Consider the following 119,583-nt stretch of genomic DNA (forward strand, 5'->3'; position numbering starts at 1 on the left):
ATAGCATCCCATATCATGATCTGTTTTGCCCACTTTAAACTCTCTTCTTTATGATGCTTTAACAGCCTTGGCTATCTTTTTAATTTTCGAAGAATAATTGAAATTTCGTCTCTAAGTGCACTAGATAATTGTATGGGAGTTTAGTCTACTTATTGCTGAGTTATTTTGCGAGTAAACGAGTTCTGTGTCATTGCAAGCAATTTATTTATTTTCTCAAGATGATAATTTATGTTTCCTACTAGATCTTTTATATTTTCCAATGAACCTCCTTTGGTTTAAACAGAATGAACGGCAGTTTTAGAACGTTTAATTAATTTACATATTTTATGTTCCGACTTTGCAGAGCCTTTAAAAAACCAAATTGTTCGAACTTCTTATTCAGATAATTATTTTCCGCGAAGCATTGTGAATTTTTAATAAATAAATTTAACTTTGTTTTTCAATAAATAAAATTAACTATCGTTTGCGTTTTCTGCGATACAAAGTTAAACTTAAAATACGATTTTCAAAGAAAAAGTATAAAAGATTTTGAAACTCAAACAGTTTTGAAAAAAGAAATAGGTGGTCTTATACTAATGTAACACCTAGATTTTAAAAAATCATTTGCTGTATGAAACTAACTTTTATTTATTTGATGAAATATAACTTATTTTAGTATCTTTACTGTTTTAAAATTATTGATTGTATGTATAAAAATTAGTGATATATGAAGTGATATATAATAATATAACAAATAATTTCGTAACACACTGCTAGCAAGAGTTAGTGAGTTACGCAAAATGTAAGACATATTTTAGGATATGCTTTGCAGGAAATATGAATACTAATTTTGCCTTACATTACAGAACAACTTGTAGTTAGAGAATAAGATTTATGAGAGCATTTTTACAAGTATCAAATTTTATGAAATATAGGTGATTTTTATTGGAGAATTCTCGATCACAAAATAGCTGATGGATATCCCCGAAAAATTAAGGACGACTGGAATGGTCTTGATGGAAATTTAGATGCTTCTTTAACGTGGTCGAATGGGATGACCTACTTCTTTAAGGTATGATTAAAACAAATTAAAAATGTATGCATACATGGTAGTCAAAGGTGTAATGGTAGGTCAACACAAACATAAATGTTATGAGATGTAGCAACTAATGCGTATTAAATATTTTCCCGTCTTTTTGGTAAGATTAAAGTAGTTTATGCCTGCCTAGTAATAATGCTTAATAGTGCACTATAAATATTCTGAATCAAATTACGGTATAAAATACCAGAGCTTTGGGTATATCATCCGTAAAATTAATTTTTACCTTAAAATATTACACTGTAATTTTTACAATAACATTTATTATTTATACAATTAAAGTGATTCAAAGATTTTACTGTGATTATTGCTAAAAAAATAAAGGTAAATCAATTTTTTTCTACCGTAATATGTTTCGGTTAAAATGGATTAAAAAGTATCGGAACCCAAGGTGCTGGTAGTTTGATTCGAAAGTTTTTACAGTGTGCAATTAGTACAAAAGATTAAGTCCTTTTTATTTGTGAATTAATCCCAGAAAGAGAAATCTACTATTTAGCTACTTACATAAAATTATACGTTAGTGCTTCTCAACCATTTCATACTTAAGATCCTAGGGTAACTTAACAAATTATTGATACACTACTTGTACTTAAATAGATAAAAAATCTGTACAGGCCGAGGTCAGATTAAATAAGACGAATATTTTATTTGCATATTAAAGTAAAAAAGAAAGTAGTAAACGTAAAATAAACAAATATGAAATATAATATTTACTGTCGAATTTCCTCTAACATATAATTTGGAGAAAATAGTCTTATCGCAATTTTTTCTTAAAAGGAACTCATTAAGAGGCATCAATTGATATGATATTCCTAACAGTGTACGATAACATTTCCAGGTCAAGAGTTGCTATTCAGTTCTCTTTTCTTTTGATATACCCTACGACGATTATGAAATGAAATAAAAATATTAATGCGAGAGCGTGGTAGCTCAGAGGATAGAGCACTTGTCTCCCAATGAGGTGACCCAGAATCGAATCTGAGCGGTGGCTGGTTAATACGAATTCTTGCTCCTGGCTCACACCGACTACAGTGCTGATCTAAAATATTCTCAGTTGTAGACGGATCATTTGTTAGAATTCCATTATCGTCAGGCTAACCATGGGAGGTTTCTGTGGTTTATCTCTTCGTGTAATGCAAATACTGGTTCGTACCCTCAAAAAGTCTTCTACAAAGGCTAGTTTTCTCCAATGCTTGATCCAGGAGTCTTCTGGATTGGGTTCAAAATTACAAGGCTACAAAAATGAAAATTGATAGCCGTCAACTCAGAATTGGGTCGGTTGTTCAATACCGGTTTTAAAATAAAATATTTATGGGACACCCAGTATATATTTATTGAATTTAGATCGTAAAGTAAAAGTTTCCAGAAATTGTATCAAATTCAATCATTTTTGAATGCACAAGAGGTTTCAAATTGAACAGCTTATGCTATGCTGTTTTATGTTTGATGCATAAGTGTTTACAGAATTCTACATTTCTTTATTCATTAATTACGCTTTAACATTTTTAACTTACAGGGAAGATGGTATTGGAAATTTAAAAACAAAGAAATGGAACCTGGTTATCCCAGAAGAATATCACAAGGATTTGAAGGAATACCAGATAAAATAGATGCTGCTTTTGTATGGGGTAATAATGGTAAAACATATTTTTTCAAAGGTTAGTGATTTTTTTCCTTATACATTTATAAAGCGATGAATGTTTGAACATAATTATAATGCTCATTTTGCAATTATGTGTGAATTATAAAATCGAAGCAAAGTGTATTATGTAATGTATTAAATTTACAAATATGTATATGGTGAACTAACCAGCGAAAGAACATTTAAGCTTCTTTTGCCTTTTAAAAAATCATATTCATTTCAAAGTTCGTAATTTTAGTTAAATGACAGCGTCAACATATTTGTTACTAATTGCAAATCATGTAAAAAAATTGTAGAGAGCTTACATAATATTGTTTTAAAGTTTTGGAGGTTCAAATAACAAGTAGTAAGAAGACCAAGTGAAGGAGCAGCTCTTACCAGTGAATGAACACCCAGTAAAGGAACACTTAATTTTGGTTATTTTTTAATGCTCTTTATGAATTTATAAGCTATACAAATATTTAAAAACAAGCCTATTCTTGAAATTATAACATATAAATAATTGGTAAATGTTAGCTTTTTTTTGTAATCATGAATTGAAAATTAAAGTGTCAACATATTAACACATACTGTTCATTCACTGGGAAATCTATGCCCAGAAAAGGAACATGCCTGTTCCCTCACTGGTTAGAAGTTGTTTTTCGTATTTTTAACATACTTTTGATGCGGAACATCACTAAAGGTACAAGAAAATTAAAGTTTATCTTTTATTTTCATTAACTTAGAAAAAAAACTAGTAAAGGAACACTTGTTCCTTCACTGGCTTTTCCTCGTTTGATGATCCAGTGAATAAACACCCCCTTATCTCAGTACTTTATTATGCTATGATGCTTAAACAAAATAAAACGTAACTTCAATAACTATATTTTGAATTCTCTTTTTCACAGTGAGAAAAATAAAATTATTACATGCAATTAATTCCACTTCAAACACATAAATACAAACACTCACCTTATAATTTTTTCAAAGAAACAAGGTGTTGCAGAGATAATAACAAATTCAAAAATTTTTCCAGAGAAGTCTATTTGATCAGGTAATCCAAAACATTGCTAGATGACTTCCTATTGTTTGGCAGTAAGCTATTGTCACCAATCAATCTATAGAAAAATCTTTTAAATTCTTATTTTTAATCAATATATATGAAATGTTCCTTCACTGGGTAGTTTTCCTTCACTGGTTGATTTACGCTACATGTATACTAAAATAATGCATATAAGAATGTCACTAGCAGAAGACAGTTAATCCATCATTTTATTTATTTATTTGGGCCCTTGCATGCCCAGCTACACTGTGAAAACTGTGGTGTAATATCTCTCCGAATTAAATGCGCAACAACCCCAAAAATTGTGTGAAGGAGCACTTTTTTTCAAGTTAACACTAAATCAAGCTTACGTAATGGTGTATGAACACCTACAATCCAAAAAGTTAACTTCAAGATCACGCACATTTGCACCATATGTTAAATATTTTCCCTTCCGTCGAATCTATTTTACCGTAAAATTTCATATCGTAGTTTTTACAGTAATATCTATTTAATTGCAATGATTCAGTGATTTTACCGATAGTATTACTGTAAAAATAACGGTATTCCGCCACCTCTTCATGGAATTTTTTTTCACAAAAGCATCGATATTTATCTAATAAAAAATCTAATATCTGTGCAAGTGTTTTAAAATGAAAGCTGTTATACTTCAAGCAAAATTCTTAGAAATTTGTTTTTTTTTCTTTAAGAGTACTAATTTTAAATTTTTATTAGGAGATAAATATTGGCGATTTGATAGTAACAGTGATCCTCCGGTAAGTGGTAAATATCCTCAACCAATAAGCAAATGGACTGGCCTGCCGAATAATCTTGAAGCTGCATTTCAGTTTGAAAATGGAAAATCCTACTTCTTTAAAGGGGACAGATATTATAGATTCGATGATAACACATTCAATGTGAGTTTGAAATTTATCTCATTAATTAAAGGTTCATTTCCTATTGAAATAATATAACAGACGCATAAAAATTAGCATGACTGTTAGTTTCTAACTGAGAATTTAAACACTGCTTTATTAAGGGATGATTGAAATTATTTTGTGTGGGCGAACTATGGAAGAAATTTTTTTTGTAATTTTAGAATTATAATTGAATGTAATTTTAGAATAATAATAGAATATGTACTTTGAGAATATCAATAAAATGCAATCTTACAATAATAATAGAATACTGTCACAGAATAATAATAGAATGTAATTTTAGAATAATAATAAAATGTAAATTTATAAAAATAACAAATTAATGATAGAAATCAAGAAAAGTATAATTAAAACATATTTGATACTTTTTAATCATTGTGAAAAAGCTGGAAAAAAATTATATTTGTGTTCTATGTAGCAGAGCCATATAGAAACTATCTGTATAATATTTAGACGTCTTTAGAATAGCTATTTTCAAATTTAGCTCTTTCAATTGAAATAATGTTTTTACTGAAAGTTAAATGTTATTTATATAATTAGTTTTTTCTGTGATGAAAATAATAAAAATGAAATTTATTCTAATTTCATCTCAAAGTTTATGTTCCTGATAACCTATTATAGAATAACAATAGAATATGCAATTTGAGAATATCAATAGAATGCAATCTTGAAATAATAATAAAATGCTATCTTAGAATAATAATAGAATGTAATTTTAGAATAATAATGGAATGTAAATTTATAAAAATAACAAATTAATAATAGAAATCAAGAAAAGGGTAATTAAAACATATTTGATACTTTTTTATCATTGTGAAAAAGCTGGAAAAAAATTATATTTCTGTTTTACATAGCAGAACCAAATAGAAACTATCTGTATAATACTCAGACGCCTTTAGAATAGTCATTTTCAAATTTAGCTCTTTGAATTGAAATAATGTTTTTACTGAAAGTTAATTATTATTTATATAAATATTTTTTTCTGTAATAAAAAATAAAAATAAAATGTATTCTAATTTCATCTCAAAGTTTATGTTCCTGATAACCTATTCTAGACAACTGATATTTGACTCACAATAATCATGGTTAGATAAACGTATTTTTCTAGGCAAATTTTTTGTTGAAATAGAAGGAAAGTTAATCTAATATATTTCATGTTTTTTCAGATTGATGCAGAAGATCCACCGTATCCACGATTAACATCAGTTTGGTGGTTTTTCTGTAAACCAATACCACAAGAAACATAATTAACATCACAAGTACAGATGCTGCGATACATTTTGAAGCCTTGGTATAAGAATGACATAAGACATAAATTTATGATTAGTCTATAGTTCATCAAGAAAAGAAATTACACAACTTTTGATGTGATTAACAAAATTTCAGCTAGTCAAATCATTATTTCATGTAACTTCAGGTGATTCATATGGACAAGATGAAGAAATCAAGAATCACTTTTTATTTATTTGCAGAAATAAGCACTGCATCTGAAACCGTTTAAAGGTTGTAGGAATAAATTTCTTGAATTTTTATTTCAATCTTTTGTCCGATCATTCAAAAAAGTTGACATAAGCGTGGTATATTTAAAGACTCATAGACTAAACTGTTAAAATAAATAAACTGAAAATTACAATAAAGTAACCGGCAGCAGATTGTGTATATCCATTTAACGGTAAAATTAGGAGCATTTCTTTACCTGAACTGTTTTTGAAACGTTTACAACTGGTATGGTTTAAAAAAAAAACATAAATACAAAATTATACGGTTCTGTATCCATTTACAACTAGCATGGTTTCAAAACTGTTGAATTGAAATTTAACTGGAGATTAGAGTAAAGTTATGTAATGGACATTGGAGTTAGGTTGTGGTTGAGTTGTGTTTTGTCAAAACCGAGGAATGTAACTTTATAAGTATATCTGGTGGTGCCATCTATCATGAGAGATGAGAAGTACTATACTTTTTTTGCTCTGCTGTTCTGTGTTGCTGACATGCGAGAGTAAGAATTTCGTAGTTTAATAGTCCATCACCAGTCGGAAAGTGTAGCATACTGGAAATTCTTCATGAGTTGTAAGAATAGAAGAAATATTTAAGCTAACTACGCTGAGATCTGAACCTCTGTTCAGCTGGTCATGAAATTTACAGATTAGCCCTCTCGGTTATAATATGTACCCAGCTGCAAGAAACTAAGTGATTCATAAGGTGGGCCTATGTTGGCGTGGGAAGCATTCTGACTTTTTAACCGTATTAAAACAGTCAATAAACGATTTTTCTCACAACTTACAGTTCGAATACCATATTTTTCTGGTCATTTAGCTGTTTCGATTAAATATGGTAAAGAAATAATTTGATATATTGTTATTTGACCATTTTTTCCGAGAAAGCTATGACAGTGTAAAGCTGAAAATGACATTGGTTCTTAAAATTGTTTTTCATAATTTTACTTGCTTTAAAAAAAATAATAACTTTACTTGGCATGGAACTTGCAGAAGTAAAGGAAGCAACAAACAGGTTTTATCCCACCTTTCTCAGTACTGATACTTCAAATTTCAGTAGTGATTCAGTTTTTAACTTAAATATTAATTTGCTACCACTGATGTGTATATTTTTTTAATCCAATGTTTGTTAAACATAACATTTTTGAACTATATTTTCAGTTGTGTTATAAAATGTGCTATAATAAGGTTTGTTAGCAAAACTTTGCTCTTCAAAATAAAAACAGAAAGGAATAGGGTGAATTTTTTTGCACTGATTTTCTATATAAAGGGTTCGAAAAGCATCGGGCATGTATTTTTTACCCTTACGTGTCCACCAGGGTATAATACTTAAATTGAAACGCTCTATAATACATATTATGCACCTCTCAAATTTTGAAGAAAATGGCGTATTAATGGCACCAAAAACTGGAGAAAAAAAGAGATTCCGTAGTATTTGAAAAGGCTTAAAAGTAATTGACTTTAATTTGATTAATAAGAATTTAGTGTACAAAATCAGTTCATTCTTTTTGATTTCTCTAGTGATGATTATTTTTATCAAAAAATGCTTACCCCACCGACTGTGCATAGGAATACCATTAAAATGAAAATTTATAGCATCGCTTTAAAGTAACTGAACAAAGCAATGATGTATGTTTAAAAAAAACACTAATTTCATATATTTCCAATAAATATTAAATGCATATATAATACTCTAATGAATAATGAGCAAAAAAAAAACAAAGCAAAAAAAGGATCACCTAAAATAATTTCTGTTTTAATGATCAGATTTTCGCCCACCAGAAACTAATTTTTAAAGGTTTGAAGGATTGACTTCAGATATGCTAAATAGTTAGAGATAAATATTCACTGAAATTCGAAAAAACGTACTTTCAAAACGTTTCTAAAATGTACCTTCTATAAATAAACATGTCTTTATTTTGAATGATTCGGATTGTTCACTATCGAAAAAAGGGGTATTCGCAATTTGAAAAGTTGTGGTTCCAATAGTGTTGCCAGAAGTGCGATAAAAAGTTTGGATCCGTTAATTTTAAATTAATTTTTTGTGTATTTTGCTACAAGTTAGAAATTTTTTAAGTGAATACTTTTTGTCCTCAATTATAAAACACGTTCATTTAAAGATTATTCCACGTAAAAATAATTTATAATACTTGCTAATTATCTTTTATTACTTAATTTAGTAATTGTTTAAAAAAAATTTGAATTGCAAACTCTGAAAATTTTCATTTTGTTTTTAAATCCCACAATTTTAATTCGCAAAAGGAAAATTTAAATGAAATTAGTCTTATATTCTTGGGAAATAAAAATTTAAAAATACGACTTTTTTTAAAAAAATTTTTTAATTCAAAAACCATTTAAACGATTTATTTCAAACTTTACAGTTTGTCTTTAGAAATTACGAAGTGTGAAAATGACAGGAAAATTTGTAAATCATGCAAATTGAAATTTTTCAAACATTATTGTATTAAATTAGAAAAATAATAATACAATAAAAAAGGCGTGCGTGTATGTTTTCGGAGAAAGTACGTGTTTGAGCCTGATTTCGTAAAGGAATTAATAATTAACACTATTGGATTAACATAATTGAAATCTGTGTTTCAAATTACTGAGAATAATATTTATAGTTCGTCAAAATTCGTATGTTTTATTGTGAATTGAAACCGATTTTAATTAGAAATTTTATAAAATACATAGATGCTAGTAAATTAAATTCATTAGAAAAAGTCTAAATTTGAAAACTTTTCTTGAAAAAATCCCTTCGCTAAAAAAAAACAAAAGCTCAAATTATTTTTTCTTATAAGGTGCTGCCATCTAAAAGAGGAAATGAGCATTTTAAACAAATCAGATATTAAAGAATTTATACATTTTTAATTAATGGAGATCATTATTTTAATTAATCAAAGCTTAATTAATGAAAATAATTTAATTAATTAAAATAAAATCTTTAATTAGTTTAATTAATTAAAGATTAGTATTTTTTAACCCATTCACAATTCAGTTTTTTCCTGAATTTTTCTGTCTCATGAGTTTTTGATAACATGAGTTTTTTTTACTAAAACATTTTCGTGGATTCTCTACAATCCTAATAACGGTAATAAAAAAATAAAAAATAAATATAAAAATGAATATAAAATAAAAAAATAATGAAAAATTTCAATACGAAAGATAAATGAGTAAATAAAGTGAAAAAAAAAATTTAAATAAAAAAAACATTTTTAATTTTTCCAATGCTTTCAAATTTTCCCAAATTAACGATTGCAAAGAAGATATAGGAGATGCAGAGGAAAAAACATACAAGGGTGAAGCAGCGTGAGAAGGGGCCTGGGGCTGGTAGGTAGCCTGGGGCCTTATTCATTTCAAATCAATCGAAATCGATAATACATATTCTGTCACAATGCAACATTTTCTAAAATATTTAAATTCCAATTAAGCGTGTGTTACAAAAATTCTTTAAAAAATAAACACCATAAAATTTAAATTTTTCTGGAAAAAAAACCTTATTTGCTTCTCATTTAAATAATTTGTTCCGTTTTTTTATTATTAATTGCAATAAATATTAAGATACGTATACAGCTGAACTTTTATAACGGCTAAAAAAACCTACATGAAAAAAGTACCACACATTTTTTTATCAGTAAAATGCTATTTTCCCCGTTATTACGAAGTTTATTTATTCTACAGTTATTACGAAGATCTGAAATACTCGCTTACAAAATGTATGCAAAGTTATTCTTTTTACTCTCAACAATAGGAAGAAGAAATATTAAAAAAAATTTCTTTGATCAGTTCGAAAAATAAAATAACAAATGAAAGTAAAATTTCTTAAATAGTTAATTCAAAATATATATTTATAATGATCCCGTAAAATTAAATAGATTTATAGATAAAAGCATATTTAAAACACTTCAGAGCAACTTTAGTATTAGCTGTCAAAATCAAAGAAATTTTTTTTTAATATATTTTTTAAATATATCTTTTTAAACCATAGTATTTTTTTAATTCATTCGCTTCATTCTATACTACAAAATCGCATAACAAAAAATTATTATCAGAAGCCATTTTTTCATCCATTTTTTAAGATTCTTTTACCATTACCGTCAGATGGGGTGACTTTGTGCAACGAGGGGTGATTTTGTGCGAACTGTCATTTTTTCAATTTTTGTGTCGTGCCATCCAAGTTTTTTTTTTTCTTTCTAAAAAAGCTCGGTATCAACTGATTTGAGTTGCCAACATAACGAACTAATGGCTTACCAAGAACTGGCATTGTAAACATCATCGTTCTTGGAAAATTGTGAGCTCAAGTTACAAACAGTTTAAAAATTTTTAACGTCGCAAACTCGGAGGCTTGAAAGTCTACTCGGTTGAAGAAGTTCTAGCTATCCTGGCCAGGAAGGTAGGTTATACTTTAAAAGTCCTATCAATTGAGATAACAAATCATGCATAATTTTTCGTTTTTAATTATTATAATGTTAGTTATTTAATAATTAACAGTTTGCACAAAGTCATCCCGCGTTGCACAAAGTCACCCCATCTGACGGTAACCATTAGACTAACCATTTTTTTTTTAAATCAAAAGTTATTTTTTTTAGAAAAATGCAAAACTCTTAAAATTTCATAGCGAAAATTAAACGAACTTAAGAGAAAAAAAGGGAAAACAATAAATGCACAAAGAGAAACAGTCTAATAATAAAATAATAATTCATATTTATTCCAAAACTTTCAAGCTTACTTATTCTAAGCTGATAAAAATGAGTTCGTTGTTCGTTTACTTCTCAGCTTCAAATTTCTTCTAAATTGTTTCAATTCACCGGATGCGAACGGCATCAAGTTAAAAAGAAATCAGTAACTGACCCATTGATTTCTTCTAAACTTGATGCCGATTGCTGGAATTTATTATATTGCTAAAAGCCGAAGATTGGATTATTATGTCATGCGAGGGAAACATTTTAAACAGTAAAACAATAATTCACAGTCATCATGAACGAAATAAGAGCCATCATGAACCGTATTTAATGAACGAAACAAGATTTTATGAAAAGTGCATAAAGTAAAAGACGGAGCATTTTAATAACTTTTGATCTAATGATCGGATTATCACGCACTAAGATGAGGTAGGGGCTAACTTTAAATATGCTAATAAATTTGTATAGATGATATTTAAATATACATTTTTTTGCCGGATTTAGATTCTGGGACCTCAAGATGAGGGGAAGATAAGTGAATACGATCCGGAAAATATGGTACCAATTTAGTGGTAGAAAATTTAGACATTTTAAAATTTTTCAGTCAAACAAATTTCGCATACAATTATGAAATTTGTAAATCCAAAGATAATTTCTTGCGATGCATAGTTTTATAAGATCATTTATTTCCACTTATCATTTTATTTAATAATTGTCGGAATTTTTTTCCTTGGATTGGGTGTATAAAAATATTCACGAAATTCTAAACAACGTCTTCTTAAATAACAAAATCTAAAATGTAATCGAAATCAGCTGAAAAAATTTTAAGGAATTAAATTTTTTAATAAAAAGTTGTATTTTTTGAATTTTTGAAACTCAGAAACATTTAAATTACAGAACATTAAAATAGCAAGCTGCATTTAAATTTTGGATTTTGTCATTTGAAATTAAATAGTTTAAGATGATGTGATGTGCATTTTATAAATGAAGAAATTTTCGACCATTATTAATTTAAGTACTAAATAATAATTTTTAATCATGATGAACAATTTCTTACGTGGGATTATCTTTGAACTAACGAGTTTTACAATTGTGTGCAAAATTCGTTGATTCGCATAAATAGTTTCGGAGACATAGAGAAAAAAGAAAAAAAAAGAGAGAAAGGTTCTAATTTTCGACCGCTCTCCTGACCACATGATCGTTGTTGACCTGTATATTTTGAGGGTCAAGAATTCTGTGTAAAAATATATTTTGTCTTGTAAAATACTGACTGCACACATTTGCTAGTAAAATTAAGGTTATCTCCTCGAGCCATTAGGATGTCATGCAGTGTGTGACAATCCGATTGTAAGATTAAAAGTTATTCAGAATCTCGGTTTTTTATGTTATGCCTTATTAATAGGATTACCGCACCAAGAGTAATTTGATTCTGCTTTTTATGCATCATGTTTTGAATATCAAACTTCAAAACAAGGGATGAACCATATTCTCAAAAGGTAGGAATGCATCAAAATCTGAACTATAAGCTTTGACGACAATTAAATTTAAATTTAATGTCCTGTAAAATTTTTAGAGTAAATTCATAATTCTGTCTAATGACAGGAATCAACGTAAATTATTGCAAAAAAATTTGTTTGAATACTTTCGGATTTCAATTCAGATATTCATACTGCAAATTGAGCCTGAGTTACCACAAAAATATTTTTTTAAGTACTTTCAAAATATTTTAAAACTAAAATGAGAAAATAAAGTTACGCTTTGAAAATTACTGCATAATATTTTCAACATATAACAACATTAGATCAATTTTCTTTTGTCATTTTAAGCATATTTAGAAAAATTGATCTAGTATAATGATGCATGCCTAAAAGTACGAATCGAAACAGCGTTATTATTTTGACAGAATATATAAAAAGTAAATTCTTTAAATTTATCTATCAATTTTATAAATCATTAAAATTTTTCTTAGATACTTCAAAACTATCCACTTATTTTTTTAAGATATATTTTTGGAACAAAATGCAATTTTTTTTTAATATGAAATAGCGATGTCCAAATAGCTTAACATGTGCATAGCCGATAATTTTACAAATAAATTTATTGTTTAAGATAATCTGTTGTCCTAAAATTTAAAATAAAAAAGATCATTATAATACTTTTAAAATCAAAAGGTGTTTTCAAAAGTAGTGCTTATATAGTGCGTACAACAAATAACAGCTGAAAGACTTTGAACTTAAAAAATAGTCGTAACAAAACAATAGCTCTAAATTTTTTGCTTTCGGTAAATCAATTACAGAATTCCTTTTTTATACAAGAACCACTAAAAAAGTTTAAAAAAACTGTAATTCTAATTGCAAACTTAATTCAAATTTTTTGTAAACCTGCATCTATTTTTTTAATCTTTTCATTTTATTTAAAAAAAAATTTTAGCAAAATTTATTATAGTGAAGCTAGTATATAGAGCCTTACATACAGCCATTGAACCATTTATTGCAATATATTTCAAATAAACAACAAAAAACTTTTACTTTTTTACAATAATTAATAGAAATATATATATATATATATATATATATATATATATATATATATAAAACTTTTTTTTTTCAATGGCGGGCACTTGGAACTATTGTCCATTGGCCACAGAAAGTGCCAGAACTGCTAACTCTCTTTTCGTTACCCAGTGGGCACCTGTGGCGAAGCCACGGCGGTGGAGCAGCGTCGCCCACGTCACACTACCACAACCCGTTTATAGGGCGGGTCACATTCACACACAAAGTAGAAAGGACGGAGAACACAGATAGAGAGAAAGAAACATCCATGCCTTGCCCGGGATTCGAACCCAGAACCTTTCTGATGCAAGGACAGTTCCCTGCCCCCTACACAGGCCGGTCGGCTATATATATATATATATATATATATATATATATATATATATATATATATATATATATATATATATATATATATATATATATATATATATATATATATATATATATATATATATATATATATATATATATATATATATATATATATATATATATATATGTATAACTATATATATATATATATATATATATATGTATAACTATATATATATATATATATATATATATATATATATATGTATAACTATATATATATATATATATATATATATATATATATATATATATATATATATATATATATATATATATATATATATATATATATATATATATATATATGTATATATATATATATATATATATATATATGTATGTATAACTATATATATATATATATATATATATATATATATATATATATATATATATATATATATATATATATATATATATATAAATAATATCTAAAACGTGTAACTTACAGATCTGCACATTTAAATAATTACTCAATAATGTTTAAAAACTCTTGATGTTTTATATCTTAGATATATTTCCTATGCAGTAAAAAATAATCAGTACCAAATCTGAAACTTTTTTAAATTAGTTGTAACTAACATAACTGTTCCTACCTTTTCTGAAATACCCATTGGTGAAGCATGGCAAGGATGGTGTGTTTAAATAAATCAGTTAAATATCAAGAAACTATATATTTTTAAATAATATTCCTAAATGTAAGAAATAATAATTAAAAATTTAATAATATTTATGTCAAAAAAATATTATTTGCTTTAAATAGGTTTGGATGTAAGTAAAAACATTTCTCTGGAAAATAATCTTTGATACTATATTTATATTATATAAATAATCCTAATAACCTTTATATAAAATAATCCTCACATAGATAAAAATACTCAAAATAAATCCACAACGATTGTTTGAATGACAATTCATAAAATGGAGGTATAGGCAGTTGCGAAATACACATATTCTTCCAAAATGAGCGTCGTGTTCTTAAATCGATATACTTTAGTAAAACATACGTCCAATAAGATCAGTAAAATTTGGAATCTTAATTAAGCTCGTATATACTCAAAAAATTCGAAATAAGACGTATTAGATAAAATTATTAAAACTTAAGTTTACAATTATTAACTATCTATAAGAAAATAAACATTTGTTTGTACACTTGTCTTTAGTTTGTTTGTAAACAAATCAAATTCCAAAAACAAGATGAGATAAAAAAATAAAAAAAAGGTCATGGCTGTGTTGAAGGGAATGAAATAACCTACAATGTTTGTCCAAAAACGTTGCGACTAGAAATCAGATATAAATTTTAAAATAGAAATAAAATTTAGTTATGTTACGATCATGCAATTATTCGCAATTTTAAATTAAGATTTTTTATAGACTTTAAGGGTACGAGTGAAAAATTACAAACAAAAAGGCGCTTTTCCACACAATAAGGCGTAAAGATTGTAAATCATCTGTTAGAGTGAATAAAGGCTTTCTCTATTAAATATGAAACTGCGTAAACTTGGTCCTGAATAATATACAATGCATAAAAATTCCCCCTCTCAGATATTTTTTAATTATTATTCAAATGTAAGTTAAGGAAGTTAAACTAATTAAGGGAAATAATTAAGAGAAAAATTATTTTAAATTTTGATTGAAAGAAAAAGCACAGTAAAAAATTGGAAAGTTGAGTATTTGAAGTGGTAATTTAATGCTAAACTGCGCATGTATGCAAAAAATTTAAAAAAAATTGCTTTATTTGATGGTATATTCATATTAGACGAATCATAGAAAAAAGACCAATTTGAATATTGTTAAAATTCTTAATACACAATTTTTATCTTTTATTTTTATTCGCAATATAAAATCATAACTTCAACGGCTTATAATTAAAAATTTTCAATGCATCTATTTTAACAAAATTTTTTTGTAAATTTTAAAATATTTCATATGTTTAGGTAATTTTCTTAAATAATATTTTACATTATAATTTAAAAACCTCGCAATTTTTTTTGAAAGAAATTAATTGTCTTCGTTAACATTAATGGCTTAAATTACAAATTGCATATAAAAAAGAAATGCTTGAAAAATGGATCAGGCTGTTTATATATATTTTATCGATATTCGAAGATTTATTTGAAATACGTTATTGCTAAATTTTTAAATTTTTGAAAACTTTTCTTTTTTTTTTCTTTTTTTCTACAATTCTCACAAATAAAAGCCTTTTGTAAAATTATATCACAAATTAATTTCCTGAACTTAATAATTGAAAAATAACATGAATTTTTAACTTGCAGGAAGCACTTGCCTATTCAGACTATTTTTAACAACATCGATAAAAACGGAAAAAAGACGTATACAGCAACATTTTAATTATTTATATGTTTTTCTTCCTTTCAACAATGCGACAAAAACAGAGTATCTAAAACGAGCAAATAAAGATTGAAACATTGAGAAGACAGTAAATGATTTAGAGCAGATGTTTTTTTTAATCACAACAGATCTTCGACTCACTTAGTGGTACTAAAATTTGAAAAACATTTTTCCTTGTAAAAAAAATTAATATTTTACAACGGATACCTCATAAAAGTAGTCTTAACTAATAATTTAAAATGATAAATAAGTGAATAGCCCAAAATAAAATCTTTCTATATCTTAGAAGACAAAGGAAACGCTGGAATAAAAAAATAGAGCATAATAGCAGAACGTAACTTATTTTTTCTGTTCTTAAAATTAAAATATTAAGCGACTGAAAACTGAAAAAAGAAGGTTAAGATAACAATGCAGTTGTAAACATATAGCTAATATATGCTATGTGGATTTAAAGTGACCGGGATGAATGTAGTGCAAAAATAAAAATATTATTGTCCATGTTTTTGCTTTGTCTACCTCACTATGGTTAAAGGGATATTGAAAGTTCTACAAATAAAATTATAAAAAATTTAAAAACACCGTATTATACATTGGTCCCAATAAACGGGGCCAATATGAAACACCATTTTTTAAAAATAATTTCATACACCAAAATATTGGAAAGCATGATTCAAAAATGCTGTGGTTCATCATTATAGCTAGGATTTTTTTTTTTCAGTTTTTATACTTGCCTAATTTTTGTACGGTTTTCATGAGATTAACAATGCAGTCACAAAAGTTCAGAATGTGAATCACATTTCCTAATCTATTAAATAACTATGTACGGTGAAAAAATAAAATAAAAAAATAATCATCACCCACTGAGAAAAAAGTATGGTCAAAACTACCAGAATGTGGTAAAATTTACCGTGTTTCTGGCTCTATGAAAACACCAAAAAGCTCGATAATTTTTACCGAAGTTCTTTGGTAAAGGTTTCGATAGAATTAACGATAAAATATGGTTTTATAATTTGTGATAAAATTTGGTGACTGTGGTAAAATTTGGTAATTTATCATGATAAACTTAGAACAAGGCCTAAAAAGCCAGTTATTTGGTTAAATTAACACTTAATTTTTGTATCTTTTACTAATTGTGTGGTAATAAAAATTTCCGATTAAACGGTGACCAGAGGAACGGAAAAATGACCAAATGAAATATTTAAATACCGTATATTTTGGTTTTAGTAACCAGAATTATGATATTTTTGTTACCTTGAATGTCATTACCATACAGTTCGATTAATTTACCAGATTTTTTCTCTGTGATCTGAAACAATTTTTTTCATTGGTTATAATTGTATAATTACCTACAATAGTATAATTACCTATAATAGTATACCGCTTACTGAAAAAAAATATACCAAATATTAGAAAAAAATAAAAACTGTTTGAAGTTATTTTCGCAATCGGAAAAACTCTTCTTTTTGAATATGATTTCAAGTAAACTTCCTAATTAAGCACCTTTGTTTTACCCCATTTTTAATAAATTTAAATTCATTGATTTGTTGTTAATATGAGACAAAAATCTAAAACTTCACTCAATGTGGAATGACAATTTGTTAAATGCTCTAAAAGTAAAAATTATGAGAAAATTAAAGCCACGTTTCATTTTAGCTTAACATCGGTTCAAGTAAAATTTAAATTCTATTTCATATTCCTCTAGTTAACAAAACAACCCTTTGACACTTCTGAACTTAAACAACGATTTTATATATACATTTTCAATGTCATTAAGATTTTTTTATTGCCCAAAAGAAAGTTTTTTTTCTTCGTGAATTTTCTCATGAAATTTTTTCATGAATAAAAATTGAACTACTGCTCTAAAAAATATGATTAAGCAAAAATAAGATCACATTTCATTTGAATGATTGATATTAAGTGAATGTTACAAACATGTTACAAAAAACACTTAGTTTCTGTTTAATTGATACTTCCAGATTCTTTAACTAACAACTCATTCTATTTCATTTCTTTCCTTCTTTCCAAAGGAAATGAGTCGAAACTGTTTCCCTGTAAATTTCCGTTCACATTGTTTTCAGTTTTAACACCAAATGCACGTGGGAGAACAAAGACCACATATAATTCAATAACAAAAACCTCAGAGGCACTTTTTATGAAATTGAGCAATAGACAACGACTGGTGACGTAATCTTGGTCTTTCAGAAGTCTAAAAGCAAAGAAAAAAAATTTAAATTTTTATTCTTTGAGGTAGTTATAGATTAGTTGCTCTGGTTTAAAACTAAAATCGCATACAGCAGTGTTTCCTAAAGTGTGGTACGCGTACCCCCAGCGGTATAGGAGCAGTTTAGCGGGGGTACGCTTTCGTATGCGAAATATCTTGCAACAAACGAATATTTCAAAAATTTTTATTCAAAAGCAAAGCTAGCCATGAAAATTTACGACTACGTATTTTTCTATTGGCTATTTTTTGCAGAGTTAGCAGTTAATAATTAGTGGTGTCAACAGCCAGTTGTTATTTTTAACTTTTGTGAATTTTTTTATAGTAAAAAGTACATTCATTTTTTATTAGTGGTACACAGCGTTACGAAAAATTTAGAAAGGGTACACAAAAGTCATAAGTTTGGGAAACACTGGCAAACAGTAATGTTTATTTTACAGTCAAACACCATAATTTTCTAAGCGTACTAATAGTATTTAATGAGTGCATTTATGTATAGAATTATTATTATTATTATTATTATTATTTGCAATAAAAAAATATTTGCACTCAGAAAAAAATACTTTGGTTTCTTGGGATCACATGATCCATAATGATAATTATAATAGCTATTATTATTAAATTCATACAAAGAAATTATTAATTTCAACTCATAAAATTCAAACGTACAATGCATACAACATACTAGTGGAAAACAGGGTGTCGTTTAATACACTGTGAAAGAAATTTCGTTTGTTTGAACACCGAAAATGTCAGCAACTATTTTACACTACAATGGTGTTTTACTAAGTTTTCCATTACACTAAAACTGAGGATAGTTCTTGGTGTAGTGAAACACCCAGAATGTTTTTTTACACAACTTGATGCAAAGTAGCAGTTAGAATGTTTGTTAATCTGTAGCACTGAAATTCATAATTACAGTAAGATATGATTTACGGTTATTATATATTTATAGTTATATATTTTGTGAATAATAGTTATTACATATTTATAGTTATTATATATTTTGTAAAGCATATAGAGATAAAAAATAAAGTTAGAAGAAGTTCGCAATATCGTTAATTGTAAAAAAAATTCCTTTCATTTCAGTTTAAATTAGTTTTTACGGTGTGTTTTTCAAATCGGTGGGAATACAATTGAAGAATTAAGGAGCTAAATAAATTACGTAATTTATTTTTGTGAAAGCAATTAAGCAACTTTCGTTTAAAAAACATCAAATCTTTTAATATTTTTGTAATAATCAGCTCCCCAAATCTTTGGACGATAATTTACTTGTGAATGAATCCGCAAGGCATCTTTGGTTATTCAGTATCTTTGGTTGTGAATGAATCCACAAGGCATCTTAGAAGGAGGCTTAACACAAGCCTAAATAGCAGAAGATATTGGAGTTTCACAAAGTGAGATTTCCAGGATCTGGAACCGCTTCTTTTGGAGACTGGAAATGCAGACCAAAGATCAGCAAGGCAAGGATATAGACTTGGGTTGTGATTTTCAAGCTCAGTAAATTTGACAATTAATTAGTGTATATTTAAACTATTTAACTAAATTCTTAGGTGAAATGGTTGTAGGAACTGTTTTGAAAGTATAAAATATGCTTTTGGACTATTATTAGGAATTTAAAGTCGAACAATTTTTAAGGTACTGAAGGTACTGACATTATGGTGGCCAAGATGACGGCTTGTTTACATGCCGTGTACTGATTAAATATGAATTCTTCTTGTCGGATGAAATTGACAAACTGGTCCTTGTATATTGAATACTAGTCAAGCTCCAATCTTCTTTACTGATTGATGAAAAATATTGATCAACCATCCACCAACAACTATTCTTGGTTTTGGTGTTATGGAACACTTAGTGAAACATCATTTTGATGATGACCATTTCCATTTTTGGTGCTCAGACACACGAAACTTTTTTACAGTGAATACCAAATTCGAAAAAGTATTACATTATTGTTTTTACAGTGGAACGAAATGTTCAGTGACAGAATTTTAAACTGCATGACTAACGAAGGTAATAAATATCCTGGAATGGATATTTACCACTGTCAAGGAATGGGTGACTAGCTTTCACAAGATTTGTAGTCTTAGAATGATGAAGTAAAGAAGAATTTGCGAGGCAGCTTTTCTATCGTAGTTGAAAAGTAGTTTAAAAATCGAAGTTGAATTTTTGAAAAATTCTATTAATTCAAAAAGATTATAATTAAAATTAGTTACCTACTAAATATGTAAGAGAGCATCGGAAAATTTTCAAGATTTGTAATAACTAATATGCAATTAGTATACTTATGTAAATCTTCGCATAACTCATGCATTATTAATGCGCTTATGATATCTTTGATTTATAATTAGGTTACGATTTTAAAATTTCTTACCAATTCTCAGCTTTCAACGAAACGAAGCTTGTGTACACATTTCAATATAAAAATATGATAATGCAAAAACTTGGTTCAGTTGACACTAATTTAATAACTCTTTTTTTTTTGGTCTTAACACTAAAAATCGACATAACAGTGAAACTATAAAAATCATCATTTTTTCAGAAAAATAATTTTGCTTAAAATTTAAAGAAGAATATCATTTTTTGCCATTTTGTGTAGACATTTTAATCAATTAAAAAATTTTATTAGATATTTGAACAATTACTTTGACAATTTAAGTTTAATTTGCGCGAAAGTTTAAATTTTCTTTCAATGCAAAATTTTTTATTTTATTTTCTTCTTTTAGTTTGCACCTCGAGTCTTAGTGTTTCATTAATTTTTTAGGAAGTTTAAATCAATTTTAATGCAACGATTTGAAAGATTTATTAAGGATTTGTAATGTAAAATAACCATAACAAAACTTTTTGTTGTGATTTGACGGTATCACAATTTTTCAGAAAAATAGCGACTGAAGTGATTTTTTCTCTTATACTGCTAAAATTCAGCTTATTTCAGCTTTCACTATTAAAATCCAATCTCTTCCTTGCAAACAACATCTCATTTTCATCATTGAATATCACTGAGAAAAAAGGTAAGGTCAAAACTACCAGAGTATATTAAAATTTACTATATTTCTGTCTCCATGGGAACATCAAAAAGCTCGATAATTTTTTACGGAAGCGCTTTGGTTATGGTTTTTATAAAACTGACAATAAAATTTGGTTTTATAATACGTGATGTGATAAAATTTGGTAAATGTGGTAAAATTCAGTAATGATCATAATACCTTATTGCGTGGCATTAAAATTATTTATTCGATTAAATTAACTTCTCAGTTTCTTAATTTTTACTAAATGTGTAATAATAAGAACTATAATTTTGAAAACCAGAATTTTCAGTTAATCTTTACCATATAGTCAGAAAAATTACTAAATTAATGGTTTAATACCGTACATTTTGTTTTTTTCTTCCAGAATTATGTTTTCTTCTTTTCCCAAAAATGCCATTACCATACTGAACGGTATTTACTAGATTTTTTTTTTGTGAAGAAAAAAAAACTAAAGAAATTAAATTGCCATATAATCAGAAAAATTACTAAATTAATGGTTTAAATACCATATATTTTGGTTTTTTCTTCCAGGATTATGTTTTCTTCTTTTCCCAAAAATGCCATTACCATACTGAACGGCATTTACTAGATTTTTTTTTCTCTGTGAGGAAAAAAATAACTAAGGAAATTAAATGGCCATATAGTCAGAAAAATTACTAAATTAATGGTTTAATATCGTATATTTTGGTTTTTTCTTCCAGAATTATGTTTTCTTCTTTTCCCAAAAATGCCATTACCATACTGAACGGTATTTAATAGATTTTTTTTTCTGTTAAGAAAAAAAACTAAAGAAATTAAATTGCCATATAGTCAGAAAAATTACTAAATTAATGGTTTAATATCGTATATTTTGGTTTATTCTTCCAGAATTATGTTTTCTTCTTTTCCCAAAAATGCCATTACCATACTGAACGGTATTTAATAGATTTTTTTTTCTGTTAAGAAAAAAAACTAAAGAAATTAAATTGCCATATAGTCAGAAAAATTACTAAATTAATGGTTTAAATACCGCATATTTTGGTTTTTTCTTCCAGAATTATGTTTTCTTCTTTTCCCAAAAATGCCATTACCATACTGAACGGTATTTAATAGATTTTTTTTTCTGTTAAGAAAAAAAACTAAAGAAATTAAATTGCCATATAGTCAGAAAAATTACTAAATTAATGGTTTAAATACCGCATATTTTGGTTTTTTCTTCCAGAATTATGTTTTCTTCTTTTCCCAAAAATGCCATTACCATACTGAACGGTATTTATTAGATTTTTTTTTCTCTGTGAAGAAAAAAAATTAAATTGAACAAAAGTGTAATTTTTTTATATGTTTCATAATTAAAAAAAAAGCGAAATATCTATTGTTAAAAAACGAGACGAATATATTCCAATCAAACAAAATAGTAAAGAAGCGTTTTTTATACCCTTCAGCAAAAATAAAATGTAAAACTGCGTGGGAAATAATGTCTTTGCCCGAATGAGAAGCTTGTTATATTGGCTGAAGATTCTTTTAACCTTAAAAAGTGGATGTCCTTGACCGGGACCTTTGAGTTCTTTGATTAAATTTCAAGATCCACAATATTTATAGTTTAATACCCTGATTTTCAGCATTTATACTATTATATTATATACTGGATCCTTAAATGTTTGGTCACAGTTTCACAACTAAACTATATTCAGCATACCCCAAAATTACTGTCAATTATCTCGACCATTATCAATTTTATCAAATTAGAAAAGCTAGTTTATACTCTGAACTTCCAAATTTTTGGTCACAGTTGCAAAACAAAACTATATTCATCATATCCCAAATTGTTGTCATTTATCTCCGCTATTATTAGTTTTATCAAATTAAAAATGCTAGTTTATTTTAAAAATAAATTTTTAATATCGATAAAAGTTTACATTGTAAAGTGCAAAAAAAAAAAAAAAAACAATGAAATGTTCTTTTTTTTGGATATTTATAATAAGATGAATTAGCTGATTTAAACTTTTATAGTAAATAAAAATATTGATATTTATTTAAAAGTGAAAACAATAACTGAATTTAAAAAAGAAACGGAATTCAAATTTGTAAACAACTGCGGAAACATTCATTCGTTTCAAATTGATTTATGTAAACAAACTAATAATGAGTTTTTTAAAAAAATAAGCTTTTTTTTAATACAAATGAAAAATGTGACCTTGTTAAAACGCAAATAATTTCATTAAACAAAGACCATCTATTACATAGAGTAGAAAAAATTTCTACATGAGAAACAAAATCAAGAAGTACTGAAAGAATATAGACATAGATAAAAAAAAAAAAAAAAAAAAAGGAAAAAAAAAAGAAAAAGAGAGAAATTTGAGGGAGAAAAATTTTGTATCGCAATCTGGTTACACATTTTTGAAAGAAAAAAAAGTATTTGTAAGGCTGCGAGCTTCGCAAGCAATTGCAAGCATTTGTAAGTTACTTATCGTAAATCTCACAATAAGGCAAATCTCCCTGCAATAAAAAGTCACCACAATAACGAGTTACCGATTTGCAGCATGTAACAGCATCGAGACTCATAAATTACATGCATATTTTTTAATGAATATTAAACAGCTGAATACCCTTCTAGCAAGTAAATGTGAGAAAATAATTAAAATCATAATTACAGACACTCTATTTCAAGCGAAGACTTTTTTTTATTATATAATTGAATTTGATTAATTTTATCTAAACGACGAAGTATACTGCAATAACAAAAACACGATTATCTGATCTTAGATTCAATTATATAAACCTAGCGAATTTTTATATAAATTTAAATGATGAATGAAAAAAGTTGGACATTTTAATTCGTAGACCATGTTTAATGAATGAGTTTGACTATGGCCCATTCTTTATCCCCTCCACCCATTAAACTTCAGTTGTAGAAGGAAATGAATGAATCACGTGTGTAAAAGTGATGTTGCCACCGGAGATCGTTTATAAGAAGCGCCAGTTGCAAAGGAAGATTTCAGATTGATATTAGATGGCGAAGTGAGAAGTGCATCAAATAAAAGAACAGGTTCCAAATGGTTAACTTTGAACTCTTTTTATTTCATTTAATTGTAGATAATTAGCATTGAATTAACAATGCAAATTTGTATAATTTATTCAATAGTTTGTGTATTTTGTTTAGTTGTAATTTCGCAATCGTTTCCAGTTGCGGATGAAGAAGAAGCCGCGGTAAGTAATTTATCATATCTAATAGTAATTATGATCATGATAATTAAAAAATTAATAATAGTAATTAAATTGTACTCTAGCTGTCATTAAAATGACTAAATGGATTTTTTCTATTTTTAACTACATTTTGGTTTGAATATTTTTTTTTGATTCGATGATAACAATCATAATATAGGGATTCTTATACTAAGTTGTAAAAATAATTGCCATTTAAATTTCTAAAATTCACTTAAAAAGAGTCGATACAATTTTTTAAATAATGTAAGATTTTGTAGTGCATAATTTTAGATACTATATAGTTTAATTACTATGTAAAAGATATATCGATTTTAACATTTATTTGATACCGTATGTGAACTTCCTCTGCATGCCACAATAATTTTCTTGAATTTTTCTGTACTACAAAAAAAATTTGCGGGATTCAAAATATTTTTGGGACCCTTCTAAACCTATTAAAGCCTTGATTCTACTACATTTTCTAACTTCGATTGTACTGGAAACTACAATCGAAACAACAGTACATCAAAAACAATCAAAACAGTACATCAATTTAGTAGATTAAATACCATTTTGTAAAAAGCTTTAAGAAGGGCGAGTATTTATTTATTAAAAAAATCTATCTTAATCTGTAGATGTAAATAAAGCATTTAAAATTTTGTTTAAAAATACTTAAGGATTTTTCTAAGCAAAGAGTTTGTACGAGTAAATATTTTTAATGGTACAAATATGACGATCCTTTTCTATAATCTAAGTTTAAAGTAAATATTTTCTTTCAAAAAGGTTAATTTTTGTGTTTAGTTTTTAAAGCAAATTTTATTGATAAATGCTGGAACCATATTTATGGTTTCGGCATTTATTCAGCAATAACTGCTTGTGGAAAATTATTAATCTATAATTATTATGAAAAGAAGTGTTATTAATTTATGCTTATAATGAAGAAACCTGTAGTTATAAGACTTACACTACCACAAAATATTTTAAGCGCAATACAATAAATTAAATTAGATTTTGGAACAATACGTATTCAGTTTCAAGTAATTCAGTTTCAAGTAATTTACATTTCATAGTTTTTTAACAAATATTACTAATCTATATTTTTAATGGCGAAAAACTTTTGCTATAAGATTTATAATACAATTAAATTAAATTAAATATGAAATTAAATTAAATGAAATATAAAATTAAATTAAATTAAATATGAAATTAAATTAAATGAAATATAAAATTAAATTAAATTAAATATGAAATTAAATTAAATTAAATTAAATTAAATTAAATATAAAATTAAATTAAATTAAATATAAAATTAAATTAAATTAAATATAAAATTAAATTAAATTAAATACTTTTACTTTTTTAAAGTTTTTTAAAAGTTACTTTTTTTTTTTTTCTTTGAAAATGAAATTTTTTTTATCTTGTCTTTCAACCGAATTTTGTTTAAAATTTTGAAACCATACTTAACTGTTATTTACGAGCTATTTCGAAACCATTCAAGAAATGTTAATAATGTATATTTATAATGTATAAAACTTATATCATATAATATATGAGCTACAAATATATAACTTAAATCACAATGCATAAAATTCAGTTGCGTCTTTTATAACTACTTACATATTATTACAGATTCAGATCTAGGTAGTAGGGATTATAAAGTAATTTCGTTGAAGCGTCTCTTTTTCCGTAAGAAACGCACTTTAAGTATTTGTTTACCTATGGCACATAATATTGTAATTCAGTTATGCGATGAAATCACAATTTAATAGTACGTACAAGTTTGTTTACAAATATTCGAACTTAATAACCTACTAAATTTATCAAACAAGAAGATGAAACAAAACTATATACATGTTAAAATGAAAAATTAACTCAAAATTCTCCCTACAGTTATTGCGCACATTATTTATTGCGTCACAGACTTTAAAAAAAAATTAAGTTTTCATATTATTGCCGACAGACGTACTTACAATCGATGCTCCTAAATCAAAAACAAAATAAACGTTGTCAAAGGGTTATCGTTTCTGTATAAGTAAGCACTTATCCAACAGATAAAATTTTTCTTATTGATGTAACTCCAGTCAAAGGGATTCAAAACTAATCGTAGTTATAATTTTGGAATAATAGCTTTAGTTATGTTTTTCTACAGAAATTGTTTTTATCCTAATTATTAAAAATATCGAAACAACATCATTTTGTAAACTAACTATTCAAATTAACAGTGGTAACAGCTTGGTTCACTATTTTCAAAGACTTTATTGCAATAAAATGCATAACAATACAATAAGTTAATATAGTTTGAAGAATTGTGTAATAATAGATAACAAATGAAAAGTAATTAAAAAATGTGGAAAAATATCAGTTTTTCATTCCATATTGTCTTTTATTTTTCTTTAACTCTCTGATTATAATATTAATTAATAAAATAATTTTGGTCTTAATTATTAGAATTATTAAATCAATACGGTTTTGGAAATTAACTATTCGAACTGACAAAAGTTAAAACTTTGTTCACCATTTTTTAAGAATTTATTCCATATCTGAATACTTAGTATCCAAACATTTTTCAAATAATTATTGTCAAAACAGTTTTACGCTGACTAATTTAAATTTTCCAGTTCTATTTTCAAATGCAAAATATTCCCTCTAATTTGTATAAAATATGCTTTACAAATAGAACTTAAGAACGTAGAATAGCACTCATATTTAGATAATTTAATAATCAAGGCAAACTATTTTGAGTCTTAGTTTGAAACACAGATTAAAGTGGGCAAGAAGTTTGCAAGCTGCAACATGTGGATAAAACAAATAACAACGCTTTCTCCACCAAAACGTCCTATTTTACCATCTTCTGCCATGATTTTTTATTCATAGTTGTAAATACTAACCAAATTAACATTTCCATTTTACAATTTACATTTACATTTTTTCCAGAAATACCATTGTCATTAAGTATGGTAATTTTACCAGATATTTTTCGCCGTGTCTTAATATGAAATTTCAATTTTTTTTCTCTTTAGTTTGTGGATGAGTATGAAAATTACATATTTTTGATATCGCCTGTTTTACGCTCTCATAAAATCTATTAAGCGTTGAATCATAACAGACAGCATGTAAATTAGCTGCAGCTTTGATAAAATGTTAACTTAAAACTTGTTTTCGTTTAGGTTAAACCATAGCATCGTATAAAATTTAAGAAACATTAATTTGTAGGATAGCAAAACATATTAAAATGTTCCCATCGTATTGAAGTTTACCGCAAATTTAAACGATATTATGATTTAAAACATTCTAACAATTCTAACAGTGCATTTACTTTAATTTTGCAAACTAATTTTGGATAGCTAAACATAAAAAAATAGCTTCGTTTTTCGCTGTTTTAAAAAAAAATTATTTTACTGTTTTTATTTTGATTGGAAAAATTAGATAAGAAATTTAAATTATATTAAATTGATGTAAGTTATTAAATTTTGGAATTATACATTTGCTATAAATTTAAATCAAGAAATAGCTTCTTTTATTAAAATTAATTTTTGGGAAAGTTATTATAGAAAACATTTCTCTCGCTCCCTATTCATACTTCCATGCAGGATAAATATTTCAATTCACAATATGTTTTCAAACATTGTAACAAAAATATTTTTCCGTGTTAAAAGTTATTTTTATACCTTTTGTACAATGCATAAATTTTTTCTGCTGTCCTACTGAAAAAAATAGCTTAACTCTATTCGAATTTTAGTTTCCTTCTTTTGCATAAATATACACGCATCGGCTCATTCAATTCCTCGTTTTCAAAATATTTTTAAGTTTTATTTTCACACGAATACCTTATTTGGTGATAAAAAAATATTTATAGTTTAAAAATATAACTTCTAATACGTTTGTTAATATCATTTGTAAATTTATTATGGGATTGAATTTCACTTCTACGACTCATGAGAATACTATTGTATTCTTCTAATTTCAATTAGTTCTCTAAACTAATATTTTAATGGCTAAAATCAGCTTATATTTTCTAAGAAAATATTGTTTCAAGAAAATAATTTAATAATTAGGAAAATATTTTTTCAAGTTAATAAAATTCTTTAAGAAAATATAAATTCGCTTTATTTTCTTTTTATTTAATACATCTATATAAAGTTTTGGTCAAGAAATCAATTCTACGAAAAATAGGGCTTTATTTAGTAAAAGTACGTTGAGTCTACTTTTGTATCTTAAAATATCGACTGTTTCGTTTTGATCTGTTTCATTAAATGTTGTTTATTAGCATATTTAAAGTTAAGTTTGCATCTTAGCAAGTTAAAATCTGATTGCTATATCAAACGTTATTAAGGTGTTCTAATTTACATTTTTGTGAACCTTACATGCGATATTTCTCACTGTGGTTTTTACAGGGTGTTCCATAAAGACCACCTTTAATACGCATTTTTGAAATACTTATCAAGGATGGAAATAAAAAGTATGCTCATTAGGATCTTTAACTGAGGTAAAAACAAACAAAAAATATTTAAATCCAACCAATAGCAATAGACGCAGGCAGATAGCAATAGACAGGCAGTGTCAAAATAGGCTTAATTGGAGGATGAAAATTTAAGATGTTTCGAATAATTGACTATTAATTCCTTTTTGTTTCCAGCAACCAATTCTTTCTAATTTTTATTATCCATATCCTCATATACGTTGATTTATCAGATTTCATAAGAGCTTTTGTCCTTCCTGTAATTAAATATTAGTTTGCGTTCCCCTGTGTGTATATGTTTTGTTTTTAAGCTTGATAATGATTCAAAAAACGCATATTAAGGGCGGTATTTAAGAAACACCTTGTATTTTTTATTTTATGTCAGAGTTTCTCAAAGCACTATCCAGCTTAGAAGACAAGAAAAATTGTCATTACATCTGTTTATCAAATCCGATTAAAAAAAGCGTTCTTAGATTTTACTTTTTATATATTTATGCTTCTAGTTTCAGAAATATAGTAATCTCTTGTTCTCAGTTACTATGCACATTTATTTCGTACACGCCAATTTTTAGAAAAATTGATTTGTTTGCCTGTAACAAAAAGCAAATTTAAATAACCGGACAAAAAATTATTTCCTTACTGAGAAAAATTTTTCCTATTTTACTATTCTTTGTATACTTTGTATTCAACATATTACATAATCTATTGTATTACATAATCTTATTATATTGAATTCATAACAATATTGCATTCATATGCTACAAAAAAGCCATTCATAATTGTTTAAAAGTTCTCGAACCATTTCTTTCATTTCTCTGCGGATTTTTTTCCTTCATTTAAAATATGTGATACTTCGGAATTTAATTTTTATTATTATTTTTATTACTAATATTTATTATGCGTTATTAACTTTTATTTAATAGCTATTTATTTTATTATTATTATTATTTTCTGAGAAAGTTTAATTTTAGGTATTAAATTTCATTTTGGGGAGAAAAAGAAATGCACATATTTTTAAAGATGGAAAAACGAAAATTTGCAAAATTTTATTCTAACAATTGATTACTCCTTTTTACACCAACTGTTTTTGAAACAAATGATTTTCATGAAAAAAAAAAGGTTTTTAGTTCAATTCATGAGTAGCTTTTCTTTCAATTTCAAGAGAAAAACTGTTAATTTAGTATCTTATTTGTTAGTTTACAAATATAATTGTAAGAATAGGGTTTCACTTGTAATCTCACATAATTTTAGGCTTTAAAAATTTTTTGACTCTCGAAATTTCATGCAATTTTCAGCATTTTCAAATAAAACAAAAAGCTTTCAGGCAGAATTATTTCAAAACCTTTCAGTTGTTTTCACATTTGCTACTAAAACGCATTGTTGGATAATATCTTGCTCATCAATGAGTTAAATCGAAATTGCTTTATTTAGGTTATATTTTTTAATTCCTCTCTTCGGATTCAATTGGCGGATGAAGTCTGTTTTTTTCCAAATTAAATCAGTTTTCTTTAATCCGCACGTTTTTTTCTCGCTTTCACAAAGAAAAAAAAATATATGAGGATTCTGTCATCCCTAGTTTAATCTGACGGTGTTAAACTTTTCTTATAGGTGTTGATTGTACATTTAATACTTCATAGCATTTGATATTTGAGCGTGTAGCTAATCAATAAACTTAACAATATTCCAATTGTGATCTATTGTGCTCTCAAAACATGATTTAAAGCAAAGTTTTTTCCCATATACTTATGTTCTAGCTAACCCATTAATTGATATTATACTAAAAAAACTATAACACTCCTACTTTTAAAATTAGAAAAACTCACTAATAGTATAATTTATTACAGAGAAAAAATTTATGATTAGAACTACTAGAAAATGGTAAAACTTACTATTTTTCTGGTTCTATGGAAAGATCAAATAGCTGGGGAATTTTTACCGAAGCACTTTGGTAATAATTTTGGTGAAATTAACAAGCAAAATATGGTTTGATAATATGTGATAAAATTTGGTAGTTTTATCATGATACCTTAGAGCATGGTATAAAAACCATTTATTCGGTTAAATGTAATTTTTAGATTTTTATTTTTTACTAAATGTGTAGTAACAAAAACTATAATTTAGAGACCAAGAATTCCCAGTAAAGTGTTGCTATATATACAGAAAATTAACTAAATGAATGGTTTTAATACCGTATATTTTGGTTTTGTTATCCAGAGATATAGTTGTTTTTCTACCAAAAATGTCATTACCATGCAGGACAGTAATTTTACCAGAAATTATTTTCTATATATATTGCGTCATATTGCATACATATTGCGTACATATTGCGTACATATTGCAACATATTGCGTCTAATAAAAAATAAAGTTCTTCGACAAATCTGCTTATGTATTTTTTAATATTCGTTTAAGACATAATTTGAGATAGAAGGCAAAATTTTATAAAATGCTACAAATAAAACCTAGTTTTTTTTAATTTAAATTTTTCTTTTTTCATATTTCTACAAAAAGTTCTTCCAGAAGTTACATAAAATTTAGTACAATAAATGAAATTAATTTTAAAAAGTGACCCGTAAGTTTTTATTTAACAAGACTTTCCTCTTACAAAAGAAGAAAAACGTGCATTTACGCGTTTTAAAATGTAGTGGTTTGGATAAAGCTTTAACATTACTGATTTTTGAGAGAATAAATCAAACATAAAACATCACTTCTCTCTCCAAATGACACCACGAGATTATAATCTTATAAAACAAGCACGCATTGTACAAGATTAAGCAAATGCCCACTTTTTGAAAAGAGCAACCAGCTTATAATTAAAAACTTCAATTTAAAATTTATGAATCTGTCGGATTTTCCTTATATATTTTTTTATCTCATTAGTTGCATTCTTTTAGTTTAAAATTTTTATTTAAATACATTGATGTGCAAAAAGGATAAGGAATATATTCAATTTTAGGAGAATAACAAATTATTATTTTCCTATTGCATTTACATGAAGCAGTAAAAAATAGCTAACAATTTGTGAATATTTTACTGAATTCTTTAAATATATATCCAATTTATGAGCTGATAAAGTTCATTCTGATTTTAAAATGAAGAAACTTTCAGATTTTTAATTATTATTAAGTTAACAAAAAGGAAAGATTTTAAAAATTACCAATCAACAGTCAACTTAGAAATTGTGTATTGTTTCTTAGAAGAAATAAATCTATTTTTTATGTTTTAAAAAATACAATTGCACTCATTAAATTTTAATTTTTTCGTGGCTCAAAAGTTAAGGCGAATTTTAATACAGCCAAAAACAGCTAGCTTCGCAAATTATTTTAAAAGTTTGCGAACGAGTATTGACTATAAAGCTGAAAATTTAATCAAAATGTTTATTTAAATTTTAAAAATAACATGTGAATATGACAAGAAATATAACGATTTCTTATGGTTATTAACCAATTACTCATTCATTAATAAAGGAAAACAAACATTACTTCGTTATAACGAGAAAAAATTATTATCGTTATTTAATTCTAAGAGTAGTTTATACAGTTAATATTTTATGAGTATTAACTATTAAAAACTACTTTTAATTTACAATATTTCGAAATTAAAATCTAAATTATTACAAATAACAAAAAAAATCTTTAAACAAACATTTATATTTAAAGATAATCTTTTCTTTACGTTAAGAACATTTATTTAATAAAATTGATGAACTGGAAAGGGCTAAAAATAACATAGTATAAAGGTTCACACATATATGGGACCTCGTGTAAAATGGCAGTTTCCAATTTAAGTGCTCATTATTCAGGAAGTATTAATTCTATTTTGTTTTTAAATGTAAACCTTAATTTTCTTTTTTTAATGAGATCATAGATAATCTTTTCAAAAAACATGGAGTTGAAGATTAAAAAAAATGTGATGAAAGTATATTTTCTATATTAATTGCGTTGTTTTTAATAATAAACCATCAAAATAAAGCTTATTTTGTCATAAACAAAAGAATTATACGCATGCTACTCCAGCAAAAGGTTTTCCCTAAGTTAGATAGTTTTTAGTGTGATTTTACAACCACGCAAACCCCTTAATACATAGTGATATGCAAAGCCATTTATTTACTTTTCTGACATACACGTTATTTTAATCATATAGCTAAGCATATATAGCTATAGCAGCTAAGTTCTTATACCGACATGAAAAAACAAAGAGAGCTTGCGCAAATTATATTGAACAATTTTAAATGACTTATTCAGAGAAGGAATCGACGAAGCGGGAAGAATATGCGGATGTGGTTGAGAATATTTTTTTGTTCTTCTAATCGAACTTAATTTCAACTAACACGCAAATAAATACTTTTCAAACCATAGAAAGAATGTTATTTTTAATATAAAAAAACAACTAAAGTTGTTCGAAAAATATCAAACAAAACTCACTTTTTCATCAAGAATAATTTCTATAAAAAGTCAAGCTTATCTTTCTTTTGAATTTCGCTAAAACTTGCAAATAAACTTGGAAAATCCTCGTGATTGCACTTGAAGTAAGTTTTTGTAATTTAAAAGCAGCTCGTTACACATTTTTAGCTGATTATTTACGTCATTGGATTTTATAAGAAATACTTTTTATGCAATAGAAAGAGTGGTATTTTTAATAAATGCAGCCGAAAATATTAGAAAATATTAAACAAAACACACTTTCCCATCAACAATATTTTTTTTAAAAAATTAAGCTTATCTTTCCTTTGAATTTCGTTAAAACTCAAAAATAAACTTGGAAAATCCTCGTGATTTCACTTTGAGCGAGCTTCTGTAATTTAAAAGCTACTCGTTGCACATTTTTAACTGGACATTTACGTACTTTCTACTATTACTCATAAAGAAGAAAGGAAAATATTACGAAAGAGTATACAGTTTGAATGCTAATATTTCGTAAACATTAAGAGAAGTTTCAGTAGTAATGCGCATATGTTTTGTGGAAGATTGGGGATAAGATTTTGTTTACACTCAAGCAAAAAAAAACAAGGTTAGGGTTAATTTATTATAATATCTAATTTTTGTAATCATTACAAAGTTTAATAAATACTATAGAGGTATTTCGCTTATCATTTTCTATGGAATATAAGCAGAATTAAAAATTAAGAATCTGATTTATTATATTTTTAAGCTTCAACTCAGAATTAATTACTAAATAACAATTTACTTAGATTTTATTTCACCATATTCAAACAAAACAGTCAAATAATCATAAATAAGATGGTATTCAAGCTGTTAAATATGAAGAAACTTTTAATTAATTGCTTTCACCTAATACGGTTAAACAACCTGAATTTTATGGCACCAACTAGACCTTAAGCCGCTGAATGAAACCGCTTAGTTCCTAGCAGATGGGTACATATTAGAGCCCAGACGCTAATCTGTCAATCTCATGACTAACAAAATAGCGGTTATTGTCCCAGCGTTTACACCACAATATTTCCTCCCTTTCCTTCAACACATGAAGAGTTTCCAATGCTCTGTACTTCCCAATTTGTGACCTTGGGCTATTAGAATATTATACATCATTCCCACATAGAAAAAATAAAGCTGCTGAATTATCTCTAATGATCAGTTGAATTTCTTTTTTACTGTTTTGAAACCATGCTAGTTGTAAATGGTTAAAAAACCGTATAGTTTTGCATTAATGGTTTTTTAACCCTTCAAGTTGCTAACGGTTTCAAAACCGTAAAGGTAAAAAACGTTCTTTACCGTAAACTTTACGGTTAATTGAATGGACAGACTGCTGCCGGTTATTTTACCATAATTTTAGAAGGAAAATTCTAATAGTGAGGATCGTCGAAGTTTTCGCTTGATTTTTTTCTATTATCAGCATAACAAATGTGTGGGGAATTGAGATTTCTTTTTTTATATCAAAAAATTTATATTGTCGTCAACCGTGATATCGAGGTTCAAATGTATATAATATAAAAAATTATAAAATGGTTGAGAATAAAGTTTTTATAGTGGCAATGAATGTATGAATAAGTTTTAAAGTTTTGAGTTAATTATTGAATCAGTTTTATAAAATGAATTTAAAACGATAGTTATTAATTCAGGTCAGTGTCCCATCATAGCATACTTACGACATTGACCTAGACCCGTTTCAACAGGAAGTTGAAATATATAAAAGACAGAGCTTAAATTATTTATAAAGAAATAGTCTGAGACTGATATATCTGTCACCTGTAAAATATAATCTTGTTTCAACTATCCTGAGTTTTTTTATAGACTGATAGAAATGAAATAACTTTAAACCCGTTTCATAAAGGTACTGTTAACTTCTTTTTACAAGTAGGAATTTTTTTAGCATCTGACAGAGGGAAACAGAGGAAATTAGGCTTAAATAATATTTTTCAAAGATAGAAAGCAGTAAAAACATACATTAGTATGGAATATTTATAATTCTGATGTCTTAAAAAATTCGGATCTCTTTCATGTCGTAATTTTCATGAGATGCATTAGCAACTCCAAACTGTTTAATAATTATAATTAATTTAATTGTAATCTAAATTATACCTATAACTTAATTATAATTCTGGTGCCGTAAAAAATTTTAATTTTTCTATGGCGTAATGTTTATGAGATGCATTAGCAACAATCAATTTTTTAATTACAATTATAAATAATTTTGTTATAATTGCAAATGATTTTATTATAATAATAAATAATTTAATTATAATTCTATTTTCGTAAAAAGTTCCATTTTTCTGCATTTTGTAATTTTCATGAGATGCATTAGCAACACCCAATTATTTAATAATAACCACAGTTAATTTAATTTTAGTCAAAAATAATTACAATTAATTTATTTATTATCAAAATTATAATTAATTTAATTATAATTTTGCCATAAGAAATTTGAAATGTAAAATTCAGTTGCTTATTTTTACGAAATTAACAATATATGACTAATGATTTACGCTGCAAATAATATTCGCTATAATATAACTATAAATTTACGCTAATAATTAAGTACTTAAATTAGTTTTGATTATAGAATTTTTTTGCTGGAATTTTCCTGTCAGTTCTTAACTTAATACACTAAAATATATATAGAATACTAATTTATTGAAATATCGGAACTTGGACATTAAAAAGTTAATTGTTTTGTCTCTCGAATCAGTATTAAAATTTTAACAGCTCTCAGGTTGAGTATCAAGAGAAGGGTATAAAAGGCGAAAGCTTGTCCTGCATAAGCTGATGGAATATATATACACATAAATTAATATAATAAAGCATATTTTCTCACAACCCTATCATTATTTTTGATTAAATTTATCTTTCCATATGATTTCTTTATAATCATATTTTATGAATTTAAAAAAACTGCAAGAATGTTTTAAATAAAATGTTTCATACTGAACATTTAGCGGGAGCTTTTTAGGAAACTGTAGTATTTAAAAGAAACTTAACGTTTATAACTGCACAACGATTTTAAATTTTCAAATTTTTTAAATTTTATAAAATTGTCTCCATAAGCATATTTATCTTGTAAATTATTCCCCAATTGAAATATTGTGATTTGTTGACTCTAAGTTTATATATGTCTACTTTTTGATTTTGTAATTTTCAAACATCATATTAGTTTGCTTACTTCTAAATTGTTAGCTAATTTTAATTTGGTACAACTGAATTTAAAAATCTACATCTTTGGTTCTTTTTACTGTAAAATCGAAAAAAAGTTCTAAAAAAAAAACAATATCTTACAAAAATGTACGATTTCATTAATGATTATTGTAGCTTATTCATTTATTAGAAAACAATTTGTCTTTTTTTAAAGTAAAAATTATAAAAATGTCTCATTGAAATGACATAAGAAGGATTACAAGTGCAATAATTGAGCTAAAACTTTTCACCTGGAATTTCTGCCCATAAAATATGTATTAAAATCAATTTTTAAAATAGATATAAAACGAAATATGTAAATTGTTTATGGCAAGAAATAATGATAAATAACACTTTTATATGTAGTAAATGACTGGTGGAAACTTACTGAAAACGAAATGTCATTATGATTTAATGATAAGTAATCTAATGACATAAAACAAAAATAATTCATTCAGCTAAACTACATTAATTGTACGGTTAATTCTACTGGAAAATATTGAATTCGACATTTCAAAGGTGTTAGTAAGTGTAGAGCAGTGTTCAACAGAAGCGTAACGCCCGAAGAAAAAGAATACAAGTTGAGATTCATTGTTTCTTGCATTACTTTAAAAGCGTTTGCCCACCATTGTGGCATTTTATTATCTTCTTCGGTGTTCCATCTAGCCTTGCATTAAAACCTGTTGATTCTAAAGGGATGGATTCTAAAAGGCTTGGCACAAGGTAAATCCTTGTTTGTTGTCATGTCCTTGAAATAAAAAAAAAAAACGAGTAAGTATTGACAAGTGGCTACCTAACAGCTTTCCAAAAATCATTTAATACATCAAAAACTGAGTTTTTCTTTCATTTCTTTAATTATTTTACTTCTAATATATAATCATGATTCAATTGAGGTGCAGTAGTTTAAACGCTTGTATAATAGTAAATAATCAATAGAAGAGTAAGTTGTTGTTTGAAATAATTCGTCAGATATTATGTATAGAACCTTTCCCCAAATACCAGCGGGATTGAAGTAAATATTTTTTTCCTAAAATGCGCAAACAAATTCATACTTCAATTGTTCAAAATACTTTGATTTTTCATATAGCTAATATTGCATAGATTTTTTATACTTCTTTATTGTATTGCTATTTAATTTTTTTGCGTTTCTTAAAATTAGTATCATGTAAAAGTATTTTTAATAAATTCTAATAAAATGATTCAAAATTTAATAATATATATTTAGCTTGATTGATTTCAAAACTTATTTTCATCGTGGTAAAATTTTACTTAACTCATTTAAAATAATTAAAATAACTAGTTTTCGAAACTTCATTATAGAATAAGTACTTAACTTACTATTTATAATGTTCCGATTATAAACTTCAAAAATAATTTATAAATTTGAAATAATAAATTATGAAACTAGTTTAAGTATCACGAAGTAATATATGTTTTACAGTATTTTTCATCTACGTATATGAAATGAATTTTAAATCATATTTTATGTTTTTTCTCCTTTTTTAAATATTTAGTCAGAAGAAAAATTTATTGACTCCAGCATGAAATTTTTAAGTTTTGTTTTTTTAGTCGCATCTTGGATGATTTACCACTGACTACAGGGATCTACGATTTTTATCCAATTTTAAAGAACGACTTTTCAGTAAAAACAATACTTTTTTAGTTTTAATATTTAGCATTTCCTATGCAGAGAAAAAAATTCTAGCAAAATTACCGTAATGCATAACAAAAACAATTCTGAAAAAAAAAATTCTGGTTAATAAAACAAAAAAATCCAGTATTTGAACCATTCATTTGGTAATTTTTCCGTTCATGTGGTAACGGTTTACTATAAATCCGGACTTTCAAAATTACCACATATTTAGTAAAATTACCACATAATTACCACGCATTTAGTAAAAGATACAAAAATAAAAAATTTAACAGAATAATAAATATTTTTCATGTCATGGTCTAAGGTATCATGATAAAATTACCAAATTTTACCACATTTACAAAATTTTACTATATATTATAAACCATTTTTATTGTTAATTTTACCTAAATCATTACTAAAGCGCTTCGGTAAAAATTACCGAGCTTTTTGGTGTTACCACAGAGCCAGAAATACGGTGCATTTTACCATATTCTAGTAGATCTGACCGTACTTTTTTTCTTAATGTATATTCTGAACTTTTATTTGTTACGTTTGATATATTTTTACTGTGGAAATTTTAATTCAAAATGTTGATTACTGATGAGCCTAAAAATATATTAAATAAGAATCCTAATAGTAGGGTTAAGTAATAATAAATTCAATAATCAATTTCATAACATTTTCACACTAATCCCATATCACGAGGCTTGTATAGACAAAAACAATTAAAAAAATGATTATTAAAAAATTATACATCAAAATTAGCTTACGTATCTTTCAAAATGAAAGTAATTGTTTGAATTTTGCACAAAAGGACAATAAAAAAAGAAAAGACTATTTTAGAAAATCTGTAAAAATTGTTCCCACTAGCTCCCTTTGCCATGTAATTATATTCATTATTTTCAATATAACAAGACATTCTGTAACATACAGCAGCTAAAACATTTCTTTATTTCAGCTTTACTTACAAAAATTTGGATATTTAGAAGACAGCACAGGATACAGGGCAGGAGCAATTTTAGCACCTGATTCAATTTCAAGCGCCTTAAAAGATTTCCAGCGGTTTGCTGGAATAAACCAAACAGGTAACCTCTTTAAAATATTTCTATCTATAAATATTATCTTTTAGTCCCCTTAAACTTTCTCCTGATTGAAGGATAAATATTATATTTTTTTCAAAGCATTTTGGTTGCAGCATTATAAAGAAATGTAATGGTATTTTTTAAATGACTGAAATATGTCATTTTTTTCATAACAATTATCACAATTAATAAACACGCCTATGCTTTATTACTGCATTGTAAGTTTAAGCTTAAACTTAAAACTAGAGAACCAGATGCAATTTAAAACGCCTTAAAAAACTTTCTATGATTCATTGGTATAAACCAAATATTACTATTATCAAAGAATATTATATTCAAGTCATCCAATCTTTCTTTCGATTGAAGGATAGTTTTAATAAAGACGTTTATTTTTCATAATATTTAGCAATAAAAAAGGAACCATAATAATAGAATTAAATCGTGGCCAGAAAATAATGAGATAAATTTTTTTTCAAAGTTTCACCATTCCACTACTATATCGAAATGTTATGGTGCTTTAAAATTACATAAATATGTCGCGAATGATATTACAACTGGTACAATTAACAGGTTGATATGTCGCGAATGATATAACAACTGATACAATTAACAGGTTGTCTATAATTTATTATTGCATTATAAAACTTAAATATAAGCTAAACTTAAATAAATCAATTGATTTTATCATTTTTAAGTCTTAGATTGAATGCTGTAACAGAATTAAAATGGCTAGAAAATAATTAATATTATACTAAAATAAATAATTACAGAAAATAAATAATTAATGGGGCTAGAAACTAATTAAATTAATTTTTTTCCATGCCTTTTCGTTGCACAGCTATATCGAAATGTTATGGTGTTTTAAAATTACATAAATATGTCGCGAATGATATAACAACTGATACAATTAACAGGTTGTCTATAATTTATTATTGCACTATAAAACTTAAATATAAGCTAAACTTAAATAAATCAATTGATTTTATCATTTTTAAGTCTTAGATTGAATGCTGTAACAGAATTAAAGTGGCTAGAAAATAATTAATATTATACTAAAATAAATAATTACAGAAAATAAATAATTAATGGGGCTAAAAACTAATTAAATTAATTTTTTTCCATGTCTTTTCGTTGCACAGCTATATCGAAATGTTATGGTGTTTTTAAAACAATTATGCAACAATTAATACTATTAATAAGCTTGTCTATAATTTATTGCATTACAAAACTTTAATATGAGCTATTTGCATCAAAGTAAACGGATTTAATCATTTTTAAGCCCTTAGTCAAAAACTATAATAGAATTAAAACGTGGCTAGAAAATAATGAGATTAATTTGTTCTAAGTGTTTTCGCTGCACTGCTATATCTTGATGTTATGGTGTTTTTAAAATTAAATAAAAATGTCACTACTGGCATAACATCTGATACAATTAATAAGCTTGCCTGTAATTTATTATTATATTAAATAAAACATAAATATAAGCTATTTGCGTCAAAATAAACTGATTTAATCATCTTTGAGCCTTTGGTTATTTTCAAAGAATCAAGGTAATTCTTTTGCGTAGTGTTTACCATGCCAATATGAAGTTCAGTGCCCTAAGACGAAAGTTTGCTGATGGTAAGGCATTTTTAATAAGAAATGGAGCAACAAATTTATCGCAGAACATATCACAAACATAACTCTCTTGTTGATGATCTTTTTGATATAGTGACGCTACAAGTTGATGCACAGAAGGAGAAAAAAAAAGGTCAGGGATAAATGATATATCTTGACAATTTTGACCTCACACTTATAAAATTTATTAATCGTACTAAGGAAAATCCCTGTGAATACCAGTTTTTTTAAAGTTGTTTTTGTATTTTTTTATCAATATTGTTTGAACTAGTTGACGATAAAAATTTTATCTGAGTTCATTTGGGTAAATTAAAATGTGCTTAGGATTGTAGCCACCTTTAACTTATTATTGGATAGGCTAAATACGTGTAAGTAATGAGCGGTATAAGTATTTAATCTGAACTTTTATTATTATAAATATAAATTGAAAATATTTGACTCATCAGACATGCGATAATAGAACCACAGATGCTCAGGAGATAGAGCGCACTCCTCCCAATAAAGTGACCAGGTTCCAATCCCAGCAGCGGCTGGTTGATACGAATTCTGATCCCGGCTCGCACCGACCTCAGTGATGGCGTAAGATATCCTCAGTGGTAGATGGATTATTGGTTAAAATCCTCGTATCTTCCGGTTAACTGTGGGAGGTTTTCAAGGTTTTCCTCTCCATGCAACGCAAACACGGATTAGTTCCGTCAAAAAAATACTCCACGAGAGCTAGTTTGACCTAATGCTGGAAGTTTCCTTGTAGGGTTGAAGAATACAAGACTATGGAATTGAACATCGATAGTCGTGAACTCAAAATTGGGTCGGCTGTTCAACGACGGTTATATAAAAAAAATGTTTTTGGGACACCTAATATATATTTAGTGAATTTAGATTCTATAATCACGCAATGAAGAAATACTAAATTTTTCAGAAATTGTACCATTTTAGTGATATTTTATTCATTTATCATACTGATTATAAAAGTAAATAAATAAATAATAAAAATAATAAAATCCCTCTTTGGGAGCAACTAAAGTCTGAGATAATTTTTTCAGGGCTTCTTAGCTTTCTTAAATTCATAAGAACAAGCATAATTTTTCGAGCTTAGTACTGAAAATAAAAGATTTGCTCAAAATTGTGGAGAAATATTGGTTGAGCAATATAAATGTAATTTTTAAACATTCAATATATAAGAGAAGTTCTAAATACTGTTGCACACAATTGTTCAAAAATTGTAAGTGGAATTGGTGGTGGTAATGGTAATTTTGCAAGTGGTTATTTTGCAAGTGGAAACAATGCTGTTTTCAGACAGCAAAATAATATCGAGTGCTACTTAAAATTATGTTTCTTAGTCATAACAATATGTAAACAATATTCAAAACAATATATAAATTAACAAAGCTGTCTAAGCCTTAACTTTACTCCATTCACTATTTAAAAATAGAAAAAGATATTATAGTGACGTTATTATTTCATCGAACATATTTTTAAACTTTATAAATCTCAATTTAAATATTAACCACTTAATTTTATAAAACAAAAATACGAATTTTAAGCTTTGAATCATCAACCGAATTTCAATAAGCGACCTTCAGTCTGCAATTCAAGGCTTGATCAACTTGATGGCCAAGGTAATAGGAAGAAAAAGAGACGGCAACAGTCTCAGTTGAACTCTTTCATTTATTTATTTATTTTTTTATTATTTTGTTTTTATATATACTTTTTCGCGACTATTTGATTTATTTGACGCTGCTCACACTTTAGTTTTTAATTTAAAATGACTTATTGTTGTAGTGTAAGCGTATCAATAGAAGCTGATTAAAATAATTTATAAAAAAATATTGTAATAAACGCAAAAGATAGAAAACACAAAAATAAATGTAAGTAGTTTTCCTTATAAATAAAAATATTGATGCATTTTTAATTTAAACTTACCCTGCATTTTTATTTGTTCCAAAAGCTTTACAGTTTTATATGATTAATAAAATGTAGAATAATTATTGAGTGACTATAGAATAAAATAATGATGTTTTTAATGATGCTTAATAAGTGTATTCAAAATGATGAATAGAGCTTCGTAAATAAATAATTGAGTTTAACAATTATAGTCAATTTAATTAGTAATCAATACATTTCAATTAATTGATACATTTTCTATCTAAACTTACCTTGCATTTTCATTTTAGTTCTAAAATTTTATAAATTTATATGAATTTATTAATATAGAAGGATAATTTAGAAAACATTGAATAAAATAATTAGCTTTTTAATGTGATGTATAATAAATATATTCCAAATAACGAACTGAACTTCGTAAATGGCTTAATGATCTGAGTAATTATTTGATACTTTTCAATTACATTGTAATTGCTTGCAATTGATTGCAACATTGCAATTAATTGATACATATCTTAAATTGATGAATTTTCAAATTTTTTTTATGAAGTATTATAAATTTATATGAATTTATAAATGTAGAATGATAATTGAGAAACAATAGAATAAAATAATCATCTTTTTATCGATGCATAATAAAAGTATTTAAAATAATGAACTGTGCTTCGTAAATCAATTAATAAGCTTATTAATTATTGTTTACATTTTAATAATTTATTACATTCAAAATAATTGATACATTTCTTTAACTGATACATTTTCTATTTAAACATAACCTGCATTTTTATTTTTGATCTAGAAAGTTTTATAAATTTATAAGAATTTATGTTTGCAAAACGATAATTGAGAAACCATAGAACAAAATAATGGTCTTCTTAATGATGTATAATAAATGTATTTAAAATAACGAATTGAGCTTCGTAAATGAATTAGTGAATTTCATAAATCAAATTTATCCAGATCAAAAAAAAAATTCCTATTTCTCTCAATAACTGGACATGAACTTTTAGTTCAAGTATAAATTTTTCATTTGTTAAATTTCAATAAACAGGTAATTAATATATATTGATATCTATATTGATATATTACATATAATATAAATTGACAAAGAATGCAGGAAAAGTTTTCTTTATTAGCTTTATTTTACCGCAATGATTAGCAACAACGGAAGACATTCATGATAATCATAAAATAAAAAAACAGGAAAGACATCAGTGGTTTTTAGATTTACTCACACTTATTAATAAAATGGATGCCATTTTTAACTTTTCAGATGAAAATAATACGCATAGACTCGTCATACGATGCTTTGATACGTCCTGATTAGAGGAGCGAAAATTTCAATATCTAGAGTAATCCGTATAGACAGTTCTTAGTTTGTATTTTCAGAATCTTTATAAATGAATGAATTTCAAAATGACTACAAAAAAATTGCACAAAAATTAACAATCACAACTGACTGTTGACACCACTAATTATTAACTGTTAACTCTGCAAAAAAAAATAGCCAATAGAAAAATACGTTATAGTAAATTTTCATGGTTAACTTTTTTTAAATAAAATTTTTTGATAATTTCGTTTGTTACAAGATATTTTGCATAAGAACGCGTACCCTCTTTTAAATGTTTCCCTACCCCTGGGGGTACGCGTATCACACTTTGGGAAACACTGATTTAAACCAGGAAAAAATAAAAGTGCTATATAAATCTAACAAACTACAGGCGTACATAAGAAACAAGACAGGTTTGATTACGAGTGGAAACAGAAAGGAGTTAAAAGAGAATTGTAATTATTATCAAATCCCAGTTGTCTGGCCACTAAATCATTAGACCATGGGCTCGGCGAAAGGTACATCAGATTTAGCATTACCCAGCATTCACCACGAGGAGGTATGCTACGTTACACCATTACACCCCTAAGAGTTCGCGGTTGATACCAGAAGGTCGGTAAAGTTGTATTCTGGCCTAAAAGACGATTATTATAAACACTTTCAAGTTCTTATCTCCAATTAAACCTGTTTTGATGTTTATTACATTCGCTTTCCTGAACTGTGAGTTGTCAGATATCGATAACGTTTTTGTTTCTTCCAATACTGACTTTCAACCTAAAATAAGTATGCTTTTTTGTTTTCATTTTAGATAAGGATTCTAAAAATACTAATAAAAGACAGTCCTTACTGAACACCCAGCATATTTAGTGATATTTAGCTCATTTTAACGCAAAAATTAAGCATTGATTTTTAATTTGCTATGCAAAATTTGCTGAAATATTCTTTTTTTCGGCTAATCATTTAAAAATGACACAGGGTACTTTGAGTTTTCTTAGATATCTCTCTCAAAACTGGAACAATGAAACGTGTATTTAGCATTTGGGCCATTTCACTTCAAATAGAAGCCACACCCACCTTATTTATTCAAATTTGATGAAATTGGAAACTCAGTTACTAAGATATGGCAAACTAAGTGTTGTAAATTTTAAAAACAAAAAAATTAATAGATAATAGATAAACTTGATAGATTAATGTTATTTCAAAGTGAAAATGATTAGAATTTTCATATAAATATTTTTTAAATAATGAAATTTGAATCAAAAGTGGTAATTTAATGCTGTGTATTTTTTCAAAATGGCTGAATCTTTTGAATTTTTGAACAATTTTGAAATCAGTTTTCCTTTAACTAGTCAAGCACTTTCAAGGCGAAGTATTTTATTTTTCGTTATCATTTTTTACGTGTAAAACAATGATAAGTTTTTACTTTCTTAACCATACTTAACAATCTAAATAATTCAACCAACTGCTCACAATAGGGTCATAATGTTTCGATATAAAATTTTTTATATTTAAACTGAAAAGATAAAACCCGATGTAATTACGAACATTTTTAAATCGTAATATAGTACACACTTTTAAGTAGCTTAATATAATATTAAAAAAAAGTCTTACTGAGTATAAAAAATAATAACTCTTCAAATAAAAGCAATATTTTAATCAATTTATCTAACTGTAGACGTAATTTTAGAAATAGACAATTATTATAACATATATTAGTCTAAATTCGATTTAAAATATTATTGGTTAATAAATATTAGTATTTTGATTAGCAAATTAAAATTAATAAATTATGTGTGTTGATATAATTCAAATATTTTAAATTATGATTTTTTCAAATATGAATTAGTCGTTTTTTTAACCCTTCGTCAACACTATACTGCAATTTTTGGATTAAAATTTTAAAATACTTCCTTTTTTTATAACGAATTCAAAAAATATTCCTCTTAGATTAAACTTCAAAATAACACTTGATGTTCAAAAATTAGAATTTCGTAGTTTTTAAACAATTTGTAAGGTCTGGATGCATTTTTATCGTAACATGGTTTTTGAAACAATTTATTAATTATTCAAATTAAAACTTAGATAACAAATTTTTTTACTGTGAGTAAAGACTTTATTACAGCCAATATTTCAGTTATTTTCTTTGCCGTCATATGATAACTTAAAATACACATTTTTCTCAGCGATTCAAAAATAAAAATTAATATATTTTCAATAAATCGGCTATTAAAAGATAGTAAATAACTTTCAAGCTCCCACTAACTACAACACACTAGCGCTCAATCGCAATGAAAATCTTTTAAACCAAAATGCTCAGTTATTTTAGTTTTGGTTCTCATAACCACGGTGACATTTCAACCCTTAAATCAACAATCAATTTAAAGGTAGAAATGCCACAGCGATTAGGAGAACCAAAACTAAAATAACTGAACTCATTCATTTAAAAGATTTTCATCGCGAATAATAAGCAACAATACTGGGGTAAAGCAATTAAGATTAAAACAATTCGGCGTAAGTGTGATGTAGTAACATCACAACTACATAATTTAGAGCATTTTAATTTAATTCGAAATATGTTCGACTTCTTTTATAAAAAGCTTTAGAAGTTTTTTCTTCAGTTTAATATTATAACAAATGGCTTTTGAGGTGCGTGTTATTTTTGGTTTAAATAAAAAAAAAAATTGAGCAGCTTAAAAAAGCATACATAATATGACTGAAAAGAGGCATAAAATGATTTCGGTACCAAAATAAAGCACCTTGTTCGGCGTCAAAACACTGAATAAAAAGAAAACACGGTAGAGGATTTTTCCATATAAATTAATAAAAACTCGAAAGTGTTAATTAATAAAAACTCGAAATGTGTACAATTCTTTCTCCAATAGAAATGTATCAAGAAGTGTTTTCTCCAATTTCAAATAACGCCTATCATCATCCTAAAATATTTAAACAAAATGCAAAAAACCAGCTTTAAGAATATTAAAGCACGTAAGTAGGCCATTGATATTTTTTATAACAAAACGCATTACTCTTTTCTTCAAACAAATTCTTAACTGATAATTTCAAGGTTAAATTCTTTAAAACTATATACATGTTGAGGAGCTATGTTATTAGTCCGGAACATATTATATAATTTTAAAGCTTTGTAAAATAAATAACTTAAGATTACGAACAATTAAAAGAAACTTTTTGAACTTACATTGGATTTAATAATTGGATTTTTTTGTCGAAAACTTAGAAAAGGTTTTAACGTTTCAGAAACTAAAATAATCGTAATAATTTAAGTATTACGTGTTACTAATTACATTAAGCTCGTTCCAAGAAAAATGAATCTATGGCCATTACCTTTGTGTCGCAGATTTTTATTTATATTTTTCTGAAAAGGTACTTGCTGAAAAAAAAGACTAAAACAATTTCTTTTTTAACCAAAACTAACTTTGAAATTTCCCTCAATTTAACAAAATTGCGAGATTGTTTTCCAGTGTGTGGTCTTAACATCGATAACTTACCATTGAAAGTAAGGTTTCAAAATGTTTTTTTATTACCGCATCTACTACGCTCCACAACCATGAAACAACATAAATAGAGTATTCATATATTTTCCTCTTATGTCACTAAATACTTAGTCATGGCCACTTTATATTTTAGCTAAATTTAAACAAACGTGTATTAAATCTTACAAAGTATGCAAAAAGTGTTCACAAAGGTTTTCTGTAGATATTTTTATTGGTTATAATCTCTTTGCTGGCAAATATCTGGAATGATTATAACATTATGGTGAGTCTATGGAACACGCTGGTTCGTGGGAATTTTATTTGATTTGTTTGTCTGCAATAAACAGCTTAAAAGAGCAGTACTTAAATTGAGTCGTTTTTTTTAAAATCACAAATGAACCATCCCTTCACTTAGTGCTGGTTCCCTGGTTCCTGGGAATTTTATTTGATTTGTTTGTCTGCAATAAACAGCTTAAATGAGCAGTACTTAAATTGAGTCGTTTTTTTTTAATTACAACTAAACCATCCCTTCACTTAGTGCTGGTTCCCTGGTTCCTGGGAATTTTATTTAATTTGTTTGTCTGCAATAAACAGCTTAAATGAGCAGTACTTAAATTGAGTCGTTTTCTTTTTAATCACAAATAAACCATCCCTTCACTTAGTGCTTTCTTTTGTTTGGAAAAATGAAAAACATATTTTGAAATTGGGGAAACCATATTAGGGAAACCATATTTGCTAAAAGAAGTTTTTATTGCAAACAACACGGAAAATTAAACAGTTTTTGTGAAACATCGTTATATAACGTCTCTAAATTCTAACATTCTATTAAGCTTTAACTATATTTAAAATTGATTAATATGAAAATTCATTTCATTATTGACTTTTATCTTAAAAGTCAATGCATGCTTTAGCCCAAAGATTCAGTTAAAAAATAAATAATTTTAGCTGACAATGCTTTCTAAAATTCTTTCTAATTTCGAATACATTAATGTAAGCAGAATTTCCATTTATCTACTTGAAAAAAGACCTTTATACTGAACTCTACTGAAGCACTAAGCACAGGATGCTTCGTTGTAAATTTTCTACAAAAGTGTTATTTTTAAAATATTTAAAAAAATAATTCAAAATTCTCCTAATTTTTCAATTGAACTAATAGCTATTTATTAAAACAATGAATAAAATTAATAAATAACTACAGGGAAAAGCAGACCTAGGATACATTTTTTGATTCTCCAGTAACCAGTAGTTTTGATTCTCCAGTAATTATTGATTCTCTAGTAACGGTTTGGCAACCAAATGCTCACTAAATATTAGCGGCAAGAATTTCAAACTTACTTTAATTTTTAAAATTATTCTCTAAAAATTATTATAATTATATTAAATTCTCTAAAAATTATATTAATACTTGCAACATTATCTGTCGTGTAAAATTTCAATTTTTGAACTAGGTTTTGAAATTGAAATTCAAGATGATTATTACCAATAATTATCTTAAAAAAAACAATACGTTGATTTACAATTTTGCAAGAATGCCTTTGATTCTCGAGTAACAGTTTTTTTATTAAATACTCGCCAAATAATAATGGCACGTATTTCAAACTTGCTTTACATTTTAAAATTAAGTACTCTCTAAAAATTATTTTACCACTTGCAATTTTATCTGTCAAATGAAACTTAATTTTTTTTACGAAGTTATGAAATTGAAATCCAAGATATTTAATATCAATAATTATCTAATTGTTCATACATTATACATGATCAGTAATTAATATATCAATGATATTTTTTAAAAATACCTATCTTATTTACCCCCAAACAACTGATTTGTGGCATTAATGTACACCGTTTTAAGATTCGTCATATTACTTTATTGATATCAGGTTTCAAGATTTTCAACCGATATTAACTCTATTTTTAATTTTGAAATAATGAACCCAAAAGATAATTCTTGGAGAATTGAAAACAATTTTAAAACACAAAAACTATTACACTATAAAAATTAGTAAGATAGTAAATAGTATCGAAAGTTTTATTTCCTTTCCTCAACATTATTAATTCAAAAATCTTGTTTGAATTAAATTTTCATTATTTTTTTTCAACTCAAACAACTACTTCTCAAAAAACATCACTTTTTGTTATAAAGTTTTAGTTCAACAAATGTCACTTTTACGGAATAATTTTATCAAGGGCAACTACTTTTTTTGTTTGTTTTTTATGTAACAAATAAGTTAATAGAATACTTTTCATTTATAAGGTTAGGTGAAAGTCACACATAATAAAAAAACTCTTTTCGTAGAATTTTATGAAAAAAAATTACGAAATTGCGTGCTTAATTTGCATTATAGTCAAAGAACGATTCAGTATCCATTCATCAAATGTAGTTGATGTTTCATCATTTTTGAAAAAATGAACTAACCGGGAAACAAATATAGATATATTCAGCATATGCGTGCAAAAACATGTATTTCAGTTTTTTAAAAAAAATTTCAGTATTGAAAATGAAATTTCGAACAAAGAAAAAAATGAAGGGTGACGTCTAATCGGTTTATGAAAACGATGGAAAACATTCCATGTCATGATTGAATAATATTGAGAGCATCATTTTAACTATTACACTCATATATGACCCACGGGTCACGCAATGATCAATATCGTAACCATTCACCATTTTACTTAATACAAATAGAAAGAAAAATCCTCTCAATTTTTGTTTTATTTTTTTCAATTCATTAAAAAATTTATTAAGAAATCTCAAATTTGTTTCGCTGAAGTTTTACTATAACTAATCGTCATAAATAATTATGAACTTCAGTGAGCTTAAAAATAAATCATGAAAGTATTCAAAACAGATTTTCTAAATACCTAGTGGTGAAAACTTTTTATATTCGCTTTTTTATACTTAAACTCATTTTTTTAATCAATAGTATTCGATCAAATTATTACAAATAAATATAATGAATTTGTGAACCAGGCATATTTTAAGTAACTTTTAGCGCTTTAAATTTATTATAAATGTAACCAAAGCTTTTTTTGACCTTTTGAAAGCATGTGAACTGCTTAAGTTCATTATTTCTGAGCTATTATTAGAATATGTCACAATATGAAAAAAAAAACGAAATAAGCAGCTACAATTTGAAATTAAATATTATCTTCTACTCACGAGCGAAACTATTAAACAAAACAGTCGTGACAAAAATTTCATGATAAAAAATACCTTGACCTATGGTACTTTAAAAACCGAGTGTAACGACACAAGAGAAAAAAATTGATCAATTGTTAGCATATAATACTTTAAAGAATATATTTCTGAAATACAAAAATTCCTAACTCAAATATCGATTCCTTTTTTTTCCATATCATTTTCATAAATTATAAAACTATAAGCCTTTACATTAAAAACTTATTAAGCTAAAGCACTATTTATAGTCATACAATTACATTTTCATTTGTCTTCTTAATTTATGGGCAATTCCGTCATTTAGTAAATTCATATTTATAGACTTTAAAAACAAAGAATTAGTTTTTATTTTTAAAAAATCAAGCAGTTATAATAATTTTTTCAAAAAAATTCATTTTGGTGTCAATTAACACTTACTCTAATCTTCAATAACTTTCATAAGATGTTATAAAATGTATATTCTCGATTAAAATGTTTACAACTGGCTTTAAGAGAGAACAACACTGAAAAATTTTAAAAAACGAATCCTTGATTCAGCTTAATTAAGAAATTTTATTATATATGTTATCAAATTTCCTGTCAGTGGAGTCTATTGTATGATTTATTTTATAAATGTCGTTGAACAGCAACCCAATTCTGGGTTTACGACTACCAAGTTCAACTCCCTTGCAATTTTCGGCCCAATCCAAAAGACAAGGGAACTCCTGGATTTAGTATTGGGAGAAATTTGCCTTCTTGGACGAACTAACCAGCATTTTCGTTACACGAAACCACGAAAACCTCTCACTGTTAACCTGTCGGCAAGAGGACTCTAACTCATGATTCTTCTACCACTGAGGATAAGGATATCACTGAGGATACGCCAGCATCGTGGTTGGTGAGAGCCGAGTGTGGAATTCGTATGGACCAAATATCGCTGGGATTTGAATCCTTCTTACCTCAGGAAGGCAAACGCTCTTCTATCGTACTTCGAATCATAGGTTTGAGTTTTCTTCTGCTAAAATTATTCAACACTGCTCTTCATCTACCAAACTAGATATTTGAGAATCACTCCATGTTTTGAAAAATTCTAATAATTTAATCTATGATCTTTCTAGTATCCTACCTTTTCTCAATATATGGAAAACAAATGTAATCTTTTGCCCCTAGAGGTTCCAACCAAACTCCTTTCTTTACATCTGTTTCTTATCACCCCTTTCTTACTGTCTTGTCCAAACTTGTTCGCCTGCCTTCATTGGTTAAACCCTTTTTCACGTGTTTATCCTTTTACTTTTCTAATGCCATTTGGTGGTCAGATACTGAAAAAGATTCTTGCCTAGGGAACAGAAACTATGGTATGTCTTTTTCTGAACTTGCTTTGAGCTTTATTCACGTTGCTTTTTACTTTAGCCGACGTAGCTCAAAGTAATCTAGACCCTTTTGGTTAAATAAGTTTTCGTAAGTTCAAAACAAAACCGTTTACAAAAAAACGCTGTTCTTGTACTGGCAAACATGATAACTCCTCAAATTTTTAACCAATTTTATTTAAATTTTAACAGCAGGTCTATTACTAATGTAGCAGTCATTGCAAAGATTATTTTTGATTTCATTTAAAAATTTTGAATAAGTAAATGATAAATTTTTTCTTAAAGATGTGGTGAGAACTAATTAAAATCAATAAAAAAAATTGGAATACAAAGTTATTAAGTATATTTGTGTTACTTACAAGTTAAAGAATTCCATTATAAATATTTTTTCCTCCAGCTTTAGTAGGTAGAACTTTTGCATGAATGCAAATAAACACAATTTAAAAAGTTTTGAATACAATCTTTCGAAATATGATGAGATGTTTAACTATATTTATCTACAATTATAACAATTTGACCATATTTGTAAATAAATATAGTTACATAATACAATTATGGCTGTACCTCTAAAATTGCTATAGTTGTATTCACGTTATTATTTTATTCTCCCCCTCTACAAATGCTAAAGGCTGATTGAAAAATCCAGTACTTTGCAAAGGGCTAAGTTAATTGGAAAAGTCTGCGGTATTTTCTAATCGGCCTGATGATATTTTTAGGCATAAAATGATCAGCCCACATATCACCAGACTAATCTGGAAATGTGGAGAGATGAATACATTCAGACTGATTAACTTAGGTTTATTGCAATATACCTTTAAAAACTTTTTATAATAAACCTTCACTATTCTGAACTTATAGAAAACTAGCTGAAATAAATCAGTCTAAATACACTGCAAACTTGTCTAAAAGTATGTGTGCTCACGGCTTTTGCATTAAGCCCGAAAAGGGCTGTGTAGATAAAGAAAAAAATAATAATAACGAAGACTTTTAAAATTAGCCAGACGTATTACAAAATGACTGCAGCTATTTTCAAAAAGCCAGCTTATTCAATTAACATTGGAGAGTCGTGGTAACTCAGGGGATAGAGGGCTCAATGAGGTGACACAGGTTCGAATCCTAGCGATGGCTGGTCGATACGAATTCCGCCCCCACTCGCATCGACCACAGCGCTGACTTGAAATATTATCAGGGGTAGATGGATTATGGGTTAGAGTCCTCTTACCGTCAGGCAAACCGCGGAGGTTTTCGTGGTTTTCCTATACATGTAACGCAAATGGTGATTATTTCCATCAAAAAGTCCTCCACGAAGGTAAATTTCTCCCAATACTTGATCCAGGAGTTCCTTTATCTTCTGGATTGGGTTCAAAATTACAAGGCTATGGAGTTGAGCATTAGCAGTCGTAAACCCAAAATTTGGTCGGCTGTTCAACAACGGTTGTAAAAAATAATAAAATAAACTATTATATGACATATATAACTCCTCCTTTTTGTATCTCATTCATAAAACAAAAAATGTTTAGAGAAAACCTGCATCTGAACATAGTAAGATAGTTATGAGAATTCAAAAATAAATTACAATACAAATGAAATGCAAAATAAAGTAAAAGCCTTAATACTTAACAATGCAAAAGCGCTTCAATTCGTTCAAAATGCGTGAAGAGCGAAAAACAAAAAGCTGAAATACCAGACTAAAGAAAAACAAACAAAAAAGAATAACTGATATTCAGTATCATCACCCTCGCGATTGTATCATAAATCACTCATTACAATGTTCCGTGGCTGTTCCTCAAGGAAAGTACTTATATAAAAAGACAATAAAGGGAGTTAAGAGTCAGGAACTAAAAAATAAAGAAATATGAAAGAAAAAAAGTCCGAATAAAACAGTTGCGGTTATGGAACATTTTGTAGCATATGTAAATAGGTGGATGAAAGAGAAGGTTTTGTTTGTCCTTCACCACGCATATGTGACGTCATTAATAGGTGTGTTTTGTCCTGAAGGTCAGGTGACAACTAAATTAAATTTAAATGGTTTTGTTTGGATTCTTGATATTTCACCCATAAACACTGTTTACAACTTATAAAAGATTATTGCACAGTGCGCAAAAGAAGGACGGTACACATAAATGACTTTATTCCAATGATCAGATTTTTGCGTACTGACATGTAATCTTAATGGTTCGAGGGTCCAACCTCAAATATATTAATTCATTTGGTCAGACATTAGTTTAAAGTAACGAAATCAAATACAAAACCAACTTTCTATGAATGATTAAACCCTTTTTTTTCAACGGGTTCGAATTTCTGACCCTCAAAATGTGGAGGGTAACCGCTGTATGGAAAATATGGTTTTTTAATATATATATATATATATATATATATATATATATATATATACAGTACACTCTCGATTATCCGTGCTCATTCCGGAGTCACAAAAAAATATAAAGAGAAACATTTTCAAAATTAAAAAACTTTGATTCATGAAGTTATAACACTACAAAATTTCTGGAAGCAATATTCCTTATTGGATTACAGTATATGGAATATCAGCAGCATGGTCAAGGGTAAAATCTTCTATGTTATCACGATCTTGGAGAGAGATCATACCGCTTGATGAGCAATCTTCTTCAGATGTTTAAGAAGAATATGATAGCAGTATTTTCGAACAAGCAAAAGGAATCTAAGGTTTCGAAATTCTTGATGAAGAAAATTTAGAAGATTGGTTTCCAGTATTTGACAGATGAAGACATCGTTATGTTGTTACATCAAATAGTGATGATAGTAACTGATGCAGAAGATGTAGTAAATGAGGGAAATACAATTTCTCATACTGCTGCTCTGTGGAAACTTTATTAGATTAAATGGGAGGATTTGATTACGGTGACATTACTGCGGTTCGTAAAATATGTGTATCGATAAATGGCGAAGACGCATTACACATTTTTTTAAAAGAAAAATTCCTAGTTTGATGTTTTACAGCATGCAAATGTGAGTAATTTTTATATTTTTTGTACTGATATTGATTTTTTCTTTAATAAAAGGAGTTTTCGGATTATCCGTGTTTTTCGATTGTCCGTGCGACCTGTCCCGGTGATTAGCCCGGATAATCGGGAGTGCACTGTATATATATATATATATATATATATATATATATATATATATATATATATATATATATATATATATATATATATATATATATATATATATATATATACACATAAACTTTTCCACATTTGCAAGCGTTGCATGGGGAGAAATATTGACCTGACCGCAAACTCATGATCCGTACACCACGGAGAAGTTTTTACAAGAAGTTTACTGAGGTCGGCTGAAGCCGCGGCAGAAATCGTAATGACCAGCCATTGCAGGAATTCAAACCTGGGTCAAAGAATATAGAAAGGAAAATAAGTCCAGCTTCTCGAATACGTAACTAACACGGGGAACTGCTCGGTGCGGTACGCTATACCAGAAAAACAACTTACTCAGATTTAGAAAAGCGTCATCTGAGCTAAGATCCAGCTCATCAGCATAAGAAGCCAGGTGATAGTGAGAAGATGCAGTAATTAAAAAAATTAGCGGATCACCCTGAATAACTTTTTATCTAATAATCGGATCTTGACATTCTAGGACTCAATCTTAATGGATCGAGAGGCTGACCTCAAATATGCAAATTACTTAGTACAGAAGATATTTTAAGTTACGAAATCAGACTCAAAAGTGTATTTTCTCTGAATAAACATATATTTTTTTCAACGGATTACGATTTCTGACCCCCAAAATATAGGGGATAGTCGCAATCTGAAAAATGTGTTCGCAATAGTTTGGTCAGGAGAGTGCTCCAAAATTTGGACCCCCTAATGTTAACTTTACTTTATATTTTATTATTCCATTAAATATTATTCGAAAAAAAATTGAATTCTAAGGTATACAATTTTTTACGTCATTTTGAGGATTATAATTTTACATGATAAATTACAAAGTTTGAATGAAATTAGTGAAATAGCTCCCGAAAAATAGATTTTTTAAAATACGACTTTTTTGAAATTTGATTTCTCGGGTACTATTCGACCGATTTCACTCAAATTTCGTATTTTGCCAGGTAAAATTATATTTTTTAAAACGATGTAAAAAATCAAATGCCTCTATAATTCAAAAAAGTTTTGACTAATATTAAGTAAAATTAAAAAAATGGTAAATATTTACTGAAAATTATTTTTCTCGTGGAATTATCTCTGGATAAACGAATTTTATAATTGTGTGAAAGATAGTATAATTGTGTGCAAGATGGTATAATTGTGTGCAATATTTTGTAATTGTGTGTGAGATATAGCGAAATACGCAAAAAGTTAAATTAACATTAAGGGATCCAAACCTTGGACAGCTTTTCTGGCGAAACTATTGGGACCATATAACACAGATTGCGGCTACCCTCTATATTTTGGCTGTCAGAAATCTGAATCCATTGATTAAAAGGTATGTTTATTCAGGGAAAGTTCGTTTTTTGTCTGATTTCGTAACTTAAGATATCGTCTGCGCTAATTAATTAGCATATTTGAGGTCCTCCCTTTGAACCATCAAGAATGAGCCCTAGAACGTAAAGATCCAATAATTAGATCAGAAGTTATTCTGGGTGGACCGCTTCTTATTTTGCGCACTGTACGTCACTTGTGAACCGGTTGTTGGGCAAGTCTGCATGCATGGTTGAGTACGCTACTTCCTCTTGCAAAATACGCAAAAAATGAAATTTAAATTATAAGCTCTAAACTAATCCATTGAGCATTAGCCCCTCTTCCTCATCCTTCCTCAGTGGTGCGACAACCCACAATGGGCTCTGGCCTTCTTCAGAATTTGATACCACGTGAAGTATCTTTGGCATTGTCTTTCCATCCTGTTATTTTTAATGTTTCTAGATCACTATTAAGGCAGTTCAAATACCAAGTTTGGGCTGTCCTATCTTTCGAGTACCTTTTGGTTTGGTCCTAAATACTTTTTTAGTAGTCCTACTGTCACTAGCTCTAATTAAAAGTCCAGACCATCTTAGATTTCAGGTGTAAATGAAATTAATTATGTCTTTGGTTTTCTTAATTTAAAAAAAAATTCTTTTGAATACTTTTTTAATACTGACTTAAATACTTTTCTTTCGTAGTCATTAGCTCTAATTATATGTCCATCCCATCTTAGCTTTTAGATGTTTAAAAAATTTATTATTTCTTGGGTTTTGTAAATTATGTATAATTCTATACATGTTTTTCTTCAAATTCCATTAACTTGAGCACCTCCAAAAATACTTCTTAAAATTTTTTTCTCAAATTAGATAGGGTTTCTTTAACTTTTCTTTACAATGTCCTAGTTCCAGCTATATGAAATGAAATAGATCGAATTAAGCTTTTTTATATTGTTATCTAGGGTAATTCTTGTGATGAAGTTTGACCTTAAATATTTCTTTAAACCAAAGAAGCATCGGTTGGTGAAAATTATTTTGCTAAAGTTCTTATATTCTGTATGTTCATTTCAAAACCCAGATATGTAAATTTTTCCAAAACTTCAAATTTATAGCAAATTTATAGCATCTGTATAAACAAGTATTTTGTACGAATTTTTATTTTATATTTAATAACCAGTGATGAACAGCCTACCCAATCTTGAGTTTACGACTAGCAATGTTCAACTCCGCAGCCTTGTAATTTCGAACCCAACCCAAAACTACTTCATGTTTGCATCTCTATTAATTTTTTCCAATGCTAGATTAAAGAGAAGGCGAACGAGAGCATTGCCTTGTCTCAGCCTATATGTGATGGTTACAGGTTCTGATAAATTGTTTTGGACTTTAACTTAAGTCCGTGTTAACGTTAAGGAAGCTAGTGTAACACTCTTTTCAGGGATGTTGAATTTCCTCATAGCATAAATAAGTTGTTTCCTATTTACTGCGTCATAAGCTGTTTTTATGTCAAAAAGTAGGTAATGAGTATCGATTCGGAATTCTTGTGTTTTTTTCCATTATTTATATAATGTTGAATAGTTGTTGAATAATAGACCCGTATCGGCGAAAACCAGATTGGTAGTCTATAAGCTGCATAAGCAGCCAATTTGTTGAAAAGAATATAAGAGCACATTTTGTTATCTATGAAAAGTAAGGTAATCTCCCTGTAGTTCGAACATTGCAGAACATCGACTTTAACAGTGTATAAAGCACGAGGTGCTGAGCTACCATTCATCTATAGTAATGCTTCCATATTTAAAAAAATCAATTTAGAGCTAGTACATTCAGAGTGCTAGGTTTAAAATGTTTTTATGAATTCTGATGGAATTGAGTCTCGACCTGGTGACTTGAAGTTTTTTAGTTTTTTGTGTAGCCGCGGGATGCATTTTTTCTGTCTTTGTATCTGTGCAATCCGCTCTTTTCCTGCTCATGATTTCATTTCGGATTTTCTGTGGTGTTTCATTGTTTATTCAAGTCTGGGTTAACATATGCCGTTCATTGTTCATATTTCTGCGAAATATACAAATGTATTTAGTGCAGTAACGGCAACGCATAGCATATTGTGTGTTGAGTAGGACTGGGCGATATTAGAAATTATATATCGTGATATATCGTCAGTTTTGCATCGCGATATAGCGATGTATCGCGATATAGTATTTTTGAATTTCATTTACTTTAAGGCACAGAAAGTCAGATTTCTATCAAGACTTCATACGCATATTGATTTAAATCAATTTATAAATTTGAAAATATATATGTTTTGCTAAAGAAAGATATTAAATAAATTGACTAAGATGTACAAATCTTACTTAAAATATTTATTGAAAAAATGTGTGTAGATACAGAATGAAATATTTGCACTTCTTTATCGTTTATAAGGTATAAGCAGTCTTAATTTAAGTTAACCCTTAAAACACCCTTAATGAAAAAAAAATATTGTTATTAAACAAAAGCTGATTTTAAAATTTCAAAATATATTTTAATTAAAATAAAAGTTAGATTGACTAAAAGCCGAAGTTTAAAATTAAAAATGTTCGAATTTTAAACTAAAAAGTAAACATAAGAATTGTAATAATTTCTTAAAATTTTCGTTCTCTGAAAGATTTCTCAGTTTAAAAATAAAAAGGGAATTTTATAAAGATATCTAGCTGAAATTATTGAAAGAAAATTTAAAAAATTAAAAAAAAAGTTTGTTAAGAAATTCATTATACACTTAAAACAAAGTGTTAAAAATATATTTTTTTTTTTAAAAAAAAGAAACTTTTTTTAACAAATCAATATTTGCTTGTACTATTATGCGTAAATAATTACAGAATTATTAAGTTCGATCGTAATGTTCAAATTCTTAATAAAGAAGTAAACACAAGTTTTGTTATATTTTCTAAAAATGATCACGCAAATAACAAAAGATTTCTTAGTTTAAAAATAAATAAAAGTGAAATTTATCAATATATTTACCTAACAGCATAGGAACAAAATTTAAAAAATAAGTTCGTTAAAAAATTATTTGTATGCTTAAAACAAAGAGCTAAATAAATTTTAGAAAAAAAAATGCTTCTTAAACACTATTTTTATTATTATTTCATATAAATAATTAAATTAAATTAAATAATGAACGAACGAAAAACAAAGTAAGGCAAAGTTTCTTAATTAAATTCTTAAAAATAGAAACAAAAGAATTGTGATATTCGGTAATATATTTAGCTAATTAACTAATAATATAAAACGAAAATTAAAAAAAAAATAATGATTTTACTCTCTAATAAAACGAAGTAGTAATTGATAAAAAAAAAAGAAATGAATAAAATTCGCAAACTTTTCAAATTCTTTTGAACAAATAAAGTTTATTGACTTATGTCCAAAAAATAAGTTTTGTTTTAACTTTATTTCTAAAAATAAAAACAACTCAAGATTTATAAATTTAAAATCAGTAATAGAAGCCCATTAAATTATTAGAAGTTTTATCCGAAAGGTTTTTAATAAATTAAAAGAAAGTAAAAAAATAACCTAACAAATTTATTTACTTTGTAATTTAATTCCTTATGGGTGCCTTAAATTAGATTTCCGATAATTTTCACATTTAAAAATATAAAAAAAGTTTTGTCAGAAAATAAATAAAAAACTTATCTAATTAATGAAGAAACTTTTCTTTATAAATTCTTTTCAATAATAGATTGCGTTCAGAACAAGGTTACGACGGCGATCACGAAGTTAATCCCATTGAAAATAATCTACAAGAAACGATTTCAAATCGCGAAGGTGCAAAAACGAACATGTGTCTCAAAAGTGATTCTGATTCTACCGCTCATCAGTCAAGGCCGTCTCAACATAACGAAACAATATCGTCTTCCACAGCGCGAGTTGGCATCGGAACGTAAGAGAAAGTCCTTGTGTGTATCGCTATATCGCTATATCGTTATATCGTCTTCTTCACTCGACGGCTTAAATCAGATTTCAGATGCATCGCTTGGAATGAAAGTTGCTGTATCGGTTTGCCGATATAGGCGTTAAATCGATATGTCGCGATATATCGATTTATAGCCCAGTCCTAGTGTTGAGTAACTATTCGTTTAGATATTCGCGAAACAAATTTGCAATCTAAAAAATAAATTTACTTTATCGTGCTAAAAGCAGTCACATGATATGCGTTACTTTAAAGAAATTGACTAAAAATCATTTTTCTCTAAGCAAAGTTAATTTTATTACCGTGTAAATATTTTCAAAAAATTTAATACTTAATTCTCTTATGATTCGAACGTTTTACCAATTCGAACACGGTACATTTTACATTTCACGACATTTAATTTATCAATATGTCAATAATATTTTGCTTTTAATAAATTAAATAAAATTAAACATTGTGCAATGAACAGAAAAAATAATAAATAAAAACTCAGTCTAAAAGCTACCTGTTCTCATTGGAAGGCGAACACTCCCTCCTCTGGACCACCATGTCTCAGACTCTTAAGATTGAAAAAGTTGCAGAAAAAATCGTAAAGATAAGTTCACCTAGATGACATATGACTGAAAAATAAATACTATGTAAAAATTTGCCGATTATAAGGACGCTTGTATATACAATTTTCCGCACATTATACAATTCCGGACATTACACAATATTTCGTATCTTTTAACTACTCGCGGTGCCCTATTTTTGTGGCAACAACCTTACAATATATCTTGTACTAGAGCATTAGAACATTAAAATAATTATAAGGAATAAATGAATGAAATTTATATAAATAAAATTAAGAATATTTTGTAACAAATAATCAAAAATGAATACATTATTAAAGTTTAGAATTTATTTGTAATAAAAATCATGTTCAACTTAAAAACAATCAAAATCTTTTTTTCAGGTGTTTTGGATAATGAAACTGTGGAAATGATGAACACACCACGATGTGGAGTTAAAGATAGAATTGGTCATTCTGATACTGCCAGAAGAAAACGATATGCTTTACAAGGTATTCAGCCACTTTAAACATTTAACAATAATTTTTTTTTCCAAAATATTTATGATTAGGATTTTTTTACTACTCTTGAAACTAAAAAATAACTGTAGGATAAGGAACAAAAATTTGTGATATTTTTCCGAATTTTTAACTCGTAAAATACACTTTAAATATAATAGACAGAAATTCTTGTTTTGGAAATTTTTTTAAATTTCCACACTTATTCCAAAATCTACTTCATTATTTCAAGACCTAAAATTAAGCATTTTCTCCTTTATACTCTTACAATTGCTTTGAAAATATTAATGATTTAAGTTAATTAAAATACAATTCATAAATTTAAAGACATCGTATTAAGAATGCGAAATTCGTGTGTTTTCTTTTAATATGAAAAAAGCAATTCCCAGCGTAGAGAATAAATTTTATGATTTATTCTCTAATTAATAGTTTCATTTATCACATAATATTTTTATAGTGAAATACCTAAGGAATACGATGGCAGTGTATAAAATAATTTATCAAATAAGAATAGCATTAAAAATATCATAATAAAATCTAAACTTTGTTCAACTTTTACCTATATATTTTTTTTTTGTTTTTGCCACATTTATATTTTGTTTTATTAATCTAACTCACATTTTTCCAAAGATATCGAGATTACACAGTAAGAAAATTCCGCATCAAATTACGTTTAAAAATTTTAACGCAAAATTTCACTGAGCAAAAAATATGATATACCTTAATTTCACAGTGATATTTACTGAATCCCTGTAAATAAGTAAATATTACTGTAAGAATTATGGTATAAAATTTTACGGTGAAAATGTATTTTACGTCCAAATAGATTTTACGGTATCTCAGGAATCGAGTACTTTCTAGATACCAGTACTTACAGTGTAGTTCAGAAAAGTTAAATTCCCTCACTTTTTTAATTTTTTCCGATTCTTCAATTCTTGATAAAAATATCGAAAAAAATTCAACAAAATTTATTGGGTATTTAAATTGTTAACAAATATATTAAAACTTAAAAAACTGCATTAAAATTTATTTTATGACGCACACGCTTATTTAACTCAGTTTCTTTACCAATTGCTTATTTTACAATTTCGTACATTGAAACTTATAAACAAAAATATTTCTTAGATAAATTTAAAATTCAAAAAAATTTCGACAAAAATACTGAGCTGAATAATATATTCAGGCTGATTTTTGTTCCATGTAACTTTGCTTTGATAAAAAGACGCATAAAACAATACATCGTATAAAAGAATTCTGGTACATCGAATTTATCTTACTAATATAAAGGAGGATATATATATATGTCCTGCTTAGAAAAATCAATCCTTTTCAGGCAGAGAGTCTGTTCTTACTTATCTATGTCTTACACTACTGGAAATCTCTCTGAAAAAAGGGTCAAGCAACAATCTATTTAATTGATATTTTACCATATTCAAACAAAACAGTCCAATAACCATAAATAAAATGATATTCAAACTGCTGACTGTGAAAAAAAACTATTTATTAACTGTTTTCATCTAATACAGTTCAACAACCAGAATTTTATCACACTATAACTAGGCTCACCTAATGATGCCACTTAGTTCCTTGCAAATCGGTACATACAGCAGAGAGGACTAATATGTCAATTTCATGACCGACAGATCGAGGGTTTAAGCGTTGACACCACAATATTCCTTCTATTCCTTTCAACGTGTGAAGAGTTTTAATTGTCCTGCATTCCCCTATTTGGGACCATGGACTATATTAGAATACGATACACTCATTCACTTATAGATGGCAGCACCATAAAACTGCTTAACTATCTCCAATGCTCGGATAGTTATTTTTCGGTTTTGAAGCCATACTAGTTGTAAATGGTTAAAAAAACATATAGTTTTGTATCCATTTTTTTAAACCATACTAGTTGTAAACGGTAACCGTAACCGTACCGTAATAGTAATAGTAAACCAAAACCGTAATAGTAAAAAAAAATTTATCGTGAACTTTACAGTTACTTGGATGGGCAGACTGTTGCTGGTTACTTCACCACAATTTTAGAATGAAAATTCTTACCGTTTTTTGAAGAAAATATATATTTTCCTCTTGTTTCCTAAACAGGCATATTTTCTATCCGTTTGAGCAGAAAACGATGAAATTAAAAAAATAGCTTATTTTTCAGGTCCTTTAAAAGATCATCAGAAAATCAACTTTAGATTTCCAACATATTTTTTATTCAAGCTAGACTAGATTTTTTCAAATATTGCCTATTACGCTCTATTACCAAACTATATAAAACAAAAAAATTTGAACTAAACCTTTGAATGTTAAACTTAACTAACTAAAGTAATTACTTTAAACTTTGATACATTGTTAAATTTTAAATATTTTTATTCTTCAAACTTTTATATACCATATAAATTAGCTTTTTATAAATATTTAACGTTTTTTCATTTCTTTTTAAAATATTAATTTTAAAACAACATTGCTACAAATATATTTTATAATTGCTTCAAGTTATGAATTTTTATCGTAAGACAAGGAAGAGCTGTTTCAAAATCTTTTCTTAGCATCGTTTTTACACTTTTATTAAAGATGGCAGGAAGCTACACTACGTCAGTTTCTTCCGGTGGAAATCTTCACCGTTTGATGATAAGAAATAATATTAAACAACTAAAAAACCATTAATCTAAAGGATGATTAAATAAATTGTACAAGAATAATTAACAAATAATAAAAAAATCCCCATTCGATTATCATTTTTAAAATATATTTTGTAAGAATACTTTTACTAGCAATTTAGTATCAAGTCGTTCTCATGTAAAGTATTTTGAATTAGTTTTAATCCATCTTTGCAGATTTTAAAAAGAACTTATAGAGTTATATTAGGTTTTAGAAGAATTTCAGTTTGATCTAGCTGATAATATAAGTTCAATAATATGATACCTTTTCAGAATGTTGATATGATATGCATTATGAAAATTCATTAAATTATAATTTATTAATTATTTTCATAAAAATATGCAGAGGACACTATATTCATAAAAATAACTTTTTAACTAATACAAAGCCTCTTTTAAATAAATCGATCAAAGATTTAGATTTTTAAATTTATAAACATCAGGAATATGATAAAACATGTTATAAAGTATAGCTTTTCAGATAACGAAAGAACATGTTTACGAGATATGGAGAAGAAAATACGAAGAAAAAAAACCAAGCGAATAAAGGCAGTATACCTTTTGGCTCAATGAAATGGCCAAGCTGTAAAATTATTTTGTACTCGGAGAAATAAACCTGGTAGTATGATAAAATTACCAAATTTTATCTTATATTATTAAACTATATTTTATTGTTAATTTTATCAAAATCATTACCAAAGGGCTTCGGCAAAAATTACCGAGCTTTCTGGTGTTCCCATATAACCAGAAACACTATAAATTTACCTAAGTTTGGTAGTTTTGTTCACATTTTTATTCTCGGTGTACTTATACTAATACAGTTACTACATCTGACGTATGTGATTGAGATCCAAACCTGAGAAATAGCTGATTTGTGGATTCAAACATAAATTATCCTCGGTTGTAGATAAATCTTGGTTAGAGTCTCCTTAACACGTTGAATACCACGCTAATTTTACATGACTTGCTCGTCTGGCCACACGGTAAATAACTACAAACTAAATTTGCAAACATAGACAGATTTTGCTAGTTTATAAAAGATTTAGAATGACATATCTGAAAAAAGGGGTGAATTATATATGCCTACGAATTGTCTAAAAATTGTGCGGGATAAAAATCTACTAAATTGAATTTATTAAACCAAGAATCACAATAATTAAGTAAATTTTGAAAAATCTTCTGCAACTCCATAAAAGAGTGTAAATTTTATAGTTCTATATCATGTTATACGCTGTCAGCCAGCTGTTTTTCGCAGCCTATGTGAAAGGTCAGTGTCAGCAAGCGGTGTCAGACGCAGCCTAAATGTAATTTCAGTGTCAGCCACCGGTGGCTGACGCAGCCTAAATGTAATTTCAGTGTCAATCACCGTTTATTGACGCTGCCTAAATGTAATTTCAGTGTCAACCACCGGTGGTTGACACGGCCTAAATGTAATTTCAGTGTCAGCCACCGGTGGTTGACGCGGCCTAAATGTAATTTCAGTGTCAGCCACCGGTGGTTGACGTGGCCTAAATGGAAAGCCCAGTGTCAGCCACCGAAGGCTGACGCGGCGCTTAACGTGTTAATATCGAAATTAAGGCGAGAAAAGTTTATGGTTGTTTATGGTTATGGACACGGAGATGAATCAATCAAATTATCGATGATAAATTTCTGTTACTTATAGTTTGAGTAATTTCTTCACGTATCATGTTTTGCATAACAAAGACATTGCCTACCTTAAATTTATAGGATTAAAATTATACATTAAATTCTGTTTTCAAGAAAAATAATAAAAAAAAGTGTTGGAAAATTCAATGCCAATACATTTTCAGATCTTCATTGAACAGAAAGTAAAAGTAAAGTTAAAATAAATTGATTGTACCTGAAAACATGGTGCCATTTTTTCCTTCCAATTTTTCAGCATATTAAATTACGACATTTGTGTCAAATGTTTATTCTTAGAATCTATAATAACGAACATATTTCAGTAAACTTAAGAAAAGCAACTTTGAACATTATAGGATATATAATATCTCTCAAATATTCCTCTGATTCTACGACTGTAAACCGGTTAGTTTGTCTAAGACTTGTTCAAATAAATTAAGGAAAAATTCTCGCCTTAAATCAAATCCATGTTCTCATATACCGAAATAAAAATTTTCCAAAAATGTAATTACACAAGTTTTCATTTTCAAGTAAATGAAAATAAACAAAACAGTATTTAAGTTCAAAAATACTGTAATTGAAAAAAAAAGTTGTAAAATTGTTTTCACTGCACAATCAGTGATGAAGCAGTGAAATAGTTTCACGTCAAAGTAAATCAATGTTTTAAGAAGTTTTGTGAAAATCAAAGTTGCGAATCCACTACCGGCAATAAAATGCATAGATCGAATTGTAACTTATTTAAATTTGACGAGGAAGAGTTCATATGGTAAAATATTATCATAACGATTCCACTTTCAACTAAATTACTTTAAGTGCCACTAGGCACTCAAGCTGAAATTTAACATGCCAAGAGAAAAAGATGAATTTTCGGTTGCTTCAAGATACGAGTAACTTCCTTGCCTGTTTGAAACAAATAATTTGCCGTATTCGAATTCTTTCATCTCTAGTGTTTCTTTTAATGTCTTGTACTGAATAATTATACTATTTTTAATTGGAATAGGCGTCTCAAGGTAACACGATTTCTCCACTCTTCTCATGTTTCCCCTCTCCGTTGCTATAATTTTGGCAAATCTAACTTTTTCCCACGCTATCCTATCCCAAATTCTAAACAAAACGCAAAATATTAATAGTTTTGCCGAAACCATGATAACGGATTGGGGACAATGTGGAAAGTGAAAAATTCGCTTAACCTTGAGACTGATATTATCTTGTCAAAGAATATAGGTAATTGCAAATGCATAAGGTATTTGCTTTTTTATAACAGCTTTAATAAATATATATTTAAAATAATTTTAAACAATTTAATGACAATAAAAATGCTTTGTAAATATGAAGGAAATAATATGAATATAAGTGATGAAAATAAGTGAAATAGGAAGGAAAAGTTGCGAATAAAAATTAATCATTTCCCACTCAGCAAGATAATGATAAAGTCAAAGAACAACGAGAGCTTGAAGTATAAATTTTTGCTTTCATTGTTATAAATTGTATTATGACTTACCAAATTATTGTTATTAACTTCTAGGGGGAGATGAATCTTGAAGAGATGGACATTATTATCACATAGAACAAAAATATCTTATTAATACAGGAATATTAATATTTTTACAGTTTTAAACAGTTTTGATTTACAAGTAGATCAGCTATCTCCACGTGGAAATTTCCATTTTTGTTTAAATTTGGATCCGAAGTTTTTAAGAAATCTTGGATTAAAATTATTGGTTAAGAAAGTCTTTTAAAGATCTGATTTTTATGAAAGTTTCATAAATAGATTCAAACTCATTCTTAACTAAACCATTGTTTTATACAGTAAAATCAGTAGTTAATTTTAATTTTTTTTCTTTTGTATTAATATTGTTTTTCCTTCTAAAAATTCTAGGTAGCAAATGGAGAGTATCACAACTTACATATCGAATTTCCAAATACCCGACCAGGCTAAAAGATAAACTCAAAGTTGATAAAGAAATAGCAAGAGCCTTTAAGGTAAACTGAACTGTTTTATATATTACAATTATAAAAACCGGTATAAAAATTCATTTAATTATATGCTTCTGGAATAATGATAAGGAAAAAAGAGCAAAGAAGCAAAAGAAATTAATTGCTTGATTGATTCTAAAATTTAAAATAAAAAATAATAGTAATCTAAAAAGATATCCATAAGAACATTTACAGTTATCTCTTATAGTAACTGATTTCTCTGCTAAAATTTATCGCACGATAAAAACTCGAATATAGAAAAGGTTTATTTGTGGCGAATTATTCTACTATTAACGTATACATTTAGAAAAGAAAACTTTTTTTTTTTTAATATTTAACTGATTTTGTGATCTTAATTTCAAACTTGTTAATGAAATAATTGCAATACAAACAACTAAACAACAAAACAAAGGGTAATTAAATTTAAGCAATTTAATGCGGTATTAATTTGTTTAAGAATTTAATTTTTTTTTTAAAGGATCAAAAATTACAATGCATATCTGGACACTAATGAAGACGAGGAAAACCTATTTCTTTTTTATCTCATTCTGTAGTATTTGAAAAAAAATTACTAAACTGTTAAAAACTGTAGTGTATTTACCACTACAAAAATATAATTCCAATTCCCTAGTATATAAGACATGTTAACTCGATTCTGTGGTGGAGTACCTTTTCATAGATGAAGGTTGGCATTGTCGATATCTACTCTCCCCACATTCATCGGATTCTCGCACAGATATAATTCTGGTGGGGGAGTACTATAGTGTGTCTACCACTACAAAAATACAATTCCAAATCACTAGTATATAAGAAATGTTAACTCGATTCTGTGTTGGTGTACCTCTACATCGATGAAGATTGACATTGTCGATAACAACTATCCCATACCTGCCAACTCTCCCGCATTTTGCGGGAGATTTTATTTTCATATTTAAAGTGGTAGTAAATATATACTATTTTTTCTTTTATAAATTTAATTTTTAAATTATTTTGATCACCACTATTCTTACAAAAATTAAGCTTATATATTAATATGCGTTGCTATCATGGTTGTGAACTTAATTTTTTTCAAATACAACGCATCTGTTTGCTTGAAATTGAAGTTTTAATTCCATTTTAATACCACTGGGAAAAATGATAATGGAAGGGATTAAAAGTTGGCAGGTCTGCTATCCCCACAAGTCGTTAAAACGGAATATTAAGTTGGAAGGAGCTTTTCAGGGAAGTTGAATAAAAGCTTAAAATAACAACTTGTAATGTACCTGTTAAAAACTAAAAAAAAATATAACTTTTGATAAAAGTGGCTTTATCTATTATATGATTAGATGATATATTTTGTATTAATATATTTGTATACTTTTAAATTATTCACCATCTGTATCTTGAACACATACTTCAAGAAGAATGTTATTCAACTTGGATTGTTTTTAATATTTTAAGATATGGGGAGATGTTACAACACTTTCATTTGAGGAAAGAAAACGGGGTCGTGTCAATATTGATATTCGTTTCGAAGAAAAAGAACATGGAGATGGAGATCCTTTTGATGGCCCGGGAAAGACATTAGCCCATGCTTTTTTTCCACAATTTGGTGGAGATGCCCATTTTGATGATGAAGAAAAATGGACAATTGATGAAAGATCCGGTATGACTTTTGAAAATTAAATGCTTCGTTTTTATAAATTCAATATATTTTTTATCTATAATTGTGGAAAATCAGAAAATAATACTGATAAAATTAGATTTTTGGTAGACATTTACATTTGGCAGACGGACGCATCTTGATATGATTTGCAAAAAAGGTGATTAATCTGTCTATTCTCGTCAGATTTAACCACATTGCAAATAGTTTTTAATTTAATATCTTAATTTAATATCGTTACAAGTAAAGAATCGGAACTAAAAATTTTAAATTCAAATCAAATTTGTCAGTTTTTATAATAATTCTCACAGTTAACAAGTATATTCATATGTAGAATCAAAAATATTAACTAAAATAATTTAGTGATAAGAGTTAAGCATTTTATTCATTTTTCATTTGTGTAAGCAGCAATCAGAACCCTTAAATATATAAATATTACCCCCATAAAAATATGTCATTGCAAAACAGAATTATAATATGGAATTTACATTATATTAAGTGTAACAGCTGCTGATTGCTAATTGCTGATGACTTATTAAAATATGAATTCTCAATACATATATATATATATATATATATATATATATATATATATTATCTAGCCAAAGGTATTCGGACACACAACAAAAACATCATCATGGCGTGGGAGTGTTTTTCATAATTTGACCCGGGTCCCTAAGTTCCTGGTTTTGGAAACGTGAACTCTGAGATGTATGTGAACTTTATGAGCAATGTTCCAACTCTATGGTAATATTTCGTAGAAACCGCATTTTTCTTCCAGCAATATAACTGCTCTGTCATCATAACATCAAAGCTATAGTTTGACGGAAGTAGATGCTCAAAAGTAGGATCATCCTTTTAAGATCCATGCAGCACCTTTGGAATGAATACACGATGCGAACGGGGCGGATATTCTTAACTTTTGGTTTGATTGTTTATGTATGCCTCATAAGTAAGGAAATATCCGAACCAAGGTAAAAGGTTCAACTGATTCTATTACGTAACAAGCTTTATTTTGTGGATATTAGAGAAAGGGAAAACATCTTAGAACACTTCAGAGCAGGCTTTTGTTTATATTCAGAGCAAAAAAAAAGGCTTTTATGAGGACATTTTGCGCTTTGGGTTATCGGTTAACAGTTAACTTAGCTGCGTCACAAAATAAAAATTTGAATAGTTGTCTATTAAAACGCAGATTACGTAGCCAGTTAAATTGACCATTCTCACTACCATTGCTCACTTCAGCTGTGATGGACACTTGAAAGTTAGTTTCTATAGCCACCGAACTCCCCAGACTTATACAGGCTTTGTTATGGATGTAAAAAGAGGACCAACATGATATTAATAAATGTCTCAGGACTCTTCGATTTCGTACCACTGGGTGTTCGGATACTTTTAGTCAGATAGTGTATTTTCAAATTCATACTACTAAATTAAATAACTAACTATTTGTTTGTTGTGATTTTTCTTAATATCAGAACAACTAGAAATAATGCATCTAGCGCAATTTGTGCAAATGCTGTAAATGACAAACTCACATTAAATACCGCAGTACTTTGAAAAACACGGGTAATATTTTTTTTCTGCTGAAAGGGATTATTTTAACGAATATTATATACTTTGGAATCGCTGATTTCAAATTTGAAATCGGTTTCTGATACCAAGCGGCAGTTTATTTTTATTTTTTTTTTAAATGACATTTTCTGTGAATTTTTTGACGGATTGCTCAAGTTTAAAAACATCATAAATAACAGGGGATCACATAAATGATTTGACAAAACATTTCGGGGAGCTAGAGCACATCATCAGGATCAAAAGTGCACCCAAGCCCGGAAATGTCATCATAAGCCGCTAGGGGTGGTTTCCTTTTAAGAACTATTTCCTTGTGTGTTTTAGAACGGGTCATAATAGGAATCACACCTAGCCGAGTACAATGACATTTTCATGCACGCAATTTTAATCCTGATGATATGCCCTAACTCTTCTAGAAGTCTGTCGCTAAATTTACGCAACACTCAGTTACATATAACGTTTTTAAATATGTACGTTTCGACAAAAAAAATAATAAACTGAAAATGTCATTTTAAAAAAATCTGTAGCTTTAGAAGGAAAACTAATTTCAGAATTGAAATCCCCACACTCGAATAAGGCAGGATCAATTTTTTTTTTTATAAATGACCAGTGTAATTTATACTCTGCTGACATTATACAAATATTTTTCCCAAGCATTTAAGAAACAGTTTGGAAATTAGTTCATAAAATTAGATGTTAGAAGTGTGCTGGGTTGTTTCTCAGCTGCATTTATTAAACTTCAATTGCAAAATATAAATTTCATTTACAACATTTGCGCATTTAGTAATCGATATGCAAGTTAATAAACTTATAATTTTAATCCCTAGCATGTGACGCCCGAACTAAGTCCGCGCAACGCAAATACGCCAATTTCGGAATGCCCGACCTGAGTTCGGGCTAGAGAAAAATCAGTGCTTCAATTCCGTGAAGCCCGAACTCAGTTCGTCCAATGCATAATATGTTATTTGCCATTTTCTCAATAAATGGCGATACTTTTATTGAAAATTTTTCCACGAAAAGTTCGGCAGTTTCGTGCCATTTGTCGGATTCTTGAAATTAGTTGGAAATTCAAAGGAATCAGAAGGAAATGAATTCATGACAATTGCTATAAATAACAAAATTGTTGTATTAGTATATTATATTTATGTTGGAAATTATGTCATTTGATTTATTTTGATGTAATTTGAACAAAAATTACTGTAATCCATTAACATGTCCAATATATGTGAAAATATTGTGTATAATTTTTATTTCGTTTAATTTTTTTCTTTTTTAATTATCTTTCTAACATTTTGATGATAATAACGAACAAAATTAAAGAGAAATTTTATTTTTTACAATTTTGGAACGTTTTTTCTTTCAATTTTATTCCACAGGCAAAAAAAAAAAAAAAAATACAAAAGTAGCTCGATAAAAACTGATAGAATGATTCAGTGTAATAAGATTTTTTCAAAACCTGTTTACAGGTACTAACATGTTCCAAGTAGCAGCACACGAATTTGGACATTCCCTTGGTCTATCACATTCGGATGAGAAGAAAGCTTTAATGGCTCCATATTACAGAGGATATGATTCATCATTTAAGCTAAATATTGATGATACAAAAGCAATCCAAGCATTATATGGTAAGAAAAATCATTATTTGTTAATCCAAATCAAGATTTTATTTAGAACTGTGAGGTTATCTGCATGCAATAGGTAATCTGGGTGGAATTAACTTATATAATTAATAATTCCTCTTCTCTTTTAATTCCACTCTCTCAAATTATTCTCGATTGAAACGTTTTAGTTTCAATAATACTATTTGTCCGATCATTTTATTTTTGGAATTAGATAAATATCTAACAATTTATTGCTTATTAAATACTTCTTCAAATTATGATTTTTTAAACAATCCTTTAAATTACTACAATTCATGAACATTTATTTATGTACTCTTAATAAACCCTTATAAAGTTATCTAATAAGTTATATCTGAACAAAGTATAAGACTTTTTATCTTCCTAATATGTATCTTAACGTATTTTTTCTATATGTACTAAAATCTTATGGCTTGATTTCATTTTAAAAACTAAAAAGCAAAGATATAAAGAGCAAGGATGAGCAACTTTGGATGTGAGTCCTCAGTTAGAAATTTCTACCTCCAATTGTCGTTCAATAATAATCTCATTTTTGCATCCGATAATACGATTTTAAAACCATATTTCAAAAAGTGTTACTATTATAACGATCATTCTTTTTCAAAAGCAGTTTCAGGTTTTATAAGCTTATTACTCATCTAAAGTAAATTTTTAATAAAAGGAATATTTAAAAGTGTTTAGTAAAAATTATAGATATATGTGTATAAACTACTACCGGATTTAGGAACGTGCGATATTATATTTAAAGACGTTTTATAACACATAATAATTTTGCATTATTGCCAATGATAAAAAAATAAAGCTATACAGTTTCTAACAGTATGTAAACAAAGATTAAAACGAAACCTAAAATAAATATTATGAATATGAGCCGCTACACTGCTACATTTTTCAAATTGTAAACTCACTTTCTATCACCCTAAATTATTGAAATGTGTTCTTTTAGAATATATTTCAATTAATTTGAAATTAGATCTGCTTAAACAATGCAACGCAAATACAAAACTAAATAGGGTAAACCAACCAGTGAAGGAACACTACCCAGTGAAGGAACATTTCATATATGTCGATTAAAAATAAGAATTTGAAAGTTTTTCTTTAGATTGATTGGCAACAATAGCTTACTGCCAAACAATAGGAAGTCATCTAGCAATGTTTCGGATTACCTGGTCAAATAGACTTCTCTGGAAAAAATTTTGAATTTGTTATTATCTCTGCAACACCTTGTTTCTTTGAAAAAATTGTAAGGTGAGTGTTTGTATTTATATGTTTGAAATGGAATTAATTGCATGTAATAGCTTTATTTTTCTCACTGTGTGAAAAAGAATTCAAAATATAGTTACTGAAGTTACGTTTAATTTTTTTTAAGCATCATAGCATAATAAAGTACTGAGATAAGGGGGTGTTTATTCACTGGATCACCAAACGATGAAAAACCAGTGAACGAGCAAGTGTTCCTTTACTGGCTTTTTTTTCTAAGTTAATTGAAATAAAAGATAAACTTTAATTTTCTTGTACCTTTAATGATGTTCCGCATCAAAAGTATGTCAAAAATACGAAGAACAACTTCTAACCAGTGAGGGAACAGGCATGTTCCTTTACTGGGCGTAGATTTCCCAGTGAATGAACAGTATGTGTTAATATGTTGACACTTTAATTTTCAATTCATGATTACAAAAAAAAAGTTACCATTTTCCAAATATTCATATGTTATAATTTCAAGAATAGGCTTGTTTTTAAATACTTGTATGGCTTATAAATTCATAAAGAGCATTAAAAAATAACCAAAATTAAGTGTTCCTTTACTGGGTGTTCATTTACTGGTAAGAGCTGTTCCTTCACTTGGTCTTCTTACTACTTGTTATTTGAACCTCCAAAACTTTGAAACAATATTATGTAAGTTCTCTACAATTTTTTTACATAATTTGCAATTGGTAACAAATATGTTGACACTGTCATTTAACTAAAATTACGAATTTTGAAATTAATATGATTTTTTAAAAGGCAAGCGAAGCTTAAGTGTTCCTTCACTGGTTAGTTTACTCCAGCTCAGTCTATAACTGAAGAGCTTACAGGAAGAAGGTACCTATTGAAATTCAGAAAAATGCAAAATATTTTTGCCAAAAACCATGTTATGGTGGGCTATGTACACTTATTTTTTAAATTATTTATTGGTTTAATAACTAAATGACAATTTTTCATAATTAAACTCGATTTGAAATTATACAAGAAGTATAAAACTTGTCATCTTTGAGTTGGTCATATCAAAAATATTTGTGATGCATTAAAAATTTTTGCTATTACATTAAAACACGAAACGTAATACTGAGGATTTTACTTTTAACAATAAGAAGTAAATTTATAATTTTTATGGATACAGATTTTTCTTACAATTTTTCGTACTCAAAACTGAAATGAAATTAATTCGTTTAAGACAAGTCTTCGTTTCATAAAAATGAAGAGCTCCTTCATAAAATTGAAGAGTCCGTTCTCATGAAGAGGGCGTAGAACGCTCGACAGCTTTCGCATTTTTATAAGTGATCGAAACTTCATTAGTCATATATTAATGCAATATCTTTATAAATTTCAGATAATTAATTGTAAGAAATAAAAATCGTGTTTTGAAACTACTTTAAATTTAAAATCAGATTTGTTTTAACTTGTTTCATCCGATAAGTTAATGAAAATGTAAAATAGAAGAAGCATTTGAAATTTATCATGATCTTTAAACAATATTGTGTGCTTGCTCACCTACATTTTTTTTAAGGAATGTGTCAGAATATTTTAAAACTTGTGTTCTAAGCAATTGGAATTCTCGTTCTCAGGCTTTCAAAGCATAACCTCATCTATTTTTTTGATTTAAGCAATTACGATTATTTTGCTGTAGAATGGGTTCTCTAACAATCAAATTATTAATTACTGTAGCAGTGTTTTCCTTTTATTTTCACGCAATAAGAAAAAAATCATAAAATTATTTACCTAATTTTTCTACAGTGTTTTTATTCAAATCCATTTATTATTGGATTATCAAATATCAGTCTAACAAGACCCAAAGATGGATTTGAGGAGACAGTCTTTTTGAAAGGAGTAAGTTAAAATTTAAATTAACTTTTTAAGTTAAAATTTAAATAGCTGCTTTGGCACTAAAAAAAATTGAGCGATTCACCCAGAAAATAAATTGTGTTTTTTTGTCGTCTGCAAAATATTTGATTATGTGAAGAGTAAATCGTATTGATTATGCAAGTATTTGGTTATATCATCAATGGTTTGCAGCAGATAATCCAAAAAAAAAATGGTAGAAAAATGTAATCTGCATATCATTATGTTAAAAGAAAGAGAAACTGATCACTCCAGAGAATGTGGAAAGAACTATCTTGCAGATATTGTTGAACCGAACACTGTACTAGCAAAAATTAAACTGTATATGATAAGACATAATTTCATCTGTAAAACTATTGCGAAAGACAATAAGCTGATTTCGAATTTGTAAATAAAAATCAAAGATAAAGTAAATTCTCCATTCAAAATAATAATTATTGCACTTATCTTTATGGAATCATATTTAGAAAAAGATATTAAATTATGTAATGATTTGTTACCATTATGGAATTATTAAAAAGGTTCATATATCTTACATTCTATTCCTAGCATTTAAAATTTTTACCTAACTGATTTATAAAAACTTCATTACCCTATAAAAAAATCACAATGAAATAGAAGGTTCGTATTAGCTGAAATCTTTAATAATATGATCAAAACACAATCTTTCATTCAAGTAAATGTTTAGTTTAATAATAAAAAAATCTGTTTAAAATATGTAATATAATTTACAAAATAAAAAAAAAATTAAGATAAGATGAAAAAATATATACAATGCATATTAAAAAATAAACTTTTTTCAAATTTGCTCTTTCCATTTTAATAAATAGAACTTTAGCGCTTTCAAACAAAATAAGAATTATGAAATGAAACAGGAGATGATGCAACCGTATCGCGTGATAAGTCTTCTGAGCATGCGCGAGACAAGAAACAGAGTCGTTGCCAATTACCGGTATGAAAAACTTTGGCAACAGATAGGAAGCAACGCAGCAACAGATTTTGATCTACGTTGCCGTTGCGATCGGTGGAAACCCAGCTTTAGGGGGGGAAAAACGAATTCCAAAACTTACTTTTCTCCAGCTTTATTGTCGAGAGGACAATTAGAATTAATTATCATGCGCTTGCTTAAATATGAAAATAAAAAAAATAAGTGCAAAGACAGAACAAATTTTTTCTATTTAAAGCTTAACTTAAGAATTAAAAATTCTTTTGTAACTCAGATTAGATTTAATTTTCATCATAAATTTATGCTATCAAATACAGAAAAAGATTTTATATCTAACAAGTTAGTTTATACGAGGAAGGAAGTTGTTGTTGTTGTTAATTTACGTCGCACTAGAGCTGCACAACGGGCTATTGGCGACGGTCTGGGAAACATCCCGGAGGATGATCCGAAGACATGCCATCACAATTTTGATCCTCTGCGGAGGGGAGGGCACCCCTGCTTCGGTAGCCCGACGACCTGCGGGCGAAGTCGAGCACTTTACGGTAGCACAGTTTAACGAGGACCCATACCGCACACCCTCGGTCCCCACGCAGACTGATCCAAGTGGTCACCCACCCGCTCAGTGACCGTAGCCAATGATGCTCCACTTCGGTGATCTGCTGGGAACCGCGTCTTAACGATCAGTCCACTGCGGGACGGAAGGAAGTAGAAAATTAGATATGTTTAGTAAGTTGGGAAAAAGTTGATTTTATAGACACATCTTTAGAAGAAAAAAAGGCAAATCAGTAATGGTAATCTATTCTGAATTAATAAATCATCGTTATCACTAGTGAATAAATCACCAGTATTCCCTTTTACTTCATAAAATATTATTTGTTATTCTTTTTCTTTAAACATTTTGTGAAAATTTAAACCAACAATATTATAGGTTCAAAAGAAAAGCCTGTTCCACCACCTGATGAAGAACCTTCCGGCCCTCCACCTGATACCAGTGATGCTCCAGATTTATGCCAAGATGCCTCAATAGATACTGTGACTCGCACTCAAAATGGAAGTACATATGTTTTTAAAGGTAAGCTAAAAAAAACATATGCATTTATATGATTTTCCTAAAATCAAACTAGTGTTGCCATTGGAGAGGGGTTTTAAGGCTTTTTTTCATCACATTCATTTGATTTTTTTAAAAAGACACAAATATAACTCCCTAAAAAAAGATAATACACAACAAAAACACCTCAAAAATACTCATGAACATAAAAAAATACCTTACTAATAACCTCATGAATAGAAAACTTGTACGGTAGAAGACAAAAACACGTTTCTTTCTTTTTTCCCTTCATAAATCCTACTTTTTTTTTTCACTTTTTCTGATATCTATGTTCTTATCCACTTTATTTTTATTTCAATTCGCAAGTTTCATAAGCTTTTTAATACTTAAACCAATCAAAAGCTCGAGATTAAAAAAATAAATAAATAAAAAACTTGCTCATGAGGTGAGAAATACAAATCAACTTTTGTTTTTGTAAAAAGCTACACCGTTTTTTTTTTTTTTTCTTTCTTTAAGTCAATAAATTTTTTAATAATATTGCTTTAATATTATCTCTGTACGGTGAGCAACGAATTTTCATATAAAATTGAAAAGATCTTCGGAAGTATGATTACCTTGCAACATGTTATTTTTAATATTTTCCCTGAAAAGTGCTGAGCATTTCACATAAGAACTAAAGTTTTTGTCGAACTTCTTTTAATGATTCTCGAAATTTAATTTGTTTAATAAATGAGCATAAAAAAATTTAATAGCTTAGAACTAACTGGAAAACATTAAGTATTATCATTATAATTACAAGTCCTCCTTTGAAGTTAACATTCAAAAACAGCAACCTTAGTAGCTCCATAGGTCAAAAATAGTACTCTAAATATCACAATATACTTCAACACATACAAAATATACTTCAATCATTGGAGATCTAACCCATACAAAATATACTTCAAATAAAAATAGCACAAAAAGTAAAGAAAAAAAATCTGAAGAATGTATGGTTCAGGGTTGATTCCTGATTTTCAATCCTACAAATTGCAGCCCTATTTGAAATCAGGATAAAAAATCTACGTCCCTATTACTGTTTGATCCTGATTATTCACTCCGAAATATACATTATGTACATATATGTGAGAAAAACGGTCTGTTCATGCTGATTTTTAATAAATCCATGTGGTTTTTCGATTCTTTTGAATACGATGTTATAAAACGTGGATTTGAGATAATTTTTTCACGGGCTCAATTCACGACGCCCCAATTGTAAAGCATTCCTCTGTTTCACATTATCGGCGAACTTCACATTAATCAAGATTTCTGCAAGAGGCCAAGAAATCATCTACTTGCAAAATTTCTTCGTAAGAAATTTTGACATTTAATTCTATGATTTTTTTTCTATGAATTCTTTTACTTTAGGGTATTCTTCTACTCTTGTGAATTTACTTTTAATATTCATGGAATATCCATGGAATTTTTGTTTATCAGCAACTTTTGTTGCTGAAGTAACATCAAATTTTATCCACCCCACACTCCTCCAAAATTCGAGATACAGAGGATTTGAAAAAAAAAAGGGTTTTCAAGATAACCATGTAAAATACATTGAATTTCGATTGTTATGGTAGAAAATTTATGAAACACAGAAATTTTTGAGATAAATGGGTTTGAGATAGAATTGACTCTATTAGGTAGAGTTTTTCTTTTTTTCTGTAGCATATCAGAAATTTTGACTCATACATAAACATAATTCCACATTCAAAAGATAAAAGATTTGTAGTTGCACAGAAATTTAAATAAATTTATACCTGTATAAATAAATTTATACAGGCCTAATACTACACGCGTATTTTATTTCACAATACGTTTACCATACTTTTTAAAGAAAAGGAAAAATTTCATTATACTTTAACTAGATCTACTAACTTTTATAGGAGTACTATTGTCTTGAAAGGATTAAAAATAAGTGATAGACATTTTTAATATAACTAAAATGAATAAAAAGATTAAGTATACAAGAATTAAAAGATTATTTTAATTGTCACAATTTCAGTTCGCTAAAATTGAGTTAAAAAAACATTTTCACAAAAATCAAATTTTTAATTTATTAAAAATTATCTACTTATAGGCGAGTTTTATTGGAAAATTCTCAAAGATGCGATAGCTGATGGATATCCTCGAAAAATTACAGATGACTGGAATGGCCTTGAAGGAAATTTAGATGCCTCTTTAACATGGTCAAATGGAAAGACTTACTTTTTTAAGGTAAGAAATATGTTAACATATATGTATATATATTATTTATATAAAACTGTGCTTCTCTTTAAGGATGCAACTATCATAAAACATATGATCTCATATGACAATTACTGATCTTCATCCCTTTTTAGGAACTGTTTTACATGATAAATTCAATGTCTAAATAAGCAGCATGTCTAGAAATCATTATTTTGCAATATCAGCCAATATTAACTACAATGATATGCAATGGTCTACAGACTGTTTGAAATGCTCTATCATATCATGAAAGGAGGAAAACTAAAAAAGCTTCCATATCATACATATATTTCATTATTTTGGAAAGTTAAAAATTATTTACTTAAACAGGCACACATTTACTAAACAGTTAATTAATAGTAATAATTAAAAGATAGAAAACAAGGAAGAATTAGAAACAATAACTAAAAAATGTTTTTAAGTTTCATAAGATTTTATTAAAATCATAATTTTAAACAAGAAATAAATTAAATGTTTAGAAGTACATCAATTCATTTTAACAGGTCTTTTTCTTTTTTTGGCATACTGGATACACACACACAGGTTGATTTCAGACTTTGTGGCACATATAATCAGTCTGAATAACTTTTACCAAAGTTATCCACACTGTTATCTTGTAAATTAAGTACACAAAAGGAAATGCCTGCAAAGAAAATGGCAGATTAACACTATTTATATCGGAAAAAATAGTAATTGAACAGAAACAAACAAATAAGATTTCAGGAATCAAAACAAAGAGTTATATATTAGTTTTCAGTTATTACTGCTAAGTCTCATTAAAATAATGAAGAATGTACTTAAAATATTTTCATATATCTCTGAATATTTTTATACATTGGAACTAGAACTGGAATGGATGTTTCAGAAAGCCTGCACCTAAGAGCTTATCTCCTGAGGAAAGATTGTAATTGCCTAAGGGAATTAATTGCTTAAAGTGGGAAGTTTAGATGATACATTAGTTAAAAGTAGTTTGAAAAGTAATTATATATATAATATCCTAAGCTGTTTAAAAAAGGGGGGTCAGTTCAAAGATCTAACCAACAATTTGTCAGGTCGTGGTATAGGACCAGTCTGTGGTGAAAGGATCAGGATTTCATACATTTAGAGCTCTAAAAATTTATCAGCAATTTCATGTTCACCAGAAGTATGTTTTAAAAGGTGATTTTGATGTACATACTTCCTACTGAATACCTTATTTGCTTTGTATATGTTGTAGGTTAATCCAGAGATCCAGCACTTTGCATATGTTACTCTCATTTTGCAATGTGAGAGGCTAATTGAAAATTTTTCCAGTATTTTCTTTTCAGCTGGATAATTTCAGGCTTATTAAAATCACTCCATATACCTTTAGATGAATTTAAATTTCACAAAGATACACTCAGTCAGAATTTGCTTAAGGCTTATTACAATGAGCTTTGCATTATACCAAGCTTTGTATAAAGAAGTGTAGTAAATCAGATGAATTATCCTTGGACATATATATGTTTGAAGAAATTATATATTCCTTTAATTTAAATTACTCCTCAACAATTTCAATGTATAGGGAGGAAGATATTGGAGGTTCACAAACAAAGAAATGGATACTGGTTATCCAAAGTTATTATCACGAGGATTTGAAGGAATACCAGATATGCTAGATGCAGCTTTTGTATGGAGTGGTAATGGTAAAACATATTTCTTTAAAGGTAAGTCGTTTTCACTACATATTTATATAATAGTGTAGTGTTCTTATGTGTGTATATATATATTCATGTCACATGCAAAATATGTATCTCTGTAGTTAAAACTGAAATGTTTGTATTAATGCATGCTAAGAATCTTAGGAAAATGATAATAATATAAAGAGCATTCAAATTTTGAATAACACATGCTTTTAAATAACACACACGTTAATAAACCAAATTATCAGTTGAATCAAGTTTGACCCACCAACTGATACGCAATCAACAAATAAAGTGAAACACACTGAATAATTTTTGATCAAGCTATTAGAACTCCAGGTACTAAGATACAATCTTAATGTTTTAATTGAACAACTTAAGATATTTAAATTAATTAGTACTCGTGATAATTTAAGCTATGAAATCTGCCACAAAAATATATACAATCTGGGAAATTTGGTCTAAATAGAGAAGAAGAGTAAAAATTGCGTGGTTCTTTTTACTTTTTGCTTATTAGACCATATTTCTAAAACTAACAATGCAAATCAAAAAAATTTTACATGCATTGATAAAACTTGTTTATTCAAAGAGAATTCTGAACAAAAATTATTTTTAATAATTATTAATTGTTTTTTAATAATTTATAGTTTAATAATAATTTAAATAAGTTTGAGTAGTAAGGTATACAAATTTTTACATCTTCTAACTCATTTAGTACATTTAAATGACAAAACCCAAATTTTGAAATTAAATAACAGCCTTACAAAAGAGTGATTAGATCAAAAAATTAACTCGATCAATGTAAGAGGAGCATTTCAACTGGCATTAAAAAATAAGTAAATATTGGATTACTTTTTTCTCTTAAAATGTAAATTGTCAGATAAATATCAATATTAATGAGTTTAAATTTTAGCAAGAGTCATATAGCATTTTCCACTTCTGACATTAGAATACTTAGTAGCAAAAAATCAATCAATATGAGGATCACTCTCAAATTTTTTAGATATTATTAAACATTTGAAGATAAATTAGTCACATTTTAAAAGTGTTAACAGAAATTCCTCACAATAGCACTTTTGACATAGCTTATAAGGCAGGATTGCATATTCCTCTGTGACAGAAGTAAAATAAATGTAAGGCATACTCATATACTCATGGAAACTACATAGACACATAGAAGTTGTAATTCATTTATAATGTTGTTAAGGCCTAGGTAGATTAAGGTCAGAAATTCAAAATGTGGCAGAAACAATGCAAACACAGAGATGAGTAAAACTATGAAAAAATAGTCAGAAATAAATTTTGCATAGACTTCAATCATCCTAAAATGAATAGGACTGTGTTATGTACAGTGTGCAGAAAAAAATAGAAAATCCTAAATAACTTTTAGTCTATTGATCAGATTTACACACACTAGGACTCAAACTTAATGGTTCGTGAGGGTGACCTCAACTATGCTAATTATTTAGGCAGATTATATTTTAAAATAGGATATCAGACACAAAAATGCACTTTCTCTGAATAAACATATTTTTTTTCAACGGAATTAGATTCCTGACCCTTAAAATATGAGGGGTAGCCACAACCTGAAAAATATGGTCCCAATAGTTTGGTCAGGAAACTGCACAAAAGTTTGGACCCCTTAATGTTCATTTTACTTTTAAGGTATTTCATTATATCTTAAGAAATTTTCAAGTGACTTGAAAATTTTTTACAATTGTTTATCCACAGATGATTCCATACACAAATATAATTTTTAATAATTATTTATTACTTTATAATATTTTATTTAATAATAGTCAAAAAAATTTGAATTACATGAAATTTACATTTTAAAGAATGTAATTTTATATGGCAAAATACAAAATTTTAACAAAATCAGTCAAATAATTCCTGAGAAATTGGATTTTTATATATAAAAAAAGTTGTATATATTTTTCAGATGGCAGCTATTCCCCATATTTTAAGAGTCAGGAATCCAAATCCGTTGATAAAAAGTATGTTACTTCAGAGAAAGTACATTTTGTGTCTGATTCTGTAACTTAAAGCATCATCTGCATTAAATAACTTAATGGTCACCCTCATGAACCATTAAGTTTGAGTCCTAGTTCATGAAAATTCCATTATTAGATCAAAAGTTATTCAGAGTGCTCCAATTTTTTTTATTTTTTCATTATTTTTTATTTATGTTATTTACGTTTTATTTATTTATTATTTATTTTTTTAATTAATAAAATTTTTTTTTGCCACACAGTACAACATGATGTACTTGAATAGCAACAGTAAAACCGTAGAAAATATAAGTGTAGCAACAATGAATAACAACATTAGCATAAAAAAATAATATAGCAATAGCAGTAAAAGAAGCATAATTTCTTGATTAAAGAAGGTATCAACTTTAAAAATTGTTATCTTAAAAATAAACTGCACAAAATTTACAAAGAGAAAAAAAATTGCAAATGAGTAACTCTGACATTGCAGTTGATGACATCACCGTCTAGCAATGTGATGTGTAAGACAACTAAGAATAGTAAAAAAAGTATGATTCCGTTTGGACAATGTGTAATTTAACTAATAATGTCAGTAGATTGAGATAATTTCGTCATGACAAACTGCAAATTTTTAAAATGCTTAAAACATTCAACATCTTGAACATGAAAAAAAGTTTCTTGTTGTAATCTTATTTATTTCTTAATGAAGTGAAATCTGATGAAAGTTTTTTAAATTTGTGCACCAATCTTACTTCACGAATGGTTTCCAGTTGACAAATAATGGTGTGTCAGTTAGCAGTAACTGCTTATGTTACTAGTTCCATTTCTTTAGTTAGTACTGTTCTGCTGAAAACCTGACATGTATATCATTTTTTAATTCCTCCTTATCTTAACAACATAGTTGGTTAAGTTATTTTAAACACTCATATTTTGCTTTCTTGGTGCGTTACTTATAACCAAATTTTATTTTCTTGAATATTATTTTGATAATTTAAAAGTGAAAACTTTTTTAGGGTTATTGTTAAATTATAGACAGGGGCGTAGCTAATTTTTTCAGTTTACGATTTTTTATCAATAAATTTATATATACCATATATTTAATGTTCAGTTTACTTTGTATCAATTTGTAGGCTCAGGTATTATAATTAGCTAAGTTTGGTAAACATACTTTCTTGGTTATCTTCACTTCAATACCATAGAAAAATATAATGATCTTACACTGTCATTCCTTTAAAAAAAAAGTTTATTTTAGTTATTTAGGATTCAATTATTATCAAAAATTGTCTATCACAGACATTAAAGACATTTAATTTACCTATCAGACCAATATTTTTTGTTTTATTGTAAACTTATATCCTGTCTTCTGTTTGAAAACTTCTAAGGGATAATTTTACTAAAAGTAGGAGGGTTCAAAAATTAAGGAAATGGGAAAATAATAAACTAATATCCTTGTGAATAAAATCATCAATGTTTTTTCAAATTTCTTTAAAACAGGCTAACATTTTTTTTTTCATTTTGAAGAACACTTTTTATCTTAGACCTGTAGCATACTTCTATGTAAAGTTTCAATATAATTGTTCAAGCAATTAATACAAATGTATAAAGTAAAGATAATAACAGCATATGAAAAATTTTGCAAGCATGCTTATCAAGTTGAAATTTTAGTGATTCACTACCTTTGATCGTAATTTCACTAACTTTTAGTAAAAAAAATTGGTAGTGAGAAACAGTAAGAAAAACAATATCAGATTGTGTAAAATGTAAATAAATTACAAGAAAAAAGAACAAAAATTTTAGTTAACTTATTAAGATTAGAACTTTATTTGTATTGATGGATTTGAATTAAAAACAATTAATGTGCTAGTTGTATAAAATGACATTAATTTTTTTTTCTTGTCAGGAGACAAATATTGGCGTTATGATAGTAATAGCGACCCTCCTGTAAGCAGCAAATATCCTAAGCCAGTTAGCAACTGGAAAGGTCTGCCAAATAATATTGATGCTGCATTTCAGTGGGAAAATAGTAAAACATATTTTTTCAAAGGTGACAAATACTACAGATTCAATGATATATCATTTGAAGTAAGTATCAAATTAGTCTAACTGAAAAAGACTAGCTTTCTATTTAAAAAAGTAAGGCTTGTTAAAATATAGAATTTACTTGGTCACCTTAAGTTAATCCTCTGAGTGTTAGTCCGGGCTTTTTTCAAACTGTCAGACGCAGGCTTTCCTGAATCATTAAACTGGTTTATCTATGTTATTGAGCGGGAAAATAATGCACAGCAGAAAAATTGGGCACCATTTTACCCAGAGACTCAACACTTGGAAGGTTAGACATTGACAAAAAAACTACTCACAAGATATTAAATTATGCGTTAACAATACAAATACAATTTGCTTACAAACAGTTATAAAAGTACATCAAGTATTAAAGAATCCTCATAAAAATTTAGTATTTCATTGGATTAATGTTCACTATCATTAAGTTTTTTGCAATTACCTAGGTGAAGTCACACGAGAAATTTTTTATTGTAATTTATACTTTTTAATGGTTTTATTGAATTGTTGAACATAATATTTAGTTAAATCCCCTAAAATCGTGGAACACAAATTTAATAAAATGCATCATCTAAACTAACACTAAGATTGTATTTGTTATTTTATAGATACATTCAATAGATATCTCACCTTGTAAAATAAATTTAGTGGATTCATTCATTCATGCTAGGAAAAGGTTTTTATCAAATTTTGTTACTACATATTATGGGCTAATGTTTAAATATTGTTACTTTTATTAAATATCATGCCCCAGATTTAATACAAAAAGGCTTAGCAAATTGTTTAAATGCATATTTACCAACACTATAAAAATGGTTAACATTAAAAAATGTTAAGAGCATAATAAAGTATGCTTTCAAGAGAAGCTTAGAATTTGATAAATGAGCACAATTGTATTGCTGTACTGCTTAATAGCATTCAGTTCACCTTTCTTTTCATACATGAAAAGAAAGGTTATAACTAAAAAAAATTAGTTTATGGAAAAAAATTAAGTTGCTTTAAAAGCTTTAGTTCCAAAAGATACCAGTATTCTTATCACAAACTCAAAACAAGTATTCTATTTCCAGTTGAATTATTAGATAATATGCAGTTCTTAAAGGGAATGTTTTATTTACAATTACTGTTTTTAAAAAAATTGGAAAAAAATTTATTTGAAATTCTAAGAGTTTGAATGATTTCAGGTGGATTCTGGCAGTCCTTCTTACCCAAGGTCAACATCAGTATGGTGGTTTGATTGTCAATCAATATCACATAGGACAAACACAAGTACAAGCACAGAAGCTTCAACACATTTTGGAGGTTTATTAATTAGAAACAATAACACTGTTATACGAATTGATGATGAAACAAGCCGTCTTTAAAAGGAGAAAATATACAACTCCTGTTGTGATTTATAAATTTCAGCTAGTCAAAACACTAGCCTCTATAGTTTAAAGTGATTCTTCTGGACAAGATAAAACAACTGAAAATCCTACTTCAGTTCTTTGGAAAATAAGTGATTATCTTTCCCCAGAGACTGATTTCTAGGATGATGAACAAAGCTTCAAAAGTGGGTAAAAAACAACAACTATTTACAAAAAGAAGGATTTACATTAAGTCTGTGTAAAATTACCCATTAACTGAAAACTTCATATGTTAAACTGTTAAATTTCTGAACTAGAATGTGAGAAGTCAAATGTGATAGTTCCACAAGTTCACATTAATAATTTCATGCACATTTCATATTTCAGTATTCAAAGTTTTTGGCATAAAAAATCAAATCTGTTTATTTAATATTTTTAATTATTTATTTTCTATGTAGGTAATTCAATGTGCTTAGTTCATAGCATTTTTGATAACATATTTAAATTAGTAAGATTGATAATAGCTTGTTTATATTTATCAACAATTTACTTTTTGTTAAAATAAATTTTTTCTGTTCTCAAATTCTGTAAAAATAAAATTTTGCTAAATTTGACAAGTGCCCTAATATTACAATGATTCATATTTAAAGTTCACTATTATTTATATATACCAAGATACTCCAGTTAATAAATGCCTAGCATAAAAAAAAACTTCCTCAAAATAATAAAGTTTCTTTTGCTTTCAAAAAACCTAGATCAGAATTTTAATTTGGTTTGATGAAGTTTAGTAACAGATGGAAAAACAAAACATGAGAGGCTAATTGCATTAAAGTTCAGATTTAATTAAAGTATGATTTTCAATTTATTCAAATATTTATTATATCTTGTTGTAGTTTCAAGTATAAAATAAAGAATTTGCATTAATTTTTAAAAAAAATTCTATCTTGAAAGGCTTGACCTAGATTTAGTATGGTGGTACAATAATTTTAGATAAAACTTCATTTCTAGGCACTTATTTGTCTGGCTCTGAAGGCCAATAAAATACCTTGCCAGACCAGACCTACTAATAAAATTTATTATTATATCCTAAAATGTTTTAATTAGTCTTGAATACTAGAAATCATTATGCATCACAGTAACTCCTGTTACAACCTTTATCTCATCATTATAATTATTAGAACTTTTCGAGTTATGTCTAGAAGAAACTGAAATGGTTGCACACTTTAGTTGGAACACATGCAAATCAACTCATACCTCAACACCACAAACATACATAATAATACATATATTCCTAATAGAATAAACTAAGAGTATTGGTTGAAAATATAAATAAAGAAAGTACAAAACTATTTTAATTTTATTTTTATCTTTTTTTATTTTAAAAATATGTTATGTAAAAAAAATCAGTAAAAATTATCATTTGATGTTGTTATTGTAAGAGTCACTTATGACCAAACCATAAAATGATTTTTAGAGAACAGCTGTGACAAAATGTTGAAAAATAACTTGTTGCTTTAGTAATGGGGTGAGGGTCAATAACCTTATTATGAGTTTAAGAAAATTAGTTTGTAGAATGGTCTGAAATGATAAAATTAATCTTAATTATAAAAGTAAGATAAAATATAGACTAAATAAAATATAGAATTAGATAACATATAGAGGGGACAATAATGATGTATGTGTATAAAAATATTCTTACTTTTAGACTGATTCGGATGCAAAAATCGCTAGTCAGCAAATTAACTATATTTTACATATATATGAAAAACTAGAAGTCATATTAATAATTCCTTCTCATTTGATACAAATATGAGGTCCTTTAGGGACAATTTAATAATATTTATAATAGGAGACAATAATGACAAATAAATTAAGAGACAGAATATTTCTGATGAATTGTGAAAATATAGAGGTTAATGAAAAATGCTATGCATATCTAATTAACTTCACATTAAGCAACAAAAGGATACACATTTGTACTTAGATTGATATTAGTTTTAAATATCTTACTCTACGGTTATAGACAGAGAACAGAAGTGACATTTTTCTCATTCAAATTAAGCTATTAGTCGCAATATTTATGATGTAAGAAATTTAATATGTTAAAATTGAGTAATTGAAGGTTAATTTAAAAAACTCCTCATAAGAAAAATGTGTTGAATAAAGGCAAGAAACAGAAATGTCACTCTTTCTGGAGAACAATTCATGTATACATACAGTCTACATTACTGTGAACAGAACTGCATTAATGTAAAATCACTTAATGTAAAACATCACTTTACATAAAATACATGTCTGGTTCTGAGAGTTTATAATCAATTAATATAGTACTTTATATGTTTATCATGACATTTCTAAGCTGATTATTGCTTAACACAAAAGGAAACTGATATGTAAACACTGATATGCAAGTGAATGAAGTGATATTTATAAATTTCGAGTATGAGAAAGGGAAAAGGACAATCAGAACAATACCTATCAAGTCAAATCATGAAAAAATAAATAAAAAGTATGTGAAACTAACTTGCACAAAAAATACTTATTTACATACTTATTTATTTTTTACAATATGTATACATTGACAAACTGTGAAGCTTTATACATAAATCATGATAAAAAAGAATAGTAATAAAGTAAAACAGCAAAATAGTGTAGAAATATTAAGAAAGAAATAGGCATTTAATGTAGCATTTTCTTTCATTATTTTCTTCTTGGAAATTTTCTGTTAAAGTTTAGAAAATGATAAATTTTGCGAAAAGTTAGAATCTCATGCCAGGAAATGTTATTTAAATTTTGTCTCTCTCCCTCCAAATTTTTCAATGATGCTAAGAAAATTACTGATGTTGTGTGTTTCAATGACTTGCCATGATAATTCAAAGAAAGATAAAGGAATCATCGGAAAAAAGTTTGAGGTGAACCTTTGCTTTTTAAATATCAAAAATGTTCTGGCAGACAAAAAAAAATTAAGCAAAGGAAGACTTAACAGTTTTAGTGTGCTGCGATATGGATGGGTTCAAAAACTTTCTTTGGGACTTGGTGGATTTTCCAATGACTAGCAATGCTTCAAGAAAACAAAAACCTTGCTTGCAAATTACTTATTTAACAAAAAGACCAGGATAAATAGGGATATTTTTTTTCAAAATGGATTCTTCTGATTTTCATGTTTAAGTAAATGCCAATAAAAAATCTTATTTATACAGAAGAGAAAGTTGCAGACATTTTAGAAAAAAATTATGAATCTTTAGATGAAGAAAAAGAACAAGATAAAGAAGCATTTTGAGGGCTGATGCATTGCTAAGAACTTTGAAAAATGTTCTCATTCAACAAGCAAATGCATCTTCTACTGTGACTTATTTATTTCGAAATAATTGTAAAATTCCAAAAAAAGAAATAAATATCAATTGCAGACTCTCCAAATACATTTTATTAATAATTGGTCTGTACATTATATTTTTCATTTGTTATTTGCAATAAAATATAAAATAGTTAAAAATTTAGTTCAAACTTTTTAAGCTATTTTAATTTTTTAGTATATAATGTTGTTAACATACAAACTACACATATTATACTTTCATAATATCATTAGTACCTAATAAATTATTTTTGAGATTTATAGGATAAAATGAAATTCAGTTACTATAAAGTAATAATCTGTAATTTATTTATTTCAAAACAATCAATTTCTATTAATTAGTGCAGACGATATTTTAAGTTACGAAATCAAACCCAAAAACGTACTTTCTCTGAATAAACATACCTTTTTTTTCAACATATTCAGTTTTCCAAACCTCAAAATATATGGGTGGACTGCAGTCTGGGAAATATGGTCCTAATAGTTTAGTCAGAATAGCAATCCAACTTTTGGACCCCTTAATGTTAATTTTACTTTTTGCATATTTCGCCATTTCTGTACAAAGTTTTAAGTGAATTGAAGATTTTTTGCACTCAATTATAAAATTAATTTATTAAAAGATAATTCCATGCAAAAAATAAATTTTAGTACTTATTTATCTTTTTTATTAAATAATAGTAAAAAAAAATTGAATTGTAAAGTATACAATTTTTTATATAATTTTAAAGCATGTAATTTTACAGGGCAAAATACAAAATTTGAGCAAAATTGGTTGTAAACTTGCTTAAAATTCGATTTCTCAGTAACTGTTCAAATTATTTAGTATAATTTTTTTGACTATTATTTAAGAAAATAATAAATATTTGCTAAATTTTGGAATTATTTTTGGATAAACAAATTTGATAATTGTATGCAAAAAATTTTCAATTCGCTTATACTCGTGATATGGCGAAATATGCAAAAAGTTGAATTAACATTAAGAGGTCCAAACTTTGGATCGCTCTCCTGACCAAACAATTAGGACCATATTTCCCAGAATGCAGCTATCCCCTATATTTTGGGGGTTAGAAATCTGAATCTGCAGAAAAAAGGTCTGTTTATTCAGAAAAAATACAGTTTTGGGTGCAATATTGTCTACACTAATATTTGCACTGCACATTTGAGGTCACCCCCACAAATTATTAAAAATGCATCCTAAAATGAAGATTTGATCATTAGATCAAAAGTTATTCAATGTGGTCTGTTTTTTTGGACACACTGTACATACTTTAAAGTCTCATTTAACTTATCAAAAAGTTACAGAAATCTTCTTAGTGTTTCAGATATCTATATCAAGAGACTTATCAATACCGCAAATTATTGTAACTTTAAGCTAAAAGACTTACTTAGAAATAATCAATCAACTTGGAAGAATTCTCGATATCTTAACAGTTTTGCAATCTATATCCAGCTAGAACAATTTTTCCAGTCACAAATATGTCCCGATCAGATCCTTCATTTAAAGACAAAGTAATTAGTTTTTCAGATGAGAGAGGATGCCAATCTCCTAAAGTACAGCCAATGTCATCATGAACATCAAAATAGTGACAACGTTTTGTAAATCGCATGGAAGGAACATATTCATAAACATCAACAATGTTACACATGTTTAAAAGGAGAGTTAGACCTAAAAGAACAATTTAATTTTATGAAAGTAGGAATTTATCACAAAATTAACTAAAATGACTATATAACAAAATTAAATACACCTCTACCAAACTTCTCAATATCATAATTAAGGAAACATTTTTGTGTCAATATACAGTTTTCTATTCGAATTCAATTATTTGAATTCATAAAAAAAAGTTCAAACTTTCCTTCTTTAATAAAAAAAGACCTACACTTTAAACAAATATAATAAAAAAATAGAAACAGTTAAGAGGAGACATAACAAACATTGGCTTAGACACTGATAGTCATCACAAAATATATGTATTTTAACTTGGTAATTTTTATTAAAAAAAATATAGCATTGATTGATTACTAACAAGCATTTTACTTTCCTGCTTCAAAACTTTAACTCAAGTTATGAAAATGATTCAAGTCCAAAATAAATTTTTATTTTTTTCATAATTTGTTTTTAGGAAATCACTTAATCTCTCTTTTTCTCTCTAAAGGAATAAACTTTATATTTTACCTTAATCCTAAATGAACAAATATTTTTATAAATACATATTATTCAACTTTTGAGGTGTTTGCAGAAATATTTTCCAGTGGTACTAAATTAACATGAAAAGTTTTAAAACAAATATAATTTATAATTTTTTTTAATCTGAATGTAAGAAAGCAATCATTTATCAATCTGATCATTCATAATAATTATTTCTAAATAGTGGGGAACAAATTCTTTTAATTCTTATTTAAAATATTAATTGATTATGTTTTCTTAAACTAATGAAATTCCATACTAATTGGAGGGCATGTACATGTAAAGAAAAATTAAGTGTACTATGTAAGGTCTTGAAATGTTAGAACTGTACCCAGAGAGATAGAAGGAAAGTTTTGTGGCTTGAATTAGAAAACTGTTTCCTAACTTGACAGCCATGCTATTGAAAGTGAATGAAAATTCCTCTTAACCTGTTAGTAAAAATTATGTATGGTGGGAATTGTCTGCAAAAGTCATTTGAAGCTATAATTGCATTAACACTAATAATTTCACTGCCTTAAACAGTAAATTTGTTAGCTACATATCTGCTTTCTCACATAACACCAACTGCTTATAATGCAAAGGAAAGTTTCAGCTGTTTTTTTCTAAATAAAATAAAAAGATTTTCGAAATACAGCAATGAGAAAAAGTTAATTTACAGAGCTTGGAAGAGAGCTAAACATTGATTTGGTTAAAAAACTGTAAGAACTGAGAGATAAAACATACTTAGATAGCAATTCCTGCACTTCAAGATTTAACAAACAACTAGTCTCATGGAAATACAGCAGACACCCTAAAATCAGCAATGATGTTAGGATGTAAACAAACTATTACTAGTTGCAGTTAGAAGAAATCTATTTCGTTTTAATAATTCTTTTTAAATATTATTCACTCCCTTTTTATGCATAATTTTCTTTTAAATTAATGAAAAAGTCCACATTACCTAATTTTTTTGTCTTTTTCAACTGGGTAAAAAATAAAAGCGGTAAATATCTTTTTAATTCATTATTTCGACTTAATTAACATCCGTTTAAGAATCTCATTTCTTAAATCATGTATTTGACAAAAATGCAGAGCAGGTAATTTTTTATTCACCTCTTCCCCTGTAATATTCATATTTTATTTTATATTCTTTTTAATGAAGTTATTATTTCCTCATTATCACATGCAGTTTCTTTAAAACTTCATTTTAATTCATTTTTTTACTGTGCTCTATTAAAATTCCAGGTGCTCTTAAAACATTGTTAAACTTGTTTTTAATTGTGCAGTATGCAAAATAATAGAAATTATCCAAACTTATCCAAAGTAATTAGAGCATTTTCCAGAGTGACAAAACTCACAATGTGTTGAAACACTAAGAAGATCAGGGCCAATGCTTTAGGTGAAGGTTTATCTGTGATGAAAAATATTTTTTCTTTACACAAAGATTCAATTTTGTTTTTAAATAAAAAATTTTAACTGTTAACTAGAAAAAACATCATTAAAATTAATACTAACTATAAAACAAACTACATTAGCATTTATGTTTGAAAAGCAACATAATAATTTTAATTTGCTGATAACTTAAATAATTTAATAAAAAATGCTAAATTATAAACAAATAAATTATAAAAAATCTGCAAAGCCTATGGTCCCAAGTTGTGCAGACTTCAGAGAGTCTACTATACATTTTATATTTTATTTAATCAAATATCCTGAAAAACTTTAAAAAAAAAAAAAAAAAAAAAAAAAAACAGTGCTTAAAATGAGTTTAAAAATTTTTTCAGCAAAAAAGCTAAAATCAGAAGAAATAAAACTTACACAAAATTTTACAAGGCTTAGGAATATGATTCGGCATACTATTCTAGAAGCTGATGTGTTTTGTTTTGTTTTTTTTTGTAAACAAATTTAAAATTTTCATTTTTTAACAAGATTTCTCGCAGGTGGAGAACTTAAAGGTTAATATTTTTTTCTTGTTAAGATCATATCATTATTTGTTTGTGATACAGATTGTCATTTTTTCTTCTGTAATAAGTATTTCTCTACACTTATATACATAGAAATAATTGTAAGAATCTTATAAAAGAGGCGATATTGCAACTTTTGTTAAGATTTCTTTTTTATAGAATCCGATATGCTTTTAAAAAAAATATTAAAAAGTCTTCTTTCAGTTTTACATTTTTTGAGAGCCTTAAAGTATTTTCCTAAAATTTCTATTGTAGCAGATGGACTGTTAAAAAAAAAACTAATTTGCTTAGATTGTACAATATTTACTTATAATTAAGACAAAAAACATTGCATTCTTCAGAAGTGACTAATTTTTGACATAGTGTATTTGGTTAACAAAAAAGGAAAAAGTTTGGGAAAACAAAAAAACTAAATAATTTTTAAGTAAATTAAAGGAATATAAAACAAGATAATCATTGTATTACCTAAAAAACCTGAAGATGGTGGGTTTGGCTCAATGTGAACAGCAGTATTTGACTGGATGAAGTCCCAAGCAGCCCATAAGGCATCAGGATGCAATATATAAAACTGTTGATCTGGATAAATCTGCCTATGCAGCCAATATGAAGAAAATAGATCAAAATCTGGCTTTTTGTACCACTAAAAATATTAAAAAATATATGCTAATTTAATTACCTACATATTCTAATTGATTAAAAACAATGTTTAAAAATCACATATAGCAAAATTCTAAAAGTAATTGAAATTATAACATTTCTGTTTCAAAATTCATTAGAAATTCTCTTGTAACTCTAAGCCAAAAAACTTTAAAGGACTTTGCATTAAAATCATTTTTCAACCCAGAATAATTTAACTACTCAGGAAGTTCTTGGGGTTTTAATGGCACATTTGAGTGACTGAATGCACTGGTTGAAGTCTAAGATTGCTTTTACTACAAGTGATAATTGCATCAAATCAACTGAATCTATGCTTATTTCACCTCTCTAGTTAAGCCACAGGATGACATCAGAAAAGTTTGATGTTCGGCATTCAACAGGAGTGGTAATATCATGAAACTTATATGGTAATATTATTCTCATGCTAGAATCTAGTTGCTACTCAACTTTCTAGTTACTTGTACTTTAATTTATGTAAATTGCTCATCAGTGTTTAATTGGTCAATGATGCTAAATCTTGATAATTAAAAGGTTGAGACTTAACAAATATCTTTGCTCTCATTATGTTTTCCTAAATTTTATTACCGTGTGACATTATTCTGCAGAAGTAGAGCCTGCGCTGTGGCACATGTCTCCATGAGTAGGGTATCATGTTTCGTTAACGTTTCATTGTAAATCATCTGAACTTTATTTCATCTTTTCATAGTCATCAAATTGAAGCTTATTCTTTTTAGAAGTTTCTACTTTGTTTATCACTATGTATTTCCCTCTGTAAAACGTAATCGATAGATGGTGAGAAATAATTACAACCAGCAAAGATAGCCTAGAATGAACATGCAAACTGACAGCATCACTCGAAAAGCAAGTGAAATTAACATGCTTAAAAAATGTGCTGAAACATTTAAAAAAAATTTCTTTTGTCTGTATTGTCTCATCTTTTTGTATTACATAAAAATATTCAGTAATTGTACAGTTATAATAATAAGTTAAAGAAAAATCAAAATTGTTAAAATTTCTGGCGACCTTTGCTGCAGGTCCCACGACTCCAAGTGGGGTTATGAACCACAGTTTAAGAAATTCTGCTCCATGTAATAAATTATGCTTTAAAATATTACAAAAGAAATAAAAAAGATATAAGGTGAAAAACTTTTTTTTAATTTTAAAACAATTCTAAATTAGCAACATTTAATAATCACTATTTAAAATAAAATTTACTTCAGTAAGGATGCTTTTTTTTAAATTTAAATAAATTTCAAACAGCATGTTTAATAATAAAGTCCTTAAACTGTTACACAAATCTTGAGATAAAAGGATAGATATTAAAAAATGAAAAAATAATAACTAAAGACAAATTAAAATTTAAAAATATTTGACAGGTAGTGAGCATTTTATTTCTAGTTAAATACCATTTTTATTCCATACAAGATAAAAATAACTTTAGTAAATAACTTTATCTCACAAAAGGTTTTTCTTTTTATGTGAAATAATTTAACTTTAAAACATATAATAATTCCTTTTACCATGTTTTCAATCAAATAACATGATTTTACATGTTTCTAAAATTTCAATGCAAAGTTTAAACATTTTCAATATTTTACATTCTTTATATTGTTTAAAGAAATGTTTTCTATTAATCTTTTTATTCTTTGGGATTAATTAAGAAATACACTTTTGTATCAATGAAATCTGGGATATGGACAGTATACAGTTACACCAATATGGAGTATACTAGCTGAAAAGAAACTATGTGATTAAATGTTTGTTTTGATTGTTACACTAAATTATGGTACGGTTTTAAAGAGAATAACATTAGTTGAGGCTGATAAAAAATATCTGACTTGTAAAAATTTTTATAAATGTATCCTTTTTTGATGCATGTTAGACGATGAGTCGGACAAATGAGGCAATTTTCACTTATTACACTGTACTTAAATTCATATATTATTTTCTAAAAAATTACCCTATATTTAACGATATTTGTGAGAATACGATACAAAAACAAGACCCCAAAAAGTTCTTTGCAGCATAAGTTTAATCAAGTAATAACCAATTATCCACCTTATCCCTCTCTTTTGCTTAAAACTGAGAAATGTAGAATGAAGAATGAAGCAGTATAATATTAAAAAATTCAACCCTTAAATAAAACGAGACACGCATTTCACAACAAAATAGGCTGATGGAGAAAGATAATTATTATGAAACCTTTAAAATATGATAATAAACATATAACAGGAAAATGTGTAGATATCATATAATAATGATAGGTAAAGATTTTAAACACTTAAAAACATATATTCTCAGTAATGGAAAAAATAAAAGAGAGAATATAATTTTTTAAAAAAACTGCATTTATCACAAAAACCCCAATTTTCAAAATTGATATATTTTTCAATAAAATTTATACTTAACAGTATGTTATACCTCTTCAAGAGAGCCATGATATTTTGAAGGATCCCACACAATCAAAGTTATATTTTGATACAGAGGAGAATTCAAAAAATCAAACTCTGGTTTTGAAACAACTTGAGAATTTAAAAATCTTATAGTTGTTTTTGATCCAACATCTTCTTCAAAGCCTTCGGTTGGAGCACTATTAAAACGTAAAACAATATCATGCGAATCTGAAAGAGCAAAAAAGTCAAATGAGGCCAAATTATTTCCTTGTTGAATAGATGACACATTTCAAGAAAAAAAAACATAAATTTATCTATCTCTAATATAATAATTACAATTCAGAGGTCAACATGCCAATAACTGACCCAGGCTGTTCAGTTTCCAAACAATATAGATACACAGAAGTGATACAGCAAGCACTACGTCAGGCAGACAGATTTCAAAATATAGTTGGATAAACAAAGGAATTGCTCAAAAATTAAAAAAGCACCTATGGGGAGAGAAAGGGATTTTAACAACATTCATGCAAAACTAAAATAATGTTAAAAGAAAAAATTATAAAAATAGTTCTTTTTAAAAAAAATTAGAAAGCCTGCTGTTACCAAACACTGTTCTACATTTTATAACATTAAGTTATAAACATGAGGAATATGCATTTACATTTTTTTTTTGTTAGAGGTTCTCATATTAAATAAAAGTAAAAAGAAAATTTTACTTACATTAAAATTTGCACTGAAAAAAGCATGCAGTCTGCTCCAAATAACTTTTAATTTTTTTTTCAACTTTCAATATACATAAAATTCAAAACATTTCTAGAATTATTCACAAAAATAAATATACATATCAAAGAAGCAATTTCTTCTCTTTGCAATTTTAGAAGAAAATTTTTCATTTAAAAATTATTAAGATATTGTGAAAAGTGATAATGATCAAACATTTCAGAAATAACTTCAATTATCACATTAGCATAGCTGCACACCCTGTTTATATGGAAATAGTCACAAGCTAAGTCTCTTTTTAAATAATTGAAATGATTCAATTTGCCTCATCTCCTCTTTCGTTTTTCTTATTGATAGACATTTTAGCTAGCTACTAAACATAAACAGAGGTTGATACCAAGTCTATTTTTAGGTCCTTTTTTTTATTAACAATAAAAATGCTTTTGTGCAAATTTTTGAATCATAGAAAATATTGAATAAATAATACCAATCACTAAATTATACATTCAGTATCAATAATATTTCAAAACAAGCATGTGAAGATTAGTGAAGGCTTACTATTATTTTATTATTAAGGGCATATTTAAGACAGTACATACAGCTTGTAAGGAAATCAAGAGTTTTGTTTATTCATTAAAAAAAATTTTAAAACTTATTACACTTAAAATAAATTTTAGGTAGAATTAAAATTAAATTTAAAAAAAAAAATTTGATGTAAAATTGTATTTTGCAAATGAATATATATTTAAAAATTATTTTACATAAAAAATACAAAATCAAATAATAATATCAAATGTCAGACTCAGAAATTTTTAATGAAACAAATCTTCCTCTATAGTTTTAAAATAGATGCATAGCTTTGAATTTTTCATATGTTATGTGAAAATTTATTGATCACTTTACAATTCATTATGTAAAGCAAATGTTGTTTAAGACACTTTAAAAAATAATTACATATTTTCTCATAAATACCCAAAAAAAAGTTAAATAAACCAAGCCTATGTTGAACTGAATGAACAAAATTATATAAATTTTCAACGATTGTTACAGACCTATTTCTTTTCCTAACTTCGATTTGTACATTGATCCAGCACTTGATACAATGGCACAAGTATTATGCTTTTGAAAAGTTTCATAAAGTGATTTCAAAGGAAAATATTTATCATAACCTAACTTTTTGAATGGTTCAATATTTTTATCCAACATTCTCATGGTCACTTTTTCTTTTAAATCACAAATTAATTCGTGTTGACTTTTTTTAGAATATCTTCCATTTTTCCTTTTAAATTTTACTTTATAGAAATTATGTTCATGCTTGTCTTTATGAAATAATACATTTCCAGCAGCTAATTGAGCTTTACGTAATTGAACTAACAGCTGATTTTTATAAGTATGGATTTTACTGCTTAATATATCCATCATAGCCTCATTAGAAGCATTCCCTCTCAACTGCGAAAATTCTATTTTAGAACCATGTGTTTGATGCAAAGCAGTTTGCTGAATATAACGAGCACTGTGCAAAATCATTTGTTTCTTTTCTAAAGCAGTTCTCCAGTATTGACTCCATAAGACATAAGCATAACCAATGACGCCAAAAATTGTCATGCAAATAAACATAGATATACTAATGGCAATAAATGGTATCTTCATCCTTTTCAATGATTTTGGGAAAGCTAAAAGAAAATTATAAAAAAAATTAGTAATAATTCAAACCTTAAAATTAACAATAACTTTTCCACATTAATTCAGAAAACTACGACACTTACATTAAGCCTTTAACAGGGTGTCGTTACCTTACAAAATAGCTCCATTGAATAATGTGTTGGGAAAATTGGTTTTCTTAATGGGAAAGAAAACAGATTCCAAATTGAGTTTAGGGTTGAGAGTTAAAGGGTGAAGCAAATTTAAAAGTTAATTTAATATAATTTAAAGTAATTGTGTATTCAATAGTAAAAAAATATAGAAGTTTATGTAAATTTTATTGAAAATTATTTTTAAAAAAACATTTATTTATAAAATTATAAAACATAAAAAGTTAATAAGATGTATGTTATATTAGAAACTATTTCAAAAATCTGTAATAATGCATAAGCAAAAAAGTACATACAAACTAAGATATAACCAAGTCAAAAGAAATAGCTATTATTAAAATGAATTTGAAAGTTAAAAACAATTTAATTGATGTCATCAAAAATTTTAGACTGAAAAAAAGGTAAAGTGTAAAAAAGATAAGGAATTCAATTATATTTTTAAAAAAAATTATAATGGAAAGAAAGCATTTTAAAATGTTTCCCAAATAATTCTGTCTTCAATGAATGCTCTTACAAAAATGTCTACCATATTTTTTTTTCTTCTTTCTTTTTTTATCTATATGCTTTCTTATCAATAGCAAACTGCAACTAAATACAACAAAGGCTGAAGTTCCAAACTCAACTTTAACCATTTCTTAAATTCTAATTCCCCCCCTTCATAACACATTACAAAAATCTTATAAATTTCAAGCCAAACCATAAAAAATATAAAAAATTATTACTGCAAATATAAAGAAAATTTAAACTTTATAATCTGTCTATAACACATATTTTTGAAAAGAATTTTAGAAAGGACTTATAAAATATTAATTAGTATTAATATGAATCAATGAAATGATTTGTACAAGTTCTAACAATCATATACTAGTTTATAAATAAATCACAAAAACAACTCAAATTAATCTTGCAAAAACACAAATTGGCTTAAATATATTACTGACATGTTAGCATATATAAGAATATTAATAATACAGCCTACATTCATTATTTGTAACAAAGTGTTTTTATTTCAAACTTTACATATTGAGAAATAAAACCTATTGCATATACAGAGCAAGTCCTACCTCTATAGCAAGGATACTTTTAGAATCTTAGCCCTTGTTGATTAAAAGAAGAAGAGAAACACTACAATTTTTTATAATTATGGAGTTTTTCACATAGTTTCCAAAACCTAAAATTCCAAATGAGATTTCCATTAGTTATAGTATATAATTAAATAAAAGTAAAACTAGTGCACTAAAAAATACAGAACATAATTAACAATAACCTATTACTACTTAGTGAACTTTTCTTCATACCAATATAGATGGAGAACTGAAAAAAAGCTATGCATTAGCAACGCTAGTATTTAAAATTTGTAATAAGCTTTCTGGGTTACTATTTCCGATTTATTTTTATGCCTAAGCTTAAAAGACATGTCATCCTATACTATTATTGTACTTGTATTGTTCACAATATGACTTGTGTTATATACAATAAAATTGGTAAATCGATTCAACTAGAGCTAAAGACATAAAAAAACAAGAGATAACACTCAAAACATGGTAACTCTTACACTTTTCCTAATATTGTGATATTAATTTCCTTAGTTTAATTTATGGCTAACAACCTTTTAGAATTTATAAAATGTAGAAAAATCTAATAAATGGTAAAGTACAAACTTAAATAAATACCTCAATGCTAAAACTTCCTACAATATCAAATCTATTTAAATATTATCCCATAAACATAAGTGAAGATCCTGTTTCATAATCTTGTTATTATTTCGACTCAGTTTCTCATTCATAGAAAAGCTCACATACACTATTTTAAAGTAGGCAATTCCCTTAAATTTTATAAATTTAACTGTATATATCAAATATTTGATTTATTGTGAATTCTTAATTATACTCAAATTTGATTCAAAATAAGTAGTTTTTTTTCAATGTCATGGGGAAAAACACTACGTTTATGGTATTATTTATTGGTATTCAGAAATTTTAGTGAATAGAAAAAATCCTAAATATACTATGTGCCATTACAATAATGTAGTACATTACATTACAGTAATGTAAATGTACCACTTGAATACTAATGGGTCAAAATGGGAAAAAAACTTGGAAAACCTTACTCATGCCATGCAGTAGTGTAACATCCTGATTAAGCACACTTTGCAAAATGAGAATTTCCATCCATTGTGGATGGTTTGGTTATTGATACCCTTTCTCAGTGAATGTTTTAAAGTGTCAGCATTTCTATTTTTTTTTTTTTTTTTTTTTGCAACTGTAATGGAAAATTGGATGTTTAAAATAAATTCTTATAATCTTGTAGAAATATAAAATAAGTATTAAAAAAAAAAAAAAAAAAGACAATTTTATGAACAGGCAGATTTTTGAGCTATTAATAAACAAAAAAAAAAAAGGCAACCAAATATAATAAATGAATAATCCTAAAAACAACTAAAATGGAAAAATACACTTGATAATAAAAAAGAATTCATTTGCTTCAAAACAATTAACAATCTACTTTCCACATAAACAATTTAATAGAAATTGTTCAGTTACTTAAGTCATTGTTACATTTCCACACTTGATCCCATAGCAAACTAAGTTAAACAAAGTTAGGGTGTCCAAAACAGGGGTTATTGAGAGATTCAGAAGAGCTTGCCTTGAATCCTTGTGGCAGTATAAGCTGCCTGGGTGCTCATAAGAAAATATGATACTATTAGAGTTTTGGATACAAATAAGATATAATTACTATGAACAAAAAGTCAAAACAATGAAAACTACTTTACTACTGAGCAAAGCTAGCTGTTCTAAGAATTTAGAAATGAAAACTGAAAAAGAAATAAATGCCAGTAGTTTTATTAAACTTTCTTCCCCAATTTGAAATTACTTACTTCCATAATATTTGTTTTATAATTATTACATTAGATGTATAGAATAAATATGATATTCCAAATAATATAAGACTGGAGTGCCATGAGACAATTTCAAATTTTGTAAAGGTGATGCTACTTTGAAAAGTTTGGGCAATGATCTGTTTAAAGTTTTAGAATTATAACAAAGTTCCTGATATTATACAATAATACCTGAAATCATAAATGCTTTTTCATTACCTTGTCATAAACCAAATTTCCTTTACACCAAATAGTTCAGTCACATTTCACAGTGCAACTAGTAGACGAAATGCCATTCTTGATTGAATTTTGAAATCTAGATCCCGAAAAATAAAGGTAAGAACAATTTGTAAAACTCAATATGATCGAAAAAAAATTGATCACTTTCTTTTTTATACGTTAACAAAAAGCTTTGCGTTCAAATTCAAACGGTGTTTTCAAAGTTTAAGTCTTTGAAATAAATTCTATATCTATCAGAACAAAATGTTAACAAAATATTAAAGTGCTAACCAAAGGAATTTACATAAATTCAATACAATTAACTTTCACTGAAGCTGATATTTTATAAGCAATTCTTCGATTTCACAGTTAAGAATAAACAATTTGTAAAAAAAATTACATTGAAAATAACATAATTTTGTTTTTTTTTTAATTCATAAAAAAAATCAGTTTTCAGTTCATTAAAATTGACTTCTTGACAAGAGACAGTAATTTAGCATCATATTAAGAATTTTATAACCATGTCCAAAGAGTAAACAACATCACTTTCTATTTTGATTTGCTTAGTTTATTTACTTAGTACGTTTCCTGCGTTCTGTTTCTGCATGATGAGCACAACAAACTTAAACCTGCCAACCCATTCTCACTGCATACGATTTACGCACCTCTCATCGTCCTCGAGAGAGAGAGAAGAAAAACCCCTCTGTTTAGCGAAGATAGGTTGGAACTAGTTTCAATATTTCATGATATGGATGGTGTTTTCTACACTAGGGCACGCTGCAAGCTCGGGACTGCCTAAATTTCCGGGTTACTGTTTCCGTTGTATTTTCAAGCCATTTGGCTTCATTGTGTTTTGAAATTCTTGCAAACTATGTATTTGATTACTTATTACTTATCAGAGGCGTATCTAGAGAAAATGGCGCCTATGGCAATCCTCCTATCGGCGCCCTTTTTAAGATATTTTTATTCTCTATTGTTTCACACACACATGTATATATATATATATATATATATATATATATATATATATATATATATATATATATATATATATATATATATTGTGTTTGTATCAATAAAATGCTAAAAATTCATTTATATAAGCAAAAAAATATTATAAAGTGTTACAAATATAATTTTGAACAAAAATACGCGCACACAAATGTTGCTCTGAGTTAAAGAAAACCGTAACATAACTGGATGCTGAAAATTAAAACTGAAAGAAGTTGATTTTTTAAGAGTAATTATGTTTTATTATCATCAAAGCAGTAAAATTATCGTGATATTATAAATTTATTAAAGATCACAGAGTAAATAATTACGTTTTGTTATGGCAATTATAAATTAAATAATTGTTATTAAATTATTCATTTTGATATATTTATTATTTACAAGTCATTAGAAACAATACGCTTTCAATGTAGGTCAGATAAGTTTGACAACCATATTATACTAAGTTATAATAATAAAAATGTCTGCTCATAATTACATACTCTAGATTATATAATGACAATAATACATTATTTGATACGATAAATAAGTCCCGCAGTGGACTGATCGATAAGACACGGTTCCCAGCAGATCACCGAAGTCAAGCATCACTGGCGGCGGTCAGTGTGCGGGTGGGTGACCACTTGGATCAGTCTGCGTAGGGACCGAGGGTGTGCGGTATTGGATCCTCGTTAAACTGTGCTACAGTAAAGTGCTCGACTTCGCACGCAGGTCGTCGGGCTACCAAAGCGGGGGTGCCATTCCCTCCGCAGAGGATCAAAATTGTGATGGCATGTCTTCGTATCATCCTCCGGGATGTTTCCCAGACCGTCGCCAATAGCCCATTGTGCAGCTCTGGTGCGACGTAAATTAACAACAACAACAACGATACGATAAATATTGCAAGAAGTTTCTAAAAATAATTGATCCAAGTAATCAATTTAGTTAATTTATTTACAATTCATTAAAGAAAACGATGCTCTTAATATAACTAAATTTGGCAAACATTACATACTAGCAGATAATAAATTAAAAACATTATCTACTCATAATTATATACGAAACTCTTGATTAAATATTGACAATAATACATTCTTTCATGCAAAGAATATTGCAGGATGTTTCTAAAAATAAATGAACCAAATAATCAATTTAGTTAATTTATTTACAATTCATTGGGAAAAAAAACGACGCTCTTAATGTAATTAAATTTTGCAAACATTACATACTTATAAATAATAACAAAAAAGCATCTACACATAATTACATACGAAACTCTTGATTAAATAGTGACAATAATACATTATTTGATACAAAAAATATTGCAGGATCAATACAATAGTGCGAGGAACACTCAAAAAAATTTTTTGAAACAAAATAGAACACATTAAGTAATAAATATCACGCAAAAAGCAGAAAATGAAATGTAAAGAAAAAACTGAACAAAACACACAACAAAATCTATAAAGCGAGTAGCTAATTCAAATGAACTTACATGTACGGGAAAATTTTGAAAGAATGATTTAAAATATTTCCGTAATAAAATTGTCAGATTGTAAAATATAAAAACAGAAACGCAAATTGAGGTAAAAGCGTAAATAGAGGGATTTGTTTTAAAGCGCGTTCTTACTGAAGCGCGTTTAATTTGTTAGTTACCAAAGATTGGCTTGAAAATGGATGTGCGCAAGGTGATATTATACTGGATAATTAAAGAAGTTTATGATAATTAAGGTTGATATTTAGTCATACAATTTTAATGATTTTAGAAAAATAACATTTATATAACAGGGAAAGGAACATGATTTGCCGCTTTGCACATATTTTTAGCTATGAAATTGCCCGAAATGGATTTGCACATTATATAAATTATAAAATTATATAAATTAACCAAGAAGTTTTGAATAAACTTATTTATAATGACATACAATTAACTCAATAATTTCACATAGAATATTATTACTTAAGTTGGGTATCCATTGTTTTTTATCAAATTTTTAAAGAGTTTGCCACTTTAAAAAAAAAAAAAAAAAAAAAAAAAAAAAACTTTTTTTTTAATAAATAAACATTACTACATGTTCTTTTAATTCTATTAATTTGATTAAAAATGGTATTTAAATAGATATTTTTAGAAATATTAGAATTCTAAGAAATTTGTTTATTTATATTAAAATTGAAATCATTTCTGTTATCGTTCAAATCAACAAAGCAGATATTTTCTTCTTCTATAATACCCAAATCTAAAAAATTAAAATTAATATTATCATCATGATTACGAATCAAGATGAATTCTTCGGGGTAAATATTATTTAATAAAATTGTATAACCTTGAAAATTAAAGATAATTACATCATCAATAAATCTAAAACTAAATTTAATATTAAGAGTATATTTTTTTTTCCTTTCATAATAGTGCAAAAATAAGTTAGCTAAGAGAGATAAAAAATTAAATCCTTGTGATATTCCATCGATATTCTAAACTCGGGTGATTATAAGTGACAATTCAGGAAAAACCTTCTTTAATAATATTGTTAATAATTAATATTAAAGTAGTTAGAGAAAATGGAAACCACTATGTACATATTTTTCCGGCATTGTGCTTGAAATTTTTAAAAGGAAAATAAAGGCAGTTAAAGTCTAGACATTTCAGTTTCGTTTCGCATTTTTTCTTCTTTTTTAGGATAATAAAACTTTTTTTAAAAATCGTATTGTAGACTTGGAACTATTCAAAAGAATTATATGTTTAATAAAAAGTTTGTATATTTAAATTAAAAATTCTTATCTTTAATTCTTGTTTGTTCATTTTATACACTTAAGTCTGAAGGTGGTAGGAACCCATCAAGCAAATTAGAAAAAGAATTAATTTTGATAATCCTAATTATTAGTATCAGATAATCATGCATTATTACAATTTTAATGGTTCGATAGGAAAACGTTAAATCTTTTATTTTAAATTACAAAATATTACGATAAAATTGTAAGTTACTTTATTTTTCTTTAAACCCATAGAAATAAGCTGAAAAATTAGTACATACAGTAACGTGAGCAATAAAATCAAATATGAAAACGTAAACATACTTCCCCTTAATAAACACATTTTTTATCGAATTTAGGTTTTTGATCTTCAAAATATTCCCCAGAAGGTTAGATTAGAAAACAGGTCGAAATTCTGTGCATCGTAATGATGATACTCCTCCCCCCTAATATATTTCCCTTAAATTTGAACTAAATAGAATATTATTTTTATGTAAATAAACAAAAAACAAACAAAAGTACAATAATAACTGAAAACACATTTAGAAAATCTGCACTAATATTAAAATGTTAAAAACACACATTAATTTCTCTTGCTCATATTTGTCACACAATTTTCGCATATTTCACAAAATAAATAAATAAATAAAATGAAGGATAAAAACTTAAATTCTAAGCAGAAATATTCTGAATTAATATAATAAATAAAAACTGTTTTACAATAATCTTATTTTTCCAAATATAGCCATGGCTACTGTACCAAGGGTATTGTTAAAAAAATCCATAAAAGATATGATAAAAAAATTACTAAAAGAATTACCTAAAAAAATATATATTATTTTTCGTGGGGACAAAATGTTTTTTTAAAGGAAGGTAATGTAATATTATTATTAAATATTTTGAATAGTTCAAAGAAATTTCTATAATTACTGTTTATTAAAACCAAAGTAGGCTGTTATGTGACCAAATTACTACGTTAAACCTTAGTTAAAAAAAATGTCGTTTCTTAAATTTTGCACTCAAGCGGCAATTAGGTGAAAATATATTTAAAAAAAAAAAAAAAAAAAAGATAGAGACGAAATGCACGTTTACAGAAATAACTATTTAAAATTCATATGATCAAATTTAATCCAAACACATAGATGGTCAAATACATAATTATTAATAACGTACATTTTTGTCTTAGCGGTTATTCGTTTAAACAATTAATGATGCACACACATTTTTCTAAAATTTAAATATTGTCTGGGGTGATAAGTAAGTTTAAAATTTTAAGCGGTTAAAAATTTACCCAATCGAAAACCTTTACATTAAAATACAACTTCAGTTTACAAGCAACAAATAATTAATATATAAAATAAAGGATTTAACCATCGATATTTTTTTTCACAAAGCCATTATCCGAATAAACTTGAGCCTAAGTTATTAATTTAAAATTAAAATTATGTGTGAATAATATTTCTGTGACTTGAAAGCAAAAAAGAAAATCAGTTTGAGCAATTAACAGATACGTTCCTTAATCCATTCATTCAATAAATAAATACATTAAAAAATAAATTAATTAGTTAAAAATAAATAAATTGAACTTTTATGAGTGTTTAAACCTAAAATCTTTTAATGAATGAAAAGAAATTTATTTTTTTGTAGTTGGCACTCTTAACAGAGCCAATGCTACTTAATTTACGCAAAAATGTTTACTTATTGCAATAATTTTTCAGGAAACTTGAAAAATTATGTTTCCAACATTTATAACATGTATAACATTCGTTTTTTTTTTCCATTAAGACTTTGTTTTTAATAATAATAATACAATAACGAGCATTTAATTACACAAAGTTCACTTTTTGCTACCAAAATATCATTGGACATATTAAATGATTTTTTTAATAAAATAATTATATACAAAAACAAAATATTATAATGTAGTAAACGCCCCTCTCAATCTACATATACAGAGATGCAAACTTGCTCTGCTCCGTGTAGTTATATTTATTGTATGATTCTTTGTTTATTTAATGTAAAACCATTTTCCCTTTCTACGTATAATTAATAAATAATTAAAAAAAATCATGTGAAACATAATTTTTTTCCAGGTTAAAATTATAAATTTTTCCAGAATTATCTTAAATTGTGCATGGTTTCGTTTTTAATTACCACTCAATAAAATATTTTAAAGAAAGTTGAGCATTGCTAGAAAATATATCGATCGCTACAAAATATAACGTGAAATAATAAAGTGAGCATTATTCATAATAAGAAATTCATATTCATAAATAAGAAATGATTACTTACAATTTAATCCCTGATAATAAGAAAATCCTAACACTTCGTTTAAAATACACTTATGACTGTCTTTTTTTTTTCATAAAAAAAGAATAGATGGGGTGTATTCATTGTTAAGTATTACCATTGGTTTAAGCAACAGAGGCACCTCCTATTTTTAGTATTTAAATGTTTTGTGACAGTCATTCCCACCGTGTGTGGCAAAACCTCCCTTTTTGGAAGGATTTACGCCAATTTACAGCAAGGGTTCTATAAACTGGACAGGGACACCCCATGGTTTTCACATTTCTTTGCCCTCTGTCACCACCAAAGGGCTATTCTCTGCCTGCAGGTGTTCTATTCATACCCGGATAATTGCCCTTTTACATCCTGGTAATGTGATATGAAGAGATGTTTATCTTGTCTTTTTGCTTGTGGTACTGGAAAAATAAAGATTTATCTGAGGATCGGATCATTGGAAGTTTTTATTCTGCATTCTGGAGAGTTTTCTAAATGATTTTTTTCAATGTTTTATTTATTTTTTTAAAATTTGTATTATTGTTTTTAAAATTTTTATTTGTATGTATGTAAATTTTTTTTTTTTTTTAAACAAACAAAATATCAAAATATTTCGAAAAATTGAAAAAAAAAAAAAAAGAAGCGTTGGTGTTGGTTGATTTTGCGCCCTTTTCAAATATTGCGCCCTTTTCAAATATTGCGCCCATGGCTCTCGCCATACCTGCCATACCCTAGATACGCCACTGTTACTTATGTTTACAATGCTAACAATACTTGTGTTTACAATACTAAAAGTGTTAACACTAACGTAAGATGGTGCACAGCTTGCTACACGAACAAACAGTAATAAACAAAAGGAAACAAGCCAAATCAAGACTGCCAAAAAAGCGAGTTATTCAAAATCTAGCAACCATGTCACCTTTTTTAATAATAAATAACAAAATAACTAAAACAAATTTTCACTCCAAACTCCCCAGAATTACATAATAGCATTAATATCTTATGAAATACGGCAGATTTGAGCTCTGAAATTATCTAATTTATTTCTTTTATTGAAAACAAAATTATCCGTCTGAAAACATCGCCTATCAGAATAACACGTAGTAAGCAGCTGCAAACTTTTTAATCGGAACTAGAGTAGGTGCCGAGCTCGAGATTGTTATTGTTTACATTTCTACTGAAAACACCATCCATAGAGTTCCTTCGAAAAACTTGCCACTTGGAGATCGCAATTGCATGAATAGAGATGACAAGTCATAAGCTGAACTCCATCAGTGTTCGACTGTCATTCAATCTATTTACGTTTGCACAATCCCATTAGTCCCGCAGTGGACTGATCGTTAAGACACGGTTCCCAACAGATCACCAAAGTCAAGCATCACTGGCTGCGGTCAGTGTGCGGGTGGGTAACCACTTAGATCAGTCTGCGTACGGACCAAGGGTGTGCGGTATTGGTCCTCGTTAAACTGTGCTACCGTAAAGTGTTCGACTTCGCGCGCAGGTCGTCGGGCTACCGAAGCGGGGATGCCATCCCCTCCGCAGAGGATCAAAATTGTGATGGCATGTCTTCGGATCATCCTCCGGGATGTTTCCCAGACCGTCGCCAATAGCCCATTGTGCAGCTCCAGTGCGACGTAAATTAACAGCAGCAGCAACACAATCCCATTAAATTTTATTTTAGTCCCGCAGTGGACTGATCGTAAGGACACGGCTCCCAGTTGAACACCGAAAGTCAATCATCACTGGATGCTATCAGTTAGCGGGTGGGTGACCACTTTGATCAGTCTGCGTAGGGACCAAGGGAGAACGGTATCGGCCCTCACCAAGCTGTTCTACCGTTTAAGTGCTTGACTTCACGCGCATGTTGTCGGCCAACTAAAGCAGGTGAGCCATCCCCTCTGCAGAGGATCAAAATTGAGATGGCATGTCTTCGGATCATCCTCAGGGATATTTCCCAGACCGTTGCTAATAGCCCATTGTGCAGCTCTAGTGCGAAGTAAATGAAGTACCTACCTATTTAATTTTATAACCGTTGAACAGCAGACCCGATTTTGAGTTTCCGACTACCAATGTTCAATTTGTAATTTTAAACCCAATCTAGAAGACAAAAGTACTCTTGAATCAAATATTGAACGAAATTTGCCTTCGTGGAGGACTTTTTGATGGAATTGATCCACATTTACGTTTTTAGAGGAAATCACGAAGACCTCATATGGTGAACCTCAGGGGCCCCCACCAGGGGGGAAGGTGGGCGCACGATGCGCCCACTTAAAGCTTGGGGGGGATTTTTACACTAAATAAAACGAATAGTTTGGGGGGAATTTAGAATTTGCCCAAGAATGAGCCAAAGAGCTTGGGGGGATGGGGGCCACTGGTGAACCTGACAACAAAACGACTCTAACCCATGATCTGTCCACCACTGAGGATATTTTACGTCACTGTGTTCGGTGCGAGTCGAGTGCAGAATTCGTATCGACCAACCATTGTTGGGATTGCCACTTCATTGGAAGGCATGTCTGTCTCTTGAGCGTAAACGGTTCTGCACTATCCTGATTGCTATATAAAAAGCAATTGTCTCTGCTACCAATGTTCGCTACTATGCAATCATTATGCTATTGGGGGGGGGTTCGTATTTCTAATGGTTATGGTTACATCTGTAACTGATTGATGATTGGGGCAGGTAAGAAAGTGACTTCAGTTTAGAGATCTCTATTGCATCTGGCTTCACGGTTTCTCAAGGCCATTTTCACACGATGATATATTTTTAAATAAAAACATCCAAATGCAAATCACGCATCCAAGCAAAATGATGCTACGGGCCTCTCTGGCCAAGCGTTAGTAAGGATGCATCTTCGTGAACAGTAAGTCGTACATTGCTTAATATCCACATACACCGTCCAATAGTAGCACATTCTACTGAGTCTGCTATAATTAGGCCTCCTGTGAAGTATTTAAAATGTAATTAAAAGACCCTTTCGCCATTTCTTAATTTTTTAATATGGGCTAACCAAAATTTTGTGCTATGTGCTTGTGTGTGCCTCTAATCTATTGACTCTAACTTCTGCCAAATAGCAACACATCTTATTTCCTCTACATGATAAACCACTCACGCCAAAATAGTTCTGAAAAGCTATGCGCCATTACTACTCTTCTCTCGTGGCGTTAGTAGTTAATGTAGTCCTAGTTTCCGCAGAATTTTCCAATTCTTATCATGGCAATCAGAGAATCGCACTCCTTTATTTCTATACTTAAAATGTATTCTGATAAAAATAAAAGGAATTCGATCTGATTGTTGTATGATGTATTCTACAAACAATATGCGTTTTCTGAAAATACACTATAAAGATTTAATTTTTCAGACAATGAAAGAAATGTAAAGTTAATTAAATTCGAGTCTGAAAACCTAGCGGCAGGAGGGGATTCGATTCCCAACGGTGACACGGGAGCATATATTTCGCACTTTTTCTTTCAAATCATTATAAACTTATAAATCAACAACTAAACAATCATTTTACATTCATAAAAAAAAAATTTAAATTTCATATGTATTAAATAATATATCAGGTTGAGTAAAAAGTTTTCCGCCAAAGGGAAATACCTCCGTGCCAGCAGCAGCCATTGCCGTGGTGGTTAACTTTTTTTGAAACGGGCTTTTGTATTTTAAAGCAGAAAGTTGGAACTGCACAACTGTGTAATTTGTTTGTCAAAACTTTATCATCTTGTGCACCAAAATGTTTTTTAAAATGGAGCTATCACGTTAACAGATCAGACCCATTATGTACTATGAGTTCCGAAATAAACTAAGTGTAACTGAATGCCACAAGAAAATGTGTAAAAGTTTAGGTTTCAATACTGTTTCTTATGAGGATACAGTAAAAGTTTGGTTTCGAAAGTTTAATACTGGGAATTTCAACATTGAAGATGAACCACGTTCTGGCCGCCCTATTGAGGTTGATTGTGACCAGTTAAAGCAAATTATTGTTCAAGACAGAAATTTTTCAACACGAACTATTGCGTTAGAGCTTGACATTTGCCAAAAAACAATAGCAAATACTCTCAAACTCATAAATCTAACAGTTAAGTTTAACCGTTGAGTGACTCGCGAATTGACTGCTGAAGACAAGAGCAAGAGAAAAGCGGCCTGTTTGGTTCTGCTCAGAGATCAAAGAAAAGAGGACGTTCTGGACAGAATTGTGACCTGTGATGAAAAATGGGTATACTACAACAATACTAGCCGTAGAGGAGGGTGGTCAGCATCCGGGGAATCAGGAAGTTCGGTTGCAAGACGAACGCTAACTAACAAGAAGGTCCTTCTCCGTATCTGGTGGGATTGTCGTAGAATTATCTACAAGGAGTACCTTAAAAGCGGGTAGGCTATCAACAGTACAATATACAGCAATATGCTAATCAAAGTTAGCGATGCGATTCGCGAAAAACGAGAAAACGAGCTCAGAAGGAAGGTGATTCTCTTTCATCAAGATAACGCTTGGCCACATGTTAGTGCAATGACCGGCATGATGCTCCACACGTTAGAGTGGGATTTGATGCAACATCCACCATACAGTACAGACATGGCGCCTTCGGATTACTATCTGTTTTCAAATCTGCAGCTGCATCTTGATGACACAATCTTCCGTTCAAATGACGAGGTCATAAATGAAGTCGATTGCTTTCTCTACTCGCGCACCCCCAAGTTCTTCACAGAAGGGAATGAAAAGTTGCCAAAACGTTGGCAGACTATTGTTGATTTGAATGGAGATAACTATTCTCATTAGCTTTGCTGATTTTGTATGTGTTTGTCATTTTTCAGGATTTTTTTTTTTTTGGCGGAAAACTTTTTACTCAACCCGATATGTTACCGGCAAAGTATGAAATCCGGCATTGTATAGAATGACTAGGCATTGTATAGAATGCCTGAAATTAGCCTGCAAAGTATGAAATGATTTATATTTCACACATTTCCTAAGCATTCTATAGATTGCCAAATGAGAAACTGGCAAAGTATAAAATACATCTCCAATTCGTACTTGGTAAGGCTCGTGACTTTTAACGCGTGGCTCGTGACTTTTAACTAATAACAAGAATTATTTTTTTACTGTGCTACATGGAAATGGACTATGGAGGAATTTCATGAAATTTACGTGGAAAAATTTATTGAAATGTAATTCAAAATGTCATTCAAGCCTGCCATGTTGCAACAAGTAGGTTAATTTCATATTTTTTATATGAAAATTTTGTTTCCCTAATAAGAAAGGCTTAAATCTTGGTTCGCATAACTTTTTAATTTTCTTTTCACATTCTGAATAAATGTTTTTCAATGGCACTCTCAGTATTTTTTCACAATAACATTTTTATTTTTGAGAAATGCATATTATACTGTGAATGACCGAAATCGGTAGTTTTACATTTATTCGATATTTTAATACTTACTGACGATAGATTAGAAGAAACATCAGTGTAGGGTATACCGGGCAAATGTATACCGGGCAATGGCACTTAACTAGAACTAGTATGACTGGATCTTTGGTAAATGTCCGAAATATATACTAGGTCTAGTTAAGCGCTATTAGCCGGTATACATTTGCCCGGTATACCTTACACTGATGTTTTTTTTAAGGTCAAGTGCCATTGCCCGGTATATATTTGCCCGGTATACCTTACACTGATGTTTTTTTTAAGGTTAAGTGCCACTGCCCGGTATACATTTGCCCGATATACCCTACACTGATGTTTTTTTAAGGTCAAGGATCACTGCCCGGTATACATTTGCCCGATACTCCAAACACTGGTGTTTCTTCTAATCTATCGTCAGTAAGTATTAAAATATTGAATAAATGTAATTATATCCACGAATAAATTAATATAAAATCGGATTTTTTATTCTCTCAAGTTCAACAGTGGTGACAAATAATGAAGAAATGAACGGGAATAACGTAGTGGCTTCGAATTGATGGATTAAATGTTTATTAAAAAAATTCATCCAGTGTGGTTTTGAAGATGAAAGTAGAATTTCCTATTTTGCTAACTATTGCAACAAGGGGTGAAGTAAACGTGTGAATGCATGCCTGTATTTCAATACCATCAAGCTATCTAGTACCATCCCTGAAAAAGTAAGAAATTATTCTAAAACAACGTTTTTAGAACATTAGATCTTCTGTGAGTCATTTTTTCGAAATGGTTAACAAAAGAAAATTAAATACTCTTATTATTGAAGTAAAGAATAGGTTATCGATAAAGTGGAAAAAAAGTTGCGAAATACTTCGGGGTTCCAATTAGAACCTAATCAGCAATTCTATAATATAAAGCTAAAAAGAAGCATTATTTGCAGTGGTTACTTTAAAAAAAAGTGTACAAAATAAGTTTTTTGAAGTGATTCAAATTTTTAAATAGATTTTCTATATTTTTGGAAGAGCTTGGCAAGGCAAGCATTTTTTCCGAGGCCTTATGGGTGATCGCTTTGGAGACCATCTACAACAGAGGTCGCCAAAGTGGTCTTTATAGACCCCCAGGGGTCTATTTAACAAAAGCAGGGGTCGATGTGAGACAGGGGGGCGAATGGGGGTCGATCCGAATCGGAAGGGTCGAAAAAAAAAACAGTTCTCAATGCACAAATCACACATACCTAATTAAGTATGTAAAATTAGTGAATTTTTTTTATAATTGACTCAATATCAGTTTCTTTATAAAACATAAATTAATAAACGTCTATTTATTGGGGTGAAACAAGTATTTACGTACCTCCGCGCAGTGGCACGAACTCAGCGCAGTTTATAAGTCATATGCATGTGTGCGCTTGTCCAAATGCCACGTGTAACGAGCATTGACGTTATAAATGCAAATATCATACGCAGTTTCAACTATCTTAGCAAACTGTGTTGTATATTTGCAGTGTCATTATTAAATCTTTTATAGTTTTGGATAATTAGTTATTGTTTCGATAAAACCATTCGTTTGGTTTAGATATCAATTTTAATTATCAATGCACAAAAAAGAAGGTAAGCATTAATAATAGGGATTAGTACAGCTCGCGACAAAACTATAGCACACTTTGTATTTTTTTTACGAAAATTACAAAACTGACCAATTTTGAACCCAATATAGCGAACCTTGCAAAAAAAAAAACACCAGGCACACCCATCTCAATGATCAAGAAGCAGTAAATCTTTAGTTACTTTACTTATTCTATCTACTTATGCATAATTACTTATTATTTAATAATAAGGTATTTAAATTTCAATATCAATATATTTTTCATAAAACTATTGTTACACAATGTACTATTACTTTAATAAATGTTTAAAATCATAAAATAAATGTACAAACACAGTATCTAAAAGTTTTATCTTAATTAACAGAAAATTACTTTTGTGGGGGTCGATGGAGATTTCGAAAAATTATATAGGGGTCGATGATCAAAAAAGTTTGGCGACCCCTGATCTACAACAATTATCATTCTGATGAGCAGCATATTTACACAGATGGTTAGCTTTCTGACTTTTTGCTGAAGGTTGCTTTTCGAAGGCTTCGTCGTCATATGAAATGCTTTTTGCGAATAATATGCTATTTTCATAATTGGCTGTGAGTTTACAACAGTTAGTTACTCGTGACAGTTAGGATAAGTTTAGTCTATCTAAAGCTAGCGTTATCGATGCTTATCTAAAAATGGCGCAAAACGTCATTATGGAGAAAAGCCACAATTTTCTGGAAATGAAGAGTTCGCGGTTTTATTTTCGATACATTATAACTTATTCCAATGCGGCATTATTTGAACTCATGAAAATTTGCCAAAACTGAGATTAAAGCAGTGATTTTGATAATTTTCCTTTAAGTGGAAAAATGTCACCAAATTGGCGATTTTTGAAAAACGTTATTTTTTAAAATATTTAAGTTATTTGTCAGTTCCTTGGCCACAAGGTCAGTTCTAAAGCCCAGCTTTTAACATAAAGATGGTACATATAGTATAAAATAATCGTTTTGCTTCAAGTGTAAGACATTTAAATTCTGGGTTTTTATTTTCCTTGGCGACAGAGCTTCGAAAAACCATATTAACATTGTTTTCTAATTTAGAGTAGGCAATTTCAAGACTCAAGCAGTAATAAACACCCCAAAAGATAAATTTAAATTCAAAATGTCAAGCATCTTTTTTGTAAACTTTGACCTAACAGCATTATTTGAAATAACAGATGCATATAACCTAATCGATAACCTATGCATATCTCTATCTCTCTCTACATCTCTATACATAATAAATGTATATTATATACACACAATTTATTTACGTGCATGTATACACGTATTCAGCACGAATTTAACTATATTTTGCAATAAATTACACTAACTGCTATAATAGCATACCTTTTACTAAATATTAATAAGTCATAAAACATACATGCTTTTTACAATTTTAAACAAATTACATTTACGACATAATTTAACAGCTCAGCCTTAAAGTAGTTTCGTTTTCTTCAATTCAATATCCCAAGAAACAATGTTTGAAGTAAGCCCCTTGAATGCAGTCAAAGCGATAACAGAAAAGCCAAATTTCATTATTTTTATTTAAGAAAAGTGAGCATTAATTTTGTTTAATAGTGTAAATACCCTAAAACCGATTCTACTTATATTGAGAACGGTCAACCCCATACTTTGCTAAAAGTGGATTCATTTCAAGATCAGTGGATACATTTGTGTATCACAAAAAAAATATTTAATATATAGCGCGATTTTCCAATTTAAATAAATTTCTTATTTTTCTATTTCTCAATATTTTCTCTGGATTGTGTGTAATACTCACATGCATTAGAATAAGTATTCGCTATAAATTGAATGGCAGTAAGTCCGAAGAAAAAGCACGATGTACCAAATAAACTTTTAGCATATATGCTGTAAAATATAAATACTAAATGTAACGGATTATTAACATTTCTTGAAGACTTAATTTAAGAAGTAGTTTAATTTTTGAATTTGGTGTACCGTTCGAATGCATATGGGGTCGTTCAAATATTACGAAAGCATCAACCGGAGGAGATTTGGTATTTTATTATTAGGGATTTCATAATTAGGTCGAAAATTCAACATTATGAAGGTTATTATTGTAGATTTTAATACACTTATGAGGTTTTTGATTGTGATAAAAGTTTTTAAATAATTGGATGATTAGTGGTAATTTTAAAGTCCTTTTTCCTTCAACATGTCGCTATTTTTTTTAAAGTAATGTTAAAAAAATATCCGTTCAATGAAAACTACAATAGAGAGCCTTTTAAAATTTTGTGTAAAATAGATTTAAAATTTGTAGAAGTATTGCACCCTTAAATTGCCAATTGGAATTAGTATACCAGAATTTCATTCAATATCTATTATAAATGAAGATCATAGTTCCTCTTTTTCAAATTAAATTCTTGTTCCTAAAATTATCGAAAAAAATTAATTAACAGAGTAGGGGTAGGGAGTTTTTAACAAAATTGAGCAAGTTTTCCAATAGCAATCCCAAGGGAAGCAAGAAATTAAAATTCGCAATTTCACATCTCTTCCCAAATGCAAGAAATGCCACAAAAATGTTAGAATATCTTCATTTGTCCCCTTTTACTTAAAAATATTTTATAAAATTTAATGTTGAAATGTAAATATCTATTTATATATCCATTATATTTATGTATCAATTAGAGCTTCAGAATAGTGGAATGTATGAGATAGAAATGACATTGAAATACATGTTTTTCTAGAATTCATTTGTAATTGTGATTCATATTAGTGTAGTTATCAATACATATTATTCTAGAATTTATCTGAGCACAAATTGGACACCCCTCTGAGGATGTGTTTAAAGTCAGATGCCCCCACCCTAACTACATGTTAGTTCATTTATTAAAGTAGAAAGGGCATGAACACAAATAATCGAGGTATTAAAATTTTTTAAACAGTAGGTATTATATCTAGACTATTTTTAAAGAAAATTCAACTAAAGATAAGACAAAATTCACAAAAAGCATTCTATCATTAAGGTTTAATACAAAGAATGTAATTTAACAGGAGAATTATGTTACTATTTGCTACCCAAACCAATGCCTCTAAAATGAGTCAAATTAACTAGCATTATATATATTTCCAGATAATTAAAAAAAATTCTAAATTTACCATTCCAAAAATAATTAATTTTATGTTATGCATAAATCCATAGGCTTCATTCAATGTAAAT

At 27.8% G+C, this 119,583-nt stretch overlaps 3 protein-coding genes across 8 annotated transcripts in view; 2 read left to right on the plus strand and 1 right to left on the minus strand.

The window, feature by feature from the left end:
- Window positions 1-7,414, plus strand: part of LOC107450087 (matrix metalloproteinase-14) — a 23,522-nt gene extending 16,108 nt beyond the window's left edge. The window contains exons 8-11 of the mRNA XM_043042132.3: window positions 915-1,051; window positions 2,595-2,736; window positions 4,477-4,658; window positions 5,846-7,414. Of these exons, the coding sequence (XP_042898066.1) occupies window positions 915-1,051; window positions 2,595-2,736; window positions 4,477-4,658; window positions 5,846-5,926 (542 nt within the window). The 3' untranslated portion in view covers window positions 5,927-7,414. The remainder of the gene's footprint in view (window positions 1-914; window positions 1,052-2,594; window positions 2,737-4,476; window positions 4,659-5,845) is intronic.
- Window positions 7,415-24,158: 16,744 nt separating this feature from the next.
- LOC107450091 (stromelysin-3) lies at window positions 24,159-87,823 on the plus strand. The gene is made up of 11 exons (XM_016065801.4): window positions 24,159-24,569; window positions 39,247-39,373; window positions 61,559-61,666; window positions 67,856-67,959; window positions 69,394-69,598; window positions 72,631-72,789; window positions 77,778-77,921; window positions 80,008-80,144; window positions 81,700-81,841; window positions 85,709-85,890; window positions 87,048-87,823. Exons 1-11 carry the CDS (start codon window positions 24,477-24,479, stop codon window positions 87,225-87,227), a joined length of 1,581 nt encoding a protein of 526 aa, XP_015921287.1. The 5' UTR covers window positions 24,159-24,476; the 3' UTR covers window positions 87,228-87,823.
- SiaT (beta-galactoside-a-2,6-sialyltransferase) lies at window positions 80,571-103,967 on the minus strand. 6 transcript variants are annotated; one of them, XR_015430503.1, is made up of 8 exons: window positions 103,371-103,967; window positions 101,338-101,444; window positions 99,515-100,135; window positions 97,771-97,970; window positions 95,158-95,332; window positions 91,947-92,227; window positions 84,977-85,036; window positions 80,571-80,799 (listed from the first exon to the last, which is right to left on the minus strand). XR_015430503.1 is itself a non-coding variant. In XM_043042130.3 (8 exons), the coding sequence occupies exons 4-7, from the start codon at window positions 100,110-100,112 to the stop codon at window positions 91,986-91,988; spliced, it is 1,215 nt and encodes a 404-aa protein (XP_042898064.1). In that variant the 5' UTR covers window positions 100,113-100,135; window positions 100,229-100,301; window positions 101,338-101,444; window positions 103,371-103,967; the 3' UTR covers window positions 80,571-80,799; window positions 91,947-91,985. The 6 variants fall into 6 exon arrangements, 4 of the variants coding, with proteins under 4 accessions (XP_042898064.1, XP_015921289.1, XP_015921291.1 ...); XR_011638285.2 differs by lacking the exon at window positions 84,977-85,036 and adding an exon at window positions 93,473-93,539; XM_043042130.3 differs by lacking the exon at window positions 84,977-85,036 and adding an exon at window positions 100,229-100,301.
- Window positions 103,968-119,583: the final 15,616 nt, after the last annotated feature.

The sequence above is a fragment of the Parasteatoda tepidariorum genome, chromosome 11, assembly GCF_982258835.1.
Source record: "Parasteatoda tepidariorum strain Cologne lab strain chromosome 11, Ptep-v5.0, whole genome shotgun sequence".
In the NCBI taxonomy this organism is placed as follows: domain Eukaryota; kingdom Metazoa; phylum Arthropoda; class Arachnida; order Araneae; family Theridiidae; genus Parasteatoda; species Parasteatoda tepidariorum.

Excerpts from the sequence above, each read along its gene's own strand:
- LOC107450091 (XM_016065801.4), top strand. The coding sequence starts at position 24,477 with ATGCAAATTTGTATAATTTATTCAATAGTTTGTGTATTTTGTTTAGTT. Across the intron at positions 72,790-77,777 it reads AGCAATCCAAGCATTATATG|GTTCAAAAGAAAAGCCTGTT; the intron begins GTAAGAAAAATC and ends ACAATATTATAG. Across the intron at positions 77,922-80,007 it reads AAGTACATATGTTTTTAAAG|GCGAGTTTTATTGGAAAATT; the intron begins GTAAGCTAAAAA and ends ATCTACTTATAG.
- SiaT (XM_043042130.3), bottom strand. The coding sequence starts at position 100,112 with ATGAAGATACCATTTATTGCCATTAGTATATCTATGTTTATTTGCATG. Across the intron at positions 97,971-99,514 it reads GAAGTTAGGAAAAGAAATAG|ATTCGCATGATATTGTTTTA; the intron begins GTCTGTAACAAT and ends TTGCTCTTTCAG. Across the intron at positions 95,333-97,770 it reads ATCATGGCTCTCTTGAAGAG|TGGTACAAAAAGCCAGATTT; the intron begins GTATAACATACT and ends TAATATTTTTAG.